This window comes from Diadema antillarum, unplaced genomic scaffold (assembly GCF_040938485.1).
Source record: "Diadema antillarum isolate AM-2024a unplaced genomic scaffold, OU_Dant_1.0 seq00000302_RagTag, whole genome shotgun sequence".
Taxonomy (NCBI): domain Eukaryota; kingdom Metazoa; phylum Echinodermata; class Echinoidea; order Diadematoida; family Diadematidae; genus Diadema; species Diadema antillarum.
The window spans coordinates 340560-484738 of NW_027271325.1; the positions used below are offsets into that span (position 1 = coordinate 340560).

At 38.4% G+C, this 144179-nt stretch overlaps 3 protein-coding genes across 3 annotated transcripts; 2 read left to right on the forward strand and 1 right to left on the reverse strand.

Moving 5' to 3' along the window:
* Positions 1-2220: 2220 nt before the first annotated feature.
* LOC139730348 (uncharacterized) lies at positions 2221-82584 on the forward strand. The gene is made up of 5 exons (XM_071641215.1): positions 2221-2469; positions 50263-50482; positions 51555-52070; positions 81323-81442; positions 82374-82584. Exons 1-5 carry the CDS (start codon positions 2466-2468, stop codon positions 82582-82584), a joined length of 1071 nt encoding a protein of 356 aa, XP_071497316.1. The 5' UTR covers positions 2221-2465.
* A 1869-nt stretch (positions 82585-84453) lies between these two features.
* LOC139730346 (alpha-N-acetylneuraminate alpha-2,8-sialyltransferase ST8SIA3-like) lies at positions 84454-89247 on the forward strand. The gene is made up of 4 exons (XM_071641212.1): positions 84454-84561; positions 85788-85877; positions 86991-87226; positions 88726-89247. The coding sequence occupies exons 1-4, from the start codon at positions 84551-84553 to the stop codon at positions 88944-88946; spliced, it is 558 nt and encodes a 185-aa protein (XP_071497313.1). The 5' UTR covers positions 84454-84550; the 3' UTR covers positions 88947-89247.
* A 17207-nt stretch (positions 89248-106454) lies between these two features.
* LOC139730349 (growth/differentiation factor 8-like) lies at positions 106455-107309 on the reverse strand. Its single transcript, XM_071641216.1, has one exon. It carries the CDS (start codon positions 107307-107309, stop codon positions 106455-106457), a length of 855 nt encoding a protein of 284 aa, XP_071497317.1.
* Between the last annotated feature and the right edge of the window lie 36870 nt (positions 107310-144179).

Genomic DNA, 144179 nt, shown 5'->3' on the forward strand with positions numbered 1-144179 from the left:
AATGATGTATGGTTGAGAAAAGTCACTAACATGGCTCGATATAATTTCTTCACGTAAGATAAGAAACATGATTTGATAAGTTTTGTGTGTTTGTTTTATATTTTTTAAGCGATTTTTTTTTGGGCCTAATACTAGTTTTTAGTAGCCTCTCCATAGAAATTGCGATAGCACCTGCTAATTTGCTTCAAAACAATACATGATATGTAGAATCGTAACCATAACAAAGGTTGTTTTAAGGAAATATTCATTAACTGTTAAAACGGTTATAGCGCCCTCTTGAATTTTGTCTTTACTTCGAATGTGGTAAGCACTGTTTTCAATAAGCTATGGACCTTTAAATGCAGTAAATTTGTCAAAACAAGGCTAAAAATATGTTCCTTTGTCTTTGTAGATTTAAAACAACAGCACAATTTGATTCAATTTTACTCCACATGTCCAATTCAGGATTTACAACAAAACAATTGAATATTATCTTGTATTTTTTTCTTTGTTTTCAGCATATTTTGACCGAGTGCACCCCATCCGGTGCTTTTAGTGAAATGTTGATGGTGTCATTTCGTAGAGCATCATATACTGTACATATGTGCCAAATTTCAGAGGGATTGGTTAAAAAATTTGGAAATTATCAAGGGGAAAACTGTGCCTGTCTTTGGTCACGGAACGAAATGCTATCATAGCAAATAGGGGTCCTTAGATATGTGCCATTTCAAAATGCAAAACTAGAACTTGCCACCTCAGGTGGTACCAATAACCCATTTTTCGGGTCTTGGCCCATGGAATAATACCGCTGTAAAATTTTGTAAGCGCTCAATATACTTTTTTTAAGTTACAGTACATGTGGTAATTTAAGCATTTTATCATACCTGACAATTTTTACATAATAAGCATGTTTCATTGTACTGTTGACATGATATCAAATTGTCCTTATTTCTTTAAATATTTCCTTTATGATTCGGGTACACATACACACACACACACACAAAGTATCGTAGAGCCTTGTGTGATATACATGATTGTGTATTATGTATCATATACAAAAAATTGTATCCACTAATCAGCTAGACCCATTTATACTCCTCAGAAATTGGCACTAAAACTCATGTTAGACAAAAAGTGCAGCAATCATAGTTTATTCACGTTATTCAAAGAAAATGTTGGTGTATAGAATAACTGCATTAGGGGAATATGAAATACTGAGTTACTGGTACGAGTCATTTTTAAGTTTGGTGATATTGAATGAACATAGTGGCTTGCATGGTCTCACACGCAGAGCCCCCCCCCCAAAAAAAAAAAAAAAAAAAAAAAACAACAACAAACAAACAAAACAAAAACAAAAACAAAAACAAAAACAAAAGCAAAAGCAAAAGCAAAAGCAAAAGCAAAAGCAAAAGCAAAAACAAAAACAAAAACAAAAACAAAAACAAAAACAAAAACAAAAACAAAAACAAACAAACAAACAAACAAACAAAAAAAACACTGACATAACTAGACATGACTAGACATAATCTAACATAAGATATTGAAAATGACTTTTGTTGTTGTTGTTGTTGTTGTCGTCGTTGCTGTTGTTGCTGTTGTTGTTGTTGTTGAATGTTGAATGGATATGGGTAAAAGAAAACCCCGATTGACTACGTGATAGAACCTGCGATTCTGGCGTTTGATTTCCAAATTTGGAAAAGTGGAATTTTATCCCAAAGATGCTGACATGAAATCGAAATGACAACACATGTATCTTGTCAGTGACTGGCGACGCTTAGATGTTACGGCATTAGGGAGCTTTAGATTTTGACGCGCGGACGTCGCTTGCGCTGGACGTTCTCCTCTCCCTGCGTCGTGTGGAAAAGTAGCTTTAGATTCCGCTGGGACGCAGCGTATAAAAAATAAAATCACGCCCCCATATGATCAGTGCATGAAGAAGCTCTCTACGTCGCAAACTGTGCGGACGTGAAAACAGCCCAGTACGCGTAGTAAACAACTCGGGCGACGCAAGCTAAAATTAGATTGACTTTACGCGCGCTACTGCGCAAGCTCAGATCATGTTTTTTTCCTTTGAACGTCCGCGCGTCTAAAATCTAAAGCTCCCTAATACTCGTGAAAGAGCGGACGTAATCGACGAGCACGTTTGAAGTGTGCTTTCAGAAGCTTTGACGTTAAACTATGTCGCAGTGCATGACTGTAACAGGCGTCTTCGACAGTTTGAGTCGCTCGGCTTCAGCAGAAGCTTATCATCCCGAAATGTTGAAACAGTGCAAAACGACTGGAATTGAGGATACCCCTCACACAGATTAATTTTCATAACGATTGCACCAGCAACTAAACGCTCAATCCGGAGAAGGTTAGTGAAGAGGCATGTACATGCATGTAGATAGGAAGCAAATTTCACCAATAGATTCGTTATTCGTCATTCCGTTATCAGAAATTAAAGAGGTACTGGAAGCAAGCTCCTTCGAAGCACTTAAATAACTATGGGTAAGTACATGAATTTTTTCCTGTAGACATTGTGTGAATGTTTCTAATGGTTTAGCAACTGGCTAGCATACAGTTGCACAAATCAAGCAGGGTTTCTGTGATGAGGCACCTAATCCAATATGGCGTTCCGGAAATGCAGCTTAACTGATCTGTGAAAACTTCAAGCCTATAATGAGTAACCTTAAGGACGTGAGTTTAGTTCCACAATATTATTTGGAATATTTTTCTTGAATAATGAATGTTTACGAGTTATTTTTCTGCAAATGAAAAACAAGCAAGCAAATAAAGAGGCATTTGTTCTTAATGCAATTGTTGCGCCCTTTGAAATGGTCTTTCTGCTTGGGGTTGTGCTGCAAAAATGTATTTAGACAGTCTTTTTAAACTACAAAAACGTGCAATAAGGGTTGTCAACCATTCAACTTATTTAGCTCACACTTCACAAATCTTAATTCCCAAAAGATTCTAACGTTGTATGATAGATATAAGTATATTTTAGGTAATCTTACGTTGTTATGGCATAGAAAGCTTTTACCCAATTCTCTGATGCATTATTTCACCTTAAATTGCAATATTCATTCATATCATACCACAAACGCTGAGAAAAATCACATGCCAAAAATAAGAACATCGTTATTTCAGAAATCTGTGTTTTATCAAGGTCCGCTTATATGGAATTCAATACCAGAAGATATTCGTAAAGTTACTTCTTTTAATGTATTCAAACGTAAAGTTCTTGACATGTTTGGCTGGCATTACATGTACATACGGTATTATATCTAATGATTGTAACTCACTTTGTTTGTACTGTCTTTATAATGTAAATGTAGTGTTTTGTGTATCATGCTATATTGATTTTTGTTTTGCTCTTGCAACTGTATATTTGTTCATCTCGTTTTTTAATGAACATGAAATAATTTTCCACCAATGCATTTTTTTTTCATTGAGTATCTGGGTCGGCCAGATTATAAGGAAATTATTAATTCCTCGTCGGCTACTTCCCTTCAGCTTTATGTATTCCAAAGTTCTGTTTTCACTCTGTCTGTCATGATTGTTCATCAATGTCTTTCTCTGTTGTTGTTTTTATGCTGAACAAATAAATTCAATTAAATTCAATTTACAGGTTTTGATAGCGAATATAAAATCAGCGAGCAATATACACATATGAACAAGTTTAATGAATGAAGGATGTCACGGTGTGAGTGTAGAGCTAGAATGTAAAATCCATGAACAGGTTTTGATATTGTGTTTTGACATGAACACCATGAAAAGGAACGGATTATTTTGACCTCCACAATTCCAATGCTATATACCATTAGCGACAAATGAAACAAGTTGTTCGAATATTTGTCGCGATAACTTCCCCGCTGCTGACCATATCATTTCAAACCGTAATTTAGTTATGGATTTTTTTTTTCATAAAGGGTATAGTAGAGTATTAAGCAAGATATGTGCGCTCGTCCATATCGAAAAATACGCCAGCTATTAAAGACTGAACCCTCCATCTCTGTGCGCCGAAATCCCAGACTGCAAGATTACTTTGATTTCTCTCTGCTTTTCAGCTTTCTCTGTGGCACAAACTTGCTCTGCTTAAAGTGACGTGTACATCATGAATGCATAATTATAACAATAGCTATCACGTATTCAATTTTCCATCAATCCCCCATGAGGTACCAAAAGTACACGTATAAGAAACAGAATGTTGGCACCTATTTACTGTTTTCTACTCTAGTATCTGCAATCTTGATATGGAGGATAATTTAAGTCTGTCTAGAGACTGTCATGAGATAATGAAAGGTCGCTTGATGAAAGTTAGAGACGTACAAACACATCGATAAATGCATGTAGGCCTGCTAGCTAAGTACAGATATTGGTCAAATCAGATTACTCAATTTAAGACAAGACCTAACTGAATCCCTGGTGAGGTATTATTGAATTGAATAACTGAAACTGCACTGGTCTTGCACTCGAGACACAGTGAACAGTTCCAGCACGTTTATTTTCATATTTCACTTGACATCAAAATACATCCAAAAAAAGAATACAAACCAAGTAAGATACAAAATATGTCATACGTCGGGACATGAACAGAAAAAAGTGTGTCAGCATACATAATGTATATAAGACTATTCTCTATAACTTGTGAAATATGATGGAACCGCAAAAGCAAGGCTTGTAAACGCAGGTTCCATGAAAAAATACCGGTGTAAATTTGCTATGCAATCAATGGAGATAGGACACAAAGTAATAATGACGAAACGATTATGAAAGCTAAAATATCAAAGTACAAAGGGAAAAAGAAATAAGAGAATAAAAAGAAAAAGTGAAAAAACAAAACAAAAAGCAAGAACCCAAAGAATAAGAACTGAATGAAAATATGGCATATATAATTAGGTACACAAGTATATACATGCACATTATCTATAATCAACTTCATAATGAGTTCAAAATGTTAATACAAATACGGGTGCAGTGATTATAACGGGAGCATAAACCAGAAATATACATTGAACGAGGATACTGCGCATATAACATATTGAAATATTCTAATCAGACTGATTATATTCATTTATTAACATTAATTTCAATTTTTGTTTAAATGTAAACATACTAGAACAATTGATTAAATCGGCGGGAAGATCATTCCAGAATTTAGGTCCGGTAAAAACAATTGTTTTTTGAGCAAGGAGTGTGCGAGTACGTGGAAGGTGAAATGATTCTCTTTGTCTTGTGGGGTAAGCATGGACGACATAGTTTTTCTGAAACATATGAGTAAATACGTCAGGCAAGCCGTTGGCTGATAACTGAAACATAAATGTGCCTAAGTTGTATAAAAACAAGTCAGCAACCTTAAGGAGTCTGTTTTCAAAGAAGAAATAATTCGTGTGACAATAATAATCGGCTAGATTTATTGAACGAATAGCCCGTTTTTGTAGTTTGAAAATTTTATCAATGTATAATTTGGCACAGTTTCCCCAGGCAAGTATTCCGTAACAGAGGTAGGGTAAAATGAGCGTTGAATATAAGTTTTTCAAAATATACTTTGGAAAAAAATGTTTTAGCTTATTTAAAATCCCAGTATTTCTCGAAAGCATTTTAGATAAATAATTCATGTGATATTTCCATGTTAATTCATGGTCAATATGAAGACCTAAAAATTTAAACGATTCAACTTGAATCAAACTATTATTATTCATTTCTATATCGCCAGGCAAATGGATCACAGAATTACTAAATAACATATAAACAGTTTTGTTTATATTAAGAGACAACTTGTTAGCTTGGATCCACATTTGAACCGACTTTAATTCTCTGTTCACTACATCTAAAAGGGTTGTTGGGTTTCGATGGGAAAAAAAGATATTAGAATCATCGGCAAAAAGAAGAAAAGATAAAACATTAGATGAATTTTTGAAATCGTTTATATAAAGAATAAACAAAAGTGGGCCTAAAAGGGATCCTTGAGGGACCCCACAAGATAGTGTTTTTAAGTTGGAACTGAAGCCGTTGATATTTACAAACTGTTTCCTGTTAGTTAGGTAGCTCCTGAACCAGTCCAAGGCCTTTCCACGTATCCCATAGTGCGAGAGTTTGTATAGCAAAATACCGTGATCGATAGTGTCAAAGGCCTTGGACAGGTCCAGGAATATACCAACAGTATGTGACGAGTCGTCAATAGCGTGGGCTACTTTATCGATAAAAGCAAGCACAGCATGAGTAGTAGAGTGTTTTTTCCTAAATCCAAATTGAGACTCACAAAAAATATTGCATTCGTTTAGGAACTTAATTACACGAGAATATATCAACTGTTCAAGAATCTTAGACATCGCCGTCAAAAGAGAAATTGGACGATAATTACTTACATCTTGCTTGTTACCTTTTTTATAAATCGGAACAACTTTAGCAATTTTCATTTGACTAGGCACTACGCCAGTAACAAGGGACAGATTAAATATATATGTTAAAGGAGACAATATTGCCGATATAATATTTTTCAGTAAAAAATTTGTAATACCATCATGTCCAGCACTCTTTTTTGCTTTCAACTTCAGCACTACATCCCTCACCTCGTATTCTTGGATGGGAGTAAAAAACACAGATTGAGGATTTGGATCAGTTAGAAAATAATGAAATTCTTTATCTGTTACTGGGATATTACTAGCAAGACTGGGGCCTAAATCAACAAAAAAATCATTAAACGCATTAGCAACATGTACCGGATTTTGGATCGAGATACCATGCTGAGATATTTCCTTCACTTGTTCCGATTTATCTTTAACTCTGAGAACTTCATTAATCACCTTCCACGTACTCTTGGTATCATTTTTGTAAAGGTCAAACTGCCTCGTGAAATACCTCCTCTTAGCAAATCTCAAAGTTGTTGTAAGAATATTACGATAACATGCATATTTACCTTTCGTATTTTCATTCGGATTCCTCTTATATTTACAAAATAAATTATTCTTATGATTGATAGACTTAAGGAGGGATTTGGTGATCCAAGGCATTCTTGGTGTTTTTTTATAGGTAGAACGGGTGGATTGTCGTAAAGGAATAATTTCATCATAAAGCCGAGAAAATTTATCCAGAAAAGTATGAAATGCAGTTTCTGCATCATTATCAATACCAAAAACTTCTTCCCAGTTAGCAGTCAACAATCTCTCCCTGAGTCTATCGATGTTGCTCTCAGAAAAATCACGAAAAGTAAATCTTTGAGTCTTAAGACAACAGCTTTTCACAAGAGGAACCTTGGCGTATATCGGGAAATGATCAGATATATCAGATACTATAACACCAGATGATACAAACGAAATATCGTTAGAAAAAATATTGTCTATCAAGGTGGATGATGTATCAGTCACACGGGTAGGTTTTCTAATTAACGGTATAAGATATTTGGATAACATCAGGTCTAAAAATTCTTGGCAGTGGACATTTTCATTGTAATGAAGCAAATTCAAATTAAAGTCCCCCATGATAAAAATATTCTTTTGGTGTAGGGAAGGCGTTAGCAACAAATCAGAAAACGTTTCAAAAAAGTCCCGGAAATTGGAAGAAGGCGGCTTATAAACTTCACCAACTACAATATTCTTTTGTTTTGATATTTCAATTTCAATAAAAATACATTCCAAACTATCACACATTATATTTAAATCCTTCAATGTTTTAACTTCCATTTTGTTTGTAACAAAAAAACCTACACCACCCCCTCTCCTGTCAAGCCTATTATTCGAATGAAAAGTATACCCTGGAATAGAATAAAATGAAGACGGCAAGTTGTTTATCCAAGTCTCTGATACACCAATAACAGAACAATCAGATTTCACTTGATTTAAAAATGTTTCCAGCTGATCAATCTTTTTATTAAGACTTCTGATATTATAATGCAAAAGAAGAAGTTCACTCACAGGAGTCTTTTGCATTTGTTCAATCATTTCATTCACGGAATAATAATTAGTGGTAATGTTGTAAGCTAACCGATCATTGGGATCAAAATCAAATCGCAGCTCAGGTGTGGCCGTGTAAAGGGACGGTAAAAATACAGGGTTGTCAGTACAATCAGGGAGGTGAGTCACCTCCCTGGTACAATCTGAAGTCTTGGTCACAAATAGGGAGTTTGTATTCACCTCATTAGCCATTGTGAATTGGATTACAACTAGTGGGGGAGAAAAGGTTGACAATAAAGAAACTATCACTTTCAAGCCGGACGGGGACACAAACTAGACATGGTTCCCAAACGTGTGACATACAAAAATAACACCTTATGGGAGGTTTCAATATACATCGCGTAACATATTGACTTTGGAAATACGAGAAAAGCATGGCATTACTGTTAAACAAAGAGACAACTTGACATACTTTGCCAGAAACGGAAACACCGTGTAAATAACAATTGGGAGATTTCGTTACCAAGTAGCATATAAACATTTCAAAAGGAAGCAGAAAATACCTAACATTGTCGTTATGGAAAGAGACATTTAAGACAAGCTGGTGTGAAACGCAAACAGCGAGGAATACCAGTTGGTAGATTTCGATGCCAAGCAACATACTGACGCCAAAGATGCAAATTGCCGTTACGAAAACGGGTGAGTCATGTGTGAAGTCACACAAATGCATGTATAAGAGGAATCTTTTCGAGAAGAAATACAAGGAATGCTTCTGGAGCGTGGTACACAATAATGTTTTTCCAGTAAACCAGGTGAGAGACAAAAGGTTTCTTAATTCTATCAATAATACAAGTGGGCTATTAGAGTATTCACGTACAGCAATTATATTGTGTGAACGGAAACTGCTGATGAGTTTTCCACAAGAAAGACATACGGTACAAACGAAATTCTGCGGGAAAAATCCCGGAAACAAAAAGACAAGACAAAAACAAAAGAAAAAATATACATATATATCAAAAACGAAACAAGGACCGAAATTAAAATCACGAGGAGTGAAGTAAAAAAGGGAACTAGACAAAAATCTCGTCATAGAGAAGACACGGTTGTCTGCTCGCAGCCACCACTTCGGGCTAACTATAAATCAATGAACAAAATGTGGACTACAGTGAAAAGTTCAGCACTATTGGCCTACATAATCATACACAGAACTAACATTATGATTAGTAATGGCAATGCCCATAAAACGACTTCAATGAAGTGTTTTTTTTTCTTTTAAACAAACAACTAAAGCATCATCTTTTGGCTTATACACTGATGGAAAGCAACGTCAATTAGGCACATCATTACGAAAATGGTATATAGTGGTTTCAGAGAAACTGTATAAATAAACACGCTGAGCAAGCATACAAACAAGAGCAATGCAAAAAAACACTTAACGTTAATCACTGTTAACGTTTATCTCAATAAAGCGTTAAATATGTAGAAAAAAAAACTGTCTTTGTTGGCAATGAAAACGACTATCACCGTTGAGCAGTAAAACACATTACCGCATAGCATTGACAAACATTGATTGTATACATAAGAAGCTATCTGTATTGAAATCTATTATACATGACAAGACGAGATTTTATGACGAAAGTGCTTCATTGTAGACACCAAAATGCATGAAACAAAGCTGACTCATTCTAGTCACTGTAGTCATTCCATTTGCTAGTATTTTTTTCTTTCCATTTCAAAATTACCTTCGTTCCCAGAACAGCAATCTTGGTCGACACACCTTTCTCTTTCCTCAGTCTGTAGGCAGTTTTAGCTAGCTGTCCTCTGGTGATTTTCATGGCCGGTGGCAAATCAGTGCGGACCGTGATTCTTTTCCGTTGAAGGGGAGGTGGGGAGGGAGTCGCGTCAGGAGCTTGAGAAGCGAGGTCGGGCCGGCGTTGACGATCCTCAAAGGCCGCTAGGATCCTGTTTCTGTCCCGCATGTGAACAAACTTAGCGATAATGGGGTTTGGTTGGGGTGGGCGATTCTGCTCAGCCTGGTCATCGGCAACCTGGCGGCGCGGCAATCGGTGAGCGTTCACCAAGGCGATGTTACTGGCGTCGTCGATTTCGAGGCCGAGATAGGCGAAGGTATCCGACAGAACTTGGTAGATGTTTTCACCCCGTTTCTCCTCTACGCCGTAGAACAAAAGGTTAGAGCGCCGGTTGTACAATTCCATGGTCATGAGCTTTTCCTTCAGATCCTCAACTTCGGCCGCCATTTTGCTTTCAATCTCAGGCAGTTGTTTGCGCTCTATTTCAATAATTTTGTCGGAATTCATTGTCACGGAAGCTTCTATTTCCGACATTTTCCCTCTGAGTAAGGTAACCTCACTGGTGAGGGTGTCGAGCTTAGAGCTGAGATTAGCAGATGATTCTGTAATGCTGCGTTGAATATCGGCAAGCGTGGGCTGGTGGGCAATCGGAGAGGAAGGGGTGGCCTGGCTCTCCGCTGTTTCGTCAGCCAATGGTTTTGGTTGGGTGTTGGGTGCGGTCTTCGAGCGAGTAGCAGGGGGAGCCATGATAAGTGGTTGATAGAAACATCAAAAATTCTCCAAATACAGAATAGAAGAAAACTCTGACGAAGTTGAAAGGGTGTGGATAATGCTGACAAGCGTTGGTTTCAAAAAAATAGCGCGAATGAAGGCATTCGTGTTGAGATAAGAGTGGTAGCCGAAAGAGCAGTGACAACTACACGTCCGTCTCCATGTGCAGTCGAAGCTGTAATTATGAGGATATCGGTTAGAAATTCGGGACGTCCTGAATTTCTAACCGATATCGTCATAGTCCGCGCTGTCAAAGAGAGGCTATGAGGATAGGATTTACGCGTCTGCTCTCTGCGAGGGTATAAAATGCAATAGGCAAAATTCTGTATTCTACATGATAGAAATAGTTTTTTCTCTGTATTCTACATGATAGAAATAGTTTTTTCATCTATATACTTATTCATCTATTTTTTTGTGTGTGCCAGAAGTACTTCGTCTGCGAGCTGTTTTGCCAATTGTCACCAGTATGGTGAGTAGGGCGTTGAAAATTCTTTAGAAATAAGGGAAGAGGGAATTGCTTGACATTGATAGGCAGATACGTGTATCACAGTTCATTAGCAATTTTAAAAAGCGGCGATTTTTTAATCACTTGTTAATGTTAGTAAGCTGCTACTGATAATCACAGCCGCACTGGCGTCATCTCTTGCTGCACGACCATAGTTTGCTAGCACTATCCAATGTTCCGTATCGTATACCCGAAAGAGGTGTTCAAGGTTGTTGTTTTTTTTTATAAGCGAACAATAGATGTAATAGTACAGTCTGCTATGTCGAAATATTGGGTCCCGTGAGATTTTCGTGCCAAAATTGATTTTTTTTTTGTGGCTAACTTGGTCAACTTGGGGGTGCTGAATCCAAAAAACTTTAGTTCCATTTTTTCCGACCACGTCTTCAGCCGCCATTTTGAATTTCAAAATGGCCGCCATAGCAAACTGTATTTTGACCCAATTCTCATAATGTGAGCATTATAGAAGGCTCAATATTTTTTTAGGGAGCCATCTTGAAATTCAAAATGGCCGCCATAGCTAAATATATTTTACCCATATCTAAGGTTGTAAGCATTATGGAAAGTATAAATTCGGGGTAAAAAGCATGCTTGTGATGTCAGGCATACTAACATATATATTTTTTTAAATGATGGATCATTTTATTGGCGGCCATCTTGAAATTCATAATGGCCTCCATAACAAATGTAATCGGGCCTGTATCTCATATCGTATACATTGAGTAAGGTTGTAATTCGGGGCAAAGAGCGTGCCCTATGCGTATGCTCTCAGACATTCTGAAACATCTTTTTCTGAAACGATGGTTCATTTTGATATTGAAGGTGTCCATCTTGAAATTCAAAATGGCCGCCATACAAATACGTATATTTTCACCAATATCTCATGTTGCTAGGGGCTGTTGTAAGCAATAAAGAAAATTCACATTTCGTGCATAAACCAGGCTTATAATATTGAACATTCAAATGCACTTTCCCCTCCCTGAAATTGCAGATCACTTTCGAGGCGATCATCTTAACATTCAAAATGGCTGCTTTTCAGCTAATATCTCTGGTTACAAGCAATGAATGTCTATGGTGGCGTACACATTCTTTTAAAGACACACACATAGGGCCTATACATTCTCTAATAATGGATTATTCGCATTGGCCGCCACTCTTGAAATTCAAGATGGATTCTGACCATTTGGTGCTGTAAGATCATTAAACTGCAAACCCAAGCATGCTGGAACATTCATGTGTAAGTCAATTACTTCAGTGAATTGCGTAGGCGGGACTGCTTCCTGTTCCGTAGGTACACTGCAATGTTGAAATGCAAAATGGCTGCCATGAGAAACATTCCTTTAAGCGTAGCGTTTAGGTAAAAATTGTGAATGGGAAATCATGTGATTTTGACGTCAAAACAAATGACTTTCAAAAGAACCTTTAATAACTGTGTCTGAGTGACTAAATGCCCCAATTAGACGATTTGGTTGTAGAGTTTACAATATTAGCCCTATATTCTAAAAAATTGTGGGATAGTCACTTTGATAGATATGTCTTCTAGGCTCATTCCTTGCATATAGTCACTTTAATAGATATAATGTCTTCTAGGCTCATTCCTTGCATGAGTTTTTGAAGTCACAACACTTTTAGGCTGTACACGGGGAGGACTGGTTCTATAAAATTCTTCCAGAAACAACGACTTTTGCAGTTCTTGCTATGAGCATGATAATTAATTTTGTGGCCACCGTTGGTGTAGGAAGCTCCAAGTATTTAATTTAACAGTTTATGGATACCCTCTGGAAATAGCTACAATGTAATACATCATATTTCCCTGTAGTAGAGGCACAAATTAGACCCACTCAAGGGCAATCAGGAAAGAGGCTACACATTGCTTATTCATTCTGCATTAGTCCAGAAATATATGTAGTGTCTAGCAAATCTTGTTTCAGTTTGTGGCCAACAAACAAGCTTGTGAATGGGATGCCTGGTAGGGTGACCGTGGCATTTCTTGCCATTGCGAGACTTTTCCTTGTTTGTCTTCAGTCTCTCGAGGCAGCATCAAGTTTTTGAAGATCACCTTCAATTGTATCAACGGTTGCTTTTGTACAAATATCTAACTGACTGGGATTAAATGTAACCATTAACGAGGTTCTACGATGCAAAGTGATGTGTTCCCTGAGAGGCAAAAACAAACCGCTTTAGCGCGCAATTCGGGAACCGCATATACCCGCCTGGCTATATGGGATGTAATGCTTACATGCTTGCTTGCCCACATGTATGGGACAGGGGTATGCCACCCCCCCCCCCCCCCCCAATGCTCAGTTTTTGCCCCTCAGCATGGCTTGATGACGTCATTGGAACCTCGTCCTTACATTTTGAATTTATGGCGACCATTTTGAGAGAAGGCTGTCATTTTGAATTGAGAGTTGGCTGTCATTCTGCTTGACCTGGAAATGAATTCGGTCTAACTAGAACTGAAGAGTTTGTTCGTAAAAAACATCATTAACACATCATTGTCATCGGGTATAGTTCCAATACCTTTCAAGACATCTCTTGTTTCCCCTCTGTTGAAGAAACCGAACCTAGATCCCGATGTCCTGAGCAATTACCGACCAATTGCCAATCTGCCATTTGTGAGTAAGCTTCTTGAAAGGATTGTGTCTACACAGTTAATGTCTTATGTTGACAGTAATCATCTGCTTCCCACAAACCAGTCGGCATACCGCAACCTCCACTCAACAGAAACTGCCTTGTTGAAAGTGCTCAACGATCTCCTTCTTGCTGTCGACAAGGGCAATGAGGCTGCTCTTCTTCTTCTTGACTATTCGGCTGCGTTTGACACGCTCGACCACACATTGCTACTACAACGACTTAGTAATGACTATTCCATCACAGGCACTGCCATCCAATGGATCAAGTCATATCTTCAAGATCGCACGCAGAGGGTGATAATCAATGGGACCTGGTCACGTCCTAGTCCTATCAGCTGCGGAGTTCCGCAAGGATACGTTGCCGGCCCCCTTCTTTTTCTCCTCTATACAGGTCCACTCACCAGAATCATCAATTGTCATCATGGAGTCAACTACGCTATGTATGCTGACGACACTCAAATTTACATAACTATGTCACCTGGCGATAGGATTGCTGCTGTTAATTCACTGAGAGAATGTCTCAACGACATCAAAGCCTGGTCCACTGCCAACAGACTCCGTCTGAATGAAGACAAGTCTGAACTCATCCATTTCTCATCACAGTTTAGGAGCACAGTTCCTCTACCAGATCTAACTACTCGGGATGGGATTATTAAGGTCTCTGACTGTGTTAGAGACCTTGGCTTTACTTTGGACAAACACTTAACTCTTAAACACCATATCACAAACATTTGTAAGTCTGCATCATGGGGTATTTTCAAAATAGGGAAGATCAGGCGTCTGCTTGATCAATCATCAGCTGAGCGGCTCGTCCATGCCTTCGTCTCCTCCTATCTGGACTACTGCAACTCCCTCCTTGCCGGCCTCCCTCTTTCTCACATATCCCCTCTCCAACGTATCCAAAATTCAGCCGCTAGATTAGTCTCCCTTAGTAGGAGACATGACCATATATCTCCTGTTCTCCGCTCACTCCATTGGCTTCCAGTACATTCCCGTATTACTTTCAAGATCCTACTTCTGACGTACAAAATCACACGTAATCTTGCACCCATATATCTTCAAAACCTAGTCTCTCTCCGCTCCTCCTCTTCTGCCAGACCCCTCCGTTCATCTTCCTCTCTCCAATTACTTCATGGCCCACGTACAAAAACCCGTTATGGTGACCGAGCTTTCTCTTCCATTGCTCCCACTCTTTGGAATAAACTCCCTCTTTATATTCAGAATGCCTCATCTGTCGAATCATTTAAAATTCTTCTTAAAACTCACCTGTTTAATCAGCTGTAATTTTTTTTTCTGGAGGCGCACACAGTTATCAATTATTGTACCATTGTATCACATGTATTTTTCTTTTCTTTTCTTTTCTTTCTTCTTCTTTTGTTACTGTTAACGTTAATTTTGTTAATGTTATTGTGTTTTCTAGCCTATTTGTATGAGTAGCAAAGTGCGCTTAGAAACGTCAGTATGAAGCGCCATATAAATGCAATTATTATTATTATTATTAAGTCCATTTTTGAAGATTTTAAAGTACGGTCTCTGTCATAAAGTACAAAATAATACCTTTTAAATTATATATTGGTCACTACATATAAAGGTACATTTTTTAAGTTATGGTCAAAAGAATGAAAAATTTTAGTATTATTCTCTTTATTTTTCTTGACCTTTATTAATCGCAAATATCTCCATTTGGCAAATATGTACTTATCGGTTTTTTGCGAACAAACTCTTCAACTATTTTGGCATATTTATATAAGCGCTTACAACAGTATTATATGTTTTCTATATAGCAGCCATCTTGAATTTCAACATGGTTACCTGTCTAATGATCCACAATAATATTAGGAAACAGCTGTATTGGAACGTTGGACACCACAAGCACGCGCATTCTTGAAAATTTGATGATTGCAACCTAAGATATGGGTGAAAACACTACGGCGGCCATTTTGAAATTCGAGATGGCAGCCTACTAACTGTACAAAACAATCCACAATATTAGAAATAGATATATCAGAGTGTCTGACATCACAACGAGGCATTTTGAACCAAATTTGAAGATTGTACAATGCGCACTCTATGAGATATGGGTCAAATTACAGTTTCCCATGGCGGCCATTTTGAAATTCAAGATGGCAGCCTACAAATTGTATCAAAACAATCCACAATATCAGAAGAAGATATATCAGAGTGTCAGACATCACACTCATGCATTTTGCACAAAATTTGAAGCTTCAACAATGCTCACTTTATGAAATATGGGTCAAAATACAGTTTGCTATGGCGGCCATTTTGAATTTCAAAATGGCGGATGAAGATGTGGTTGGAAAAAATGGAACTAAAGTTTTTTGGATTCAGCACCCCCAAATTGACAAAGTTAGCTAAAAAATTAAAAATCAATTTTGGCACAAAAATCTCACTGGATTACATAGTAGCCTCTACTATAAGCTGCGCTGTACATTGCGAACATTGCATGTCACTATGAAGTTAAAGGAGACCCATGTCGTTTTGTTGCAGTCGATGGACAGACAACAATATATTTTATATTTGTGACCGTGCATCACAAAACGATCAAAAAGTTGCACCCCTTGATTTCACATCAGGACACAAAAAAGGTGAAACGGGTCAACCAAGTCAATATTTAGTTTGTCAAATTTTCTTAAAGAGCTACCCTTCTTCTACATTATTCTTAAGTTTGGGGTCATAAAATGAATGGAAAAGTGCATTTTCAATAGTTTTTCTACAACCCTTTTTTTGTAGAGTAGTGCGATCAGGTACGTCATAGAGATCCCTTTTCATTTCTTTATAACCCTTTGCACACTCTTCACTTTCAAGTCACATAACTTTTGATGTACAGCTTTGAAAGTTGGCATTAATCATGGACAGAATGTGTTAATTAATAGAGCATGCTCAATTTCAATTTAATCTGATAATCCCGTAATTGTTGTTGCTCCAGTGGTTTACATCCTGTTTTTTTTTTTGTCCCATTCATCACAGAGCAAGCGCGGTTTGGTATTAAGATTAAGCGCTTGAATAGACAAATAGACCCTGTGCTTCATACCGTCATAGCCTCTTTTCTCGGTTCACACTTTTCCAGAGTGTGCGCTTTCTTTCCAATATTTAGATAGGTTAGGAGAGTCCATTTCATTTGAATTTGAGTAATACATCATTTCAGAGCTTAGAATATGTTCTTTCAGGATCTGTCCTTAATTAAAAATCCATGTCTGGCAACTGTTTGTTTGTTTTGTGGTGGAGGGTCACATTTTATTACAATTCATGTCATAGAAAACTGTTGCACGGAAAACATCAACCTTTGTCGCCTGCGGTATCGACATTCTGGTACAGAAAATGTCATTTCCTCGTGCCTGTTACAAACTGTAATCTCCGCTTCGTTACTAGGCACGGCTCTAGCATTTTTTATTTTAATAGCGCGCCATTGCGTGTACGCCGCTTTCAACACACTTTGCGTTGGTCGCTCAATTGTCTGTCGCTAAGTCTGCACAAGGATTTTTAAGAGTTAGGATTCCAACTATAGGCCATGGGGTGAGCTGGTTTTTTCGCTTGTTTCGTTCCGACAACTGCGGCACTAAAATTTCTCCACAGCTACATGTAAACAAATAACCAAAAAGGCTACAGGAAAAAGTTCGACACAAACCCTCCTGCAGTATTTTGGTAATTTAGGGGGAAACAGTGAACTTTTTTGTCACTGAGGAGCTGAATATGTACACTTTGCCGCGTACGATATTCATTCGCGAACGATCATGTGATGTATGTTATCCAATCCGAATCGAGAATTATTGTTTACGAGTCAAAATGGCCGCCCCCTGTGAGCCTGTCGACGCGTCTACGTCGTCTGCTCTGCCGAAACTTTTTAAGATGCGTTATTATGCATGTAACATCGATGAAGTTTGAAAATTTCACGGCTATGACAAACCTAAGATAGACGAAACCTATTTTGTGTGCCAAAGAGTGGATCAAATTGAGCGGGGGAGACCGTGAAATCGCAGACCAGAACGAAGTGATTCAGCTGCTCAGGGGGACTGACTGCAACCTACGTAGGATAATTTACAGGTTAGTTTACGTGCGTACAGTCGCAGCAGTCGACACTGCAGTGCAGTCTCTCTCATATGCATAATGTTAATGACCATGATGACTACAAATACAACGTTAGCTATGTTATGAACGTTGCTTGTGTATGTTATAATGGGCGCTAATGCAGTAGCTTAGCCGTTAGCGTGTCTGTTACATTTTAGATAAATTATCTTGAATTTCACCTTGGCATGCGCTGGCATAGCCCCGTTATAATGTAGCCTAGATGTAATTTTACATGTTGTTCTATGTACAGCCCAGGTTGTAGGTTGATGTAGCTGATCGGTGATATTGTTTTGTAAAAACCTTGACACACAGGACTGGATTGAAAAAGGTCTAAACTGCATGTAAATTTATATTTTCATAATCATGGCCATGGAGTATTAATATTAAATATCCATCCTGTTTCTCTCACCCCGAAATTGGCGAATCTCCCCTCAAAACACACATTTAGCATCTCATTAAATTAACTTATTAATATTTGATATAAATAGGTCTAAAAAACCAACAATGACAATAACATAATTTCAACAATTAAACTCCCTAAAACATAAATTATGATTACCATTATGTTGTGCCAAACTATAAAGCAGTGGGTGGTGGTGATAGTGAAAGGCCAAGGATTACTAGTATTAATGATGATAAGGCAGTTGTATTCATAATTATGATAATTGATATTGCATGTGATCAGGTGCTGAAAGCTGTAGATGTAATTTAAAATCAGTAATTGCACTGCAAGTACAAGTTGAAGTAGTTGATGATGACAATGATCATGAGGTGTTAATGATTACCTGGCATAGTACTAGGGCTTATTGGTAATTACAAGATTCAAATATATTTGCAGTCAATAGTCTACTGTACATTTAATGATATATTGAGTGTAATGTTCAACCCCTCCCTCTAGCGTTTAGCCTTTTTTTCCCCCTAACAAAATCCAACGGCTAATCATTGCTGTTCATTTCTCCATTGTATTAAATAGGATTCCATGAAACGTGCTACAAGAGGTTTATACATAGCAAACGCCTGAATCTCGCTAGGAAACGAAAGCTGAAGGAGGAGCCTGATCCGTCAGCAGGAGCATCTGTTTCCTCCCCTAAGACGCTCACAGCAAGATCAAGATTTTCCTCTGGAAGCTGTTCAGGTTCTGCTGTGTTGCCTGTAAAATGCATCATTTGCAACAGAGTCAACCTGCTCATTACCGGTACTTGCCAAGGGAAATAGGTTAATATGATTGATATTGAAGCATGAAAACATTGCCATGTTACTATAAGTTGTCCTTGATAAAATGGAGCAATATATATATACACCACTGAAACATTCACACACATACACAAAGAACTTCAGTGCAAAGTTCAGAAACAACAGAATGTACTGTATATGCACCAATGCTTTGGTCAATGTGATTGATATTCAAGAATTGACATCTTACCAAAGTTGTGCATGATAAAATGTCTTTGTAATACAGATTGCTTCCTGTATTTTGAATGCCAATGTTTATGCAACATGTTTTGACTCCTTGCCTCAGTATGTGATTGTTCGCCCTTTAGCAAACATTTCTGTCCACTATTATGATTTGATTAGGGTTGAATTATTCTAAGAACAAAGATGTTTTCCTAAGTGTGGTTTTTTTCATAAAACTGAATGACTACGATTAAAATTTGTTTCTCCCACTCTGGGGAAAAAAAATGTAACTATTATTAATACTGAAACAGAATGTTCATGTAGAAAGGTCAGTACAATGTAGGTGTGAGTACAAAATCAGTTTGCTAAAACTAATACCAGCCAAATGAAAATTGTGCATAAGTTGAGTCAATTTTGCACAGATCCTCTGATATTGGAAGTTAATTGCAATGTTATCATAATTTTTAATGCCAAACCTGTTTTATTCTCTCCAAGATTTTCAGGTACACATTGCCTCCAATACAGAATCCAACATGTTTCACTCATGAATGGGTAAACTATAATTTTGCCTTTATTTTGTATATTGGCATTTTTCAAAACTTTTACACCCTTTCAAGGATATTTGGACCATGGAATGTTCCAGGAAATTTATTAAAACTAGAAAATTTGACTGATTATCATTTTGAGCTATCTTACATGAAAGGAGGTAGTGTCCCACCATGTTGTAACCTAATAATAGCAATGAAAACTTCAGGAAATTTTATGAAGATTAAATTTTCTAAAGTACTGTATAATATTTCATGAACAACGTGATTGCTATGTGATCTAAGTATATTAAAGTTTCTTAAGAAGAAGAAGAAGAAGAAAATAAAAACATGTTTACTGATAAACAATGTGATCTGTTTAATAGTAATGTCTCATGTGTGTAAATGAGTTTGTATGTGTGCGTGTGAGTGTATATAATATATCAGCGTTTTTATGCACCTGTGTATGTGTAATGCACTGATCAATACATGTATTATATCATTGTGTGTGTTCATGTTTATGATAATCTTTTTTATGATGCTGATGTGATAAATGGCAAAGGCATGTAGAATAATATTTTAATACACTTGGGTATATTGAATCTTCATAACTATGTGTGTGCGTATGTGTGTGTGCATGTGAGGGTGTGTGTGTGTGTGTGTGTGTGTACAATAAGATTCTCCCACATGCACGCGGACACACACACAAACAAACGCACTGATTTTTTTTTCTTTCTTTTTTTGCCTTGAATGATTAGTCATTTGATTAATAACATGTCTTTGAACAGAATATAAGGCATTTGCCTTGACCTCTGACGGTCAGTCAGTGCTCTCTCTCATACGGTCTCGAACCACTTTGCTCTTGTCCTCCTTTGCATAGCCAGCATCAGGAAAAACTGAAACATGAGATATAATGCAACTATTAAACCAAAACTTCACTTTTTTTCTAGGTATATGGCTAAAAGCAGTGCTTTACAAATGTGCATATGTATTTCAGCTTAGAAACACTATGGGAACTATACTGCGGCTAGCAGCCCCATACGCATAACTGCGGCCAGCAGCCCCATACGCATAGCGTCATGGGGCTGTGAACTGTAGCATACAGGATCATGACGGATGTTTTATCGCGGACAAATATCAACTTAAAATCGAGAAAAAATCTTCAATTTGAAGACTTATTAATAAATTTGAAGTATTGATAACAGAGTTCGTGCAAGGTTTGCTTCTGCAAATAGTCCCTTTCTGTTCAAATTGATGACTAAATGTGACTCGGTCGAGAGGAAACTGGCAGAGCTACACTGAATTGACGGCCAGCGCATGCACACACAGACATCTACATCCAGTCAATGGATTCGAAATTTGTGCGCAGTGATGTGTGCGCCTGCGCTGACCGTCAATTCTGCGTAGCTCTCCCAGATTCCTCTCGACCTAGTCATATTAAGTCATCAATTCGAACAGAAAATGACTATTTGTAGAACCAAACCTTGCACGAACCCTGTTGTCAATACTTCAACCTTACTTGTAAGTCTTCAAATTGAAGAATTTTTGTTCGATTTAAGGTTGACATTTGTCCGCGATACTATTCTGTCATAATTCTAAATGCTACAATCCGCAGCCCCATTACAATATGTGTATTGGGCTGCTGGTCGCAGTTTATAAAATATGGATTTTCGCAAAAACTACAGGATATTTCGAGGAGAACTTTTTACAGTATATTTAGGATGTACAAAACATCACATTTCCGCATTCAGAAAGTAGTGCCAGTGTTGCTGGAACGAAACCCATTTTCTAAGCCTCTTTTTCAGCTTCACCCCATGGCCTACTAGCCGTAATTGTTTAACAGTTGTCAGTTTACTATTGATGTACTAAAGAATTCTACAGGTGCATTATTAGCCGTCGATGATGGATGTTCGATTCCGCCGTCTTGCTGAGCAGTCTGAAGATTCATTGTGAACGTCAAAGGGATGGTTTGGTATTGGTGAAGATGAGAAATGGGCTTTTAACTTTATGCGAGATATCAAAAAACCACTTGTGAAATAGTACAGAGCATACCATTCTAAGAGGAATTCAAAGTTTATTTGATGAAAATCTGTTTTGGAATGGCCGAGACATCCAAAAACAAAGTAAAACAAAGCAGTCGGAATAAAAGGTGGGTCCCACTTTTTATTAAAATTGCTCTGTTTTGGGTATTTCAGCCATTTCAAGACCAATTTTCATCAAAATAAACGTTGAATTTCTCATTGAATTACGTACTCCTTTAACATAATGTTGGCTATATTTTGCTTGTTTATTTCCTAAATTAAGATGAAATCTAACTTAATAAGGCATATAGGCCTACATGTATCACATAAGTCAATCTCGTCCAGAAATTTTTGCAAAAGTGTAAATCTGAGCTGTATCATGTGAAAGTGTTTAAAGCTGTTCCATCCTGGAAAGCCGGTTTAATCATTTTTCCACTTAATTCCCACAAATAAACATGATATGGAATAATCTTCAAGTATCATTCATTATTGATACGTATATCAGATTGCTGCCCGGGCATCCCCAGTTGAGTAATTCTTATTTTTATTTTCATTATTTTTTTTTGCGCAAATTCTATTCGCGCATCCCCGTATCTTTATCATTATATTTCACCTACCTTTTATAAGAAGGGATAGCGAACATGGCGAAAAGTAATAACCATCACAAAGACATATCTTCCTTGGAAAGTGGCTGGTGATTATGCAATAAGACACGAGTCATTTGTTTGATTTGGTTTTATTTTCTGCCTTTTTTTTAGATCAGAATCACACATAACAAAAGAAAACATGCATTTAGAAAATAACGTTAAACGACGCATAAACTTAGCATACTGTCTTACAATCAAAATTAAAAGTACTAGGTGTTTCAAAAAACATTTCCCACTTTTGATCATTAATAGCTCAAAAACTATTCATTCGATAAAACTGTCATTGATATAAAAAATAGCTTAATAGTGTACAATTTGGTTGAAGGTAATTTGAATTTGAAGGCATAAATCAGTTTCATTAAATTTAAGATTGATTTTGAAGTATTAAAGATTTCAGATTGTGGTCAATTTTCAACCCTCTGTACAAAAATTGAACCTTGCACAGGAACCAATGATGTGTATGTGAGTGTGTGCTGACAATGGCCCTTAACAATGGACATGCCTGAACCACCTGTTGACTAGGCGTCAGTCTCGTGCTCCCAGGCATATGAATGCTTAATCAATAATTCATGTGGATTGCCCTGGGCACTGCTAGTCTGGATTCAAGCACGGTAAAGGGTAAATTGCATGCACATGGAAAGAGGAAGCACACGTTTCCATGTGCTTGCAAACACCACATTCCATTCCAGCTGGCAATCATTTTCAATTTTTGCCTCACATATCACTAAATTTGGGATATAAATACGCAAAAATGATCTAAAGTTCCTCATTTTAATACAACTGTCTACTAATTGAATAGTCTGACAAATTTTTCGCTTTTTGATAAAAAGAAATCATTTTTGGTAAAGAGTTCAGCAGCATTTATCATTGGGGCGATATGTTTCACAGTAGATTTATTTAAGGCTCCATTTACACAAGTGTATACTCTAATTGATTTTCTTTGCTTCCTGTCACCATGTGTACGATAGAACAGAAGGTATTCATTGTAATTTCGTTTTTCAGAAGTAGGGAGAGCACTGTCGAGACCCAACGACAGTATCGGCAGGCGTTTGACTTGACACGGATACTGCCAGAGGCTGAATAAAGACTAGTTGTGATAGTGGAATTTATCATGAATAAATAATGAAGCATTCAAACCCTAACCATTGTTTAGGACCATTGTCAGGGTGTTAACCACACACTCCCATGTAGACCCCTGTTCAAAGTGAAATTTTGTACAGAGGGTTGAAAATAGAGCAAAATCTGGAACCTAACTGTGAAATTAATCATGAATTTCATGAAACTGATTTATGTTTTCATATTCAAACCACCTTCGACCAAATTGTACACTATTCAGCTATTACTCATATCAATTGCAGTGTTATCTGATATATAGTTTATGAAGTATTAAGAATCAAAAGTGGGAAATGTTTTTTTGAAACACCTAGTACATACATACACTAAGAACATGACAGTGTTCGATGTATAAGACGTGTAATATCACCTAAAAAAAGGTTCAGAAGGAAATCATGAAAATAACTGTTGTAAATTATCTAAATTATGATTGATTGTTAATTCAGAATATGTCATGACGACATATAGAGAGAAAAAAACCCGGGAATTTAGATGAATTGATTTTAGAATTGTGTATTTCTACACTGCAAAAAGTTCGGTGTTAAAGCCCCCTCACACCTGAGCGAATGTAGGGGGACGAAGGGGGACGAATGGGGAAAACGCAAGAAATGCGCGCGAATTCAACGATTTCAAGTAAAATTGCCTTCTAATCATCCGATTATAAACTGAAGTCAAATATGATTAACGAACGGTAAGCGAAGGATAAATATGACATGCGAAGGATAACGATTTTTCGGTTCACTTCTTTGAGTAAATTGCGTCCGAAGGCGAGCGAAGGGTTGATTTGACCCGAGAAGACGAACGAACAATGAGCAATGGTTTGATATGGCGTGCGATTGGAAATGAAGACGAAAGAATAGATCAGGCGTTCTCGTACGTGTGTGTGCGCTCCTCGGGGAGTATAAAAGCGACCAGGTCCGTCCAGATTTCAGTGCGGCCAGAGAAATCATCCACGCAACATTTACATTTAAAGGACGACAAAGATAAACAGTAAAATCAGCCGGAAGATTCCAGTATTTTTCGCAAAAATTGTGCGAGTACGTGGAAGGGGATAGTCATCACGATGACGAGTTGGGTAGATATGAAGAGAGTTATTTCTTATGAACATAATACATATATGTGCAAAAATGTCAGGAAGCTCATCAATTGAAAATTTATACATAAAAATACCAACATTAAAATGAAACAAATCAATCAATTTCAGATTTTTGGTTCCACACAAAAGATCATTTGTGTGAAATGAATATCTAATATTATTAATTATTCTTAAAGCACGTTTTTGAAGAAGAAAAAGGTATCAAGCAAAAACTGAGATGAATTGCCCCCATTGCTATCATTTTAGCAAAAAAATAAATATTGAAACAGTAACAATGGAGGTGAAGTGATAACAAATCTGACGTACCCCTAAAATGACTCGACCTACCCCCTTTCCCCTATTGTATCATGCCTACCACCAACATCGCACCAGATACATTTGTAGTCTCTGTCCACTATAATAGCCAACAGGATTATACTAAAAAAGCCCTTGTAGTTGCAGCATAGCGAGCCGGACAGAGGAGGCTCTCTGACGGCCACATACTTGCCATCAATAGCTGCCACACAGTGGGGAAGATTCCACCGCTTGTACAATCCACCAGCAAGTTGTTTCCATCCATCAGGGGTTGAAGGGGCTGTCATGACTTCATCTGCATACTCGTCACATATGGCCTGACACACTTCCCTGGCCACTACAGATAGGGTGTTTTCAGGCACCCTCCACCCATACTGCATGTCGGAGTACTTGGTGCCAGACACAAGATGACGGAGAGTAGCTACCAACTTGAGACCTTCTTCCAGCGGCTCCCTGTACCAGGTGTACTGCATCGTGATTCTTCCTCTGACCCTCTCCAGGATTTCATCGTAGAGTTCAAGGGGCATGCAGAAAAATTTCTTGAAAGTCGAAGGGTCTTCTCTTCGGAGCTCAACCAACAGCTGGTCGTAGATTCCAAAAGCCCTTCTTCTGGCAGGGTTCAGCCACGTCCTCAATCGGCCTCTGATGAACTGGTGTAGGTTCAGCTGCTGATGTCCCAGGTAACATGCCCATATGGGTTGCATATGGGCCCAATATGGGTTTGAATATGGGTCCCACATGGGTATGCCCATATGGGACCCCTAGGATTTTGCACCCAAGATTTACATGGGACCCATATGGGCGATCCCAGATGGCCCATATGAGTTCCCGCTGGGGCCCATGTGGGTAATGTATGTGGTAAATATGTGGGCACTATGAGGGTTTTCCCATATGGGCTTTAGCTGGGAAATCATCATGGGTCCCACATGGGTATGCCCATATGGGGCCCCTAGGATTTTGCACCCAAGATTTACATGGGACCCATATGGGCAATCCCAAATGACACATATGGGTTCCTTGTGGGACCCATCTGGGCAACGTATGTGGTAAATATGTGGGCACTGTGTGGGTTATCCCATATGGGCTTTGTGTGGGGTTTCATCATGGGTCCCACATGGGTTCGCCCATATGGGGCCCCTAGGATTTTGCACCCAAGATTTACATGGGACCCATATGGGCGATCCCAAATGACACATATGGGTTCCTTGTGGGACCCATCTGGGCAACGTATGTGGTAAATATGTGGGCACCATGTGGGTTATCCTATATGGGCTTTTGGTGGGGTTTCATCATGGGTCCCACATGGGTATGCCCATATGGGGCCCCTAGTATTTTGCACCCTAGATTTACATGGGACCCATATGGGCAATCCAAAATGACCCATATGGGTTCCCAATGGGACCCATCTTGGTAATGTATGTGGTAAATATGTGGGCACCATGTGGGTTCCCCATATGGGCTTTTGATGGGGTTTCACCATGGGTCCCACATGGGTATGCATATATGGGGCCCCTAGGAATTTGCACCCAAGATTTACATGGGACCCATATGGGGGATCCAAGATGTTACATATAGGTACACCGTGGGTCCCATCTGGGTAATTTGGCTAACATTTTTGCAAACGGTGAGTTTACCATATCGTGTCTTTAACCTATGGAACAGGCCTACCTCATTATGATTAACCACAGCTTGCCCAGCGGCAATGGCAGGAGACACTGGCACGTTGAGTTGATGGAAAACTGACACCAAACCTTTGTTATGAGCAGTCCACTTATTGTGTAGATTTTGTGTTTATTTCTTCGATGAACAGCCCTAGTAAGGTGGCACATCTTCGAAATCTACCTAAATACCATGTAAACATACTGTAAATACACTGTACATCCACCACCACCAATGACCTACACATAGAGAAGTATTATTCCCCTCAATTCACTCTTGAATGTATGTAGTCAATAGATCAAGTATCTTATTCTCAAAGTGAATATACAAGTACAGTGTATTTGTGCATTGTTCTAATTGAAAACTGTTGACCTGTGTCCCTCAGCTGGATATAGGCATTCATATAATATTACTTGATAAACAAGCGTAAAAGCTATAAATGGTGAGATCTTTTTAACAGCTTCTGTAAGGGGAAAATACCCAAACTAAACATGTTGATTGAGTGAATGCAGCAATATGAAAAGAACAGTTCAGTAAGGTTTGAAGAAAATTGCACAATTCTGTCAAAAATTATGCACTTTTGAAATTTTGGTGTTGCTATCTAATTCTCCCTGAACCTGTGCTGCAAACCGCCTCTGTTTTTGTCCATCCTGCTATTTTATTCCACTGTTCTGATTTCTTATAAAATATTGTGTAGACCTTAAAATGTGTGCTGCGTGAAGTCTTGCTGTGTTTTTCCATCTTCTCTCTTCGCCAGATCTGCAAGGACAGAGGAAGAAATATATTCACGAAATTACAATCTTCATATAGAATGTGTTACACATGTTATTCATCAGAAATATTGCTAGATTCAATTATTGAGAGATACAAAATCAGTCCAAGGATAAATATAGTTGTTATACATGCAGAGCAAAGGAAATTACAACAATTACGAATTAGGATAAACGACTTAGAACATTGCATAATAAGTTACTGCTTGAGGGTGAGTAGAAAGATATCAACTTACACCTCATCTCATTACGTAGGATTTTTTTTGGAATGAATCTTTTAATTCATTTGATTGTAAAACAAACCCAGGAAGATCAAAGGACAAGTTTTGATTATACATGAAATGGTAAATGACAATTAAGATTTAGGAGAAGCTATAATTTGAGTAAATTTTGAGTATAATTTGATTAAGTGAACAGAAAGACAGACACAGACAAAGGAATATGTGTATACATAAAAAAAGATTGCGAGTGGTCAATAAATATTTTGGACAAACGATATGAAGTTAAACCTACAATTAATTGCTATTTACTCGATATTGACTACCAGTAGGGCCTTTTGAAATTAAATCTATTTAAGCTCATAATCTGGTATGATTTATAAACCTATATATGACTTATTTCTTAGAAAGGATTTGAGATAACAATACACTATAGATAGCCTTTAAACCCCCCAAACTATCTTACAATTGTACTTCTATCATAAGAGGGAATGCATTATGGTTATCAATTACCTCTTTAGAGAAGGAGTAATACAACTTAAACAACATAAATATATTTATAGTAGATAGAAAAAAAATATGCCAACTAGAGCTATGATGACACAAATATCAGTAGGCCTATACTTGTTTTCATATATTTCCAAATGCCACTGCTATACTGATTACTATACTGTGAAACGTATATACTGTGTTTAAAGTGTTACGTACACGTTATACACATCTCTGATAATACAGGAGCATGGAAATCGCAGTTAGGCTTCACTCAGATCTCCTCCTAAATACATTTTATGCATGTCACAGTAAAACTAACTGCAGTATTTCTGAAGCTAAGCCTCTTTCTCACACGCTTAGTATTTGGTAACTGCAAAATACTTGTGCTTTCCAGTTAAAATTGTCAGGACATACAGTCAATCTAATAATAGAGCCAAGCTAAATATGCATATGTCTTCCACTCATTTGAGAATTGGTGTTTTCTTATGGAATCAGGGAGGTGAGTCTCCCTGCAGTGGAATGTGACCTTTGTGACTTTATTATAACCCAAACAACTGACCACAGCCTTCTGCAGAGATGCTGTGGAGTTGGGGAGTTGAATGACCTTGCCAGCTCCTCATACTAAGTACCGTACGGTGTGGGTGTGTTTAGATGGTTCAGGATTGAATACTACACAGCTGTACTACCACTACTGTGTGGGACGTGTTCATACCAATGCATTACACAGTACTGCGCATAAACTTATTCTCCACTTGGGCTTTCGTGGTGAACCCGAAAATAGCGAGTCTAGTTTTTTAATGTTTCCATTATAATACATGTATGTAAAAACGTAATTTCTGATTTGATATCATCATAATGTATACTTTACTTTAAACTATGAGTGAACTGCAATTGCAATCACCGAGTGCTTTCAGCAGCTCCCTTTGTTTCAATACAGCTCACAGCTAGTGTTTTCCCTCATTGCAATTATTTGTAAAATTTCGTATGCGTAAATGCTTTCTCAAATACTGTTACTGCATTTTTTTTTTAAATGAAGCTCAATGGTATGAAGTATTGAAATGAAAATGCAATAATGCTAGACAGGTTGAGCGGTATACAGCATTGATTTCTATACACAGAGTACGAGATTAAACCCCAACTCAAATCTATAAAGCAATATTGACATAAGAATTAAACAAAATCATATAACACAGCAGGCATATAACCTTAGAATACACCTCTCTATCAACATGACTTGTGTATAATTCTATGGATGATCCATTGAGGCAACATGCTCACATACCATCCCAACTTACATATTTGTTATATTGCCTATATAGCTTGCCGACTTGGGATTAGCTTTTTCAATAACTCGCAATCAACATCTTTACCTGAAATACAACATGCTGACAAAAATAAGTTTATTTACTTACCTAAAATGAGGCGAAGACAGATGATCATCAAGCTCTGACTGTACTGAAGGAGATCAATCAGTCCTAATGCCAATGCATATACTGCATGCACTGCATAACGGGCATGAACCAGACCCTCTTTTCAAATTCTGGGTCAGTTCCATTTTTAGGTAGGGGGTGTGTTATGATGAGCAGGTGGGTTAACCCAGTTCATTCCCATGTAAATCCCATATGGGCATTTGCATATCTTACCCAGATGGTTCTACCCAGGTTGACCCCATATGAAACCCATATAAGCATTTACATCTATTCCCCAGGTGGGTTTGCCCAGGTCATTCCCATATGATACCCAAATAGATATGCTCATCTCTTACCCAGATGGGTTTGCCCAGTTCATTCCAGTATGGTACCCACATCATCTCCTACCCAAATGGGTTTGCCCAGTTCATTCCAATATTTTACCCACATAAATATGTTCATCTCATGCCCTTATGGGTTTGCTAAGTTCATTCCCATAACGTACCCAAATAGATATGTCCATCTCTAACCCAGATGGGTTTACCAAGTTCATTCCCGTATGGCACCCACATAGATATGTTCATCTCTTACCCAGATTGGTTGCCCAGTTCATTCCAATAATATGGTATACCCTCATAGATATGTTAATCTATTACCCAGATGGCTTTGCCCAGTTCTTTCCCAAATGGTATAGCCCAAAAGATTATGTTCAGCTCTTACTCAAATGGGTTTGCCCAGTTCATTCCAACATGGTATACCACATAAATATGTTTATCTCCTACCCGGATTTGTGCTCAGTTCATTCCCATATGGTACCCACTTAATTATGTTCATCTCTTTCCCAGATGGGTTGCCCAGTTCATTCTAATATGGTACCTACATAGATATGTTCATCTATTACCCAGATGGGTTTGCCTAGTTTTTTTCCCATAAAGTTCCCAAAAAGATATGATCAGCTCTTACCCAGATGGGTTTGCTAACTTCATTCCCATATACCCACATAGATAGGTTCATCCGTCACCCAGATGGGTTTGCCCAGTTCTTTCCCATATGGTACCCACATAGATATGATCAGCTCTTACCCAGATGGGTTTACCCAGTTCATTCTAATATGCTGCCCACAGAGATAATTATGTTCACCTCTAACCCACCTGGGTTTACCCACTTCATATCCATATGAAACCCATATGTATATTGACAGATCTCACACAGATCGGTTTGCCCAGTTGTATCCCATATGGTATGCATATGGGCATTTGTATATCTCATCCATATGGGTTTGCTCATTCCATGCCCATATGGAGCCCATACGGGCATAGGCCTATAGGCTACATGTATTACACGAGTGGGTTAACCCATTTACTTCCCATTTGGAGTCCATATGGGCATTTACATGTACTGCCCAGATGGTTTCCCCATTCATTTCCCATGTGAAACCCGTATGGGCATTGACTTATTTTACCCAGATGGGTTTGCCCAGCTCATTCCCATATGAAACCCATATAGATATTTACATATCTCACCCAGATGGGTTTACCCATTTATTTCACATGTGTAACCCATATAGACATTTACTTATTTTACCCAGATGGGTTTCCCCAGCTTATTCCCACATGAAACCCATATAGATATTTACATATCTCACCCAGATGGATTTGCCCATTTATTTCTCACACGAAACCCACATGGACATTCACTTATTTTACCCAGATGGGTATGCCCAGCTCATTCCCATATGAAGCCCATATGGATATTTACATTTATTACCCAGATGGATTCACCCAGTAGATTCCCATATGGTATGCATATGGGCTTTGCATATTCTACCCAGATACCTTTGCCCAATTTATACCCATATGAAACCCATATGGGCATTTACATATCTCACCCAGATGGGTTTACCCATTTTGTTCACATGTGTAACCCATATGGACATTTACTTATTTTACCCAGATGAGTTTGCCCAGCTCATTCCCATATGAAACCCATATGGATATTTACATTTATTACCCAGATGGATTCACCCAGTAGATTCCCATATGGTATGCATATGGGCATTGCATATTTTACCCAGATAGCTTTGCCCATTTTATACCCACATGAAACCCATATGGGTATTTACATATCTCGCCCAGATGGGTTTACCCATTTTTTTCGCATGTGTAACCCATATGGGCATTTAACAATCTTACCCAGATGGGTTTGCCCAGTTCATTTCCATTATGATACCCACATGGGCAGTCCCATTTAAAAACCCATATGGGTTATCCCATATGGGTCTGATGCTAAATACATATGGGATTCACCCTAACCCAGATGGCCCACGTGGCCCGGAGTATGCCCATATGGGTCCCATATGGGCATGTTACCTGGGGTATGATATCATTTTGAGCCATTGCCAGTAAATACTGGACTCTGAGGCGGGCTGCATCTTCCATTTTTCTGAAGAAACTTTGAAACTTTCAGGTGGAATGTTCATATATGAGTAGCGTGGCGAGTGGCTGGTCACAGAGAGCAGCTCAGCATTCGCCATTTTTTGCTTTAGGTCATTCGCTCGTATTCGTATCACTTCGCAATCCATAGTTTGTCATAGTATCTCTTAGACTTGCCTTCGTGTATGCATCGCCTTTCAAATTTAGTAAAAGTCAATCTTAGTTTCCCTTCGCATAGAAGATGGCAAGCGAAAATACGTTTGTCATAGTATCTTCGTTTCTATGCGCAAGTCATATTTAGTCATCGTGTTGCTTCGTTTAGGGTTCTTTCGAGATCGGTCCACCTTGGCAAAAGCGCGATGAGGGACTATGCGTGACAATAGCACAAGAACGATAAACGAACGATTACCGCAGACTAAATAAGAGATGCAAATGACAGACGATTTTTCAATTCGTCGGGAAATTTTAAATACGTTCAAAAATCCCGTGCGAATTTGAATAATCGCAACTGTTAGTTCAGAAGGTGCACGAACCCAAACACGAAGGGTAAATGTGACTTACTATCAATTACCACTGAAAACGATTTTTCCATAAATGCCTTTCGCCAGCCATCGCAAGTCATATTTCAGGCAATTCGCTCAGGTGTGAGGGGGCCTTAAAGATATGAAACACCGAGCTGGTGTTAAATTTCCGGTGCTCATTCATAGTGTTAGATTACACCTCCGGGTGTCATTTCAAAATTTAAAATTGTTTTTTTTTTTAATAGTTTCTTAGTTACTGCACTTCTTGTTTATTTTGAACTTCAACAAGACGATAAAGAATTATCCGATTAAGTACTTGATTTTTGAAAAAATGTGTAAACACATTTACACCACAGTAACACCAGTTGGTGTGGTCCTCTATTGAAGCTGGACGGGTGTTATACCATTGAAATTAACACCATCAATATCAAATCAACACCATGCGGTGTCATTATTGAATTAACTCTAGCGCAGTGTCAAAAATATCACCAGTCACAGTGTCAAATTAACACCACGAAGTGCCAGGCAAACACTTTTTAACACCGTCACAATACATTTTCAACATTTGTGGGTGTGGTCCTCTATTGAAGTTTGATCGGTGTTAGATTTAACACCCATGGTGTTAAATCTAACACCGATGTTTTTACAGTGTAGACATTGCAATCACAGAAAATCAGGAGACTGCGACCATAAGCAGCAGCTTGACACGGATCGAGGCCTCGAGGTAAAATTCGAAACTTAAATTCGACTTACATAACTGTAAAACGGACGTGGCTACAAAATAGAATCAATAATCAACTCCAAAATATCGTAATTTGTGATGTCAGAAAGAATAGAGGGGAAATATCGTAGTAATTTGTGATGTCAGAAAGAATAGAGGGGAAAACAAAAAAAAAGTTATGATTTTATTTATCTTATATCAATAGGCATTTTTTCTATTATAATACTGTGCTGTGGTGAGTACTAGGGTTATGGTTAGGGTAGTCTTCCAATCTGCTCGGCAGATCCAGTTTGGCTCATGCTTCACATATTTTCGAGTGGCGGCATCGAACATCTAGCAAAGGAAATAAGACGGTTGTGACTCCATTCTCTTGAACTTCCTTGCTCTGCATACTATACATACATTTTTTTTTCGAGATCTTCAGAAATATAGATTCCTGAACTGGTAAGGAATTATCTTTTCGCCTTTATCTACCCAATATGTTCCTATCGAACACGGCTACATTGGAATTTCTCACCTTCATTATCAAAGTCATAATCAATCAAACGGACCGTCCTCTACAAATACAGTCACTGTTGCCTTCCAAGACGATAAATTGTTTTTATTTACTTTCCCTCTCGGGTCCTCTTTATCTTTAACTGTATACAATGGTCGCCCAACGACTGTGCTTATTCCGTACCCGCTACACCCACATGCCTTGCAGATGCATGCGATGCTCCAGATGACAATCACCTTCGAAAAAGGAAATCGATTTTTTCTTTCATCAGTGACTTCCAGCCTCTAAAGATTGTATAGCTTTTCTGAATCAAATGTCCCATGAAGATCAGTGTGATAGCTCTCGTTGAATTTGAAGAGACCTTACTTTGTTTTACTCGATTTACTAGAGTTATTTTGATTGAAGTTTGTTTGTTTGTTTGTTTTCTAGGCGCGTGCAGCGTAAAGAATGATAATCAGTGGTTTTACATTGTGCTTGCAGAGTAGAAACCCGTATTTAGTAGAGGAATGCGTTTGCTTGTGCAGACTTTAAACGATTAATCATTTGTTTTGCATTGTGCATTACATGATAATAAGGGGCTTCTATACTCTCCTGATACACGTACAAAATGAAACCTCTGACCACCTGATCACTGGTCGGCAATTTCCGGCTGTTCGTGCATCATTAAAATCCTTGTTCAGCAGTTGTATTTTTTTTTCTGTCGCGTGCGGAGAGTAAAACCCTCTGATCAGAGTATCAAAGAAGTGAAGACAGCTGTTTGTGTAAAGGCAATGTTTTTCCTGAATTTTGCAATACTATTGTGTCCCACGGGCGTGTACTTACTCAGGAACTGGACAAGCGGGGCAACGGAGAGCATTAATTACAAATCATAAAAACTACGTCAACACGTAGCAGTCCACAATAAAAAGGTGCAACTCAAAAGGATCCCTTGATGTAGAGAGACAGTTTCAGAGACGACAAAGTCCAAAGGTTTTGTAGTCAAGTGGCCGTTGAATAGTTCCCTGTGATATCTTTTTTTGACTATTTTTGAAGTACGCTGTATTTAGAAAAAAAAATTATGGTGTATAAGAATTGATTGTTCTAGAAATCATAACCTGAATGTGACATCAACGGAAAGGTAAAAGTTTCATTTCGTCTGTAGGTAAGCGACGGAAAAAAAATAGTAGTCGTATTATTTTTGACGATACTATGGAACCACCGGTGCCCAAACCCACATTGGCGAGGTGACCCTTCTTTAGCAGGATTCCGTGTCTATAGATATTCCAAAAGTATATTCAGAATTCGTGTATCCAACTGATTTCCTGTACTACCTTGCTCAAGTGCGTTCTGGTGGTAATAGTTTCTCGCAATATCAAGATAATACAGTGGCTTGAATTACAATATTAATCTGGAAAGGTAGACAATGCTCAGTAATATAAATCAAATATCAATATCAACTATCTTGCGCAAACAAGTGAGCATCAGGGAAGTCATGACATGATAGGGCAGAGTCATCATATCTACGGTTTGAATTCACACATCATGATTATCAGGCTATTCATACATGTGCATAATGAACATACAGGATTTTAAAAGGACGTTTGATAGAAATATTTGATTTGATTTGATTATTTTGATTTGATTTATTAGTTCCTGCATTATCATTGCAAACGCAGGTACATACACATGTATATAGCATTGTTGGTGCCATACATATTGTAATGAACTGAGGTTAGAGCACTGAAGTTGGTGTCTCTGGTACGTCTGGTTAGGACGTAGGGGGCGTGCGGTGACCCCATGACCGTATGAGTTTCGATGGGGGTCACGGGCACAGAACTCTTACACATAGAAGAATAACTCGCCACCCGTTTTGTCGCCGTCGCTCGACTCATTGTCACGTGACGTCCGCCATTTTGCTTAGCGGAACTTTTTTGCGTGCAAATCCCAGCAGACGCCATCCACATACAGTGACTGCATGTTGCACCGCAGGGGCGTCACCAGCTTTTTTTCAAGGGGGGTGCGTTTTGACACTAAATGTTTACGAGGTTTTTTGGACAGACATTTGGAATATAGGAAGCTCTCAATCCCTAGACTTTTACTGTTTTTTTGAGGGAAACCAAGCGTGGAAAGGGCACCGGCGCGCCGGTAGCTATTAGGATTTCATCTTGGGGGGGGGGGGGGTAGTATGCGAGGGAGCGAGCAAGCTAGGGTGGGGGGACGGTGTGGAAGTGCCGGAGAGGGTTGTACCCCTTATGAATGGATTATTGAATGACGGTGTGAAACGACAATTACTCGCAGCGATATCAGGGGAATGGCATCACGACTACATGAGAGCGAGCGGAGCGAGCGAGATTGAAAATTTTGACATTTGACAGTCCAAAAACTGCCGTTTGTAGCCATATTTTTTTGCTTTGTAAATTAAGGGGGGCGCACCGGGTGCACTGCTGGCAATTACTGGCAGCATCATCAGGTGAATGGCATAATAATCAAATGCGAGCTAGCAAAGAGAGCGAGCTTGGAAATTTTGACATTTTACAGTCCAAAAACTGCCGTTTGTAGCCATATTTTTTCGCTTTGGAAATAAAGGAGGGGTGGGGCGCAACGGGCGCAACTGCCGGTAATTACTGGCAGCAACATCAGGAGAATAAATTGCATAACAATTAAATGCGAGCGAGCGAGCAAGCGAGCGAGCGAACGAGCTTGAAAATTTTGACATTTTACAGTCCCAAAACTGCCTTTTTTAGCCGTAATTTTTTTTTTTTTTTTTTTGCTTTGGAAATTAAGGGGGGGACGCACCGGGCGCATCTTACTGCTGGCACTTACTGGCAGCAACACCAGGTGAATGGCATAACAATTAAATGCGAGCGAGCGAAGAGAGCGAGCTTGAAATTTTTGACATTTTACAGTCCCAAAACTGCAATTTGGAGCCATATTTTTTCGCTTTGGAAATAAAGGAGGTGGGGGGGGGGGCGCACCGGGTGCAACTGCCGGCAATTACTGGCAGCAACATCAGGAGAATTGCGTATAACAATTAAATGCGAGCGAGCGAGCGAGCGAGCTTGAAAATTTTGACATTTTACAGTAAAAAACAAACAAACTGCCGTTTGTAGCTATATTTCTTCGCTTTAGAATTTAAGGGGGCGCATCGGGCACAACTGCTGGCAAATACTGGCAGCAATATCAGGAGAGCATAATGATTACATTCGAGCGAGCGGAACGAGCGAACTTGAAAATATCACATTTTACAGTCCAAAAACTGCCGTTCTTTTCTTAGCCATATGTTTTTTGCTTTGGAAATTAAGGGGGGAGGGGCACCGGGCGGAACTGCTGGCAATTACTGGCAGCAACATCAGGTGAATTGCATAACGATTAAATGCGAGCGAGCGAAGAGAGCGAGCTTGAAAATTTTTGCATTTTACAGTCCAAAAACTGCCGTTCTTAGCCATATTTTTTCGCTTTGGAAATTAAGGGGCACGCACCGGGCGCAACTGCAGGCAATTACTGGCAGCAACATCAGAAGAATGGCATAAAGATTAAATGCGAGGGAACTGAGCGAGCGAGCTTGAAAATGTTGACATTTTACAGTCCTCAAATTGCCGTTTGTAGCTATTTTTTTATTTTTTTTATTTTTATTTTTTGCTTTGGAAATTAAGGGGGGGGGGACGCATCAGGCGCAACTACCGGCAATTACTGCCAGCAACTTCAGGAGAATGGCATTACGACTAAATGCGAGCGAGAGGAGCGAGCGAGCTTGAAAATTTTGACATTTTACTGTCCAAAAACTGCCGTTTGAAGCTATATTATTTTTTTTCGCTTTGGAATTTAAAGGGGGAGGGGGGGGGGACGCCCGGTGCGCCCGGTGCGCCCATCTCCCTGGATCCGCCACTGGTAGTCAAGGGTGTGGGTTTATGTTCATGACTGGGGGAGGTATGACCAGCGAGGTGGCGTCGAAGTGACCAAGCGGGGAAAGGATGTCCAAAATCTGCACTTTAGAGCATCCCCTAAACTAATTGTGCGTGTTTGTTTGCGTGTGTGTCTTATATGTACATGGAAAAGTTAGGAATTAGCCCAGGTCAAGTCTTTATATTGGCAATGCAAGACATTTTTACATAGACTAGTATGTAAAGCAACACTGCAAAATCAATGATCTAGCTTTGATATAACGAAGCGTACGGTACAAAGGTGTTCTACATCACATTGCGCAACATTGTAGCGACTCTTCGTTCGGATGTGCTGAGTACACTGCGCAAATCCTGCTTATATGCAGAATGCCAACCAGGAATCACGCTGAATCACAATATTTTGTCGGGTCCGGGCTTTTTGAACAATGTTTCACACTATATACCTATCTAATTATGGTTAAAAGAAATCATAGAAAAATGTCTTATTTCTTGATCACCCTTTCATTCGAAAGCAGTTTACTAACACTTGAGGAATACTATTTCGGTAAGTCTTTTTTTTTTTTTTTACCAGCGGATTGGGAGGGGGGCGCACCCCCTCCCCCCCCCCCCCGCTCCGTAGTTACGCCACTGCTTTTGGGTATAATAATTGGACAGATTTCTTGAATTCTAAAAAAAAGCAAGAAGATCTTTTCATCGCGGATATTATGATTATGTGGGATGGGGCAAACGTGTATATATACAATGGTCATGCTCCGTATCGTACGGATTTACAGTACGGTCGATAAATAGTAAACACTATACTAATAGATATGTACAAAATCAGTGCTGCCAGAAACAGGGGTGCGAATTGATTTGTGTGTGTGTGTGTGTGTGTGTGTGTGTGTGTGTGTGTGTCCCTGGTGCAAAATATAAACAAAATTAGAAAAGAGTAATTATTTAGCGTCCGCCGTTGAGGTCGCTCGCAGACTGATTTTTTTTTTTTTTTTTTTTTTTTTTTAAGGATCTGAAGGGGGGTGCGTTCGCACCCAACGCACCCCCCCTGGTGACGCCCATGCACCGTGTTTTTCTGACGTTCCGAGACCCTGAACGAGGCATTAAAATGCCGTATTGTGCGGCTGTAAACTGCACAAATCACTTGACAAAAGGATTTGGAAACAGGTAAGTTTGACACCAAGCCATGATGAGAATAACAAGTAATTAATTTTCCAAGTAACGTTACAATTAGGCGGATCGGTCGTATGTTGGCTTTCTTGTGAGCGCAGTAGCAAAGGTAGTCCCAGACACTGGATTTTGTGTTTGCCGTCGACATATCTGTTTACCACCAACTACCAAAATATGCAAAATAAAAAAGATCAAGTACTTTAGGCCTAATTTAGGCCCTGGGGCTATATACTCTGTACGTTGTGTGTTGGGGCAAGCAGCTTTGTACATGGAAAAAAAATCTATTTATGTAAATTTGAGCTTAGGTGTAAACTTTACATGTAGATTTATTCTTGTCTAGCTAGAGTCACAGTACTAGTGCCAGTAGTGGTGGGTCAGTGTCAGTGACAACACTCTGCAGTCGTTTAGATACTAGATTGTCTAGACTGACTGTGTACTCTAGTATTATCAGGAGCTTTCCATGGACCATGTCCATGCATGCAATCATCATCATGCTTGCCATAGTTGTATTGTAGGGACACATGTTTTATGATTATGAATATGAGGTCTATACAAATCTGATATGGTAATAATTTTCACATGTATCATATGTTCTCTGTGTGTTAAAAATCCTAGATTTCCAAGAAGGGGTGTTGCTCTTCGCCAAAGATGGATTGTGAACATGAGAAGAGACCACTGGATTCCCAAACCATACTCTACCTTGTGTTCTGACCACTTTGAAGAGAAGTACTTCGATCACACCGGCCAGATAACAAGGCTGCGGGCAGATGCTGTACCAACTTTATTCAACTTTCCACAACATCTCATGAGGGTACATGCCAAAGAACAAATTTTAATTTTGCATGTTAGGTGTTTGAAATTTGAGTTTTAGTTTTGGAATCCGTCCGACCAGGAGCAGACATATACCCTTCTGTGTATGTCTGCTTCAGAAACGGATTTTAATCTACCATCACATCGCATCCTGGTCGCTGATAAAGAATGCGATGACTAACCTGTTTGGTGTCTTGTTTCTAAATAATGCGCTTTCCTTGCCAGGATAAAGCGTTTTGAGATCTATTGCCATTTTAGGTTTTTATCACATTCACTTCTGTTCTTTCAAACTATATTGCAGGATTTCATTTTAAATGGTGCTTAACCTAACAAGAGCAAGTGCAATTTTGCACTACATGTGTATATGAATGTATTGCCTTTGTTATCATTGCCAAGAATGCCTTTCATATTCTTGCCAGACAGTGTCCATTATTCATGGATTTATTTTTATGTTGTTGCCACATTGCCAATTTAATGCATGTTCATGAAACATTGCTTTCGCAATATCCAATATTTTTCATACATGTATTTGCGAGACTTGTCTTGCCTACATATTGTTGCCACGTTAACATTTCGTACTATACCATGGTATGTTTTCACACTCATAAGGATTTCACTTTGAATTGCGCTTGAAGCGAACAAGTGCAAGTGAAATCATGGATTATACAGTATTGCCTTTGATATTTTTTTTTTATATTCTTGCCAGTGTCCATTATTCATGGTTTTATTTTGCTGCCATATTGTATGCTAAGTGATTGTACATGCATTTGCTTTTATGATATACAAGACATGTAGTTGTCATATTTGTGACACTTGTTTTGCCTACATGTACATACTTTGAGATATAGTGTAGTATGTTTTCACACTCTTTAGATTTCACTTTGAATTTCGTTTGAAGCAAACGGGTGTGTGTGAAATCTTGCATTATACAGATGTTCACGTATTGCCTTTAGTTGATATTGTTATGCCAAGAATGCATTTGATATTCTTGCCCGACAGTGTTCATTATTTATGGATTTTATGTTGTTGCTATATTGCATGATAGTTGATTATACAGGCATTTGCTTTCGTGATATACAACATTTGTTGTATATATCTGTGATACTTGTTTTGCCTACATGTTGTTACCAAATTATATTTTCATACTATACAGTGTATGGGGTAGTTTTTGTTAAACTCATTACTAAGGATTTAATTTTGAATCATGCTGAGCTAACAAGTACAAGTGAAATCTTACATTTACAAATGTATTGCCTTTAATACTGTTACCAGGAATGCCTTTGGTGTTCTTTTCAGTGTCCATAATTCGTAGATTTATATTGCCATAGTGCATGCGGATCAACACAATATGTTTTCATACTATACCATAGTGCGTTTTTACACTCATTAGGATTTTCTTTTTGAATCACGCTTGAAGCTATCAAGGGCAAGTGAAATTGTGCACTATATTGATGTATTGCCTTAGATAATCTTGCCAGACAGTGTTCATTATTCATGAATTTTATGTTGTTGCCCTAGTGCATGTCCATTATAGATGTATATATGCATTTGCTTTTGTGATTACAATAGTTGTCACAAATTTGGGACACTGGTGGTCTTGCCTATCATTTGCATAACATGTTCCTGACGCATGTACTGCCTGTGATTATAGCCGCCGTATTAGGTATGATAATGGTACGTGTACTTCAAGCAAATGGTATATCACTGTACTGTGGTTGATTCTCAGCAATCAACTTTGACCTTGATAAATGTCAAATAAATTGTAAAAAATCAGGAAAATTGACTCTGTCCAACTTAACTTCCTGTTTTTTTGTGGGAAGACAATCTTGAAAGGAGTTCATGTTTGTAATGTGTGTGTGTGTGAGTGTGTGAATCCATATATATATATATATATGTATGTATATATATATAATATGTAACTAGTATATATATATATATATATCCCTATATAGGGAGACATATATATACTGGTCATTACATAGATAATTATATATTTTATGTATGGAAATGTCTTATATAGGAGTATATATATATATATATATATATATATATTGATTGAGTACTGGGTAGTCTACATGTTGGTGCAGCAATATCATGATATCGAAAGTAAAACAGGAACCAAGTTCATGTTGATCACCAACAATTTATTTACAGCACAAAAATATTTGAGCGATTCGCTCTTTCTCAAGTGTTGTTGCAAATCGCTCAAAAATTGGTGTGGTGAAATAAATTGTCGGTGATTAGCATGAACTCGATTTCTGTTTTATTTCATGTATACAGATATAAAGTGTATATATGCCTATAGGCCTATTGCTTCCTATACCAATATGTGCAATAGTGAAAACTACATTGTACTACACACTACTAATGATAATGATAACAGCAGGAATATATATAATTAAGGTGATGTTGTCTTCCAAATTTCTAAAATGTTGAACGAGTATATGTCAGATGGGGAAGATGTATTACATGATCATATCCACAAATCATTGATTTTTACAACTGGACTGACTGGAAATTTAATTTGACCTGTTTAATGGGAGAAAAATCAAAAGCACGAACACACATCTTCTTACAATATCATTGGAGGGGGGAAAATGCAAGACATATAGGTTGAGAGGGGTATCAGAAAAATGGCAGGACACAGACAAGGACAGGCGCGCGTCTTAGATTATTTTATACCAAAGCAGATCACGTCTCCGAAGTCAAATAGATCTATCCAAAAGGGGAAAAAACACCTGTTTCAATACAGACAACTTTCAGGGCAGAGTGTGAAATAAATAACATAAATGAGTACATGAATCTGTGGTCAACGCTGGATTGAGAAGTACCAGTTTGACAGTTTACAAGTTCAAGTAAATATCAAGGGCTATAGCGGCTGTCATACTGCCCGATCAGTGAGTTGACCGTACCGTACTCGCGAGGAGCTGCGGAGGTTCCGCTAAGCAACATGGCGGCGTGTGCACTGAGGCGTCACATCCGGGGCGCGCGGTGGCGACACCGAGCTCAGCGGGTTGTGAATGGGTGTGATTCTTCTATGTGTAAGAGTTCTGTGGTCACGGGTCGCACGTGGTTATACTCTCGCTCGGGTAGAAGGAGCGAGGAGTGGTGAGCTGACGCTCGTCGGGGGCGGACGTGTCCGCGGAGTCCCCCCGTGGTTTTGTAGTGTATTGTACACTAAAGTCTTGTAACGCTGTGTGTATCGGCCATTCGTGCGGCGATACAGTGGTGCATCGTGTCGGGCGACTGGTCCTGACGGGTAGACGGATTGGCGAGTACGGTAATAAAGTTCTTCTTCGCACGCACTTCGATTGTCATCTCGGTGAATTATTGATGCTTTCTCTACGTGATGATGCGATATGATGTGATCCTTGTGAGTCTGCGTGAGGTGTCCGCGAACTTACCCAAAAAGAACCCACACAATAACTGGAGAAATCCGGTTATATTACATTGGTGGCAGCGGTGGGATGGGTTTCGTGGACCAGGTGACTGCTAAATCATGTTAATGTAAAATTGTTTTGCATTAATAAATTAGAGGAGAGAGGATTTATCCTGCAGTGCTATAGTAGTGCCCTCGTTACGAATGCCTACTATACTTTTCATTGCCTGCAGGGTGAGTCTGGATCAGTAAATTCATCTTGCGTATATTTCGTCCTGCAGGTGAAAGACGCTTGCAGGTGAAAGGCGCCTGCAGTTGAAGTTGAAAGGCTCCTGCAGGTGAAAGGCGCCTGCAGTGAAGGACGCCTGCAGGCGGAGGCGCCTGCAGGGGAAAGGCGCCTGCGAGCGAAGGCGCCTGCAGGGGAAAGGCGCTTGCCGGCGAAGGCGCCTGTATTGTTTTAGACTTTACGCAGCCTGGAGAAGATAAAGAGAGAATAGCGCCTGTCAAGAGGACCCTATAGCGCATGCAGTGTCAGCGGTGCCTTTAAATTGAATGCCCAGTATGCCTGCAAGTTCATCTGTCAATACCGACATCATGAAGTTGAAGTTGTTTGAGAGGCAGAAGTCTACGCCGGAAGAAAATACAGTAGGACCCTACTCGTCAAGAAGAAATAGTAGCGCCTGTAGTGCCAGCGGTGCCTTCACCTTGAATGCCTGCCATGCCTGCAGTGTCGTTAGTAGTGCCTTCAAATCGAATGCCTGCTATGCGTGCACATGCATGTTTTCAGGATCAGACCGAAACTCTATTCCTGGTGCATTTTAATGCAATTCTGCGTTGCTACACATCCTGACAACGGAAATGACAAGGTCCGTTCCTGGTTGTAGGAAGGTTGTCGGACGTGACCTGCCGAACACAAGAGAAAACATCGGAAAGAAAAGCTTTATGCACCTGGCTCGAATGAAACAGTGCTTTGGTGAGCCGTTGTTACAGTCTTGGATCGAGGTTGGTGGAGGTATTGATGCTCCTTTACAGGAGCCGGATCGTCATGTCCTCGTGGCACCATTCACCTCGGAAGTTCCTCAACGAAGCTGCAGACGTTCGACCAGAGTCTGACCCTATCGATTTGCACACCGGCAAAGATGAATCCATTTCTCCGACGTTTTCCATACTGATCTCCGGCGCAATCAACCAAGGAAGCGAAACTCTCCTCAGCGATGCGATGACTTGTATCAGGGATGCTGGGTAGAGCGCCAGGTGATTGTAGTGACTCGTGTACAGCCGCAACTTAATGTATATAATGTAGGAAACTGCGGGATACCTGCAATAGGTGCACCATACCTGCAACGCCATTGCTACCTCGACAGGTTGACACCAGCAGTGACGTATTGTCATATCTGTCATGTGGTCTGCGAGATGACTTACGATAAGGATATCTGGTACACCAAGTGGGACGGCGCAAGGAATTCTCCGGAGACGCTATGGTTGGAGTGCAGGACGGGAACCCCTAGCGGAAGGCGCAACGACTTATGACGCTATCCAGTGTTCTATTTGTCTTTAAAATGTGGACTGCTATTAAGAGAGCTTTGTTTATTTTGTGTGTGTGTGTGTGTGTAAATACGTGTAAATACAATGTAAACTATCGGAAAAGCTATACTTTTGGAAGGTAACTTCTGCGTTCGTTGTTTAAGCTAGGCGGGAGACAATGATGCATAGGCCTAGTGATAAATACCTCGCTTGTTCAGTAATGATGCGGTTTTCACATCTTTTTTGTGTTTATTAAGTTATGTAAATATATTATGTAAATGCAAAGTTGCGAACCAGTGTTTCGCGTATGTATGTCATACACTTGGTTGTTTTAGCGTGTAAGAATAGGTAAATGTGCTTGCTAATCTGTGAAGTTTATGTAAAAATGTTGTTCTCGCGTTATTGTTTATCTTTCTGTTTGTGTGGGATACGGGATTGTAGTATCCGGTTTTGGTCATTTCATTGTTTATGTAAAGCCCGAGTTGCCCTAGTCAAGGGACTGACTAGTCTTAGGGAGGGGCTGTGTAATGAACTGAGGTTAGAGCACTGAAGTTGGTGTCTCTGGTACGTCTGGTTAGGACGTAGGGGGCGTGCGGTGACCCCATGACCGTATGAGTTTCGATGGGGGTCACGGGTCGCACGTGGTTATACTCTCGCTCGGGTAGAAGGAGCGAGGAGTGGTGAGCTGACGCTCGTCGGGGGCGGACGTGTCCTCGGAGTCCCCCCGTGGTTTCGTAGTGTATTGTACACTAAAGTCTTGTAACGCTGTGTGTATCGGCCATTCGTGCGGCGATACAGTGGTGCATCGTGTCGGGCGACTGGTCCTGACGGGTAGACGGATTGGCGAGTACGGTAATAAAGTTCTTCTTCGCACGCACTTCGATTGTCATCTCGGTGAATTATTGATGCTTTCTCTACGTGATGATGCGATATGATGTGATCCTTGTGAGTCTGCGTGAGGTGTCCGCGAACTTACCCAAAAAAGAACCCACACAATAACTGGAGAAATCCGGTTATATTACAATATACATAAACACTACTTGTTAACAAAGTAAGTTTCTTCATTGACTTTACAATATACAGCAATACAATTTCTTCATAACCTTTACAATGTACAACAAAACATATCAGCGATAAAATGAATAAAAGAGGAGGGCTACAGCTTAAGCGTCCCTTGATTGCATGCAGCCCTCGTATATTATACTTACATAGCATATATGAAAAATACTAGGTATCACAAAAACATTTCCCACTTTTGATTCTTAAAAATAGTTCAAAAACTATATTTCAGATAAAACTGTCATTGATAAGACTTTAGCTGAATAGTGTACAACTTAGTTTTAGGTGATTTGAATATGAAAGCCTATATTAGTTTCATGAAATCAGTGATTCATTCCGATGTTAGGTTCCAGATTTTGAGCAAATTTTAACCCTCTGCACAAAAATTGAACTTTTCACAGGAACCAATGATGTGTTTGTGAGTGCGTGCTTACAATGACCCTGAACAATGGACAGGCCACCACCTGTTCAGAGCTCTGCTGCAAGGCACATGAATGTTTTATTGGTTATTCATGTGGATTGCCCTGAGCACTGCTAGTTTGAATTTAGTCCATGGGCCAAGGCCCGAAAAATGGGTTGTTGGTACCATCTGAGGTGGCACAACCTTTTTGGTGTCATTTTGTTTGTCGGGCATAGATATGCTTATCAAGCTATGATAGCATTTCCAAATGAGTAGCTTAGTCATAATAAATGAATTTTTAACCAATTTGGTCTCGTATTTATATCCCTATACACAACTTGTACTTCTGAATCGAAACTAAACCGCTATACAAAGAAGAGCACTGCCTTCTGTATGTCCACAGGTGTTCTGTTGTAAACGCGGTGCGCTTAGTCTTTATTCAAGGCAGCGAAGGGAATATCCAAAGGGTTATGATGTCCATAGCTGTCACGCGGTGCGCTTAGTTCTTTATCTAGACCAATGTACCGTTATCATATCTAAAGTTCCTCATAAAAGGGATTATCTGTACTGTTTTTATACTACCCTATCAACAAATACATCAGTTTTAAACAAAAATCACTCTGTTCATTTACAATATCATTCATTATAATGTATCGTAGTGTACCGGTACATTGTTTTTGCATTATCTTATATTGTTGGAGGGAAATAAAGCGACATTGGCGTGGTATCAGCATTTTCACCGTAGCGTTTTCACAGGAAAATGATAAATGATTGAAAAAATACGGTAAAATTCACAAGGAATTGCTTTTGTTGTTGTTGTTGTTTTTAGATAAAAGGATTCATACACTGTATCATACGCTTTGGTTATTCCCTTCGCCGTCTAGAATAAAGACTAAGCGCTGTGGACATCATAACCTTTGGATATTCCCTTCGCTGCCTTGAATAAAGACTAAGCGCACCGCGTTTACAACAGAACACCTGTGAACATACCATAGAGCTGCATTTTACAGCTCTATAGAACATACAGAAGACTGTGCTCTTCTTTGTATGGCGGTTAGTTTCGATTCAGAAGTATGGGGATATAACAACGAGACCAAATTGGTTAAAAATTCATTTACTATGACTAAGCTACTCATTTGGAAATGCTATCATAGCTTGATAAGCATATCTATGCCCGACAAACAAAATGACACCAAAAAGGTTTTGCCACCTCAGATGGTACCAATATCTGGCCTGGCCCATGGACTAATTCATGACACAGGGTGAAATGCATGCACATGAAAAAAAAGTGAGCACATGCTTCCATGTGCATGCATACACCGCATTTTAGAATGAATAAAGACTAGCTGGGAAAGTGGAATTCCTCATAAATTAGAGCATTCCAATCCTGGCCATTGTCCAGGACCATTGTCTGGGTATCAACAACACACTCCTATACACACCAATAACCCCCTGTGCAAAGTTGAAGTTTTGTACAGAGGGTTGAAAATAGAGCAAAAACTGAAACCAAATGAAAAATGAGTAATATTAATGTTGAATTTAACGAAACTGAATCATGCTTTCATTTTCAAATTACCTCCAACAAAACTGTACACTATTCAGCTATTGTTCGTATCAATGCTAGTGTTATCTGATATTTAGCTTTTGAACTATAAAGGATCAAAAGTGGGAAATGTTTTTTGTAACATGTAGGTAGAAGGGAAGGATAACTTGCATATAGATAGGATAGAAGAAAGGAGAAAGGATGGGAGAGGTCTGTCTGCTATCGCTAAAGGTACACAAAGTTGGATCACCTTGATCACTGATCAGCAAAGCATGACAAAGTATTTTTCCCCGAGGTACAGGTGAACAGTTACAGGTGAACAGTTTTAGGTTATGGTCGGTTACATAACATTACGTAATAAATCAAGAAGGGCGATATTTCCACGAGGGAATTTCATATACAATACAAGTACAATGACATTGTGAGATCACCGACATCCAGAGAGCAGCATTGTTTTGTTTTTTTTTTTACAGTTTTCTTATACGAGTACATTGACTTAAAGTTCGAATTTCAGAAGGAAGAGAGTTCAAAATATCGGGTCCGGTGTGTCTGACAGATTTCAGAGTCATCACAGTTTTAGGATAATGTTAATGACATTTATCAGATTGTCTAGTGAGATAAGAATGTATGTCCTTGTTTAGCTTAAGTAATAAAAAAAAGAAGAAGATGGCAACTGACCGTTATATAAGCGAAACATAAAGAGTGAGTTTTGCAAAAAACAACAACAACAGCAAAACAATTATGTCGCTTACCTTGGGTATTTTTTGAATTCTGCAAAAAAAAAAAGGATATGAATGGTCCTGATAACCTGAGTTGGTGCATACGTATAGCCTTCTTTGTAGAAGCAATTAACTATCAATGTGACTTGCCGAAACAATGTTACAATATGAGATGTACGAGATAAAACGAGTTACTTATAAATCATGCGTAAATATTATTTTATTAAATATTCTTTGTGGAGTATGCCAACGTTACGAGACACTTTATCAGAGATGTATTGCACATGAGCGTTCCATTTCATATTTTCATTTACATGTATTCCAAAAAAAGTTGGCACTTTCTTTTTGCTCCAATAATATATGTGACCGTGCACCTCAAAACGAACATAAAGTCGCGCACACTGATTTTGCGTGAGGACTGAAAATAAGTGAAATGGGTCAACCTAACCGAACTTGACTTTTTCATATTTTCTGAAAGAGTGGGTCTTCTTTTACATTATGCTAAAATTTGGTATCATAAAACGGGCAGGAAAGTGTGTTTTTCTAGCAGTTTATCTCGAACATTTTTGGTAGAATAGTGTGATTAGGTGTGTCTTTAGAATCCCTTATTCATTTCTGAAAAACCTTGTCCACACTCTTCACTTTCAACTCTAATAACTTTTGAAAGGATAGTGCTACTGCTTTGAAAGTTGGCATTAATTATGGTCAGAATGTGTTAATGAGGCATGCTTAATTTCAGTTTAATCTGATAATCACTTCATTGTTGTTACTCTGGTGGTCTACTTCCTGTTTTTTGTCCCATTCATCGCACAGCCAGCACGGTTTGGTAAAGATTAAGCACTTGAATAGACACTGTACTTCAGAGCCTCTTTTCTCAGTTCACACTTTTCCTGAGTTTGTGCTTTCTTTCCAATATTTAGATAGGTTAGGAGAGTCCATTTGATTTGAGTTATACATCATTTAAAGCTTAAAGTCTGCTCTTTTAGAATATGATCTTAACTAAAAATTCATGTCTGGCGACTTTTTGTTTGTTTTGAGGTGCACAGTCACATATTATCCACCATAATATTTAGATTTTATTATTTTATGCTTCCTATTATGAAAATAAATGGAATGTGTCTTTATTGAGTTGAGTGATAATCTATTGCTCTTAAGCTATGTAGATAATTTCTGTAATTCAGTATTAGAGTTCTTAGAAGCGACTGAGAATCAGAATTGGAACAAAATACATTTTTGTCATCGGTAAACAGAATATATTGCATTAACTAAGATGAATTTGTAATATCATTTATATACACTAGAAGTAGTAGCGGTCCTAATATAGATCCTTGTGGGATGTCACATTGTATAGGTAAACCTTCAGAGTTTACAGATTCATAGTATACGTACTGCTTTCTATTTGATAAGTAATCTTCAAACCATTCCAGTGGAATGCTGCGAACTCCATAATAATGTAATCTGCGTAAAAGGATAATGTGGACAAGAGCGTCGAATGGCTTGCTTAGGTCCACGAACACACCGATGACATATTTTTATTCAGCTAAGGCAGTCGACACTCCGTCGTACAATTGGGCTAGTGCCATATTTGTATAGAATGAAATTTCCTGAAACTGTACTGGTCTTGATTCACTATTTCATTTTGTATAAAAAATCATAAAATCTGTTATAAACAAACCTTTCTATGACTTAAGAAAGACTAGTAATTATACAGATAGGACAAGAGAGGAGTCATCTTCTTTTTCTTTGTATATTGGGATAACTTTTTTTTTCAAATTTAAATGCGTTCGGAAATATGTACTAATGGTGTCATTATACCCTAAACAATTTGTTTTATAAAAGAGACGTGCTCATTTCATCATGCCAATTTGTATAACTTGATTTTAAAGAATGTACAATATCAAGGATCTCACTAAAATCTGTTGGTCAGAAAAATAATGAATTATCATTTGACGTGCCTAAATACTGCGAGAAATCTGTATGTGTGTGATCGATTCTTGAAGCTTGACTAGGACCTACATTAACTCTATCGTCTATTCCCATAGTTAGTTATTAGTGTGCCATGTTCCCTATTTTGCCTGTTCAGAAATCATTTAGTGGCGCTTGTTATCTTCTTTTCATAATTTTAACATTGATCTGCCTCTGGCAGATTAAAAGGCTGCATGGCACTTGCTGAAAACTCAAAGGGCATAGATAGGAATTCATATTGTCCTGTAGTACGTGATAAGATGATAGCAATGTTTGTATGTTTGGGTTTTTTTTTTAATAGAGAAAGTTTGCATCAATTGTTTTGGTTGTATATCATGACCTTTGCTGTTGATTTAGGTACTCAACTGAAGGGGCGTTTTCTACTGCGACACGTGTCACTGGTGAAGTACTGCTGCTTGGTTGTCTTTCTCTCACTGCTGATTACTATGATACAATGGATGAACGTTAATACGCCAAGTGAGTTTGCTGCCGCAAAGCATTCCAAATTCTGGAGGCACAATCGTAAGACGATCCAGAAGCCAGCAGCGCGTGAAGAAGTCTTCAATCCCATACCACGGTTCGGATCACTATCAGCCCCTATACTGCTTTTCATCAGCAGACTTATCACTATTATATATAATTATTTTGTCATTATCTAAATCTATTCAGGCATGAGAAGATTCTTGATCTACGCCACTTCTTGCACTTTCTTGCACACGCCCTTTGTCCGATGTTGTATCATCCTCACATGACACCATTCCCACTTTTCATTGTGTAATATCCTACCATTTTTTTTACTACAACATCGTATTTTGGAACTTAAATAAATGCCATTTTCGGAATCATGAATCTTATTTCATTTCCTGATCAACGAACATTAGGAATCGCTATAAACCTTTCATTTTTGATTTGACGAACCTTCGGATTAAAAGACCTTCATTTTTATTTTCGGACTAACATATTTTTGGAATAAGAAAACCCACTTGATTTTAGGATGAAAGAACCCTTTTTCATTTTCGGAGATATGAAACTTATTTCATTTCCGGACTAACGAACGTTTGGAATAACGAGCCTTGTTTCATTTCCTGATTAACGAACCTTTTGAATAACGAACTGTAACTTACACTACATGTATATAACGTGAAAACACAATGGTCGTCCTTCGGACAAGAAATTACTTGCAAGCTCTTTCGAACACATTGCATCTGTTAGGAGATGGTTGATTAGGCTTACCCTGCAACTTTAACAGTTGCAAGCAAACATGAAGAAAAAATCGTTGTTCAATAGTGATTTTTGAACGTGAATAATCATATATACAATATCTAATGATGACTCATTAATAATGACAGCAATATTGTCATAACACCTGATTTACTCTTTGCATTAATTGATTGATTATCATAACCTACATGCAGATATGATAATGATAAAGATTCGCTGAAAATACGAGTACCTGACGAAGTGTTGTTACACATAATTATTTCTGCGTATGTATGTGACATGATCTATCTATCATATTGCGTGACTGTTGTAACTTGAGCGTAATTACTATTAGATACATTTTTGCGTTCGCTGTATATATGCCATGTCCAAGTACCGGTTTGGCAACATTAATAATGTTTAAGTTATGTTGTTTGCTCATGCCATAGTAACGTGATGGACGTGTCTGAATATCATGCAATCTCAGTTGATGGTGTTGAAGCTAGACACAGGAGAAGCCAAAACAATGTAAAGAACAGAGCATCACGCGAAAATCCGTCTGACAAAGAGCGGGACAGTGAAAAAAAAGTGCTGACTTTAGGAATCAATGATTCCCAACTGTTTGAACATACCGCGAATCACACTTTAAATGGAATAGATTCCAATCAGACCAACGCTAAAAACAACCAATCACCTGATGGTGCTTTTCGGAAAAGAAATCATGTCAAGTTGCCAGAAAACAAGGGGCAGGAAAGCCGCAATAAAACACTGAGCACAAGGAAGGTGAAGATAATTAGAAGGATCATGCGTCGAGGAAAAACCATTCGAGAAGAAGTGGTCGGCGTGCGCACGATGCACAACCAGGAAGTGGACATCGAGAACGCCTACATTAAGTCATGGTATGGAGTCAACCGTAGCCTGACAGCAGCTAAACTGCAACTTACGAACACTTCGCCTGGTGATAGGTAAGTCAGACTCTTTTTTCCAAGTCGCCCAATTCATAGTACTTAGAGCACAAAAAAAAAAACCAAACATAAAGAAAACTCAGGAAAAGCAACCAAGGAAAGAAATACGAAAATCCAAATACACGATAAGGCAAACGGAGACATGTTCTAACATATTATTTTCTAATTCATCATTACCATTGGCAATCAAATTGAGAAGGCATTCAAAATAAGTAGATAATAATAATAACCGAAATAAGTAGATAATAATGACAATAATAACAATAAATAACAACTCTTCATGGTTGCCATGCACTGATCTTCTAGAAGACCCTGCCATTATTATTACCCCAGCTTTTCCAGGTACCCATTAATACACCAGGGTCGAGAGGGAGATGGTGGGTAAAAACATCTTGTAGAAGGACGTAAGCATTGGGACTAGTAGATACATGTATGCAGTGTGCAATTCTAATTAAAATATAGTGACGGCCTTATAGATAACGATTTATTCCAACAAACTGAGGACTTGAAAAATACTCCAAATTACTACGCACGAGTGAGCCGAAAATTGTATATTTCCGCGCCATCATCGCGCTTTGTTCTTATCTTCTTCTTCTTCTTTTTTTTTGTTGATAAATTTAAGCGAGCGAGCGCAGCGAGCGAGCTAAAAATTTCTGTATTTCAGCTTACAAAACATGGAATTCTTGTCATTTTTTGCTTATTAAATCTTACAAATCTAATCAAAATATAGTGACGGCCTGAGGACTGAGGACTTGAAAAAAATACTCTAAATTAGTACGCGCGATTGAGCTGAAATTTGTATATTTCCGCGTCATCATTACGTTTTGTTCTTATCTTGTTTGATTTGGGTTTTCTGCGCCCCCCCCCCCCCCCGTATGTTCGATACCTTTGGCGCCCTCGTTTGATCCAGTGGGCAATCGCTTCAGAACGAAAGAAATAAAATTGCAGTCGCTGCTCGGTGTAACATTTTGCTTTCTAACGATGGCATGTTTGAACACCTTGTCATTTTGTGCGCGTCATCATCACGTTTTGTTCTTATCTTCTTTTTTATGTATATACATTTTGGCAAGCGAGCGCAACGAGCCAGCCGAAATTTCAGCTTACAAAACATGGAATTCTTGTGTGAACACAATAAACATTGTCATTTTGTGTTTGTGTCTTGTTTGATTTGGTTTTCTCCCCCCCCCCCCCCCCCCCCCCCCTCCCCCTTCCCGGTCCGGGCGAGTTTTTCTTCTTCTTCTTCTTCTTCTTCTTTTTTCTTCGTTTTTTTCTTTTTCCTCTTCGTTTTTTTTCTCGTTTTCTCGTTTTCGGCGCCCCCAAGGAGTGGCGCCCGGGGCACGTTCCCCCCTTGCCCCCCCCCCCCCCCCACCCCCTAGATACGCCACTGCATGTATGAGCCTAATACTTACATTGTATTATGACGTCGTTTCATTGTCTTGTTAAGGCCGTGTCACACCTTTCCGGGCAAGCCTTGCGTGCGACTTGCAAAGAACAATTTGTACTACCCGGAGGTCCCCGGAATGAACCGCACATGACAGTACCTAGCACGTATCTCACCCGTAGCCACCCGGAGGTGTGCACGCAAATCTTTTTACCCGAAACCATGTTTAGGAACTGTCACACCTTTCCGGGCAAGCTATGCATTCTGTTGCGTGTAGAGATTTTCCAGCATACCGGGAATTTCTGAGGGCGAACAAGAATTTTGGCGAGTCTGTGCATGTGTAATACTTGCTGGAAGCGTTCTACTTAAATTCTACTTGCGGGCATACTGTGTGACCTTTGTACCAGTCGCGTGGGGCCTGACAACTCAGTGAAGGAATTCTTCTGAAGGAATGACTGAAGTCCCATGGAATGTCATTATCTTGGCTGCATACGGGGACTGCGAAGTACCTGCGTGGGAGTTGCCTGCGAAGTGCTGCCGCTAAGGGCCTCCTACTGGCGTTCTGCGTGGACCTCTACGGGCATCCCCGCGACTCACCCGGAAAAAGTTTTGGTCATGCTCAAAACTTGGCTGCGGTTAAATCGGACTTGCGTGAGCACCTCTGGGCAAGTACAAGCGAGATACGCGCTAGGTACTGTCAGGTGCGGACCAACTGCGGAGAGCTCCATGGAGCAAATTTGTTTCCCCGCAAGTCAAGCCGCAAAACTTCCCGAGACACGGTATAACGAGGCCTTGAGCATGCTCAAATCTTGTTCCGAGTGAGTCGTGGGGTTCGCTCGCAGAGGTACACGCAGAACACCAGTAGGAGACTCTTACCGGCAGCACCTTGCAGGAGTTGGCTCTCACGCAGGTCACACGGAATGCACGCAAGTAGAAGCTAAGTAGCACGCGTCTAGTAGGTAAAAAACAAATGCGAAAATTGCAAACATTCTTGTTCGCCCGCTGGAAAACCCTCCTCGCCACAAGCCCGCGTAGCTTGCCCGGAAAGGTGTGACACGGCCTTCACTCTGATACGAATCTCTACCTTACATAGTATGCCAGTTCAGTTCTTCTTAAACTGCATTAGAAATGGAGAAAAGAAGAAAGATTCAGCAGTCAGGCGGCGGGGTATTTTCATTCATCCAAGGTCTACAATTCCTAAATTATGCGAATAATATTATGAAGTATAATTAGAATTCTATTAATAACAATGAAGTACAAGATGAAGAGGGTTAGCATATTCCTGCGTGCTTTGGCAGAGAGATCACACCAAGGAAATTCAAAGTCTTTTGTTATGATAATGAGTTTGGCACCCCAGTCCCTATAAATAGCAGGTATTCCCACTATTCGACATCTTTTTAAAGTATACGAGGCAGTATCCAAACATTCACACGATCACTCAACGTCAGTCTCCACTAACATTGAACAGAATACGTATCAACAATCATTCATCCGGCTCAGTCATATATATCTTACAGGCATGAAGCCAGACAGTAAAGTAATGAGCCTGGTTACGGAAGTATAGTATAATATAGTATGGCAAATGAGTTGACAGTTTCTGTGACGAGAAGAGAGAGGGGGGTTATCAAACAATATGTTATGAACCCGCAACGCGTTGGGTGGGACCCTCTTCATCTTGTACTTCATTGTTATTAATAGAATTCTAATTATACTTCATAATATTATTCGCATAATTTAGGAATTCTATTACATAACACTTCGTACAAGCTTTCAGAGGGTTAGCATCTTCAAAGTAATACGCAGAAACTGTCAATTGAGATATGTTTCAGGCAAATGAAACAAAAAACTGCTGCACATGAGCGTTCATGATAGGTCAAATTTTATTCATGAGCAATCTGAGTAGTACCATGACAAGGTGTATGTTCCGTATGAACACATGATCACAAGGAGGAAAGAACAGTATAGTTTTGTAACAGTATAGTAACTGAGTTACATACGTATCGTGTCCCCCATCTTCCTTATAACTTGTGAAGATGAGCTGAGAATGGTTGAAGCGAATTTTGCTTCTTGAACTGGCTTAGAATAAAAATCTCGAAAGGTTTTGGCATTGGCCACTCCTCCATGGTAACGCCTTGATTAAAAGCTGCAGTACTCGAGGCACTGCGGTAAATGTGAGCAGAAAACCGATGTATTTATGCCTGCTTATTCAATGTGCCCTTTTAGCACCTAGACAGGGTAGAAGTGATTACTTCTTTGTGAGGTTTTCTAGTAGAAATAAAAAGTTTAGTCACAACGTGAACCTGACGCAAGGGTTCTTTTCGACTTAAGTACTCCATGAGCACTGATAAAACACACAACTTCTCGTTTGTGAGGAAAGAAGACAATTTAATAGATTGGCTGGCAGTACCCTTCTTCTGTAGTTGTTTTCAATAACTCAACCACTTGAAAGACTGTACTGTCATTAGGAATTGACTTTATGTAATGTCCAAAAAACTCAGAGTCTGCAATCTCTGTGTTGAAACAAGAGTCGCCAGGGCAATCAAATTCTCGCTTAGAAGTAACAGTCTTGCATCATTACCTAATGAACATAATTGAGAAACTTAAGAAATGTGGTGTTGTACCGTGGTTTGGGAAGTTCTACCTTTCAACACAGGTACTACAAACGGGTGCTTTCCCACGGAAAACCCGTCAGAAGAGGGCAACACAGATGACAAGGCTGATCGATACGAATCTACCTTATTGTATTTTTCCCTAACACATGCTGGTCAGACAAACATCACGATATTGGTGATAGATGAACTAAATGGCTCAAGCGATTGTTTGCGGCATCAACTAATCCGCTGCTTTCAAGCTGAGTTATAATGTTTTTTGGTGTTGTGCCATGAATTTGCGATGAGCTCGGAAGTGTGCTCTGAAATTCCTAATGCTCGCCAACGTTTGCTGAGATAGGTCAGGCAGGGAGGTGGGAAGAGATATCTCCCTGGGTCAGGCGAGTAACCTCAGCTCGGGCATTGGAATGGGAAGGGGAACCAGGCAGTCCCCTGGTAGGAGGGGTAGGGCTGCCAGGATCGCGGGTGAGCGGGAGCCACGATTGTGTCCTCCACAAAGGGGGTGATCGAGACTGCTCTCTGGCAGTTAATATTGTCCCTGCGGACTTGGGAAGGACCCTGGAAAGTAGGCAAAAACAAAGTGGAGGAAAAACATAGGAGGGATGTAAAAATTCCCATGATATTGAAAAGGCATCGATAGCCTTAGAGGTCTTGTTCCCAAGACAAGTACGTAACCAATTTCCTATTGGCATTGGACGCGAAAAGATCAATTTCGGGTCTGAAGGAAGGTATAGATAAGAGCAACGAAAATATATATCAGGACGAAGACTTAATTCTTCATATCTCTCCGAGATAGATTAATTATCTGCTTCTATATGAGCAACACCAGCCAAGTGGGAAACAGATAGCCAAGAGTAGCGACCCAGCGACCACGCCCAAATGTCATATGACAACTTATTAAGTAATGGAATACTACCACTCATTTTCCTGACGTAACTGACAGCTGCACTGTTATCTGACTTAATATGAATGTGTTGCTTATGGGAGGTGTCGCACAGGGAGGCAAGGCCTCGATGAATAGCCAGTAATTCTAGCGCATTGATATGCAGATTAGCTTCCTCTCGAGACCAGACACCTTGAGCAAAGGAATTATCATTTACACAGAGTGTACCCCATCTTGAGGTGCTGGCATCTGTACGAATATTGTCAATGGATGACAGGAATGTCGATGCAGGACCCAAATTCCTTGCATGGCAAGGGAAGCCACCAACGAATTTCTTCAATGGCATTATTGTTTATTGAATTAAAGAGATGCATCAAAATTACCACCTGATTCTTGCACTGCTTTGGTTCTGCACGACTCTAGAACACGATAATGCCAACGACCCGCCGGTACGGGGTCAAATGGAGAAGAAAGAAACCAATGAACTTTGCTAAATCTCGAATTTTTGTCGAGGGAGACGACAAAATGGGATGCCCAAGATTCCTTATCTTGTCAATTTTTTTTTGTCTAGATGGCTCGCCACCAAATTAAAGCCTGAGTAGGTCGGAGATGTTGTGACTTCCCAAAATTAATGACAATCCCAATGATGCCAGTAAATCCAAAACACAGTTCGTGTTAGCAATACTCTCCTCTTTAGAGCGGGCAAACAATTAAAATATCGTCCAAATAAATCATTATTCTCATGCCTGTGCTTTTAAGAGAAGCAATAACGGGTTTCATTCCTTTAGTAAATACCCTTGGCGCTGAGCTTAACCCAGAGGGTAAGCAAGTAAGACAATAAAAACGACCATTCCACGTAGAACAATTACTTTGATAATCTTCATGAATAGGAATGGAAAAGTATGCATCCTTGAGATCCAGTGGCGTTAAGTAGTCGGATTACATTGATTATTTCTTTAACATTTCGAAAAATTTCCATCTTGAAATGCTCATACTGAACGAACGAGTTCAGATTTTTCAAATCAATGAAGGATCTGAGATCCTCGGTTTTCTTTGGAATTGTGAATATAGTGGACAGAAATGACACTTCCCCTGGGGAAATTTCTGATGTTGCCCCTTTCTGGTTAACAACGAAAGAAATTCCAAATTAATTGCCGCATTTTCCTTCCTCCGACAGTAGTAATTGAGGAGGAATAATTTTTGTTGGGATAACCGTCAAATAAGATCTTGTAACAACAAATAGTGTCTGAAATCCAGGGATCAGAAATAATGAGAGACCACGTCTCTTTGAAAAATCTGAGTCGTCCCGCATGTAAACGGGGACTTACTAGTTTTTCTACATTAGATGGTGCGATGCTGGAAAATATGACGGTATGTTCTATCCGCGTGCTACCGAACGACCGACGACGCGGTCGGTCGGAGAAGGTGACTTTTTGGCCCACGCACGAGGGGCGACTCGCCAGCATTTTTCATGTTGTTTGCAAGTCTTTCTCAAATAGCGTTTTCCCTATGGAGATCGATCTACTGCATAAATTATTATGCCCCTGTACTTCTGATTGAAAACAAGTTTGAGCTCCTCTCGGGTCTCATGTTCATCTCATACGAGGATGTTACCGCACAGAGTAACTCCGTTGACCGCCAGTCAAGCAACGGGGGCTGAATGGACTGACCGTTGCTCCCTAGCTGCTGTCTGCAGCTCCCGGGTGATTTTAGCATTTACTATTACAAGGGAACATTCACTGAATAACCGTCTTTTGCACTTCTGTCAGCTGGACGGTTTTCCCGGGGATCGAGGTGCACATTTGCTCCTCGACTCTCGGTGCACACACCGAAAGGGGGCGTCGAGGGCGTCATGTACTGTAGTGTATGGATTCTTTTTTCCACGCTCTCCTTTCACGGGGGCAATGTGACCGCCTTGTCAGCTGAGCGGTCAATCCATCAGAAACTGCGAGGCCGAATTCCTCAGGGCCTTCATACAAATTGTCTGCTTCCAGCTATATGAGCTGGTCGCCGAAGCGGCGTTTGCACTGCCTTCCACGGGCTGTGCTGCCTGCACTAAGCTCTCGAACTCCGCCTTCGGGTCGGAGCTGAGCGGGTGAGTGGTTGCAGAATTCTGGCTGATTGGCTCCACAAAGTGCTCAGTAAATCAACTTCGCGGTCACACCGCGAAGGAGCCAGTCTGAAGTGCTCCCGCATGCAGCGCATGGCGGGCTGGCTCAGAGGTTTTGGAGACAGACATCTGTCCATCCATAAAGCGAGATAATTGGGCCGATAAACGTTGAATCTCACTCTTCTGCGCCGAAAGATTAGACCGCAGCTCTACCTGATATACAGCCCCGTTACCGGCGGCTGTGAACCGTTGTCTTCTGTATCACTCAGGTTTGTCACACGTCGAAAAAGATCAGTAAGCGAAGCTTATAACGCACAGTTGCACTGTGCAAGCTAACTCTCTGCCGAACACACGAAGAAAAGATGTCGAATAGTGGGAATACCTGCTATTATAGGGACTGGGGTGCCAAACTCATTATCATAACAAAAGACTTTGAATTTCCTTGGTGTGATCTCTCTGCCAAAGCACGCAGGAATATGCTAACCCTCTGAAAGCTTGTACGAAGTGTTATGTAATAGAATTCAGTCACATCTGGCGTGTGTGTGTGTGTGTGTGTGTGTGTGTGTGTGTGTATGTACGTGCTAAATCAGAAAGAAACTAATGTTTACATTTTGGGGCATATATTTGTGGAATAATCAAAGACATTCCATGTTTTCACGGGCCGGGCTGTATTTCTGTGACAGATTATTATTTTTTTTTTAAATCGTGAAAATGAGGGCTAGAATGTATGACTGAACGAGCATCAAATCAGAACTTACTGGCGATATCGGCTTAATAACACAGCTTAGATATATTAACGAAATAGACTTTTTACTCGGAAGGGGGATGGGATGTTGCCAATGATGAAATGACGATATTATTATTAACCCTGAATAAGTAGGATAAGTAGCAGTCATTCATGAAAATTACCAATAGAACACGAACCAGTTTCAGTCATTAATTTTGTAGATAGTTTTAATGGTGTTAAGGTTGCTGCTTCAAAAGGGGAAAAAAATGACTGGTGTTGCACTTTCTTTTATCGTTGACCCACTTGTTTCATAATTGAAGGGATATTACAGGAAGGGTTTTGTCATGGAAGTTACTTAGTTCACTTGAGTCGAGCTGTACAAGTCATGAACTGAATCAAACTATACAAGTCATAATGTACGGGATTTCTGGAAGTCTCATGGGTGTTGGTGTACTGTATTTTCAAAATCATTTGCGATTGCTTCTGGACAACAATGGCGTGACAAATGTCACGGCAGAAGGGACGTTTCCTGGTAATGGTCATGATAAACTTCGCCTTTAGCTGGAAAGTAAACAATAAAATTTTCTTGAAAGGCCCTGCATAATTACGTCTACAGATCTGGTTGTGGTGATAACTGTGTCACGACTTCTTAACAGACATTATTTTGATTATTCAATAACTGGCGACCAAGCTAAGTGATTACATTGTATTGCTATCGCCTTTCTTTAACACCATATAATTTGCTCTTGAATCTGCATCTGAATTACGGATGACACAAGATATGGAGTATTATTTTGTCAGCAAGAAAAAAGAAATACCAAAGTGAAAAAGAAAAACACTCTGAAAGAATAAGGTAGGCCTTGTCGGATCATTCGTAATGTAATAGATGGTGTAAAATATTATCGCCCCGTGCACTAACATGCCTTTGGCACAAAAGAAATATAAACTTTCTACTACTTTATACAAGGGACATTTTCAATGAGCTGTGCAGGTACTGACGGATAAAATGATATTCAATTAGTAAGGAATATGTTTCCTGTGTGATTTTCATGCAGACAAGTATATCTTGTCAGGCAGCATAACTAATTGTATGCTCTGTCATCATATCGAATTTATTTTGGGTTTTTTTCAGGACTTTGACGAAGCAAATCCATTTTAAAATAAGAGAAAACGAATTACATACATCGTTTCATAAATTATATCGATTTGAAACCTTTAGTATTGAGAAGATGACTTTATCGTGCTTCTCGTACGTAACATATATCGAGCTATTCATTGCCTGGCGTAAAATGCAGATTCATTGTGTTCATCTTGAAAGATGTCTGTCTGCTGTTTGAGTTGCTTATCCTAATATTTGCGCCATTCATTTTGGTTGAAGATATGTTTAAATATTGGCGGATGATTATGGGAAATATGACGAATATCAAGGTGAGTGTGGTGCTTGAAAAGAGTAAACTATACAAACATCGTAATCATAGAAAAATAAACCTTGGCTTCCCCTCTGGCTAGAGTTCACCATTGAAGCAACGGCCCTGTGCTGCACGTTGCCACGTAACAAGAAACTTTCTACACATAATGATGTATTATATCATCTACATTCTGATTCCACACATCTACTAGAACAGTATTTGCACCTTTTCATTCGCATGGTCACTATTGTTTTTATACAGCCTTCTGCAATAGTCAAAACAAAGTGATTACTGTCTTTAAGATTCCTGCAAACGGGACTTAATCAGACGTATGACATCAGCATGTACTCCATTTTTATTCACAGGAAAAGGGAGAAGAAAAAAACAACAACAACAAACAAACCCAGAAAATGGATTTCAAAGTTTTCTAGTGACAACAAATTTCCTCGATGTCACATATATATATATTACGAGTTCTATTCCCGGCGGAGACAAATTTTTAAACTCGTGCCGAAGTGATTGAAAAGAGAACACATTGTACAAACTAGATATCACCCGTTAAGAATATTGGATTAAGAAGAAATACAGACAAATTCACTATGTCTGAATTATCGTTTTCAAAAAGGTCATGTGTTTAACATTTCTACCTTTTGTTCGTGGAACATATACTTTGCAGGGGCGGATCCAGGGAGGACCGCAACCGGCGCACGCCCCCTTTATTTTTTGTTGAAACAAAAGAAATAAAAAGAAAAAATGGGGGAGGGGTGCGTGCGCCCCCCCCCTTTAAATTTTGTAAACGCGCCCCTCTTTACGGAATTCCTGGATCCGCCCCTGCTTTGAGTCCGTGTATATGCAACCAAGCAAGTGTAGTAAGTCATGCAAAGAGTATTTCCACTCATTTGGCTTCCTTGACCTTTGGACTAGCAACGTTCTAAAGTAGTAGCACGACTGGCTGCGTCCACAATTGTATTTCCCCATAAAAATACCAGATGAAAATACAAACATTACAATGTTGTGCTGAAGTCAACCTTTGATCGCAATGTATGATTCAGAAAAAAAGGAGAGAAAATAATAGTCAAGATAGCAAATCTATGGTGAAGAACATTTTTTCCCTATGGCTAAACACATTTTGTGTGTGTGTGTGTGTGTAAAAATCATACATATTATCTGAAGATATTCTTTTATACTAGATCAGAGTTGAGTCATTTTGTTTTCCTTCAGACGAAATTTTATTTCACTTATATGTATGTTTTTTTTTTGTGCACATTCATGAATAAGACAAAAAAAAAATAGAATGCAGTTCAGGAACTCACTTGCTTTATGGCCAAACAAGGCTTTGGCCCCTCATTTGAGCGTCCGCAGGAATGACGAGAAAGGGACCCTCCCACTTGTTTAAACTTCTAAAATGACATTTAAGAAAACATAATAAAACCAGATGTAATCGCAATACTTAAAAATTGAGCTCGAAATCCGGAGGCAGCTACATTACTTATGTCGTTGTATTCAGTGGTGTTTTCGCTTTAACAAGAAATGAAACGGCCATTTCATTCACTCATATGACCGTATAACCAAGGATGTTTTAGAAATGGGAGTTCCAACTAGCTGTAAACATTCAAACAGCTGTCGGTTTTCTTTTAACGTACAAAAGGATTACACAGGTGCATTTGTGACTTTGATGATCGGGGTTCGATGCCGCCATCTTTCCGAGCAAAGAGATGATTCATTTGGAACACTAACATAATGTCGGCTATATTTTGTTTGTTTTTGTATTAAAAGGAATTAAATTTTAGCTTATGATAAGGTTTATGAAAAAGAAAGTAACTCCTGTTCAGGATTATGTCATAGAGTGTAAATCTGAGCCGTACGTTGTGAAAATATTCAGACTGTTCCCTTACTGGAAAGTCGATTTTATCATCTTTCCGATTACTTCCGACAAATGAAACTGATGTGGTATAATCTTCAAGTGTAGTTCTTTATTCATTTATATGCTAGATTGGTGTAAAAACATGCTGGTAATTTAATTCTTATTTCATCAATTTTTGTGGAATTTTTATTCGCACATCCCTGTGTCTGTACCTTTATGTACCGCTCATGATTCATAAGAAGGGACAGCGAAAAGTAATTACCATCATAAAGACATAACTTCCATTCAGAGTGACGAGTCATGATGCAATGCCACATGAATCAATTCTCTTCCTATCTGTGAGGCAGCTCCAGTTTAGCACATACTTCAAATATTTCTTAGTGGCGGCATCAAATATTGGATCAAAAGGGAGTAACACTGTTGTTACTCCATCTCTTGAACCTCCATACTCATGCGCTATATATTATATATGATATATGTATTATGTATATACGATATATGTGACCCTTCATCACAAAACCAATAAAAAAGTCACCAGACAGGGATTTTTAGTTAAGGGCTGATTCTGAAAAAAAAAAACTCTCAGCTTTAAAATGATGCATAACTTAATTCAAATGGACTCTCCTAACCTATCTAAGATTGGAAAGAAAGCACACACTCTGGAAAAGTGTGAACTTTCGATAGAAAAGAGGCTCTGAAGTACAGGGTCTATTCAAGCGCTTTAATCTCTAACAAGCCGTACAAGCTGTGGAATGGATGGGACAAAAAGCAGGATGTAAACCTTTGGAGCAACAACAATGAAGCGATTATCCGATTAAGTTGAAATTTGACACGGTCTGTCAACACATTCTGTCCATGATTAATACCAATTTTCAAAGCAGTAGCATTTTCCTTCAAAAAATTTATAAGAGTTGAAAGGGAAGAGTGTACAAAGAATTTTCAAGAAATGAAAGAGGCCTCTAAGACATACCAGATCACACTATACTCTACAAAAAAAGGGCTGTAGAAAATTGTTGCAAACACTTCCCCATTCATTTTATGATGTTACTACCAAACTTAAGAAAATTTAAGATTGACTTGGTTGACCCGTTTCACCATTTTTGAGGCCTCACGTAAAATCAAGGCGTGCGATATTTTGTTGTTTTTGTGATGCACGGTCACATAGGGCGGTGAGCTGGCTCAGTCGGTAGCGCGGCTGCCTCCGACCCATATGACCCGGGTTCGAAGTCTGGACTGAGCAATGTTGTGTGTAATCATACCGTCCCCTCTAGCGTCATAAAATGGAGGTCCCGTGTGTGAGGAAGTCACAACTCATGCACGTAAAAGATCCCGCTTCGCAAAGAGCAGGGTGTTTAACCCGGTGAAGTGGTCCCGCCTCCCATCCAACTGGACCCCATGGAAGACCAGCTTAGCGTAGCTGAATATGGGCTATCCAGCCATCTTCTCAGATGGACAATGAACAAACAAACTTATGATTTATAATTTATATGGGAAAATTAAACATATGCATATATATTTACTTAAATACATTTTTTATTATGTAATGAGAGATATCGATCTTGACCGAAACGTATGCGCTGTCTCATTGTGAAGCATGAAGGCCTACGAAGAAATCAAAGGTGTTACAATGTATAATGCGAAATCATCACTGTTATTGTTCATTATACATTTGGGATAATACGCATTAAAAAAGATAACGGAATCATATTTGATTTGATTTGATTTGATCTATTCATTCCGGGTAGCAAAAATTTTTGCTACCCGGACCTCCCAGCAGTTGGCCTGCAACTCACAGTACCTAGCGCGTATCTCGCCTGTAATTGCCCGGAGGTGCGCACGCAAGTCCGATTTACTCGCAGCCAAGTTTTGAGCATGACTAAAACTTTTTCCGGGTGAGTCGCAGAGATTGCCCCTGTCATCGGGGACCTCCGGGTAGTAAAAATTGTTCTTCGCAAGTCGCACGCACGGCTTGCCCCGGAAAGGCGTGACAGGGCCTTTATAATAAGGTCAAGGGACTACGTATTTCTCTGCAATTATGGTGTTAAAGTCAAGAAGTTTGGAAAAGGGTTGTGTAGGGTTCAATGGTCAACCCAAATACCATTGGGGTCAGTGTTTTCCGTTTCTTGATCATGAAGGATTCTTTGTAGAGGATTATGTGGCGAGATTTGTCCTATTTGTCTCGATGCCGTATTTTTAGTTTCTCTCGTAAACTGTATAGTTACACACTATTCCCTTAGCATGTGCTTTAACAATACACACACAAAAAATCACTGCCAACGAAAATGATTGAAAGATAAACGACAGTCAAAAGTCATAACCCAGGACAGTATGTCAGGTCACATTTTGAACTTTAACTCGTAATGTTCAAGTTTTCGCGTCATAATGCATGAAGCAAAGTTTAAATTTTTATACCATTGAAAGCAGCAAACATAATTATGTTATTAATTTTTTGACATTAAACAGGCGACAATTCTACACTTAAATTTTGTCTTAAATCATGTTTGCCTAGAAATCGTTTGTCAGTGTTTTCGTTTGCGAGACGGTATACGTATGTTTGTATCAGTATGTACTCGGATTGCTTGTGTGTGTGTCTGTATCTGTGGTTCTGTGTGTGTGTGGGGGGGGGGGGCACTTGTGTGCATGTTAACTCCTGAATGTAAAATGTGAACGGTTACAGAAAAAAAAAAACAATACATGAATGACTGGAAAATCACACCGGGTAGAGATATGAGACGAATATGAATGAAAAATTAAAGGCCGTGTCACACCAGCCGTGCGTGCGACTTGCAAAGAACAATTTTGACTACCCGGAGGTCCCCGTAGATATCCGCACATGACAGTACCTAGCATGTATCTCAAAAGTAGTCGCCCGGAGGTGCGCACGCCTATTTTTTTACCCGCAACCGTGTTTAGGCCCTGTCACACCTTTCCGGGCAAGCTACTCGGGCTTGTTACGTGTAGGGATTTTCTAGCATACCGGACATTCCTGAGGGCGGAAAAGGATTTGTGCGGAAAAGGATTTAAAGGGCGGAAAAGGATTTTGACTACCCGGAGGTCCCCGTAGATATCCGCACATGACAGTACCTAGCATGTATCTCAAAAGTAGTCGCCCGGAGGTGCGCACGCATATTTTTTTACCCGCAACCGTGTTTAGGCCCTGTCACACCTTTCCGGGCAAGCTACTCGGGCTTGTAACGTGTAGGGATTTTCTAGCATACCGGACATTCCTGAGGGCGGAAAAGGATTTGTGCGAGTCAGCGCATGTGTCTTACTTGCTGGACGCGTTATACTTGCGAGTATACTGTGTGACCTTTGTAACAGTCGCGTGGGGGCTGACAACTTAGTGAAGGAATTCCTCTAATGGAATGGCTGAAATGTCACAGAATTTCATTATCTTGGCTGCATACGGGACTGCGAAGTACCTGCGTGGGAATTGCCTGGGAAGTACTGCCGCTAAGGGTCTCCTACTGGCGTTCTGCGTGGACCTCTACGGGCATTCCCGCGACTCACCCGGAAAAAGTTTTGGTCATGCTCAAAACTTGGCTGCGGTTAAATCGGACTTGCGTGAGCACCTCCGGGCAACTACGCGCTAGATACTGTCAGGTGCGGACCAACTGCGGAGAGCTCCTTGGAGTAAATTTGTTTCCCCACAAGTCAAGCCGCAGAAGTTTCCCCGTTTGGTATGACAAAGCATGAATGAAAATTGCAAACATTCTTGTTCGCCCGCTGAAAATCTTCTACGTGCTGGAAATTACCTCCTCGCCACAAGCCCGCGTTATGGTGTGGCACGGCCTTAACGAAAATGACTGACAATAGACGAAATCGATTCTGCTGTTTTGAGTGCTGCGAGTGAGAATTTGATCTGTAAATAACGAAAATGTATGCCAAATGACTAAATTGAATGGACTTTATTTGAAAATGAACGACGAAAGACGAATTTGAAAGTAAGATTGGCCTACTCCCGACATTCCGCGACGAAATTGTTTGTTTGTTTGTTTGTTTTATTTTATTTAATCACGGGATAAAATTGAAGTAAAAATTTGTGAAATTGAATGAAAAAGTTTGAAAATAAATGGGAAAACCTATATTGACTTCCTCAAGAGAAATGAAATTAATAAGTATATATATCACCAGGCAAAATTTATATTATTATTTCAATAAATATACCACCAGACAATGTTTCTATTTCTATATCAACGTTTAATTATTTAGCCGTGATCACCTGAAATATTTCTGCGTACTCACAATGATGCCTCGTTCGGGTGACTATATTTTTTTTTGGATCAAATTTCTACTTTATTCAGCATTAATTCCTTAAGATTGATTGAGAGCATTATATAGTATTCTGTACATTCCGTAAAGTTTATGTTACTTTCTCGATATACATGTATTACATTCTGAACGCTAATATTAACTTTGGAGCCTACATTATACAAGCTTTGCTTTTTAGTAGGTTCATCATAGTACACATCATCTATTATGTCCTTATACATTTGGATTGATATCTCAAATTGACTGTTATGTTAAACGAATTTTTTTTCTTCAAAATCAAATGGAATGAAAAATTTGTACGAAAATGCGGAATGGAATGACTATGGGAAAATTAAATCAAAATTTTTAATTGAATTTGATGGCAAAATTGTTGTTTAAAAACTGAGAAGACTTCGTGACGTCAGGTATGAAAAACGATATAGGGAAGATATTAAAAGAGAATTCCAAAATGTCATTAGATTTTAAAAGGACTGACATATATTAAGTATATTGAAAATTTTCAAAATTTCACATCAACTGTATTCACAAGTACAAAATAGCAGCATAACGATCGTGATCCATATCTCGATTTTTCTTTTTTTTTCTTTTTTTTTTTAGGGGGGGGGGGGAGCGTTCACACGGACAGAAATATCCCGCCAATTGGCGCACACAGTGCGCTTCACTGCGTGCGCTTCTATTTGCCCTTTGTTCTTGCGTGTCACAGTGGCGTGGTGCGGCGCACGCTGTTGTGATGGGCGCTTTGAACTGTGGATATAAAAGCTCGGTCACACAGCGCTTTGCGACTTTAATAATCACGGCCAAAACACGTCAAAAAGTGGTCTCCCGTAAAGCAGACGATGTTGTTCGCGTTGATGGCGAGTTTAAGACGAGCTACTAACCGGAGGGCCAAACCTCAAAAAGTCGCTTCCTTAACGAGTGAGTTGCACTCTCTCTACAAACTAAGTAGACCATGCTTATTTTCAAGTTTTTATTGTAACAAACAACATTCCACTGGTCTACCTCAAAAAGTGTAGTAGTCTTGGCAAACGCAGACTTTTTCTTTGACAAACAAGGGTTTGTGCCTGTAAACTTACTTTTCATACCAAGTGGTAGCTCAGGTGACGCTGATTGCTATTATTTCAAAGCAGATTGTTCTGAAGCAGATGAGATGAAGCAAAAACATCTTTCAAATATATATAGAGGTAGAAGCTTGAAACACTAACCTTGCTATAGAAAGTTTAAAACAAAATTTTGATCAATCACTCAAAAAATTCAAGATTGCAGGCCATCAGAGCTGACATAGTGTATTGCGCCAAAGTAAATGTATCATTTTGATTTTGATACAATTTTGTCTGTTTTGCTGTCTATTTATATGGTTTTTATATATTCTGAACATTTTAATGGTATTTCAAACACCATCTTAGGTTTTTATGGAGACATTTTTCAGAATGCACCATGAATATTTCTCTAAAAAGTAAAAAAAAAAAAGATTAAATTAAAAATGCTATGAAAACCATGCAGAAATTAACATCTTTCCCATAATATAATCAATATTTGGAGAAAATTAGGGGTCAGTATTGTATTTGGTTGAGGAGTTATAATGTCTCAAACTTGATATCCAATTTTACATGATATATATTTGCACGCATCTGTTCCCAAAGACGTCACAGAGGGTCACATCCAAGATCGTGCTTACTTTTCGAGTTCCACTCTCTCTATAAACAAGACCATAATTAAGTATACTAAGCAATGTTCCGTAAGTACACCTCAGTAGATTTGTTGCGAAAACCTCCAAAGTACAGATGCGGTCCAATAGGGCCGCCATTTTTATTGAATTTAACATTTCAAACATAAAATTTTGATAGAGACATTGGATTGCAACAAATTTGATGTCATATGAAGGAGAGCAAAACTTCATAAAAGTTGATACCACTTTGCTGTGTATTGTGATAAATTTTAAAGAAAAACTGAAGAATTGTTTTGAAACCTGCGATTGAGATAGAAATTTACTGAGATTGAGACATAATTCATATTTCTGGAATTATAGGCAATATCATACACTGTTGACAAGTTAACATCTAAAACTTGAAAACAATTATATTTATGCATAATAAATTTTGCATACAATGTGTTTACATGGTCACATGCAATATTATTATGATCTAGTGACTTGCAAGTACCTGCAAACTAACTTTTCATGCCAAGTGGTATATAGGTGTCACTATTACTGTAGCATTTCATCATCGTAGATTATTCTGAGGCAGATAAGATTGAACAGAAAGTAATTTCCAAAAAGAGATAGGAGCTTGGAATTTGGCACAAATTTTGCCAATGTGTAATATTTAGCGATAAAAAGAGTATCCACACTCGGTAATTAATCAAGGTTGTCGTTCAAGGCATTATTTACCATTAGTGCACGTAAAACAAAAACCCAGCTTTAGTTCATTCCACAAACTAGTTCTAACCTGTGAGTTAGGGATAGAACAACTAATGGACAAACTTAAATCAGTATAATTAATGCTAAATATTGTTAGATATACTAAATAGATCTGATAAGAATGTTTTTTATACACTAAATTGTTAACAGTTATCATGGTTATGGTTTCTTGATAAGAAATGGTGTTATTTCCGTATGTTTTAGGCTTTATTGTAATTTTTTTTTACATGGTAGAATGTTTTGTGATACAACTAACCTGCACAAATAAATCGAATGTGATATCTCTCCCAATGGTAAACAATACCTTTAGTGTGTTGCGTGAAAGTTAAATCTCAACTTATACACTGTAACTTATAATTTGATATATTTTTTAATCTTCTTATATTGCTGTCTATTACATGTTTCTATACATCCGAACGATATTGTACTAGTGAAAACCACATTGAGAGTCTTTTTTTGGGGGGGGGGGTGGAGCTCATTTCAGTGTTTGGGTAAGGCCCAATCTATGATAAAAAGAAATGCTTCTGTATCAAAGATATGCGTTTTTACTTGTATGTTACTCTGCTGTTGTAGAAACGTGAATGATGATGGCATATGTGTAATAATGTCTGATCCGCAGATGTCCTTGAAAGCCCTTCTGATCCGACCCCCCCCCCCCCCAAAAAAAAAGAAAAAAAGAATCCGACATGGCGGCAATTTCTCAAATTTGCTCCTAAATGTGTTGTGCGAAATTACTTTTCAGTATATTGTTCGAATAAAATTGTCAAAATTGATTATTCGTACTCTATATTCACATTTACAAGTAAGCATGCTGAAACTGTATACTGTTATCAGATTTTCTTACATTGTTTTTAGGCTGATTTCATGTGGGTTATAGTGTCACAATTGATCTGAACTTATGCCATTGGTAGATGCTTTCCCATATTAGATATAAGGATCTCTCGAGAGTGAAAATGTTCATTTTCATTCATTTTGGAGTGACCTCGGGGATTACTCGAAGAGTGACGAGTGATCCCTAAGGCAGGGCTCGACACTAAAATGTCAGAAATGAAGAATTTGGTTGCCTGATCGGGCCACCGAAAAAGGTCGGATATTTGCCTTTGGGCCACCAAAAATAAAAGTTAGTGTGGGGCCCTGCCTAAGGTCACTCTAAAATGAGTGAAAATGAACATTTTCACTCAAAAGTCACTCCAATTTCACTCTAAATTCACCGTTTTCTGTTATTCACTCCTCACATCAAAAGTAAAAACTTCCACTCGATTTGTTTTTTTTTTCTTTTTCGGAGAGTAGAATATCAATGGTTTTAAAAATATGTCCATAAAAACCTTAGACGGTTTAAGATAGCGCAACAGACAAAATTGTATCAAAATCGAAATAATACATTTAATTTGGCGCAATACACTATGTCAACTTTGATGGCTGTCATCATGATTTTTTTTTTTGAGCGGTTGATCTAAATTCTGCCTTGAACTCTCTACAACAACATTGGTGCCAAGTTTCAAGCTACTACCTCTATTTGAATTTTTTTTTTTTGGTTTCATCTCATCTGCTTCAGAACAATCTACTTTGAAGTAATAGCGATCAGTATCACCTGAGCTACCACTTGGTATGAAAAGTTAGTTTGCAGGCACAAACCCTTGTTTGTCAAAGAAAAAGTCTGCATTTGCTAAGACTACGACACGCACCACTGGCACTGCTACAAGCGCCAGTGCCAGTGGTGCGTGTAGTAGTCTTGGCGCGCGCAGACATTTTTTATGACCAACAAGGTCTTGGTCACAACTAAAGTGGCCGTTTTTACGTAGTGAGTTTTCAAGTTTGAGACATTATAACTCCTGAACCGAAAATGGTACTGACCCTTAATTTTCTCCAAATATTAATTATATGTCAAACAAAATTTTGGAAACGTTTCAAGATAATCCCTTTGTCTCTCTTTGATTTATGCTGAATCAAGCATTTTCATGATTTTCCTTTTTCAAAAAATATCAAAAAATGAGTGTTTTTCCTTAAAATCTCAATCCAGTTATCACAATAACCCACAAAAATGGTATCAACTTGTAGACAATTTTATTCTCTTTCATATGACATCACATTTGTTGAAATCTAATGTTTCTATCGAATTCTATCATTTAAATAACAAATCGAAACAGTCGAATAACAGTCGAAAGCGCTCGATGGAGACGGACGTGCCGCCATGGCTCTCTTGATTCTGCAGCCACCGCCCTTTTCCCTCACCACCACTTCATGGATTATTTTCTGACTCTTCCTGCATAACTTTTCACCTTAAGCCGAAAAGTAACTTTGGTTTCAACCTGTTTCGACGAAGCTTTGAACATAAGCTTTGAAATTCACCAAAACTGGAATTTATTTGCAACTTCTGAACGCGCATTATCAGTGCAGATGGCGACCCGCCTTACCCGAGCTACCAGTAAAGACCGGACTGTTCCCACCCACGCCCCGCAACCCAGCCGTGCCGACGGCGGTCAGTCTCACTCAAGGAGCGATGACGGCAATGACGGCGATGACTTGACCTTGGCGGACATACAACAAAGTATAACTCGTTCTTCCTCTACAGTTTGCGCAAAACTTGACGTTCTTTCGCGAGAGGTTGCTTCAATCAACACCAAACTGTCAGAGCTAGAAGACTCCGTAAGCATGAACTCTGACAAGATAATAGAGATTGAGAACAAGAAACTTCCAGAAATGGAAAGCAAGATGGCTGCCGAAATTACCAAGCTCCATAACAAGCTCACGGCAATGGAGATTTACTGCCGTCGCGCAAACCTGCTCTTTTACGGAGTAAAGGAAACGCCAAACGAAAATGTTGAGCGCACACTTCGCGACACGTTTTGCTACCTCGGGATAAACGCAGATGATGCCGCCAATATTGCCCTCGTGAACGTTCACCGGCTCCCCCGACGCGACAACGCCAACGCTGCTTCCGGCCAGGCCAACGGAGCCCCATCTGGAGACCGTGTTCCACGAGCCATAATTGCAAAGTTCGTCTACATTCGCGACAGGGATCGTGTTCTTGAATCGTTTGACCAGCGCCAGCGCCAAAACAGCCAGCCGCGAGCCAACACCGGTCCCGGTCAGGAATCTCGACGGATCACGGTCCGCACGGATCTGCCCCCTGCCCTCAAAGCCAGGAGAAGCTTTCTCGCGAAAACGGCCTACGACCTCAGAAAGCAAAAAAACGCTTCTACCAAGATACACCTAGCTGGCACAGAAGTACTCCTTAAATGGAAAGAAAAAGGCTCTGCGACTTGGAATCTGTACCGTGACTGAAACTGAAAGCCGCGAGTCTCATGCGATCTTCAGCTCCTATGTGCGCCTTTAAGTTAAAATACCTCTTGCGACTTGATTGGTAAGCTTTAGTACCCATCAAAGCTCTTATCAGTTACATTAGTGTTTCTTTCTTCCAAAGTACCCGTTATTACCCATTATTATTGTTATCACCTCTGAGTTACAATTCCGAATCCTTTTACCAACTACGTAAATTTATTCTCACTGATATAGCACCACTCGCAAATTTCAAATAGCTACCACGAGTTGTGTTCGTTCCTTTTCCTTCGTTTTTGTGTCATGTTATTCAAACAAAGCACTCAACAATTATACTAAGTGTATGAGGCCGATGCAGCGGCTCACACAGTCAATTATTCATTTTGGTTGAATTGATTTTAAATATAAACAGTGCGCTCATTATACGTTTATGGGATTGAATGGCAATGATTGAACTCGGAAGTTTACTGCAGAACAGATTTGGTATATATATTGATTGGAAGTAAGCGTCTTCCTCTACATTTTCTTTCTTTCTTCTACATCTGCTCTAATATTCGGCAAATGGAAAATTGTTTTTCTCGTAATCTTAGACTACCATATCCAGCATGAGATGGCTTGTACTATGCTACGACTGGAACTTAACCTCTGACTTCATAACACGTTTAAATTATGTGATTGAAAAGTAATGATCTAATTTACTGTTCAACAGATTTGGTCTGTTTACTGGTAGAAAGAATGTTTCTTAATTCCTCTATTTTTTTCCCATTATGTCCCAATACTCGGCTTTTGGAGAAAAAACATGTAAAATGTGATATGCTTTTTATCGCAATCTGTGATTATAGTATATCCGACATGAAATAGTCTGTACTGTGTTATGACTGAAACTATTATAACCTTTTGTCTTTTTTCTTCACAATTCCATGAAAATGATAACAAAATTATAATTTACACGTGATGCGAAAAGAAGTAAATCGCAATAATGTCTGTACTTTGATTGCAAAGGGATTTTTCAAGGGTGAGGGAGGGAGGGTGGCTGCGGGTAACATCTGGAGAAAACGGTCTAAAGAAGACATGTATGTAAGTAATTTTTTATTGATTATGTATCTTTCTGTGTGCTTTAAGTACGCACACGACACAGCAATTGATTTTCATTTCAACTTAGATTTTGTTATGTGCTCAGCAGTGTTTGCATTTTGCCTTGACATACATTCCATGTACGCAACATCAAAATCTGTCTTACCTGGATATATTAATTTGATTTTTCACAATTGTGCCAAGTGCATACTTATGAACGTACGTATAACCACTCGTATGTTTAGATTTGAACTGAGAACTGTATTACCATATCCACTATGTAAAGAACCAGTATTCGGTATACCTTTTTACATTGTTCTATGCACGCTCACAGTGCTTTCTCTCCTGGCGAAATTCACAAAAATTTACATAACAGTGTTATTGAACTTCCTATTGTGTATGCAAAAATGTGTTATGCCGGTGCTCTCGACCGCTATCAATTTGTCATCAGCTTTGAGCAATCTGTCATCCTTGTGTATCCAAAAATGCATTATTCTGGTGTTTTTGACCTCGCAAATCAATTCACTACCTGTTCTCAGCTATTTGTTATTGTACATGCAAAGACGTGTTACCACGGTACTCCCGACTCCTCTCAGTGATTTGTTATCAATGTTTATGCAAAAATGTGTCATCCCGGTGCTTCTGACTCCTCTACGTAATTTGCCTTCTACCCTCCGCAAACTGTTATCATTGTGTAGGCATAAATGTGTTGCTATGGTGTTTTTGTTCACCCCCAATTATTTGTTGTCTGTTTGCTCTGGCATTCGCTTCTCTGAACTCTTCAATGCAATTCTGGCCTCATATAGCCTAGCAACAACCTCATTCCATACTTACTATACTGGTGCAGTTACCTTTGAATTTTTGGCATGCATTGTTTTATGTATGGCCATTGGACATTCTTTTCCCATATATTATCAGGGTGAATGTTCTCACACTTGTCTCCCTATAAAACCAAGCAGCAGATGTGTTTTTAAGAAGTTATTTCCTGTTTACAGCCTGTCTTCATATTCACCTGCCTTGTATCAGTCACAATGATGAATTCAAATACTACTGTAAACTCGAATGCCGCATCATTTGCCACCCTTTATCCTCACTCATTTGCTGATATGACACCAGTAATTTCAGTAGACAGCGAAGAGGGTGAGGATTCCGACATCGTCACTTTCTTAAATATGCAAACTCCTGAATTAAGACTGGATTTTGACTGTAGCGATACAGCAGTCCAAAATGTATTCACTCACTACCACACAGAGGATTAGCTTACTTCACTCACTCATACCGACGAAAATCAACTGTTTATTTCACATTTTAATATCAGAAGCTTAAATAAAAACTTTGATCAATTTCTTTCTTTTGTGAGTATATTAAAATCCAAATATAATATTATCGGGCTCAGTGAAACTTGGTTGAAGGAGACATCACCCTCTTCGCTGCTTACTATAGACGGTTTTAAACTCATAACAAATAATAGAACATGGAAGAAAGGTGGGGGAGTCGGATTTTATGTGTCACAGAATTTAGACTGTGTCTTCTTAGAAAAATACAGCGTGATGTCAGATACATTTGAGAGTGTATTTATCGAGGTCAAAACTTCAAACAAAGGTAATATTACAATTGGGGAGATTTATCGACCCCCAAGCTCAAACCCTGCTGAATTTTTAGAGTTATTCTGCGGCCTTATCTCGAACACTTACTTTGACAGTAAGACATGTTTTGTCATGGGTGATTTTAATCTCAATCTCCTTAATTACAGTGATAATCCCTTATGCGCAGATTTTCTTAATCTTATGTTGTCGAAATCATTTATTCCCCTTATAAGGAAACCGACTCGAATAACTGATGATGTATCTACTCTTATTGACAACATTTTTGTAAATGATTCATTTTCTGACATTACATCTGGCATAATAGTTTCTGACGTTACTGATCATTTCCCAATTTACGCCCTTGTGTCCAGTTTTATGACTGCTAATGCTTCTCACACCCATAACCCAGGTATTCGTGTAATGTCGGAATCCAACCTTAATAAACTTAGGGAGAAATTAAGTTCAGAGGATTGGTCCACCGTATACAGTCAAAGCGACATTGATTTAGCCTTTGAAAATTTTATGAATATTTTGATTGCTAATTATGATTCTTGTGTTCCTCTCCGAAGACCTCACCATTCTAATTATAAAAAAGTACCACGACAACCATGGGTTACAAAATCTCTTCTCAGGTCCATTAACCGCAAGAATAATTTTTTTCATAAGTATCGTAAAGATCCATCCCCTTTAAACAAATTAAGATATGTTCGTTATCGGAATATATTGACATCCATAATACGTATAGCCAAGCGAAATTATTTTTCCCGACAGTTTGTTAAATATAAATCTGATGTGAAGAGTACGTGGAAGGTGATTAATGAGGCGCTCAAACATAAAAACAATACTGATCCTCCTAAATATATTTCAGTGGACGGCCGCCAGATTAACGACCCGGTCAATATGGCGGAATCTTTCAATGATTATTTTGCAACTCTTGGTCCACATCTTGCCAGTAAAATCCCGAAATCATCAACTGAATTTTATAGATACTTAGGTAATAGGAATTCTCAATCAATATTTTTTGAACCTATTGCTGAAGAAGAAATTATAGATATTATTAAGAATTTGAACGATAAAAAAAGTTCAGGATATGATGGAATTACAAATTTTCTTTTAAAAAATGTTTTAAACGAAATCATTACTCCTCTTACATACATTTTCAATCAATCCTTATTTAATGGCAAAGTCCCCAATAAGATGAAGGTCGCAAAAGTTGTCCCTATCTTTAAGAAGGGACAGAAAGATTTGGTGAATAATTACCGACCAATTTCTTTGTTGACTTCAATCTCTAAAATTCTCGAAAGGGTGGTTTACACACGATTATTAAAATTTCTCACAAATCATAACATTCTGTCGGATTCTCAGTTTGGTTTTAGAAAACATTACAACACAACCCGTGCTTTACTTACTTTTATAGACAAGGTAGCTCATGCTATAGATAGTTTTGAACATACAATTGGAGTTTTTCTTGATTTTTCTAAAGCTTTCGACACGATAGATCATGAAATCTTGTTTTATAAATTGTGTCACTATGGAATCCGCGGTACCCCCTTAGAATGGTTTAAGAGTTATTTAACAGAAAGAAAGCAATTTGTTAATATCAATAGCCATGATTCGCAATTAAAGCCTATTTCATGTGGAGTCCCGCAGGGCTCCCTCTTGGGCCCACTTTTATTTATAGTATACATAAACGATCTTCCAAAATCATCGCAAATTTTGTCATTCATTTGTTTCGCCGATGACACAAGCTTGTTTTTTCACATCGAGACCCTAATGCATTAATAAATATGATGAATACTGAGCTCAGGTCCGTGCAATCCTGGATTTATGCGAACAAATTGTCCTTGAACATAGAAAAAACTCATTATATGGTATTTAGTAATTCTTTGAATGTTGTTCCATATGATATCAAAATAAATGATTTATGTTTAAAGCAGGTTAATAACACAAAGTTTTTAGGGCTTTGGATTGACCAAGAATTATCCTGGAAAACTCATGTTAATTTTGTAAGTAAAATTTTGTCTAGAAATATTGGGATTTTGAATAAGCTAAAACATTTTTTTCCTGTTCATATTTTGCAGAGTATATATTCTTGTTTAATATCTCCACACCTCAATTATGGAATTTTGGCGTGGGGAAATGCAATTCACTCATTACTAGATTCCCTTCTCCGTATTCAAAAGCGTGCAATAAGAATCATAAACCACGCCGGATATTTTGCCCATACCAATTGTTTTTTCCATCAAAACAGAATTCTGAAAATTTCAGACTTATTTCATTATAATCTCGGAATTTTCATGTATAAACTAACAACTAATGAATTACCATCTGTTTTTATCCACATGTTCAAAAGGAATCGTTCTATCCACTGTTATCCCACTCGCCAGAGTGACGCCTATCACCTTCCCCGTACTCGCACTATTTTTGCAAAGAAGACAATTATATTTACTGGACCCAGATATTGGAATGATCTCCCTCTAGATATCACTTCTTCCTTATCTTTATTCACCTTCAAACGCAAATTAAAACAGTTATTACTTAGTGGATACACACTACCAAGCCTTTAGCAACCTTTTTATGCTCCCAGTCTTTTGTCCTTGTCCGCAGCACCAAGTTACTTAAGTTATTTCATGGTACCGATACATCTTTTAATAATACAGCATTGTTGTTATTCAAACACTGCGAGATTTGTATGCAGTCTGGTTTGTGCGATATCTATGTGGTTCATTAGTTTATTACTCATCTATTTTTTTGAACTGGTGTAATTTTAGTTGGTCAAGACAAACATATCCGTTCTCCGTGTAAAATTATATGCCTATGAACTCGGAAACCTACAGTTTTACAAGCTTTAAGCTTTTATGTAGGCCCCATCATATTTCTTATACTTACTAGTGACATTTTCATACGATGTGACCATGTACATTTGTGTCAAGTATATTTTCTTTTTCTTTTTCTTCTACAATCAAAAGACATGATTGTATATATTTTGTACTCTTGTTTTGTTGTCAATAATTTTGTAATGCCATCATTGAGAAAATGGAAATATGAAATAAATTTGAACTGAATTTGAACTGAAATTCAGTAAATATGGCGGCCATCTTGGACGCCATCTTGGATTTGGAGGCTTTCGCAACAAATTTTTTTGAGGTAGACCAGTGGAATGTTGTTTGTTACAATAAAAACTTGAAAATGGTCTACTTAGTTTGTAGAGAGAGTGCAACTCGACCTCTGTTTTTAGCTTTTGGCCCCCCGGTTATACGGTCGATTTATAGACATGGCAGGACGCGGGGAAAAATCGAAACGGCGTCGGACGCGGTAAAAAGTTTTGAACTGCTCAAAACTTTATTCCGCGGACAACCACGGGCGGCACATTTGGTAAAGACGTGCAAAACACGTGAAACACACCTGATAATCCGTGTTCCGGCAGTGATTAAAACGTGGGGAGACGTGGTAAGACGTGAGCAAAGACGCGAAAGTTTAGCGATCTGTCACGGGCTGAGCACGGTCATCTGACGCGTGTTACGCGTTGGTATCACGGGAAATAGCGTGTGTTTAGCGGCTTATCACTGACAAATGGATTTTCCGCGTACATACACGTGGCTGGACGTGGTTAGCTGTGCTTAGGCAGTGCTTCAGCAGTGGAACAGCCGCCAACGGCCATACCCCGTACAAAGCACGGCCAAACCAAAATTGACCAAAAAAATTACCACTTACGACCACGTCCACCAGATAACTTTTTGTACGTAATTTAGACGCGGAGTGCTGTTTGACCGGGGCTTTAAATCTCGAAATTATTTGATCCAGCGTTCACGCGGTTACCGCTGGACAAGCGCAGTATTTCTCGGGATTTGTATTGCGATGCTGATCGCGATAATAAGTGAGATTGTTGGTTTTTTTTGTCCACACGGGCAAAAATGTCGAGATTTCGAACACGCGACGCAAATATCGAGATTTGTATCCCGCTATTTCACGTACGTGTGAATCCCACTATCATATACTATATAGATTGACAACTCTATGTATAGATTTTTGGAATTTATTGTGGTCCTTTAGCTTAAAGACCAATACTCTGAAACCCCAAAACAAATTACACTGAACAAGGATGATGAAATAGGAGGCTCACATTCAGAAATGTAGCAATTTAATTCCATTACATCTCTAGCTTAAAGCATTTTGTAAAGATGGATTTTAAGTACAAATTTCAAATTGTATAAGTTTTTCGAAAGATAAACTCTCTGATATAAAAATATCCATATTCCACTATTATACGTAGTTATGATGAAATAACATGACAAACATAGCAGTTTGAGAGCGCTTTCTCAAACTGCTATGTCTGTCGGTTTCCGATCTAATTAATAGTAATTATGTGCAGAAGTCATAACAAGGAAACAGCACAGCTTGTATTCATCGACCAAGCTAATTTGTACAACTATCTATCCATGCGAATTAAATCGCATTTGAAAGATGTTACTGGGAGGACACGTTTTTGCAAACAAATACAGTTTTAGTGTGATATCTTCCAATTTCTACAGTAGGTTTAGGAAGTTATACAAGCTTGTTTTGGGAAGGTACCACGTTGCCCGTTTCATATGTGATTGGCGGATAAACTAGGAACAAGGAGAAAAATTCAGACGTGTCCTAATCTGAGCTGGTATGCTCGGAACACTGCAAAAATGAAAACTTTTATGATATATACCTAACTCCCCTCCGCAGGAACACAGAGGAGTACTGTAGGTATTCAACCCCAGTTTGAAATTGTACACGAACTGCCAACTCCAACAGATATCTTGGAGATGATACGATAAGGCGTGCGCCAGCAATAAACCTTGCAAGACCACCATATGTGGTTCAATGATTTCATGATCATCATCTACTGTTTTCTCTGCATGCAGTAGTGCTAAACACTAATAATGTTGACCTCAGTTATAACGATAACAGTGCTGAGAAGAAGGGAATACTGAGATTACTGAGAATGAATCGTCTTTATGATACGATAAAAAAATAAAACTGGTCATTCTGCTAATGTTGATGGTCTTATAGACATTGCTTAAGAAACCAGTTTGGTACTTTTATTTGTATGTTTTTTTCTTTGTCCTTGAATATTTCTGTATTATTTAAAGAAAATAAATACAAGTAACGTGCGGTTACAAAACAAAACAAGAACAAGTACAGTTAATGATCCAGTACTCACGAGTGTTATGATCAATCAGAATGTTTAAGATATCACTTGCATTTTTACGATAGTAGTCATTATAGTTGCAGAAATTTCTAATTACCTTATCAGAATATGCGACAATGTTTATATCAACAGGTCACACAATTTGCACTACTTGAATATTCTGAATATCTTGAATGTCTTGAACATCACAAAACCCTCAAGTATGCAAGTTACATCATCCAGATTTGGATTCAGCACGTTCAAAAAAGGGTAAAACTAAATATTCGGCGGACCCTAGTAGGCCTACAAGCTTCAGCCTTAGGTACCAAGACTAAGCGGTGGTAATCACGAAATTACATTAAAAAAACCCGAACAAACCTTAGTCTTCAAACCACTAAGAGGCTGAAACCATGCGTACGTCTTCGGTCTATGAGCGTCATCGTGTTAAAGTTTGTATACTTTTTGTCCATAAAATTTGTTCCAGCCTTATTCTTACAGACGACCTGTGGGAATTCGCAGACCAAACGTCGGAGAGATTGTTCCTGTATGGCAAACTATTTCAGCATAATTGGCAACAGAACAAGACCAATACTAGACGTCTCCGGTGAGTTCACAGCTTGAAACTTTGCTATGACATGTCGAATCCTCGTGGTATAGCCAGTAATTGATTTAACCTGGACTAACATAGATGCCTACAGTTCATTTGTCAATAATACTCTCCACGAAAATGGTGGAGACTTACAAAACAGGCAGAAGAAAGTAATTAGACATTATTTTTCACATAACATTAAAAATGCTTATAAATATATGTTTTCAAAACATTGAATACTCGAAAAAAACAGGCATCGTACCTGTATCACTGAATCCTAGTTTCAAGGAGCACTCCGGGTCATCACCGGAAAATGATTTAGGCTGTACTAAGGTATACACTTTATTTGCCAATAACACTGTCCACGAAAATGATGGAGAATTTAAAAAAGACAGATTAAAGTGATTATGACAATATCCTTTGCATGGCATTGCAAATCCGTTTTTTTTTTAACGTAGAATTTCAGTATATACTTTAAAAACAATTGATACTCGGAAGAACAAAAAACGAACAAACAAACACACAAACAAACAAACAAAAACACGAGAATCGTACTGTATCATTGTAGACCACTCCGGATCATCGGACTGTTTGAAATTGATTCTAATTGTGAAAACGTATAACTTTACTGGAGAACATTTTTCAAACCCAATTTGAATAAATTCATGTATGACGAATCAAGGTCTCATGAGCAGTTAACTAAAATTATGGACATCATGCATACCTTTATTCAATCTTATTCAAGCTTGTTCTATTTCTTTAACTTCTGAATAACAATCATGAGCAAGAGCGTCTCAGTTCATTTTGAATGATGGAAAACTTTTACATCTTGACCTACTCCGTGAGAACTTCAGTCTCAAGAGCCTGGTGTAATGCATTCCTACTTACATATACATCTTTCACATCTATGTACTTCAAGCTTTTTTCCATTATTTTCCTCCCACAGGGAAGAGCTGAGAGGGATAGGAATGAATGCAGAAGAGAACCTGCTGGCAACACGTCAAAATACTCCGCCAAATATTGGCCTCCCCTTCTACATTTCAACAAAGGTCGTAGTGAACAAAACGAAGCGACGTGTGCCATACTTTAATGCGACAGAAACATTTAGACGACATCTTCCAGATGTAAGTCCTTCTATGGAATTAGGAAGCGTATGAAGATTCGTTCTGCGCTTTTACCATTCCAATGATATAATTCGTTTGACGCATTGCTGTGGCCAGTATGATTCTGCAGCTGCCACTCCGGACGAAGACACGGATATGGCAAATGCACAATCTTCGAATAAAATCCGTACTGTGTTACTCCGCAAAATGATGTTCCGTTACCCAGTGTTTCCTGGATTATCATAGTCATGCGAACCTTCAGACTATCGAACTGTAACCATAGGCCTACCACATACATACATATATACACATCATAGACAGATTGTATTTGTGGTGTGTGTGTGTGCGTGTATGTCGAACATAAATATGTGGTTGCACACATATTTTTTATTATAAAATATGTAGAAGAGTTCCTTTCCAAAAGGTACTAGATCCATTTTTAATCAAATTAGACTGTTTGACGGAAATATATTCATTTGCAGTAGCCCCATACGGTACACTCTTCAAAGTATTGCAATTCTCGCAAGAAAATGAAGAATTCAGGCAATGAAAAAGAAGTTTTTGGGGAAAAGGTGACAAAAGGGGAAAATCTATTTCTTTTTGTTCCAAAAGGCGCTAAATCTAGCAAGATCTAGACAGATCCCAGAGTAAGGCCAAGCTGGCTATAGCTTATGTGTAGCTGTCCAGACGACCCACGTAATACTTTATTATTTGCTGCGAAATGATTCATTTTTATGCATAAAATGACTTATTTGGAGAGGGGGGGGGAACAGGAGGAAAATGTAGAGAGACACCAAAGCAACCAAGAAAAAATACAAAAAGTCACATAATTAATCATTACAACAACATGTACTTGTTGTACATCACTTTGTTAATTTTTTTTCCAGAAGGTGCTAAGTCCTAAGAATCTAAACAACATCAATTCTTTAAAAAAAAAATAAAATTCAGTACAGTCACATAGATTTTTCCCAGGCACATTTTATTTTTGCCATTATAGGGTGCTATCATAGGACACAACGTAATTGCATGAAAACTCTTAAAAGCATGCATGCAAAAAAAAAAAAAAAAAAAACAATCTGGGTTTTTCTCGTTACCACCAAAGATGGGTTGGTCTCGAATACGCCATGCTGTGCAGCGCCAACAAGAAGGTTTTTATTTTAATACACCTTGGGCCTTTGTCAGTGTAGTATACAAAACCTTCTTGTTGGAACTACAGATGGCGTATTCGAGACTCCTTCTTCTTATAATAAAAACATTCGAAGTTCCATATAATATTATGACACATATATGCATGTGTGTGTATTATGTGTAACGTCAAATGAACAACTTTCGGTAAGGGAAAGTATGCTTAAATTGTAAACCTGTTTTCATAGATGGTTTATTAGTATTTACGTCATATTGAATCTCTTTTTAATGCTCGATGCAGGACCTACCTGTTTTGAAAGTCCACGGTGTTGCGTATAGCTAATGTATTAGATTTACTTTTTGCTTTAAACCATCTGCGTTGGGATTACTATTTTTTCTTACCTGCCATTTTTTCTTTATGATGGGTCCCCCCATCTTTCTAGAAAATGTTGAGTCTCGTTGGAAGGAATCAAAACTTGCATGGAACTCGAATGATGTTGGATGAGCTGGCGATATGATTATTCCTCTATCTTTTTTAACAGCCGATGAAAGTTGAGTTGAATTCAGGGTAACTTAGTCAGACGCTTTATTTGATTCTATTGTAATAACACTTTTCAAGTTGAACGTAAATAAATGATTTTCTTTATTTGAGCTCGTGTGTGTCTGTCATCATGTCTCTATTTTTCTCCCCATTCCTCTTTCAGACAAATGATTATAATCAAGTCCAATGTGTTTTCACAAATGACTTGATTCCTTTTTTTTTTCTTCTTGCATTCTCATTTTTATATGTCAGGTATCACCGTTTAAAGGACAAAGGTACAGAAAATGTGCGGTAGTTGGAAACAGTGGAATTCTTCGAAATAGCAGATGTGGGAAAGAAATTGATTCATTTGACATGGTCTTTAGGTAAGATTTATTCCTATTTGGTAACCATATTGTGACAAACGAAGATGTTGTTAACTCTTCATGTGCCATTGTGTAAACCATCTGTTTGCCACATTATTCTGAGTTTGCAACGTAGTCGTGCTCTGGGAAAATGTTCTGTTTTTTTTAAATCTACGTAACGTTATGATAAAGTTGTACAGAAAATGTCAAGTTTTGCTTTGATTTGAATATATAATTGTATGACAAATCTATGGTTGCTTTTCTTTCAGGTGACCAGTAGCTACATTGTAGAGAAATGACTTTTGCACACAAAATAGTGACAGAAACCAAGAATTTACTCTCAGACCAGTAGTGAATACCCCTCGATAGTCAATTACCACATAAAGTGAAAACTACATGTGGTAGGAATTGAATCGCGAGAAACGAATTCATTGTACAGCAACATTTGGCGATTTAACGATCGGTTTGGGCGGGTGTACGATCGGTTTGGGCGGGTTTGTGCGTTTGAGCAGAATATGCGAAGTTTGCACGACCTCGACTGACTCAGGCGTGCGAACGTGGCACATAAAGAGTTAATGACAAAAACTGTGTGTGTGTGTGTGTGTGTTACAGATTGATTTTATTCTATTCTATCTATTAAACCTAGAGAGGGGATTGTAAACAGTATCATGTGATGCGCAGGAAACAAACAAACAAACAAACAAACAAACAAAAAAACGTTCACACACAGTTGATTCTGACAGCGCCACGAATTCAATAATCGTACCATGATATATGATACATCCAGCCTGCGTAGGAACTGAGTTAAAATCGAGACGACAACGTAAAACTGTCAAAAACGTGTCAAAGATTTGACGAGAAAGCAAGTCCACAAATCTGCTTCACCATCAAGCATATCCCCATCCGACCCCATGGTTGTTTCAAAAGAGAATATCAATTCCAAAAGGAATAACTTTTGTATTTTTCCATAAGATGTCTACGTAGTCTGGACTCACTCACCTCAATGAAGAGATCATTCTACAATAATGAAACTAAGACGATACATAAATGCACCAGAAGTGGAAAATCATGTCAAAAAGAATAATTGAAGTAGATTCGTTCTTAAGTCGATTCCAGATTTGGAGGGCATACTCCCTCAGTATTGGTACTTCTAATAAATTTCATATCCTATTATCTACTCCATTTCTTCATGAGGGTGACTTATATCCCTTCACCAACACTTTCTCCGTATTATGTTTTGACATCAGATGTAATGCTGCCCCTATTGAAAAATTTGCTGAAGACGCTGGGAGAAAAACGAACTTGACAACGTTTAACCCAAGTATATTTGTTACCAGGTAAGAGAAAAATACATGTACATGTAATCGACAGCCAACCAGATATTAGTCTAATCTTGTCGATACTTTCTTGAATCAATGTCTGTCCAATGGTAAACTTTGCTTCTAGCACTTGCACTGTTTCTTCTGCAACCAACACTTGTCTGACTTTGTCAGTTACACTATTATTTCGACAGTAGAACATTATTTCATTGAAAATAAAGTTCAAAGAGGAACTGCGGGATTGATGATTGCAAGGCATTCACTCTCTTTAAGCTGGATCAAGGGGAAAATCCGAGATAAGCTATCTTGATCAAGGAATGTAAGACCAAAGAAGGGTTCCACTTTCAGGCCTTTCGGCAGTTGACTTTCTGTTCTAAACGTAGAGACGTACAATGAAGTTACGTTATGCAATGACGGTAAAATTGGTGTGAAGTAAGCATTCGTTGATTGATACCTTGAAATAATCTGTCCAAAGTTAGGAGTGCTTAGCGTAATTCATATAATTTAAAGAATTCAACTTGTACAAACATGAATTGGAAGCCTGAACTAGAAACCTAAGCTTTCTTCACCAACACTGACCAAGGAATGTGAGATTCAAGAAGGATTTGACTTTCAGGCTTTTCGACAATTGGCTTTCCGTTTTCAGACGTAGAGACGCGCAATGGAGTATTGATATGCTATGTTCGTAAATTGGTGTGAAGTACACACTCCTTTGTTGATATCTGGAAATGATCTGACCAAATTAGGTTAGGAGCGATAGGCTAAAGTAATTTCTTTGAAAGAAATCAATTAAATACGAAGATGAAGTAGAAACCTGAACGGAGCTTTGTCACACAAATATTTCGTCGTCCCTCGGCTGTAGTCAATATTTTTGCTTTAAAGGACATTTGAAATGAGATCGACCAATTGCTCCTGTCGTGAGGCGATAAGTAATTTAAGACAGTATTATGCTAGTATCATGCCTGAAAAGACGACTTTGGTTCAACAAGATGACTCATCATAGACTGGTCACACAGAGATAAACAAATAATGATGACGAAGCAACGCTGACTTTCTGTCATGTTGACATCTTTTTTTTTTCCATCCACTGTCCACAAGTAACCACCCCCTATTGACAATCCTGCATCCCAGGTATAACAGTTTATCACAGACGGATGACTTGGACAGATTTAATAGCGATATGAGGCAGTACAGCGGTATTATCATGATGACCTGCTTTGGGGCTGCACAGTCATTCAACACATGCGCTGAATCGCTGGAACACAGAACCTTTACTGATCCAAAGCTGACCATTGCTCATCCAAGCGAAATTGTCAACTTGTGGAATTACTGGAAAAATATGAAGACACTCAAAAGACCTTCAACAGGTTTGTCGTTCCATTTCAGCAAGCAAGTCCATTTCCTAAAGCACATATTTTTGAATGTAACGCAGGTAGTTTATTGTTTAATAACATTGTTTTAATCGGTGAGTATCCCCCGATGATGACTGAGGTGATCATCATTACAGATACAAATGTTAGTATCGTGCTAATACTTGATCATGCTTATATCCTTACCTACGGATTTATGCAATTTTTGTTGATATGTATTTCTGTTTCTTTAACGAATTCTTTAATCCAACATGTTATTCAATGTAGAATGTAATTTGATGTAAATAATCATAGGCTGTTTTTATCACTTACAAGTGTACTCTATTTAGGAATATTGTTGACTGTTTTTATTCTATAAATCACAAAATATATTGAAAATCATGATGTTTTGTGGATGACGACGCTGATTGTCATCTTCGATGACGCATGTGTACCTCAAACTACTTGATCACACCCAGATCCCGATATCAAATCACAATTTACAAACTCATGATCACTCCGATAAAAGGGTGACACAGTTACAAAAAGAAATCCTTTTACTCTCCCAATCCTCCCCTCACGCCCTCCAAATTCAAAATCCGATCACAAAAAGAATTTAACCGCCAGTCCCCCCCCCAATCATATTATACCTCACAAAAATATCTATTCATAAAAAAAAACCCTGGGTATGTGTCTCTAACCCCCAACCCCCTCCCCCCCCCCCCCCCCCACACACACACAATCCATTACATTCACCATAAAACCTACGTACCAAATCATTTATCAACTAGGAAAACACTACAATATACCAGCTGGAATTCTCTCAACCCACAAAACACCTCAAACCAAAGTTCATAATTGAAAAAATAAATATATATATATATATATATATACATATATATATATATATATATATTCGATGTGATTCAAAAACACAAGCTGGCACTGTAAAATACACTGTCTGTGAAATTGAAATGAACCATGAAATAAAACTTGAAAGGAGATATGGGGCCTGCTTCACAAAGAAGCCAAGTCGATCCCAAAACCCAAGAATGACCAAAAAACAGTGTGTCTCCAATGCTGCCCCGCCCTCCAATGAAAATTAACAACACAAGACAAGACAAAAGAAAACAAAACAAAAATTATACGAACATTAATGACAATTTAAAGCAGGTCGTTACCAAACCAACAAAACTCAACAGGGAAACCAGTGGCACACCTCAATTCCTAGCCAATCCTAATTTCTAAGTTCGACCCAAATTCCCCGCGAACCACCCCAACCCCAGAAAACCAATACAAAATGAAAAAAAAAAATCAGAAATGAATATTTCTGCAACATGACACCCCCTTTCCAGCCTATGTGACCTTAATGCAGTTTATAATGTTTGAGCATAACAATAGTTATGTGAAATTTATGACAGCAAAAACAAAAATAAATAAATAAAATAAAAATCGGATACGTGTACTGAAAAAAACAAGATTACATTGTCTTTTTTTCTCTCTTTTTATGTCTGCAGGATTTCTAATTGTTCATGAGTCGATACAGCTGTGCGAGGAAACACATCTCTATGGATTTTGGCCCTTCCCTTTGAAGCTAGACTCGACGGTTCAGCGTGTTCCTTATCACTATTTTGACACAAGCGTTCCTTCCCAGGCTCATGGCATGAATACAGAGTTCTCGATTTTCGTACAATACCACGAGCTTGGCATCATTCGCATTCACATAGGAAAGTGCTGAATCGTTTCACATATTAGTATATATTCAGCAAAAAAGAAGAAGAAGAAAGTAAACACTTTTACGTGTTCACATTTTTCATAGAAGGTTTTGATTAAAGTCAGTGTATTATAATATACCATATTACAGATGAAAATCAATGTATCATAATACACCATATTACAGATAATTTATTTGGCTATCAACCTAATAGGTTGATACAAAGAAAAACTTTATGCTTGGAGTGAACACATTCATTTTTGTCCTCCAAGTCACAGAAGTAAAAATTGCAAAAATTAGCATGATTTTTTTTTCAAGTGCAAATACCCTTAAAGATAACAATGATAACAAAAGTTTTTAGAATTTATCTTAAAAGTTTAAACAATATTGTTTAAAACAATGAGAGACATGAATGACATAGCAAAAATAAGTTTCCGTTTTCTTTATCTCTTTATAACCTCAAACACAAATTAAAGTGGGAAACTAAAGGGGATAATACGAATTTTATATCAACTCAAACGTCACATGACATAGGGAGTAAGGCACAAAAATGATTAAATGAACACTTTATCTTTATCTTGTTCTTTTAATTTAGTAATTCAAGAATTCATGAGACAAATTCGAGAACCAAATATTATTTATAATTTTCCTAACTTGAGAAACCAATTCAAATTCTTACCATATTTGTTAATATTGCCTCTTTTCTCACTTTCATTTGAAATTGGATTTGACAGAAGATTCTTCATTTTTCGTCATTACTTTTAATTTTGATCTTTTGGGCTTCAAACATAATTATAAAGATCACAGATTTGTTTTTGCTATTTCATTCATGTTTTTTATTGAGTTAAATTTGTCTTTTATTCCTATTGTTTTGTGGAAGAGCACTTGCGCATGAATGACATTGTTCATTTTTGCAATTTTTACTTTTGTGCCTTAGAATAGAAAACAAAGATGATCACTCATGCGTAAAGTTTCTTTTTTTTTCATGCTTTGACTTTTTATAGCCAAATTATTACCTTTCCTCTGGTATACGTGTATAATACATTAACTTTTAGCCAAATAGTCTATGAGAAAATAAATATTAACTTGAAAAAAGTGTTCACTTTCTTTTCTTTCCTTTTCTTTTTGCTGAGTGTATATATATATATATATATATATATATACATATATATGCCACAAGAGACTTTATATTATTAGCACGTGTGTGGGCCCGTGTGTGTGCGTGTAATAACCCTGCATAATAACATGATCAGATGTAAAAATCATCGGATAGCATTCTATAAGGTCAGATGGAGGAAATTTTTCAGCTTTAGAAGGCTTTGTTACTTATTAAAATTCGGAATCTTCATTTCAACAAAAGAATGATCTATCATTCTTTCTTGTTTATCTTCTATCTTCACAACATGTAATAAGTTTCTCTCTCACACACGCACTTTCTCTCTTTACTTTCTCCTCTTGCATGAAAGCAAATTAGTGTATGGATTTGTTCAGTGTCTTTTTATCGGGTAGGTTTAGTTATAGGTGTCCATATCTTAGTTTCTTTTGTATTTCCGTTTTTTCTGGTAACATAGTATCAATCATATGATTTGTTGTATTACGTGTGGGGAAATGCACCCAACAAGCACTTCCTTTTAGCATTTCTCTCCATAGTACGCATTTCCACATACTTAGAATATTCATTATGTACTGTGACGTAATCTATGTATTCAATTTCTGTAAAATAGCTATATGTTTCTGTTGGAAATGGAAAAAAAATGAATTAATGAATAAAAATGAATGAGTGATTGGCAATCAGACAATTCAAAGTGCCACTTTTTGAAAAGGGCCTTCATTGCGTCTGGTGTATTGGTTACTTCCTGGCAACTCCAGTTGAGAGATATTTTGAGAGAAGTACAGTATATTCCTACTGGAAATACCTATTCACGCAACTTTTCGTGGGTGTTGCCGTTCAGTGTCACATACTCTCACAATGTGTATTACAGGCGCATCTATGCATTTCAGTTTCAGAATGATGGCCTCTATTAAGTAGTTTCATATTCGGACAAGGAAAGATAAAACTCTGTATATCCCCCCCCCCCCCCCAAAAAAAAAAAGAAGAAAAGAAAACGTTAATGAATGTTCGTGGAGAAAGTGATGTCACTGGTATCACTTCGTCGGCCTCATGCCAAAAGGGCCTTAACACCCTAGACTTTGTACACTATTAGGGCCCTTTTGGCAAGAGGCCGACGACTTGATCCCATCATCTCCTCCAATTTATAGCTTTAACCGATAACCTCAGATCAAGAATTTCCTATATGAATATCACGTCATCACCGATGGGTAACCCTAAATACAGCTAGCTTCACAGGCAGACAATTTAATCGCTTTCTGTGACTGGTTTTCTTGGAATATCTTCGACCAGGCCTGCTCTGACGAGGCTGTACCTCAGTTTGTTACATTATGGCAGAAAGAATAAACGATCAAGGACCAAGGATATTACATACATCATGTCTTCTAAAGACTGTTTTCTCCAGATATTACGAGCAGCCACCCCACCCTACACCTGAAAAAAAAATCACTTTGGGACTATTATCAAAATGATATAAGCGACATCGAATTCTACGTCTTTTTTCATTTCATGCAAATTATATGTCATCATTATCATAGAACTGTGAAATTAAAAAAACAACAACTAGAGATTACGAATGTCGATATGTAAAAACATGTAAGAATGTTATTTATAATAGATTAATATGTCATCAGAGAGTGAGCTTATATAGTGTAGGATAAATTTTGCTACATTGTTTAATGCAACATGATGACAAATCCTCAAACTGCCAGCACGCTCATGTTCTGATTTAAAGGTTCAGAGCGCAGGAGTATCACGTGTTGCCGTGTGTACATGTGTGTGAGTGTGAGAGTGTGAGTGCGTGTTGACTACTGTGTTAGTTTAAACAACTGTCTTGGAATGTGTTGTACTTTTACTTTTATCTTATCTAATGTTAATTGACATAGTTTTTGTTTTACTCTTTGGTGTTTTATTTTGTAACTTGACTTAATTCAACTTGTTAGGTATTGCTGGTCTTTTGCACAAGAACTGCTTTTCTGAAGCAAAATGCCGTTACTGAATAAAAATAACCGAACTGCCACTGAACTTAACTTTTTCGTGATGATAATTATTATTATGATCGTATATTTGTATTCCATGTCGACATTATCCTTTATTGTACCACAGACTTTACACTGTTTCTAAAACTTTTTTTTTGATAAAGACGATATATTATTATTATGATGAAATGAATATACATGAATACTCCATGATGGAGCACTTTTGTTTTATATTTTGGCTTATCGCTTAATGGTGATCTGACGCATCGTAGCCATCATGAAAATTTATGATTTATGCACAAAATCCCTTGGGTAGAAAGACAGCAAGAAACTGGGATCTCTTTGTTTGTTGTTAATTTACATTTCCTGCCTTTTGTTTGGCACTTACTTTTGATTGGTGAAGAGTGAATGTGTCTAAGCATTAACCTTTTTAAGTGTTCGGTTTGTTTGATGTGCTCTATTTGCATCAACTGTCACATCTATTATGCCACCTCGAAAGCATGATAAAGTGGCCTTACACCTACTATCATCTGGTGTATGATTGAGTTTCCTTGATTAAAAAAGAATAAGGGAACAAAAACCAGGTTAATGTATAATCAGGCCTCAGCATGAAAAGAGTTAAGAGAAAGCCAGTTTTACACTATGGATTATGGTCAATCTTTTGGCTTATTGACCTTTAAAAAGGTAGTTAAGGTTACAAATGTAAACAAATGGGTGAAGAAGGTGGCGATGGCAAACCATGAAAAGTGGCGGAAGAGAAATTCTTGCTTTAAAGAACAAAATAGGAAACATCACTACACAATGCGATGGTCAAGGTCTGCGTATTCAATTTAGATCAATCTATTTACTGTCAGATTATGTGCATGATCTAATGACCGCTAATGCCCACAGTAGCCTGGAGAAAAAAAAAAGACAATTGACTGCTGGTGATTTGAAAGAGAGGGAGAGAGAGGGAGAGAATCTTCGTTGAGACTCTGCGGAGAGGTAACGGCATTGGCGAGTCAATGAGCAATGAGTGAGGAGCGCCCTCTACATTAACTTTTAAGTCCCTATATCTTTTCTACCTTGAGGCTAGTATATGTACAGAGTCAACACAATCACCTAATGACTAAACTACACAAGTACAGATGAAACTATGAGTAATGCATCTATCGTAAGCGAAATGGCAACCGGATAAGAACATACGGTTATAAAAGAGAAGTTGTGAAGCTTATATCCAGCCAAACGTGCATGAATTTTAAAAGATTCACACTGCACCACCGTGCGTCGTTGAAACGAACTGGTGTCATTGTTTTCTCTTCTTCTTCTTCTTCTTTTTTTGCAGAATATCGTTCGATAGCTTGACTTTTAACATTTCCTTTTTCATCAAGGTGACATGGTGATTGGTCAAACTCATTCTTTTTCACTTACAGAAATGGAAATGAACCGAAGCAATTTGAATGCAATCATTTACTAGACACAGTCATGTTTTGTGCAGCCGTCATCATGATGGTATATCAGTTTGCGGACAGGGGATCAATGTCAACTTATCTTATGCATTATGATACATGTTACACGTATCACTTATCATCCATGTTTGGTTAAATATGAGCTTTTAGTAATTATTAAATTTCATGATTTTAACATTATCGTCAGTTTGAAAAAAAAAAGAAGGATACTGCAACACATTTGAAAACAAAATTCTCCAGCTTGTGATTCGGAATGCTGAATGAGACGATTGTTGCACGCAACTGATTAAACAATTGCCCACATCGACGTAAAATTGTAATAATGATGATTACAATGATAATTGCATTTATACGGCACTTTTTATGGGTGTTTCTAAGCGAACAAATAAGCAGTGAATTAATCAGTGTAGACATGACAAAAGAAATCATGGGCATACATACTAGGCAAGGATTCGAACCTACGACCTCCTGGTATCCAGACAGGCGTCTTATCCACTAGATCAGGATATCGTAGGTTCGAATCCTGCCCAAGTATGTATGACCATGATTTCTTTTGTCATTATACTACTAGACCACTTATCAATTCAGTGCTTGTTTACGTCGATGTAGGGCAATTTGTTAAGCAGTTGAAATAAAAACAACTTGACGGAAGAATTTTATGAATTTGAACCGAGGCGATTGTTGTTCAAATCATCAGTTTACAGAAAATTAGCACAGCCCTTGAAAGAATGGGTGCACGTCACGAGACCGACACCCACGAGTCTACAGCCTACGAGTTATACAGCTCACGAGTTATACAGCCCATGAGTTCGACACTGAGCTAACAAGGCCTACGAGACCGACACATTAACCCCGTGTTGTATCTGTCGAACTCGTGGGCTGTGTTAACCTAGTGTCGAACTCATGGGCTGTGTGACTCGTGAGCTGTATAACTCATGGCCCTTTTTTCAATGTTGAACTCGTGGGCTGTATGACTCGTGTGTGTCGGTCTAGTGGAATGACCCCGAAAGAACCTACCCCGTTGCATGTCTGCTGTATACACATGTCATGAGCAGGGTATTTGAAGGAAAACAGTGTGGAGCACATTCTACACTTATATGATTGAAAACCTTAATAATCAAATATGGGGGACATAGACACTGGATACAGCGGATACAGCTTCCAAAAGCTAAGTTAAGTAATGTTTCACCCTTTCCTATTATCCTATTCACATTCATATGCGTTTTTATGCTACTTTACGTAACCCTGCATAGATAAAAACAACAAGAAGTCGCCAAACAATGGCTTCTAGTTGTCAAATGGCAGATTCTGAAAGAGCAAAGTCTCGAAAGATCAACCATTCTTACGAATAAAGAGGGAACAAGCGAGGGCGCTACCACCAACAGCGATAGGCGGCGGAGGCGGCGTAAAACACTGGTGATTTGAAAGCATTATCTCAATGCAAATAGATTTTCCTAACTCATTTAAATATCGGAAAGAAAGTCCCCTGTGCAATGAATAGGACACAAAACAGGATACAAAACCCTATAGCAACCATTATACCGTAAGAGGGAATACTGGATTAGACTAAAATTTTTGCACATCTGTATGCAAAAGCATCATCTTTTCAAAAGTTATGAGAGTTGAACGTGAAGAGTACTTGTGTAAAAGGTTATCTTAGTACATGTAATAAGAAAATGAACTGGAACCTCAAGTATACCTAATCCCTCAGATTTAGAATAGAAAGTAATGCTTGATTTAAAAAACAGAACTGCTAAAAAGACGATTTCCAAGTCATTTTAGGATCCCAAATTTTAGAATCAGAAGAATTGCTTTTTAAAAAGAAAATATAGAAAGCTAATATTTGATTACCTTTGCCCATTTTATCAATTATGAGTCCTCACGTAAAGTCTGGTCTAGAGACTTCTTATTGGTTTTTATGATGCACGGTAACATGTTACATGTGTCACGTTCCCAACAAACCTTATATATGTTTTAATGCCTTTGATTGCACCATTACATTTATCACAAACGCTGATCCCATTCAACAACCGGTAGGCAGATCCTTTAATTTCATAACGCCTATCGGGCACTGACAATAATATTCAAATAACAAGAAACAAACAGACAAAAACTCCTGCATATTTCAAGTTGATTTCGAACAACTTTGTAAGTTTACTTACAGATCAGTGAAGGTTGCACGTAAAAAAAAAAAAAAAAAAATTCTGGAAATAAATTTCCCCAAGTCTTGAATAAACGGCTACAGTGGGTTATCTTTACACGATCAAAGGTTCGCATAATTCCGGAGATGCATTTTCTGATAAACAAACCTTCGGAATAGCGAACCTTTGAAATAACGCCACGAATGGTGAGATTAACGAACCCTATTCCAATTTCATTTTTTGTGTGTGTTTTGGTTTTTTTTAAGGCTATAGGTATGGGCATTTGTGTGTCTTGGGATAATGAACCTTCGGAACAACGAACATAGGCTAACCCGAATAAACAGGCAATTAAGTCACAAATATGTCGCAAATAATATATGGCGTCGGGTAGCAATGGTGCCATTCTTAACAAGTCTGTGAATGATCACATATTACTTAATATTGGAGAGTATTCTAACAATTGCAGTGAGAAAAGAAATTACATGATGACATCTTCGTCAACTAATCGTTACAGTATCAGTCTCATTAACATAGGCCTAGGCTGCAAAATGCCAAGCAATCATAATTGTTTTTTAATTGTATTCCATAGTACGTGACGTGTACCGGATGATGCTTTGGAATCACCAGTGTTTTACGCCGCCTACGCCGCCTCCGCCACCTATCGCTGTTGGTGGTAGCGCCCTCGCTTGTTCACTCTTTATCTGATTTTGATTTTGATATTTATTTATTTCTGCAATTCCACGACAAGCGTAATATGCTTAAGTGCTTATTTACAAATTCAATGCAAATTGACCTCAGTGAAGGAGAGCGTCTGTCACTCCACTCGTGACACATAGGATTTTTGAAAAAGAATCGATAAACTTGATGAATACAAAATACTGACAATTGCTTGATCCAAATTACACGGTACATTAATGATAAAGGAAAATAATCTAAAGGTACAATCTAAGGGCGGGGGGGGGGGGCAATATATTGCAGAAAAAAGGCTGTATCCTATGAGCTATAAGGCCGCTATATGTCATATTATTTCTTGTGTGTGCTGTACCATCCACATTTCTTGATTTATTGGTTTACAAAAAATCGTATGGACCTGCATCATGGTGAAAATCAGACCCCTTTTGGTTTTTTTTTTTCTCTCTGGTAATGCTGCCCTAGTATTCCACCTTTCAAATGATCATGGGTCACAAGTTTGGTGGGGGTCATGTGTGTGCCGTATAAAGGTGGCGCTTCGAGACGGATATTGCTGAAATTTAGTACTCAGGTGTACTATCAAAACTTTTAGTGTAGTTCTTGAAGGAATGACATACATTCTCTCTTTTCTTTTGGTGAATAGTTTTATAAAAATTCAAAAGCCCGGATTTTCCCCTTTTCAGCTGTGATATTTAGCGGAATAATCATTGTAGACATTAGCTGCCATTTTGCCTTTTTGGTTAAACGGCGGCATCTACTTTAGGTATACCCTGAAACTGCACGTTGAAAATGTAAGTAATAATATTGATTATACAGCTTCGTCTAGTTGCCCCTTCTGTACAAGACCGCAGACGTTCAATGGTCACTGCCAGTGTTGTTAAGCATCGAAGTGATTATGTCCAGCTTATAAATTATACTACTGTAGCTTTAAAAGAAATTGTAGAAAACAGGGAGGTGGTTATTGAATGGAAATCCACGTCACCTTCAGTTCCTTCCAGACCCTTCCCTTTACCATCCTTCTCACCACCCCTCACCTGCTGTTCACTTGAGAACACAGGTTAACTTGAACATTTAACCAAAACGTTCGACTTTTCAAGAACATTTAACCAAAACGTTCGACTTTTCAAAGAAAAAATGAAGGACGAACAACAATAACAAAATGATACCTTCCCAAAATGAAGACCCCATCCCCGAGAATAGGTGGATTAAGAGTAACTTTAAACAAAACAAATCTGACTGACATCATTGCTATTTTGTCAGTGAATGTTTAACACTGCATTGTTAATGGTAATACAATGACAGCCTAACTCGTAGAAAATAGGTATAGATGCTAAATGCTGTTTATCTTTGACAGCTAAATTACCAAAATGTTCGGTATGATAATATTTGTTTTCAAAGAATAAAACTTATATCCCCCAATGAAAAAAAAAATGTTAGTGGTCATTATACAAATGATAGTAAATGTCTTTCCAAAATAACCTTCTCAAATTTGTAGATACTGCATTGGTATCATAGCTGTCATGCATTTCCCGAAGACACAAGTGGAAAAGAATGATGATAAAGGGAAAAAAAAACTCTGTCATATGATTATGATGACCAACGAACACGACTACTTTCACTGCATTCCTGAAATCCAGATTCGAAACAAAAATAACATAGTTCGGGAGAGTAAATTCTATTATTTTACAAGTGTGTGGCTCACATCACCGGATCTGAGACTCTAGAAGTTTCAATTTTGATTTCTGTACCCACTTTTTTTTTTGTCGTCGTCAAAGAGCATTGATACTGTTTAATGGCAGATTAAACCAAATCCATTCCTTTACCATCACTCCGTTAATTTCCGTTCAAAGCAAAAAAAAAAAAAAAAAATGATGATTGTTATAGCAGGTATATTTCCGGTCCGCAAATCAAGCATATCAGTACTGAAATTCACAGTGATAAAACAAATATAAGGATATTAAGAAAGTTAAGTACTAGTAGTAGTATATCAGTATTGTCATAATACAAGTCTTCGTACTTCTACAATTATACTATATAACTCACAAACCATTTCGAATCCCATATCTGATTCACACGACTTTTGATATATCTAAACTTTGACAGACTCACTATTCATTGTGAAGTAGGTTTTGGACCATTTTCCTTTCATGAGAGGTGTTTGTTTGAGGGTGCAAACATCCAATGTCGTCCTATCAAACTGTGAATATGCCACTGACATTCATTCAAGCACCACACAAGGTTCAAGTTTTGCAAGTAAGTGTCATATTTGATGGAACTCATCTTCACCGGGAATCGGAGGTGATCCACTCTGACCAGTTTAATATGTGTTCAATAATTTTTCCACGAAGTGTTCTTGTTTGCTAGACTACTCTAACCTAGGGCAACCACTCGCGTGTTGCGGTTTCGTTTTCTTTAGTTTTGAAGAAAGATATAAAACATTTGACATCTTGGTTTTCCCAATTCCTCTTTTTATCATCCCTCGGTTAGACCTATCATGTCTGCTTAAGGGTGCGACCATCACACTGTGGTTGAACTTTAAGAGCCGATTCTGAAAATTGAGACTGATTGTTGGAAAGTTTTGTGAGTTTCCTTTTTTGGGGGGGGGGGGGGAGGGAAATGACAAATTTCAACGTGAGAACGAAATTTGTAATGAGCAATGAGCACAATACACTTCAGTGAAAAAGAATGCAAGAAAAGTCCACGTTTTATTGCCTGGTAAATCAGCATTCCATTCAGCAGATAATGACACACGGACACAAGTAATTCATGGGTAAGTCTGATAAAAATCTATAAGTTGAAAAATTAGCATAGAGGCAGCTGTGAAAGTAGAAATAGTCAGATTCCCTTGTCTGTGTCCAGGTGCGAGTGTCATTTAGTGTATTGATTCAGTGTGAGAGCATATGTGACCCTGCACCTCAAAACAAACAAAAAGTCGCCAGACATGAATTTTTAGTTAAGACCATATTCTGAAAGAGCAGACTTTAAGCTTTAAAATGATGTATAACTCAAATCAAATGGATTCTCCTAACCTATCTAAATATTGGAAAGAATGCACAAACTCAGGAAAAGTGTGAACTGAGAAAAGAGGCTCTGAAGTACAGTGTCTATTCAAGCGTTTAATCTTTACCAAACCATGCTGGCTGTGCTCTCCTGCTTGTTTCATGATACCAAATTTTAGCATAATGTAAAAGAAGACCCGCTCTTTCAGAAAATATGAAAAAGTCAAGTTCGGTTAGGTTGACCCATTTCACTTATTTTCAGTCCTCACGCAAAATCAGTGTGTGCGACTTTATGTTCGTTTTGAGGTGCACGGTCACATATGGCATAAAATCATGTGGGTTAATATTTGCGGCTTAAACAACAATTATAGATGACATATGATTCTATTCAGGGGCGTAAATCCCGGGAGGGGGGGGGGGTGTGGAGGGATGCATTCCCTCGCTATTGGAAGGGGGAGGGGGTAGTGGCCTGTACAAACACGCCCTGAAATCACAAAAAAAAAATGAAGAAGAATGTGATTGTATTAACTTCGACACAATGCATAACGTTCGCACGCCCGCCTAGTGAGAGCTTAAGAGCGTAACAGTACACTTCTATCTTTCAGGATTTTTAGACATAATTTTCTCAAGTGCTCGCTCACTTTGCTCGTTCGCAAATAGTAATATCAGCTTGGAGCATAATTCAGATGTTGAAACAGTAAAATACCACATACCTGCTATGACGCGCACCATTGGAGACCATCTACAAATAACGTACACACACACACACACACACACACACAAAAGGGCCAGAATTGAACTCCCTTCCCTTCCCACATGTACGTACTCCGTACGCACTGACCTATGATAAAGGACACATTTATTAAATGATTTTTTAGAATAATAAATGTGTTTGTGATGATATTTACCCCGGCTACATCATGTAAAAAACAAAACTGCACATTGAAGGGTTGTAGACCTGTTCAAAGGGACACTTTTGAAATTGATGCCACTGGGTTTTTTCAAAAATAAATCTTGCAGTGTTGATATAGTTCTATATTAGATGAATATATGAATACATACAGTTATCCTTGCGTAAGGGGGTAGCATCATCACCTTATTGTCTACAAAGTACTTTAAAAGACTTTGATTTATAAAATATCTAGATAATATGAAAACAAAGTGTAGTTAAGCAGATTTTGAGAGAGAGAGAGAGAGGGGGGGGGGGGGGAGGAAGGAATTTTACAGAATAGATCAACATAAACCAGCCGAGCTTGTATGGGATGAATATTTTCCATTGACTTGTGTGCATTACATGCATACTCTGTCAGGGCTCACAAGGGCAAATATTTCCCCATAGAAACGTGTGTTAAAATTCAAAATAAAAAAAATTCTGTTAAATAGCTGGGAGAAATGAGGTATTTCGTCTTTGGTAACCTTAAAAAGTGAGATATACCCTTTCATCCATCAAATTTCCAGGGGGGGGGGGGGGGTCTTCAGCTCAAACTCTGTCCAAGGGTTCGCAAAGCCAGACTACGAATTCTTGTCAATCAGAAAATCACCTATTTTCTGTAAATGCACCCAATGAAATATAGTCCCTTCAAATTCCATGAGAAAAGCTTTCATCTTCCAACCAAAAGGCAGTTTGTAGAGAAAGTCATACTCAATAATCTGCAGCTATTCAGGTTTTTTTTTTGTTGTTGCCAAATTGCATTTCTGATTTTTAATTAATATTTTTCTTCATCTATTCTAGTATCTTTGGTACGATTTTGTGATGGGGTCAGGGATATTGCATTATATTTACAGGTGTGAACCCCATATCCCCTCCCCCTTCCCAAGGTATGTCTCCATTTCCTGAATCATTGAGCAAACGATGATGACCCAGTTAGGATACATCTATGGTGTATAGGTATGCAGATGGGAATACACATGGATGATGAGGGACGTCGATCCTACGAGTTGAAAGGGGCAGTTGCCCTTCCCCTATGAAAATATTGTCCCAGGCGTTTATCAAAATGAAATAAATGTCCATAATAATATTTCATTTTCTTCATTTCATTTAATGTTTATACGTGCACATCGCGCGCGTGTGCGTGTGGGCTTATACTCAAGCCAATTATGTGATGAATTATCGTCGATTATCCACCCCCACCCTCTCACTCCTCGGTGCGGTGGTTCTATCATATTTCGGTGAGTGCTCGTCATATAGAACAAGTCTCATAGGCCCTACTAATACAGACATTCATTCGCTGGTTCGAACTCTAAACTCGGTTAATAGCAACTTAAACTTCTGCAACTGAAATAGATAAACACCGTATATCGTCTGATGTAATCGATGTTTTTGTTATTTTGTTTCAAATTAATCACCCCAAGTGTACAGCAGATCGTTGAAATTCAATTGTAAATTAAAGCAAAAGTTCCCTAGTGTGGGAGGATGGATTTCCCCCTTCCAGCTCCCCCCCCCCCCCCCGTAGCTTAGATATTTGATGTATAAATGATTTGATCGGTAAATGAGATAATATGCAACAATGACGAATGATGTTTCTTTTCGGGTCCCCATTTTCCGATCTAAATAGATAACCATCTTATCATCTTTCACTTTTGAGTTAAAATTTTCCAAATAATTTAAGGGAAAAAATGTGCCCCAAATATTTGATTTCTAAAAGGGCAAAAGCTCCTTCTTGTCGGAGGAGGGAAACCCCCTCCACACCCTCCCCTGCTCGGTCGCTGCGTTTGGATTTTAGAATTTTAAGGAATTTGATATGTACAATATGACATCAACAGTTTAACAAAAAAAAAAAGCATTTCTTTGTTTTATTTTTCCGCAATTTGAATCGTATCGTCTTACTTTTTTGACTGAAAATTTCCTGAATATTCCACCCAAAGTGTGCACAACATCGTTGAATTTCAGTTCTAATAAAGAAAAAGCTGTTAGAATGTGAGGGGGAGGGGTAAACCTCTCCTGAACCCATTTCCAATCCATCATACCAGGGTTACATCAGCGGACGTTATTACCTCGATAATTACGCCTCTACTCTCACTGTGGGACTTTCTGACCTCCACCAGCAAATGTATAAATTTGTGGGGGGGGGGGTTTCTTTTTCTATAATTGTGTATAGTAATCTGCCCTGGATATTTCCTTGCTAGTGAAAGTGTGATTATGCAGAGTCGATGGACCTGTCCAGTAATGGCGTGGGGGTACTATTATTTCCGCTTGGTCAAAGCAATTTTTGAGCATTTTTTTTTTTGCACACATTTATCACATGTCCCCACTTGAACACTTCCACGAGGAGAGTAGGTCACAGTTCGGTTTTCGGATATGAAATGACACACGTTGCCTATCAAACCGAATCGGCAGTTTGGGTTTCAGTGCAAGTTAAATACCATTCAAAACTACTACCAACAAAATGATTAGAGTCATAAGAAAATTTACACGAGTTATGAAATTTCTACACATTTATTTTCCCATAACAGTGATATCGGTCACAGCCAATGAGGGGAAAAAGTACGCAAAGTAGATTAGCTAATAATGTAATCACCTGTGTTGTTTGAAGGAGGGGTACGCACGGTTAAATGAGGATGTGTAGAGAGTTTGCGGTGTCAGCATGTTAGAGTCCTAAGAAGGAATACAATATGCACTTAAATCCTGACAATAGACAATCTCCGAAGCGTCGAACATATGAACAGTTACTCAGTTCCTAGAACAGTAGAACTTCGGTTAAGCTTGCTTATCTTTTTTTAGATCTACCCACAAAGAAATCAAACAATTTTCTCAGGACTGCCACATGCACGATGCCGCAAGCCATTCCAAAGCAACAACACAAAGAGCCGTCATGAACTTTAAGTTTATGATCGATGATTCAGCAAATAACACCCCCACCCCCTTGGAGGCCATCATCGCCATAATGTTATAGCAACACAGCACCTGAACGACTTAATACAAACTACTCAAAATAACCCCATTGATGTCATATACGGTTTATATGAATGAACATAATAATTTGATGTTGGCAGCATCATGAAATCTAATTTGGTTTTATGTTGGCGACCAATGTCACTGTTTTCTGAACTAGAAAACTTCAAGATCCCTTACGTCTCTTATATTATGTATGAGTTCAATAAAACGTCAACCCTTACGTACTTTCACATTACTTCATTCATTTGAGTAAACTCAAGCATATAGGGATTTGCTCTTAAAAATGACTACTAAAGAAAGGCAAAATGTCTGGAGTCAAGTACTAGGTATGAATATCAGGTATTGTATATATATATATATATATATATATATATATATATATATATATATATTGTAGTTGCTCCGCGTATTGGCAGTAGTATTCGCACTGTCATCCCTGACGAAAGGGGAGGACCCGAGAAAATTCGGATTTTTAATTAAAATCAAGACAACTGGCATTTAATACATTCCTCTATATTCTATATATATATATATATATATATATATATATATATATATATATATATATAAGAAGATTGGTCTGCTCGGCATCTTGATGATAATAGGTAAAAGAATTAGTAGAAGGAGAACGCCGTAAAAAAATAAATCATAGATCTTGAAGATCGGAGCATAGCTCTCAAATACGGCGTTTTTCTACTACTTCTTTTACTATATATATATATATATATATATATATATATATGCATTAATGTTAAGTAATTCGTAGTCCGTGTGTTGGTACAATTATACGAAGAATAGAACAGAACTCAAGTAATGCATCATGCTGGCAATACCAACAGTTTATTTGAAGAACACACAAATTTTCGGGCTCCCTGCCCTTTGTCAAGTGATATAGTTTCAACATATGGCTGTTAAGAATTGAGTGGTTTTCCTGTCTTCTCTAACACGTCAGAAATCATTTGCCTAGGGGTTGTCCCGAAGTTCACCCCAACTATGCAAAAAGGAATCAGAATATCATCCTAATTTGATTACCGTGTAAGTCATGCCTATTGAAGTAAATGAAGATCTTTGTCGCTACAAGACGCTGACCGCAGATTTCTCGTGAAACATCGTTCATTTTGCGCTTGGGGTGAGCCCGACGGCGTGCAGTCATAATCACGAGGCATTTAACTTTCACTTACTTTGACATATATCTATGGTCAAATTTTATTCTAAGTCAGCGTGACACGCAAATATATACATGTATCAAGTGAAATGAATAAAGTCGACTGCGCATCAGTCCGTCTGCACACCCACCAAATGACGGGAATCATCTGCAAGACAGAAAGAGCCCGCATTAACCTGCAACCTGTAGAAAAGCGTGGAGATACATTAGACTCCATTTTTGCAATGAACACTCACAGTGGATACAACGCTTTATAGGTGCTTAATTTTTTTATCATTGTTCCCAATATGAGTATCAAGTACGTGTTGATATGAAATGTACTTTCGATCCTCTTTCGTTCACCTCAATCCCACCTGGGCACCTATAGCCAGTGACTACAACAGTTACGTTAACTTGTAACGAGGATTAACTTTTCAAACGTTGAAATGTTTTGTCTAAACAAATCGAAAACAGATTGTCAAACAATGGGCCAAGTCGCATCATATTTCACTCTGGCATTACACTGACATTACACTGATGGGTGATTGGAATTCGAGGTAATGGAGGCAGAGCACTAGTATACCCGACATGCCCCTAATGAACACTCTTTCTCAAGATCAGTTGACAAACGACAACACGATAATAAACATCTGTAATGTTTATCGAGCTACATGTTGCTCGTCACATGGAGGTAAGAATGCTGTATCTTCATTGTCTGTGATGTTCTATCCCCAAAGTAAGAGATGGAAATAAAGTTACTTTTGTGTACATGTAGTTAATTAAACCCCACGTGCAGAAAAAAAGACAGCAAATATTCCCGTGAAGAATAGGAAGAGAACGGAGAAGAAACATTTTACTCGGTTGGAAAGGGAATGACAGAACAGAGAATAATGTTTGTATTTATTTTTCTCTTTTTTCGGTAGCCATAACCCTCAAAACGATATACAAATCGTAATAAACATCAAATCTTAACAACAACCCCCCCCCCAAAAAAAGAACCATGTTATTGTATTTTCTAGTCTTTTTGTATGAATAGCACCAGTGCGCTTAGAAACACCAGTATAAAGTACCATATAAATACAATTATTATCATTATCATTATTATTATAATTATAATTGAGATCAAAGAATTTTGTTTAAAAAAAAAACCTTCTTTGTATCCTTCTTGTTTTGAAAAGCAGATGAAAGGTAAGACACTAAAATGTTTCTTTACGCGGGTTGCAAATTCATTTTTGATCCATTTTCCTGAATAAACTGTGACACGGTGAATAAATAAGATGTGCATAAATGCAATATTACATAATATGCATCTCCTCAATTCTAGGCTAGTTTCTTTCCAGGTAGGCCCCTACCAGGAGCCGACAAGCCGCAACGCTCGAAATACCCACCTCACATATTTATGAATGAACGTTCATGCCTTTGAGAGGTCATCCTAGAGCTGCTTCACAATGCTTGAATGTGTTTTTCACACATCTCGGTATCACTCTATTCTGTGACAAGGTTCAACACTCAGACATCCGCGTTCGAAAAGTATCAATGATAACTTGTTTTACGGTTTATTTTGATTGTTTGGACTGTTAAGAGACTCTTATACGCTTTCATTATAATTATGGTATGTCATATTGATGAGAATCTCATTGATCTCATCTTTTATCAACTGTTCTACAGTCATTCCATTTGATGTTTGTCATTAAAGGTGGATATATTATAGAAATCTATTATTTAAGGGAAACAAGGGTAGTCGTTTTGCCATTTTAAAACTTTGATTTCATCCGAGTCTCCCTACAGCTGTATAGCATATGTTTGCTTCTGAGGGGAAGTGTATTGACATCCGATGATTACCCAAAGTAATTCCCCGTTTTCATGAGATTCGATAATCCCATCTTCCGTTGTAGAGACGGACCCGACCACCACGTTCACGTAAGCAATGGACTACTAGTATATCAGAGTTTGAGCTGAAATGAGCTATACCTTCGACTGACATGCTTTCCATACATTGTATAGCTTGAAAAAGAGCAATGATATGATTGGTGTATCTTAAAGATATAATGGACATTAAAATTAACTGTTCTACAAATAAATAAATTACAAGTTACAACGTAGTGACGACAGAGATAAGCATCAGATGTCATGAACAGCGGCATTGATCAACAACCATGTCCTCCATCGGGGTCAGAGTGGCGCTGATTCGCCCATCTCTGGTCCGCAGGTAATGTAGGACAGGCAATACACTAAGGGCAGATGGGTTACAGCATGGTTGGGGTGATGATGCAGGATCGATTTTACGCATCAAGGCACGAATCATAGCGTGAGTATTAGCGACGTTGTACAGATGCGGACATTCACCAGCACAAAAGTATGCGTTGTACTCGAGAGGAGCAAGAATCCAGTCATATCCAAGCTCACTAAATGAGATGGTAAAATTGTATCGTTTGCAGCACCCCTCAACGTGTTCTTCTGGGTCGCAGATTGGCTGAATAATGTCGACATCGCTTCGACGTCGACGACGGCGACGTTGAGCAATTGTCGATACAGTGGTTTCTCGAACGACGATATCTATGCGTGGTATCCATTCTTCACCGTCGTTACTATAGATAGTGCGCCCGTGGACATTTCCGCTGAAGATCAGGGTCTTGGAGAACATAACGTCGCATACGACCTCAAAGCCAAAATTCACGCTCGGGTTCGACAACCACATCACGGCTGCTTCCTTAACAGGGAAAAACAGCCAGCCTTGCTGCGATAGCGGTGCTTCGGTGCTCGCAATGAGCCTTCGCGGTGTTCGGATTCCTTTCCGAAGGGGAGACAAGAGCTGGTAGATTCGAATGTTAACGCCTCCATCGGATGGTGGTAAGCTGGGAGGGACGAGATAGAGCTGAAGTGTAGCCTTGTAGACAGTACGTGGGATGATAGTCGGAAAGTGCATTGGAATGTAGACACGAAGATTTCCTGATGAATACCACTCATTTGTGGAAGCATTCATAGGAGGGTTATCTGAATTGATGAATAGATATGAACGGGGTTGTGAACACAATGTTTAAAAATATATCACTTCACTTCACAATGAAATCACCAGGTTGTATACTTGTGATCAGATTTCAATGTCGCTGTCGAGCCATGCATCTTGATTCTAAACTATATTGTGCGTATCAAAAAAGAAAAGAAAAAATGGTAATAAAACTTTGGAAGGCTACTTTTACTGTAACCAATGGCGCAAATTGTGAGGAAAACGAAACTCTTTCCACTGATATGTAATTATGTTGGCAAATGTCATGCATGACTGAGCACATGAACTTTAATGACAACAAGGACTAATGGCATTTTTCCAAGTTTGAACGTTATCGTGAAGGAACAGTGAATGTCTCAATGAATGGATGAGACCTGTCAATGAAAGTGGTCAAATTAACAGGCCAGCCTGCATGACTGCAGATTTAAACCTTCAAAATGACCACGTTGTCGATAACTTGGTTACTCCCACAAAGGCTAACCCAGCATCCCTTTTTCTCTCTTTATATTCAAGAATGGTTTGTCGCTGAGAGCTCTGTGTTGAATATGAAAAGAGAAAATGGAGTGTGGGTTGGTCTTTGTGGGAGTGACCAAGTTATCGAACAGGTGGTCATGTAAGATGTCATGGACCATAAAATGTTAGAAGAAACCCTAAACACAAACCTGCAGTTGGGCAAGCTCGCCTAGTTATTTGGCCACTTTCATGGAAAGACCTCATCCATTCAGTGAGACATTCATTGTTCCTTCATGTGACACTCAAACTGGGAAAAAGTGGAATTTGTTATTGTTGTCTTTCTCTCTCTAAAGTTCATACGCTCAGTCATACATGATAATTTTGTCAACATAGGGTATCACAGGAAAGAAGAAGAGTTCTTTCCTGACAACCAACATTGCGCTCTCCACTGCTGACAATTAGGATTTAGTAGTCCTCCATACAATAGTTGGATTACCTTTTTTTTATACGCACTGTAGGTCTAACACTAATTGCAATGTTTGGAGGTGCTGTTTCCTTCTACTGAAATGTTGGTGTCGACCATGTATCGATGTAAAGTTAAAACAAATTTGTTATTATTAGGAAAACACTCCTGAATCATTCTCCAGCTATTCTGGTTCTCATTGTTGATGATCTGAGGAGGTATGAATTTTAGAGTGAACTTCCCCTAGATTGAGATACAGAATTGATAAACAGGAGCTAATTTTCCATGACAAAGAAAAAATCCTGTGCTCTTTGATGGCATGATGATTATGTAATGAATAGCTCACATTCCTGAAATTAAACTTTATGCCCTCACAGAAGTCAATGCTGACACAATGAAGTTCTCTACATGGGCAACTTCGACTGCATGATGACATTTCACTTTGTGAAAGAAAGTAAAACAAACAAAAGATCAATCAAATATGAGACGTGAGTGTTGGGTAGACAGAATATCAGATAGGTCTGTAACTTACCAGCGCTTTTGAAGCTATATATGTGATTAACATACGTAGGCGAAACAAAATTCGGATCACGTTGATTGTGGTCTCTTGTGGCCAACTGCTGTACCGACCTGTAATAAAGACGATACATTTCCTGAAGCTGTTCTTGGGAAATGTTAGCACGAGCTATCTCTTCAGCCGTCGGTGGCCTGTCCATGCCCAGTTGAGAAAGAATCTTCCTCCTCACCATCTCGTACTGAGCATGTCTATCTTGAGAAATGAGCAGTTGTCTCCGTTCGGGCCTGGCGCTGACATACGTGGCTACATTCCTCGGGGAGATATCTGTGCTGTTCAGATCGGCGTTGCTGCCACTAGGGGATATTCCAGATTGCGATTGAGATGGCAAAAGTGAGAACGACGAATCTGCAAAAATAGTATCGTTATTGGGAAGTGAGCTGACGTGTTGGATATCCAAGCCTTTGCACTTTAGACATGGCATGTGCGATTGTCGATGAGGTGCCGATGACGCGAACGGAAATTTTGAAAATATTATCACCACGAGGACCAGTACATTTCTGACTCCTCTAGCGTAGGTATGAGGCCCTGCTCCAGACATTCCACTGTCTGAGTTTCTCCTTTGCCCTAAGAATCAGTCCAGACACTCGATTCTCTCTATCCTTTTGCCAGCTAGTTATTGCGAGATCCTTTAATTGAAATTTAGCGGCTTCATGAGAGTTGAGAGACCGTGAGACGCTTCAGTGAGAAATTGTCTGTCAAACTGACACCGGTGGCTCCCTTTATAGTATCAGAAACACTGTTAGACTCTATTCAGCCGGTTTGATTTGAATGGATCAATCAAATCATGTGAATACTGGCATACTTGCTATAAATGCATAATAGAAACTTGAAATACATCTTCTGTCCCAACCTTGTAATCTATGATGATGAAAATAAGGGTCTCTTACTGTCAAAACGGAATCAGGCTAGAATGGATGTTATAATTCTATATACTCCTTATTCATTCTCTTGTTTATAAATCATAAAGTCTGCTTGTCATTAGTTTTAACAAGGCATTAATTTTCAATTAATTGCACAGGACAACATCGCAGATAGTGGCATTATTTCGAGAGATTATTGTTTTTTTTTTGTTTTTTTTTTGGGGGGGGATAGGGTAGTTTGGTTAGGTAAATACGCCATTCTTGATGAAGAACGATCACAACAATGATCAAATTTATCTGACATTTGCAGGCTGGTAAACAGAGCCCCCTCACCATAACAGTCACAATCCTATTCAACGCGTTGGCAAAATAGTTATCACATTGCATGTGAAATCACATAGATGCATTTTATTATGACGATGTTCTGAGAAAGGGCGCTCTCTTGCTGTCTACTCCATTCTCTTGATACACTCCCTCTCTCTTTGTCTCTGCCACCATACCCCAAATAAAGGGTGCACAGTTTATATCTTTTATTCTGGCTTAAAAGGTTCGAAGCTTTGCGGGATATTGTATTTCCAAAATGTCACGCTCGCAACCAATATCTCGGGGGACCGATCTGTCTATCCTACCTTGGCTCTCTGGTGCTAGTGAACTCTATTCGACCTCCAACATAACCTGGCCTACATTTCTGAGTCATATGTGTGAGTATGAATAAATGTCAAATACTCCTTGGGATGAGAATAGCAGATGGCAACTGAATACAGTTTTTTTTTCCACTCCAAAAACTCGCCCACACGCGGTTTGGCGATTTCTGAAAAACAACGATTTTTCCTCTTACTTTCTTGTCAGTTGTGTCATCGCGTGTTTGGATAAGACCACGTGTAAATGATGTTTGGCACTCCTGGTAGGAATGACATATTCAGCTAAAGACAACGACTTCATATATGCAAATGGAAACAAGAAAATGATAAAATCACGAATTTCTTCCTTCAAAAGCGCAGAAATGTTGCGTAGGTGTGCATGGACCAAGAAAAACACAATTTTTCGAAAAGATAAATAAACTAGATGACGAATTTGGTAATTCCACTTAATATCGCCAACGCCTATTTTAGTTTCCTTTTGTGTCGTACGTGGTCACCTACAATTGATCTAAATCTTAACTTAAGTTTATCTCCACGAAGTATACACAAAATGAAAATAAACAAAATTGCAGACACTATAAGAGCAAATACGAAAGTAGTGTTGATATTCTTGAAGCATAACATTATGTAACATAACGGTTGGGCTGTCAAAGAATATCAGATCTTTGTCGAGCCAGAATACAGAATGTAATAACGATCGATGGATGCAGACACAAGTTAGACGCACAGTGTTGTCTCGAAGTGTCGCCCACATACACTGTCAACACACAGATACAGTGGTACAACGGATTTGCATTACAATGCAGGTGGGTAGACATCAATTACAATTTGTTTTCTTAGGCTGTGATATATTGAGAATCCAACTAATATACTGTATACACGGTTTTTTATGCAATAAAATGTTTAATTACAACGTCAAATTCGTATGTCATACCAGCGTTACATTTTATGCACATGTCTTCGACATATAAATGAAAAATAAGATAAGTCCGCATAATGCATAAGATTGACAATAAATTGTTTGGCGTTACTTACCCAACCAAGATTTACCTTTGCACTGTGTGTTCACTGTATATCCGTTTTTATTCATGAATACCCTATCAGGGTTTCTCACTGATTAATTCCCGACCAACAATACAGGGCTCTTCAAGAATGTCTACTCTTTATCATGTCATAGAGGAAAATTTAAGCCTCTAAAGTCAGGTTTCACTTTAAAACAAAAATTCGTAAGAAATTTCTTGGGTAGATAATGCGTGCATAGATCATTAACTGAAAGAAGGAAGAGATAAACGCACTAAATTTATTGAACTTGATTCCGTGCTTTATTTGTCCATAAGCTGCTATCCATGTCCAACTTAGCTGTATGTTCAGTTCAGCTGTATGTTCAGCTGCGTTTCAGAAGTACCATCATATTAGTCTTGTTAGATTTGATGTATGATCTTCAGTTTCTGCGTTGAAAGTCTTATTCATGAAAAAAAAGACACAATGATATAAGTTGCTTTCCATCAGATTTGATATTCCTTCCACACTAACTTACACTAACTTAAGGAAACGTATCACAACAGTACATGAGGTGACAGGAAATACATTAACAGTGGCAAACTGACATTGAGACTAATATTACTCTCCCTCATAACTGATTAATCATGAAGTTAATGACGTATTTCTCAAAGTGTGGGGAAAAAAAGAAGCAAACGAATGAGTAGAGCATTTGAAAAAAAAAATCGAAAAAGGATGCCAGTCTCTCATCACGTGTACCCCTTATTGGATATATTATTCTATTCCAAATTTCACTCTCTAATTGGCGCTACTCTTTATGACGCAAGTGCCGACTTGTGTAAACTCCTACCAGTCTTTTTGAGTATGCTGACATTTTAAGATTCCAGATAAAAATCGATTTTTAATTTGCATGCCCCGAAATAGAAAAAAAAAAAAAGATACACAAGTGCTAAATTTTCAAAACATCTCATGCCGTAAATTGCGTCGAGTACGTTAATAGAATGTCAGAGGGCAGTGTGTGAGGTTATTACGTCACGTAGGTTTTATTCAGACAATACATCATCAGTGATCGTATTCATCAGTAACTTCGCAGTACAAATGGAGGGATAATCTTTGTGTGTGCGTGTGTGTGTGTGTGTGTGTGTGTGTGTGATAGATCTTTGTGTATTTGTGTTTTAATTCGGCCTTTGGCCTGGGGGCCCTGTATAAACGTACATAATTGGTCCGAAAGTCATTGACTAATGTGAAAAAAAGACATGCAGAAAAAGTCAAAATATGTGACAAGTGTTTGTTTTGCGTTCGTGATGCCATCAGAAAGGCATACTATACCAGGGATCCTGAAAGCCAATAATTATGATGTTACTATGGTAACATTGGGGTAATCTTTGAACATACTCTTGACTGGTCTTCCCATGTCGATGAAGTAGTCATGAAAATTTCCCGTTCTATTGTGTATATACAAATCGTGTTTGACACGTAAAGTCATGAATCAGTTGTATTTTCTTCCACACTCCCACACATTGATTACTATTGTGCTGTATGGGGGTCTTTAACAAAGACAAATTTAAACAGATTGCAACGTTGCCAAAATAAGTATGATCGTTTGATAATAAATGGGGGTTATTACATGTCAGCACAATCTCTTACTCATGCTCTAAAATATGGCAGTCAATTGTACAGAGAATTCAATACCATTACTGTCTTCTGGTGTACAAATTGTTACACAATTTAGCCCCACTGTACGTGGTACAAGTGAAACTTGTGATCAAACGCTCTGCTACTTATACCACTCGATATGCTCTTTCTTGCCAATTACATATACCCGAACCAGAACTGAATATAAGAAATGCCCCTTCTATAATTGTGCTGCAAAAAGAAATCATTCTAAATTATACCCATTTTTATTTTAAACGGCCTTTTCAATACAAACATTTAGAATCGGGTACAACAATATCAATCTCTCATTTGATATGAACACTTCACACTATAGCTATGCAGTTAAATACCATTGCATCATCTTTTTCGTTTTATTTCTTTTTTTTCGCTCGTTTTATATTCTTTCTCATGTGTCTACTTACGAACCATATCTATGTTCGTTTTGTTCTCGTTTTTTATTGTGTGCACATGTTATATAATGTATATCAACGCAGGGCTTCCGTGTAAAGCAACACTTTATGGCTCTGAAAGGGACTACCCTGCCTTTAAAGAAGATTTAATAAATAAATAAATAATAGCCTTATTGTCAGCTGTTCCGGCATAAAGGCGCAGCCGTGAAGTACCGGTAACGCCTATCAATTATGACAATTTCAGGGAACAGATGTGCTGTTTGGATAAATTTGTTGTAACTTGTAGTTGTTTGTTTTATTTTCCTCTCTTTTAATTCACGGATTCAGTAAAATCAAAGCAAAGCAAACACAAATACAAAGCCCCAAACACACACACACACACACACATACACACACACACACACACACACACACACAAGAAACACACACAGCCAGTTGTATGCACACTTTGATAGTGTTGCAGCATCAAGGCGTGAAGTACGGGCAGTAGCGAATATTTTCAAGGGGACTACTTCAGGGGCTTAAACTACCAATTCAAAAATATTAAACATGAATAACATTTCATGAAATTGCAAACAGAGTTTCATAGAAGCCAGCCCCAGTTATTACAATTCCCGTTTCCCAATTCGGGAAAGGCAGTCTGTGCAACATAATGCGAGGAGTCCCCATTCTCCTTTGTATTCAGAAAACCTACCGAAACTCGCCGAACACGCCTGATATTTGTGACGTCACTAAATGGAATCAGCAAGCAAAAGCAGGCTACGTCCTACAGACAATGCACACGATCAAAGGTTTAACTGTTTTTCTTCGGTGAGCGTTTTATTGGTATTTGGCCTGCATAAATGTCATAACAATGCAAGGTGAATCAAACGTCTTTTCGTGTCATTTGAATGATCTACTTTAAAATATTAACAGGAACGACAATCTTTCAAATACATGGTAAAATTCCATGTTTCTCAGGCACTTGCCCGCCCCGAAGACTTCGATAAAAGCCATTGTTGGCATTCTCTCGGCCTTGCTATGTTTGAGCCATGCATTCATCCGCACTGCCCCGCCGGGTGGTTTGCTGTTCATTCACATTCAGCATTGTTAGACGGGCTTTTCAAAACTGGATTCTAAAATCTACCTATATGCCTTCCCAGGGATGGTTTCTAAGCTGGACACTGGTCCCGTGAGAGTAGCGTTCTGTGCCACTTTTTTCTTTCGAAGACTGTCACAATTAGCGAAATTCGAAGTTATTCAACCTCCTCTTCAGGAGCAATGAATACATTTATAATTTGTGTTTTAGCTGTAACACGTCGTCTGTTGCTGTAAGATTGGTCCATCTTATAACGTCAGTAAAACCTTCACCGAACATTCCCGAATTCATCCGAAGTGCTTGCATTACTGCAGTCATCGTATGAATTTTCTCTTTGCTCTTGTTACATTCCCTGTTGTGGAATGAGCAAAAGTCTTACATTTTGTCCTTTCCAAGATTCTGGCATACACATAGCATATAGATTTGTGCCAAATGGTATTTTCTTGTAATGTTCAATTTAACAACTGTATGGTATCGCGGCTACTGGTGCCTGTCATAGGGGCATTTGTAAGGTACAGATACAGGTAAGGTACAGTGTGTAATGACAGACAGGTTATTCCAAAGATTCGTCAATTCAAAGGTTCGTAAAACCGAAAATGAAACAAGGTTCGTTATTATGTGCTCCTCCCCCATTTTCTGATGAACGATCCTTATTTCATTTTCGAACTATCGGACCTTATACAATTTTCGGATTGGTTAACCTTCGGAATAACGACCCTTATCTTTGTTTATGTTCCGATTTCGATGATTGCATTGGCGCTTAAAGGTCCTGTTTACCTTTAGGAGCAATGATTTTAAAAAATGTTCAAGATATTTCATTTGATGCATATGTGTAGGTCTGTTGTATTACAAAACATCCTATCATACAAAATGTTTGCAATAAAGCTTAAAATATAAGGAGATATCAGTATTTTGCTCAATAAACCATAACTGTTGACGGTTTAGTCTGGAAACATTTTATTATAACTATTGTTCACATTTTGTATGTTTAACAATACTTAACATTGATTATACTGATTCTAATTTTCACAATAGTTGTTTCAAGCCCTAACTCACATTTTAAAACTATCTTAAAGCACTAATGCAGGGTTTTTGTTTCAATTGCAAAGGGTAAATAATGCCTTTAACAAAGTTTGCTTCCACGTATTTGTAGTAAAATACTCTGACGCTCTTAAGATGAAGGGACTTTATATACCAGCATGTGCTCTTGTGTGATAAATAATCATTCAGCTTGCACAAAATTTCATTTTCCATTTCATTTCTTAATTTTTTTCAAATCCAAAGTAGTAAAGATCTATTACAGAGGAACATTAATCATCAATTTTGTACAAGCAAGTGAAAAGGCATATTGATATAATACAATAAAGTAATTAGATATACATGATATCGATATAAAAAAACAATAAATAATCTTGTTCATTGTAAGCTTTTAAGGGGACACACCCTACCAGTTATTGTCAAATATGTACTTTTAGTGTGAAGTCTTTCGACTGTGCTATTGATATCTATTATGATGTTCCTCTCACGCAAACACCTCATAAACTAGAAGACACAAATAATAACACTGATAAGTGTATACTTCCATGTATACAGTATGATATGCGTGTGCGGATGTGTAAACTTTTTTCCCCTCTGCATTTGAAGAACTCGTCCATAATACATGCTGCTTTTATGGGGTTCAAGTATTCAAGTTCAAGCTCGCTCATTAATTTCTAAGATTAAAAAATGCTATTCATACATACATAAATACAAAGCACACAATTCAATAAGAATGCATAACATAATGGACATATTTAACAAATTAACAAAATAACACACTTAAATATTACACTGAGGAATACAGCCTTTCGTAAAAGTTAAATTTGAAATCAAAAAGAGAACTTGGAGGAAAGCCTTAAAAGCCTTGTGAAAAGGTAAGTTCTCTTGGTCCTTCTAATGAGGTATTTTACAGGCATATAGATTAATGAAGAAACACATTAAAAACACACACACGAAATACAAAGAAACAAAGATACAAAGATACAAATAATAAAGATCATCTTTTCATGACTCATTCAATAATTCAGTAATAAAGACCTTTTGAGGGTTTTTTTTTAACACTCTTAAAATTTGACATGACCTAATGTTATTTGGTAATGAGATCCAGACAACAGGAAAGCTAAATCTGACAGATCTCTGAGTAAAAGTGGAGCTAACAGTAAACAAATGAAAATCATGACTTCAACGGTTTACACCCATTGATGTTCGACGGTGTTCATTGTTGGAACATTTTGCTTGTCCTATCAATAACGTAAGTGTCCCATCTTATAGAGGCGAATATGTCGACTGCGCCATTTGTTTTATGGGAAAAAACAATTTCTTTGCTTACTTTTTGTTTGTATGTATATGTACTTTGATATTAAATCAATATGTCGTTTTCCCTATAATCAACATAAACCTTTAAAGGACAAGTTCACCTTCATAAAAATAAGGATTGAGAGAATGTAGTAATATTAGTAGAACACATCATGGAAAGTTTGAGGAAAATCGGACAATCCATTCAAAAGTTATGGATTTTTGAAGTTTTTGTGCAGTAACCGCTGGATGAGAAGACTACTGCAGTGTATGAATAACTTAGCTGTCACATGCGTACAACAATATAAGGAAAATATAAAGAAAATTTCACAAAATTTCATCTTTTGAAAAAAGTACACATTCCCCTGACTCATTACCGACATTATGTTACGGGTAATATTATTCCCCCTGCCTTTAAAAAGAGGCAAGTCAAGTGCTCTTTTATTATGCGAAAAAAGTGAAAATATGTTGAATTTTCTTTACATTTTCTTTATACTGTTGTACGCATATGACTCATAAGTTGTAGTAGTCTCCTCATCCAGCGGTTCAAACACAAAAATGTTAAAAATTCATAACTTTTGTATCGATTGTCCAATTTTCCTCAAACTTTCACTGATGTGATCTACTAATATTGTTGCATTCTCTCAATCCTTATGTTTAAGAAGGTGAACTTGTCCTTTAAGTGGTACGTTCTCACAATACCCATGGGAACGTTCTTTTAAGTTTTGTTTATCTTGTTTCAACCCTTAGCCAAAGGACCAGTGCGAAATGACTATGTTCTCCTTCCTCACCCCCAAGTCGAGGGCAGCCGCCATAGCCACAGTAGCCAAACAACCAGAGTCAGTTCGTCAAACTTATTATCAATCTGCACTCTGATCCGATCTGTATCATATTACCCTATTTGTTATGTAACATGACACGTGAACTGTTTTCACATTTTTCCCTTCTTTAGTATACCGATGCCCTGTAAGGCTCTACCGAGCAGGTCAATTGTTCGCACTGGTTGCACGCAACTGCAGCCCACTCCATCTATTCAACATTTTATGATATCACATTTAAAACAGCTTTAGTCCTCACCTTCGCCCTATTCATCCAAAGCACTTTGGTTCTCAACGTGACCGCTTTAAATTCCGATGTTGTTACATCACCTTTTCAATCATATTAGTTAAATCCAAACAACCCGTGCGTTGAACTTCAGGCAATGTCAGGAGGGTTGAATCAGGGGAGGGTGAGATACCTATATCTTATACTGTATCTCTCTCTCTCTCTCTCCCTTTCTATCTTTGAATGATAGACCGGTTCACTTTTTCATTCAACTTTATGAATGACTCTTCCCTTGAGACCTGGTAACGAACTTTTTTTTTCTGTTTTTTTTTTCACCTTTACCCGACAATTGCGTTCCAATCATGGAATCCACTTTGCATACCGTACATCAGTTGTTGCCAAGTCGTAATTCTAATATAAGTAATTGTTTATAGACTCATTTATTTGCTTTCACCTTAACCCTAACTAGGACGGGCTATTTAGGTAGATCATAGAGCCCGGGGGGGGGGGGGGCTCCCAGCCCCCCCCCCCCCTCCAGATCTCGGCCGTCGACTGCACGATCGCAACGAAAATTCGCACACACGTTGCCTATGATGTAATCTAAAGTACCATGAAGTTAAATTTTTAAAAAAGTATCATTTATGCTTAATTATGCTAATTCATGCATAATGATGCATGAAATCAGACAATTTGGTATGAATCACTAAATAAAGCTCAAAATGAGCACATTTTTTTGTGTAAATATTCTTTTAAGTGTCCTGAGCAAATATAAGAGAAAAAGATTGTGTCATCTGAAAAAAAAAAATCTTAAGTATTTTATTGTTTTTTGAATTTCTTATGTATTTCGTTGTTTTTTCGACTTTATGTTTTTCGTTTTTTCGATTTTGTTCGCAACATTGTTCCGAACAAGAAAATATGTTATTAAGTGATTTTAATCAGTAAAACCCCAAAATAATCATGCTTTTATGAAATTTACCTGTAAGCACAGTTTGCATTGAAATTGTACACGAATTCACGTTTTTGAGCAATTTTTGGTCTGACATGCACGTACATATTAATGCGCAACTTCGGAACCGCGCGCCCGGGCATCGCAAATTTGGTGTCAAAAGATGCGGGAGACTCTAAAGAAAAAAGTCATGAAACGTCACAGCGTTAGCTTTTCGCGTTAGCGATATATTGCGCGAAGCGTCGAGGGGGGGGGGGGGGCGGGCCTCGAAGGCCCCCCCCCGGCCTAGCTAGGGTTAAATCCAAAATTCCTGAAAAAATCAATATTCAAAAGGCCAATAAACTGTCTTAATTTACATAATGTTTTCACAAGTTTCCAATTTGGGTTTCGTCAGAAACAGGGCACCATTCATGCTCTTTTGAAGTTTGTTGATAAAGCCGCGCAATAGAAAATTATTCACACCTTATTGGTATCTTCCTGGACTTCTCCAAGGCCGTCGGTACAATTCATGAAATTTTATTTCACAAATTGTCTCATTAGGGTATAAGGGGGGGGGGGGGGGCTTGGAGTATCTCTGAACGAGATCAACCCTTAAATCTTGAATACATTAAATGTCGCGTTCCACAGGGTAGTCTATTTGGACCTTTACCTTTGATTGCATCTTTTATTTTGTCTTTTATTGTGAAATTATTTGACGATGAACTTTCGTGGAGGCCTCATATCATTTACACTTTCACGTAATATTGGTATTATTAACAGACTTAAGTTCAAAATTCCGTTTTCCTCTTAGCTGACGTTGTATTTTTTTTTTATATTAGCTTATCTCAATGACAGCTTTTAGCTTGGGGTATAGCGCTTATCAAATTATGCGAGATAAGTTATTGTTTTTACAAAAAGGCACGTGGAGTCCCGCCACGTTCCCATTCAGATCAGCTCTTTACTAACTATAACACAGGGCCGACGCAGTGTTTTCAAAAGTGTGGGGGCCCACTTTCGGGTTTCATGAGCTAACAAGCAAAAAAAAAAAAGGTCTTCAGCTCATCTCTCCCCGTCCACTTCCGGGTTTCTTCAGCTGACAAGCAAAAAAAAAAAAGAAAGAAAAAAAAGGTCCTCAGCTCATTCTCTCCCCTCCCATTTCCGGGTGTTATAAAAACAAGGTCTTCAGAGAAAACACATAACCTTACCGCCGCCATACTTCAAGATCTCTATCTATTTCTATTTTAGTGCCACTTACGTACTTCCGGGTTGAACAAAGTGTGGGGGCCCAAAGTGATGACACCTTATGTATTCCTTTGTATGGTGCACAAAAAGTGTGGGGGCCCGAGCCCCCACGGCCCCCTGGGCTGCGCCGGCCCTGAAACATCTTAGTAGAAATTACAAATTTGTTTTTCTTTAAGCTGGGTCAGTTTATGTTCAATGATAACGCAAGTGCACTTCCCCGTATTTTCAATTCAACGTTTTCACAAAACCATTTTGTTTTTTATAATTATCGCACCAGGCGGTCTTATGAATTTCATTTACCCCTCCTGAGAACCTTGGCTCTGAACACGTTTATATACACCGGCCCATATTTTGCAATCCATTAAGCTGCGAAATAATTTATACTCTCCGTCGGGGGGGGGGGGGGGGAGGGGGGAGGGTTGATGGGGAGTAATTTCCTGCTGAGATATTATTCATTATCATTAGCTGGGTCACAGCAATCTCAAGGTTCGGCATCATCATTGAATACATCATCAAATCATTAAGTAATTAAAAACGTCATCTTCACTGCGCAATCCTTGGTCAGCTGCCATAACTGCGTCCGAAGCACCTCCTCAAGGCCGTGTCACATCAGCCTTGCGTGCGACTTGCAAAGAACAATTTTGACTACCCGGAGGTCCCCGTAGATATCCGCACATGACAGTACCTAGCATGTATCTCGAAAGTAGTCGCCCGGAGGTGCGCACGCATATTTTTTTTTACCCGCAACCGTGTTTAGGCCCTGTCACACCTTTCCGGGCAAGCTACTCGGGCTTGTTACGTGTAGGGATTTTCTAGCATACCGGACATTCCTGAGGGCGGAAAAGGATTTGTGCGAGTCAGCGCATGTGTCTTACTTACTGGACGCGTTATACTTGCGAGTATACTGTGTGACCTTTGTACCAGTCGCGTGGGGGCTGACAACTTAGTGAAGGAATTCCTCTAATGGAATGGCTGAAATCTCACAGAATTTCATTAGCCGGGTTCACACGTACAGCAATTAGCGGGATACAAATCTCGAGATTTGCTTCGCGATCGTCATCCCGAGATTTTTGCACGTGTGGACAGAAAAAACCCGAAAATTAGCGGGATAAGCATCGCGATGCTAATCCCAAGAAATCTTGCGCTGGTTCGTCAATTAGCGGGATAATTGGCCCCGCGCTGGTACGTGTGAACGGTCGGGATTACAATCTCGAGTTTTTACATCCCATCATGCAATGCGCACATGACAACAGCGAGGCCTCTGCGAAGAGGTCCTTCACCTCTTTGGAGCACAACAACAACAGCGCGCGAACCACACCACTGACGCGTAAAAGACAATGGACAAAGGTAAGTGCGCGCAGGCAGTGATAGAGAAGGGCGCTGTGTGACCCAGTTTGCAGGCTTTGCTGTTATCTCTATCGGCAATTAGCGGGATAATTCGGTACGTGTGGACGCTCGCCAAATTAGCGGGATGGCGATCGCGATCGGTATCCCGCTAATTTGGTACGTGTGGACGCTCGCAAAAAAACTCGGGATGAGCATCGCGATCGTCATCCCGCTAATTTGTACGTGTGAACCCGGCTAATATCTTGGCTGCATACGGGACTGCGAAGTACCTGCGTGGGAATTGCCTGGGAAGTACTGCCGCTACGGGTCTCCTACTGGCGTTCTGCGTGGACCTCTACGGGCATTCCCGCGACTCACCCGAAAAAAGTTTTGGTCATGCTCAAAACTTGGCTGCGGTTAAATCGGACTTGCGTGAGCACCTCCGGGCAACTACGCGCTAGATACTGTCAGGTGCGGACCAACTGCGGAGAGCTACTTGGAGTAAATTTGTTTTCCCGCAAGTCAAGCCGCAGAAGTTCCCCCGTACGGTATGACAAGGCATGAATGAAAATTGCAAACATTCTTGTTCGCCCGCTGAAAATCTTCTACGTGCTGGAAACTACCTCCTCGCCACAAGCCCGTGTTATGGTGTGACACGGCCTTTAATAAGCCAGTTCGGAGTTCCGTGCACTTTGCGCATAAGTAGAAAAAAGGGCACTCGTACCAACAGGCATGTTGGTTTGTAAATTCACTGGGATAAGCATCTGTGATGTAATGATGTAATAAATGTAATCCTTATAAATGCTGCTTGTGAGCAGGTTCACTTGACAGCAAAAGTGGTATTTGACAATGTCGATAGAAAGAGTTTGTTAATACATTCAATGTAAAGTAATAAAACGGATGCTTTTCCAAGTGCTAATTGACTGAAAATTATGGTCATCTGGTCTACGCAAGTTCTTTCCTCCTTTGAACAACTGTTGATGAATCCAACAATTGTTACGTAAATTGTATGCATTATGTCGGTCTGAAAACGAGTGAAGTGCTCCCTAACTGACTGAGAAAAAAAGAGAAGTTATTTGTACCAATTTGCCCACGAGCTAACTGCAAACTGGCTTATTCCCCCTTAATTTCGTTTCCCTTGATCAGCGTGTCCATTCGCATTCATTCATTTTTCCAGTTCCAATAGAAACATAAAAACATTTAACAGAAATTGAATACATAAATTTCATCATAATGCAAAATAAAGGATAAGCTTACAAAATATAGGAATGCTAAAAAGCAGTGCTTGTAGGGTGCATTTTCCCCACTTAATACAAAAATTATATGATTGATTGTCTGATATACATAACACGTAGAAGAAAAAACAACAACAACTGAGACATTGAGACCTATAACTAACCTAACTAACCCTAAACAAACACCCTGAACAAATCCCTATACACTTAGTCGCTGTCATGCCGAAAGAGAGAGGTGCGTGAGGGTGAGAGAGAAACTTATTACGTGGAGTGAAGATAAAGGACAAAAAAAGATAGAAGATTATAACAAGACGAGAGGTAGTGGATGGATGAAGCCGCTTAGCCGTGATTTTAACAGATTTTAACAAAATATAAGGTTTGATTTGTTGGGCGTATAGCGTGTTCACTTCCTTTCCTTTCGTTCTTTTTCCCTTGTTTCTGTTTTGCTCTCAATCTTTCCAATTGTATACCCCCAGTCAAATCATCTCATGTTGTTTTGTTTCTCCTGTTTTCTTCCGTCCTGTTTTAAATCATTTTTGTATTTGAGTATCTGTAATCGAGTATTTTCAAAAAATCCTTTAAGTGGTTCACAATATACAAGCATACTTTTTAGTAGACCTCTCAGTTCTTTTTTTTTTCTCTAAACATAACTTTGTACTTTCGCCGTACAAATGTTTCATCTTTATTTGTTTACTATCATTCATTTTTTCAAATAGTCCCTTTAACGTTATGTTTTGTTGGAACAAAACGAATGAAAAATAAGATGAATTTGATTGAAATGAATTGAACTGTATACGTATTACACTGGCAGAAACACGCTATACATACACAATATACAAATATCATGTTTACCTTCGTGAAATCAGTGCATTATATAGGCCTACCAAATTGTAAGAAATATGGATCAGGGAACTTGCACACACAAAAAAAAGAAAACTTGTGTAATTCGCATTTTCCTAAGCAAAATGAGACCAAAACATTTACTTTCTATTTGTAGTGCACAATCATTTACAAAGTATTTGCATACACCATCTGATGGACATTCCGATTCAGAAGAGAGAATGTAATCACAGGTCTTGAAAGCAATGCGATCCGTTACATTCGCTCTTTCTATAACGGTTATATAGATTTCTCTCATTTAGAACCCATATGCGGCAAGACTTACTGAATAATTTCAGCCAGAAGGGAGTTCCAAAGTTTGGGTCCATGTTAAGTGAAGATGTTTTTGGGCAAAAAGGGCTGCATGCTTCAAGGGTAGATGGATACAAAATTAATGGACTCTCTCTTAAGTTCAGAAGGGCTGGAATGGGATAAAAGTATATTGAAATTATCTGCTCATAGTAAAAACTGCAATGATTATGTTTGAGGACATTTGAATTTCGTTGATATACAGATATAAGTGAAGAATAATAATGGCTCAGGAAAAATAGACAATTAAAAGAGCATTGTCGGTAAAGAGTTGTTTCGTGTTTGTTGATTTTTTTTTTTTTCATGCTGTGGCAGCTGGGTGCTTGAATATGCTCGTTCGTTCTTTATGTCTTACTTTTACATGTATAGATATTGTAAACTGGAAATGCCTCAGCATTAAGGATGAATTTTGCCAATTAGAATTGACCAGTAAGCATTGGTGACTTAAATGAGTTTTCTAGTGCAATAAAATGTCAATCATGGTAACTAAACACAGCTACAGCGTGTTTCATGCGGCGTTCGACGAATTAGTTGAATCTGTACAAGGAGGCTTTGGTCAGTTTATATTTGGTGGCGTCATTATTAATATTGGATTCTAAGTAAGCCTTATTGCACATGCCACTACACCTGACCTGTGCATTATTCGCCAACCTACTCCCCTGACGCTCGAGTCACAAACAAATCTAATTTTGCCGTATACCGCTTGAAGAGCCCATTTCCTTACGATGAAAATCTCACTTCATTTGTCTGAAAGTACCTGAGTATATGAACTATGCTGCCCTGCTTGTTGTTGTTGTTGTTGTTGCATTGTGTGAACATGTATTTGCAATATTTCAGTTGTAAAATATCAGTACTGCTTTAATAATATTACATAACATAATGGTAAGTTTTGCATGGACTAGATCCATCTTATTTATGCCCTATGCCTACGTAGGCGTCAAGTCAGATACGGAACGCCCAACGTTCATCCCCGTATTTAAAACAGAATACAAAAATGTACATTATAAAATTTTGCTTGTTCTTTATGTAAACAACCCTTCAAGTTTCATCAAAACGTCTAACTGCCTCGAAAGGTTTAAAAAGACAAACTCGATTACCTACTCTAAGCTCAGTATTTTATATGTCACGACGGCAAACAACTTACAGGTTTTTTTTTAATAGTTGTCAAAATCATTCTACTAAAAACACATCATACATTAGGAACACAGGATGGGGTACGTGATCAACAGGAACGAAACATTCCGGTCATACAATATAGATCGATTTATTTAGCGAGACAAAAACACTGACAAACAAAAAAGAAAAGCCCCAAGTATAACAACTCTGAAGGCGCCATGCAGATTTTACACTTCCGACTTTTCTCAACTTAAATTGGTGATGAAATTAAGAAGTGGGAAGTGTATGGCTGTAATTATGACACTTTACGATATAATATGATATACACTCAAAACGGTCTGAATGGTAGAAACCACATACATGAATGAGTCCACAACTTTCGGCAGTGAAACAGTACATTATGAATGTAAGATGGATGGAAGACATTGGAAGACGGAAGAAAAGTGTGAAAGTAAATCTTCAGGCAACCTCTAAAAAGAGGGTATCGGTACACTACAAAAAGGAAGAAACGCACACAATCATATACCTACATATCTCATCTTAGATAATCGCGCTCAGCCCAGACGATATTTTGAACAGAATCACTTTCATCGAATTGGCAACCAGACCAGACAACGGAGCACTGAAGGATATAATTTTCTTTTTTATGTATGCAGATATCGCCTCTTGTATGTTGCTACATGTTCATTTCCTCTTTTTTTTTTCTTTCTTGTTGTTGCTGTTGTCTTTGTGTGACTTTTATTTGCAATATTTGATATGTGAAACAAGGCTCAATTGAAAAGCAGGCTCTATTTGGGCCCAACTGAACTTGACGTTCTTGTTCACTTTTTTAATAAAACTGAATGAATGATTACATGAACTAAAAATAAAACAATGAACTTTTATTACGCTGCATGTAAGCTTTACTCTTGCCTGCGTTGTGTTTTGTTCTAAAGTAGATTGATATGTGTAAATATCTGTTTGATCTTGTGCATGTAGTAAGATGATTTTTTTTTTGCAAGTAATGCATGGATGATAATGCTGTGTGTATGTGATAGGATGCCCTATTATAGCAATCAGATATCAACATTTAGTGAAACACTTTTCTAGAAACCACCAGCTGTCAACGGCCCAAGCTACCAGCCAGTGACATCCACCAAAATGCGTCTTTTCTGGAGAGCACAAGAATTACGTCTCCAGTAAGTATGATATCATGATAATTTTGCAGCTGGTTACAGCACCATGATTCTGGTTTAAGCAGGTACATCATAATTGTCAAGAGGTTGCACTGGTTTAACAGATTGTGCGTTGATAATGGCAAAAATCCCCGAGTATCAAGAGGAAACGGGCAACCAGTTAGTTTACTTACTGATTGTGTCGACAGTATACGGTATAGCGGTCAGTTCAACGCTCCTCATCTGACCGACTACCCCCCCCCCCCCGTCATTAGCAGACAACCAACAACCACCTTCCGCCGATTTTCGCAAGGTGTCAACATGCAGATGTTTTGTCTCCTTCGATTATTTTCTCCAGATGTCATCGCACCCACCATTTGCGTGATACAAGCCTTTACAACAGCACAGGTTTTGATGTCAACAAACATTCGTATTGCAAACAGTCATGTGTCACACACTTAAAAAGCTTTTACACAGACCGTATAACTCTTCGTAAGACTGAATAGGCCTCTGCAGTTTCCCGCAACACAAATGGTAGAACTGTGCGGAGAGCCCAATAGTAACAGATAAGATGGCTATTAAGGGTCGCTCGTTTTCTCGAGATGCCAAGTTGGTTTTGTTTTCTAATGAGAAACTGGAGGTGTAATGAAGCATAATCTCAAAACATACACAATAATTGGCGTTAACATTTCTATTTTTTTTTGTATTATGATATGTTTGTTCTGTGCTTACGTAATAAAAGTTAAGTTAGCAAAATGAAATAACTATGATACCTGAAAACGATATATATACGTTGAATTGGACATTTGGTGACTCGTCGATTTTGGATGACGATATTATACTTTCTTTCGGTAACCATTCCATGGTTGTATGAAGGTGGTGTATGATCATTGTATGACATCGTCGCATTTTACTTCCTTATGTGTTTTCCAAAGTTTGGAGTAATTCTACTATGGTTCCATGATAATGATTTAATTGCATTTATCTTTTGTAATTTCAAAATCGCCTCTAATTTCTATGGCACACATTCCGCAAATTATGAACTTTACGTGAAACATGACAGTAGCAAAATATGATTTATCTGTTCAGATTACGACAGTTTTAAGGATGCAATAATTGCAACAAACATTGTCAGTGTAATGCAATTAAGTGTTTAAAACAACTTGGTGTAAGCTTTTCGGTAATTCTGCGTATTTTTTTTTTACTTTATGTATATTCTATAAGTCTTTATCATTGCGTATATGAGTGACGAGTCCATTCTGCAATATTTAACGTTTATATGGACAAGGGCCATATTGCCAAAGGCGAGTGCCTGTTATCTTCGCCTAAATGGTTCTACCATAAGCAACGAATTCTTCCAGGTAACCTCCGATTCACTTTGAAAAAAAAAAGCAACCAACAACTTTATTGTAGGAATATATCAAACTTCATCCCAGACCCCATGTTTTCCATGAGATTCCTTTAGAGAGTATAGTCAGAACAGTTTTCATGAGATAATACATTCCATCTCCCTCATAACAATTCCCGACTCGAACTTCCACGTCACATCATGATTTCACTGCTTGCTGCCCGGTAGATTTCCAAGTATTGACCACCTTAGCCCCAAGATAAATGTTTGTTATCCACTCAAAAACCACTTGGGTTGGCTAAAATACTGCCCCATACCTGAAACGCCTTCCGGTTAACGTTGTTTGTTATCACACTGCAGTGTTATGTGAATACTCATCGACGACTCTATGTAATCAAATCAACTACTTACTAAAATTCTCTTGTGTTCGATGGTACTGGTTTTGGGGGGTCTTGCCGAACAACTTTTAAGAGAAAAGGGTAAACCACACATTCTTTAACGTGCGCAATCGCACATTAAGTATCGTCATTATTATTCCCGCATTGTAAGCTGATGACATCTTACCTCATGACAATCCCTCTAAAGGACATCATTTGATCACATTGTTTGCGACATACTACTCGCAGCTAGATTTGAGATTTGAGTTCTGTTTGCATCACATGCTCGAAGCGTATCTTGATTTCACGATTTGTTCCTCATTCAAATCATATAAGCTGAATTGGTCTTTAAGTTTGAAGGAGATTTATTAACATCAATCTTATGAAAGATTTGCGAATATCATATGTATATATATATATATATATATATATATATATATATATATTACACCCAGAATTCTTAAATTCGAATTGATTTGTCATACCAAGAATATTAACAGACTTTGAAGAACAGAGGTGTTTTCTGATGTAATAAAAGTACATGTAATATTATGCTGTTTAGCAGTGTCATTTCTGTATGTCATTTATTGTTTTGGATAATTGAGTTGGGCTTTTGCAACTAAAGATATCATATCAAGAGTTCTTCTCATTGATATAAAAAATGCATCGGACACTTTCTAGCTAAATAATGGGCTACTTGAAAAAAAAAATGGCAAAATGGCAATACACACGTCTGCTTTTTATTTTTTTTTTTCGCCTAGCACTGAGGGTTCTATAAGAGTGTATTTCGAAGTTTATGATGCTACGTGTACTTTGCGACCAGCCTTTATTGATGTTTTTGTTTTTTATTTTATTTATGTTTCTTTGTTGTCACGTGATTTACGTTCTTTATGAGCCAAGGAATATCATTTGAAAATAATAATAATAATAATAATAATAATAATAATGATAATAATAACATTAATAATAACAATAACAATAAAAATGATAATAATAATATTGTGTTATTTACCCAGGATAGCCTCTTTAGTGTTGCCACTGCTCTACCAGCGGGCCCTGCTATTATTATTACCCTAGCGTCAGTGGCGTATCTTAGTCCAGGCGCAGCGACCCAGAAAAAATGACTTCGTTCAACCCACCCCGCAGAAAAGGTTTGACTGCATGGGGTGGTCGGTTGGACCCTCTGGAACACCCCTAGGTAGTATGTGATATCAAATTGTGGTATCAATGAAATTTTACAGGCCATTTCAGTTGCGACATGACCATATTCTTAGAGGAAGCGACTGCGCACACTAAGACTACTACACGTACCACTAGCACTGCTACAGGCGCCAATGCCAGTGGTGCGTGTTATAGTCTTAGCGTACAAAGACTTTTTCCGCGACAAACATCGGTTTTTGCCTGCAAACTAACTTTTCACGCTAAGCTGGGGTCGGTGTAGTGTAGTTTCCAGACGTTTTTATTTCGTCTTTATTTCTCCGAGTTGAAGCAAGCCAAGTGAGAGTGCATACCCAGCGATTGTGACGCCCGAACCGTTTTTTTGTGGCAATCATTGAGCATGCACCCTCACTCGGCTTAGCGCAATACAGCGGGCTTCTGCACAATACACAAGCTGTAACTCAGAGAAATAAAGGCGAAATAAAAAACAGCTAGAAATTAAGACTAGGGTCGGTAACGCTTGTCGCTATTGGGGCACTGACAATGACAAAATTATCACAGTTTTTGCATTTATTTCACGAAGGATTCATCGAAACGCCTTAAAACTATATATGTGCATGTTGCTAGAGATGTCAGCAATACAATGGGATACATTGTAAGGTATAATTATTGTGCATGGTTACCATGGTAACCGGATGCCTACAGGTGATTGGTAACTCCCAAAAATATCTGGAATTTAGACAGGTTTGTTTCTTTTGCCTTTCGTGCACATCAGTCATTGTAGATGAGCTCTACACTGTAAAATTAGTCTGGATTAAAAAGGGAAAAGACGCCCAAGATTTTTCCCTCATTCTCTCCTTAGCATTAATTCATTACTGCACATTTTGAATAAAATTTACATATCATGATATTTCATTTTATTCTCTCTATATATATATATATATGTATATATATATATATATATATATATACATATGTATATATATATTTTTTACAATAGCTAACGAACACAAAAGCACGCTTAATTCTTTGATGGATAATCCAGCGCACGTGTGTATTCCTTCTTTAGAAAGGAATTTATCGGTATTCTTGAATAAACTTCCTTTAAGAACATAAACAATCAATTGCTTTCCTCTGCTCTTTTCCAGGATTGTTTTGAATAACCATCGCTCTGTAAATACTCGAAAGAGCTACTATAGAATATTGGCTTTGCTTTCTGCATTCATCTTATTTTTAAGGGAAATTTGTGTCCATACGTTATTAAAAACTATATACATTTGCCTATGCTTTAAAGTCAAATTTGTGTTGAAAGTACGACGGATGCAACTTTTTCATGCATTTTACTATTCGAAAATGATATCTTTCTTTCAATGGCCGTTTATTATGCCTTTGCTTACAAATTTTGCTGTAACTTGAGAATGCTTCAAAATATTCTTCACATATACCTGATGTCGTACACTTTATGCAGAAGGAAGGACATGCTTATTGAGCTTTTTGAAATTATGGGCTTTAGTTTTTGAGTTATTGACAACTAAATTCTGATTGATAATACTGGTTGCCATGGCAACAGAGAAAACTTTTTAAACGGAAATCAATAAAAAAATGTGTGCTTTTTTATTGCATCTATGAGATTAAAAAAAAAAACAATGTTTGCAGCAGCAGGAGGCATTTTGGGGGTTACCAGTCACCTTTAGGCATCCGGTTACCATGGTAACCATGCACAATACTATAACTTACAATGAATCCCACTGTATGGATGACATCTCTAGCAACATGTACATATATAGTTCTATGCAGTTTTGATGAATTCTTCATGAAATAAATGCAAAAACTGTGTGAGTTTGTCGTTTTCAGTGCCCCAAATAGCGACAAGCGTTTACCGACCCTAGTCTTAATTTCTAGCCGGTTTTTTTTTCCGTCTTTATTTCTCTAAGTTGCAGCTTGTGTATTATGCAGAAGCCCGCTGCATATTGCGCTAAGTGGAGTGAGAGCACACACCCAGTGATTGCGATTCGGTCGTCACAATCACCGGGTATGCGCTCTCACTCGGCTTGCTTGAACTCTTGAAATAAAGACGAAATAAGAATGGCTAGAAACTACACTACACCGAACCCAGCTTGGCGTGAAAAGTTAGTTTGCAGGCAAAACCCTTGCTTATCGAAGAAAAAGTATATGCGCGCTAAGACTACTACACGCAGCACTGGCACTGGCGCCTGTAGCAGTGCTAGTGGTGCGTGTAATAAGTCTTGGCGTGCGCAGACTCTTTTACGTTTGTTCCAACAAATCATGATGAAAAGTGGCCAGTAAAATTCTACTGACACCACAATTTGGAACCACATACTACCTGGGGATGTTCATAGAGGTCCCATCTACCACCTTGTCTGGTCAAACCTTTTCTGCGGGGTGGGTTGAACGAACTCCTTAATTAAGCCTCTTACAGGAATTAGCGCCTTGACTATCTAGGGAAAACGGCGCCCGGGGCAAGCGCGGAAATCTACGCCCCTAATTTCTGAAAAAGTGTTCAACCCCAACCCCATCCCGGTAGGGGACTTCATGCTTTTTCATAATATATGCTTTTTCAAGCACTTAAAAAGGGTCTTTTGAAAGTGATTTAAATGTAATAAAGTGTGATAAATTTTGGCGAGCGAGAGCAGCGAGCTAGCCGAAAATTTTTGTATTTCAGCTTACAAAACATTGGAATTCTTGTCATTTTTTGCTTACTAAATCTTACAATTCTAATCAAGATATAGTGACGGGCTTTAATAGATAACGACTTATACCAACAAACTAAAATACTCCAACTCAGTACGCGTGAGTGAGCCGAAATTTGTATATTTCCGGGTCATCATCAAGTTTTCTTCTTATCTTTTTTTTGTGACAAATTTTGGCGAGCGAGCGCAGCGAGCGAGCCGAAAATGTTTTGTATTTCAGCTTACAAAACATGTAATTCTTGTCATTTTTTGCTTATTAAATCTTACAATTCTAATCAAGATATAGTGACGGCCTAATAGATAACCTAACGATTTATACCAACAAACCAAGGACTTGAAAAAATACTCTGAATTACTACGCGCGAGTGAGCCGAAATTTGTATATTTCCGGTTCATCATCACGTTTTGTTCTTATCTTCTTCTTTTTTGGATAAATTTGAGCGAGCGAGCGCAGCTAGCGAGCCGAAAAATTTTTGTATTTCAGCTTACAAAATATGCAATTCTTGTTATTTTTTGTTTATTAAATTTTACAATTCTAATCAAGATATAGTGACGGCCTTATAGATACGATTTATATGAACAAACTGAGGACTTGAAAAAATACTCCATCTTAGTACGCGCGAGTGGGCCGAAATTTGTATATTTCCGCGTCATCATCAAATTTTGTTCTTATCTTTCTTTCTTTTTTGATAAATTTTGGCAAACGAGCGCAGCGAGCGAGCCGAAAATTTTGTATTTAGCTTACAAAACATGGAATTCTTGTCATTTTTTCGCTTATTAAATCTTACAATGATAAAGTGACGGCCTTATAGATAACGATTTATACCAACAAACAGAGGACTTGAAAAATACTCTAAATTAGTACGCGCGAGTGAGCCGAAATTTGTATATTTGCGCGTCATCATTACGTTTTGTTCTTATCTTGTTTGATATTTTTTCGCCCCCCCCCCCCCCATGTTCGAAACCGTTGGCGCCCTCCTTTGATCCCATCGACGATCGCTTCAGAACGAAAGAAATTGTAGCCGCTGCTCCGTGTAACATTTTGCCTGCTAAATATAAAATGACATGTGTGAACACAATATACATTGTCATTTTGTCCGCATCATAATCATGTTTTGTTTTTATCTTGTTTGATTTGGTTTTCTGCCCCCCCCCCCCCGCGAGGATTTTCTCTTCTTCTTCTTCGTTTTTTTTTTCGTTTTTTTTTTTCGTTTTTGGCGCCCCCAAGGAGTGGCGCCCGGGGCACGTGCCCCCCTTGCCCCCCCCCCCCCTAGATACGCCACTGCCTAGCGTTGCCAGGTACCCATTTATACACCTGGGTCGAAAGGGACACAGTGGGTAAAAACATCTTGTCCAAGGGCGTAAGCACTGGGCGGGATGCGAACTCGGGTCTTCCGATCGGGAGTCGAGAGTCTTATCCACTATGCCACAGCACTCTTTCACGCCTTCTCCCTGCTTAAAGGTACTGTTTACCATTGGGAGCAGTGATTTGATATCACATTTGATGCATATGTGTAGGTCAGTTGTATCCCAAAACATCCTACTATATAAAAAAAAAAAATTCGCAATAAAGGCTAAGATATAAGGAGATATCACTATTTCCCCATTAAACCATAACTGTAGACGGTTTAGTCTGGAAATATTTTCATTGTAACTATTGTTCACATTTTGTATATTTAACCATACTTAAGATTGAGTATACTGATCCAAATTTTTACAGTGGTTGTTTCTATCCCTAATTCACCTACAAGAAGTATTTTGAAGCACTAAAGCTGGGTTTTTGTTTCATATGCAAATGGTAAATAATGCCTCTAGCTGCAATCATGAAATACAGAATCCTCGAGCTTTGTCTCCTTCCACAGACTTGCTACACTTCTCCGACTGACAAATTTCCAGATATTCCCACAAACGTGTGCGCCAGATCCTTGAATTTCAGTTCTGACAATAAAAAATAAACCTCCCTCGAATATGGGAGAGATATCTTGCCCCCATCTCATTGCTTGGTCCCCCCTAGAGACTTAGTACACTTTGGGGAATGACAATTTCTGAATTTTCCACAAAAGGTGTGCTTCAGATCGCTTTATTTCCATTCTAAAAACGCAAAAGCTCCGTCGAGCGGGAGGGCCGGGGCATCCCCTCCCACACCCTCCCCCTGTACGTCATTAGACCTCAGTGATAATGTACGCGCGGAATAAGAGCTAAATTCCGTGATTTAGCTATTAACGCTTCCGTGAAAAAAAAAATCCACTGTTTTTTTTATTTTGCTGGAAAAAATGTAATTATTTCACCAAAAGTTTGCACGAGATCGCTGAATTTCAGGTCTGAAAATGCAAAATCATCCTCGTGTGGGAGGAGAAATACTCCTCTCATACACCTTTGTGTTCATTCTTTTTCTGTTTGGTTGCTTAACAGACAGCGTTCATGATATTCATAGTAAGAATCAATACAAGAAGTTTATCTAACAGATACCATTTTATAGGCAAATTGTTCAATGATAATTATCTATACATCAGAATATTGCTCCCTTACTTAAACAAGTGGGATTGTCTAAAGTCGATAAAACAAGCAAAAACATCCATCAAATTGCACCATTTACAACATCAAAATGCAAAAGTTCTCACTGCGGCAGGGGGGGGGGGGGGCGGACACACCCTCCCGCACCCCCCCCCCCCCCCCCCCATCAAATCTTGGCTACGCCGGCGGCTATTTAACAGAGATATTTAATATAGAATATTAGCCGGTGATATAAAATTGAATAATCGATGCTTAGTTACATCGACGAAGGGCAATTGTCAATTAGTATTTTTGCTCAAATAACTCAGCCTTCACAGGTTTCGTTACCGCATTCCCAAAGTTTAGACACATGTAGGTTAATGTTTTAGTTTCCTGACATTATGTGTAAAGCTGAAGATCCACCTTTCCCTTCCGCTTTTATGAGAAGTGAAGTAGAATCTCCTACTTTGGCAACTTCGTGTCAGCATAATTAATTTTGACAAGCAGCTTGAAAGCGTGAAGACGAGCGGGAAGAAAAGCAGCCAAACACCACCGACCACTGGAGCAAAGAGCGTACAAATCGCGATACGATTATCCAACAAGTAATAAACACCCACGGCACGGAAACGAGACATGAAAAGGACACTTCACCTAATCACATTGAAGGTTTCATCGTTGATGCATGGAAGAAAAAGCGACCGCATGACAGTACATGTCTATAAGGTATACAAACAGCTGAATACGAATTTTACATTTTATGAAACCAACAATTGTGCTCAATTGGAGCACTGGCACACACAAGAAATCATCTCAATGATCCGAATGTCAGTATTGTTAACGTACTTTCGTTTTCTCTCCTTTTACCGTCGCAGTCTGCAAATCTCACTGCGGAGAATTTTTAAAACAACAGTCTGTGGTTCACAACACTAAGAAAAATCCAATACCGCCGTGCATACTATAATCATATGTAAACAAAGGAGGAAAGAGTACAGAAGACCTCCACCTTAACTCTATAAAGCCCAAGCTATTTTGACCCTTCCCAGGCCTGAGGGGGGGGGGGGGGGGCACATTGTGCCCCCTTCATAACTTCCTTATTATTTGACGTATCATCGTCATATTTGGCACAAGGATAGAGCAACTCAAACTCTATACATGACCATATATTTCAACTCTCTCAAGGTCACCCATTGGGGGAGCTATTAACGAAAATAGAAAGAAATACATAAGAAATATGCTGAAAACGCGATTTTTCTTTACAATTTTTTCCCCAAGTATATTATGTCTTTATTTTGGACCAATCATTTTCATATTTGTCACAAACTAAAAACAAGTCAAATATCATTGTTTGTCATGGTTAAAATTTCTCGAGGTCACCACATGGGGGCGCCATTCATTCCAGTATAAAGAAATATATTATGAGTCCTGTGATTTATTGTTTGTGATAGGTACACGTAATAGTTATCACATTTCACATTTCAAAAATATTACAATTATGAGTTCGCAGATTGATGATATGATAAAAAGATGATACTAATGGCAAAACTTGCGGAATTCAAAATTACACAAAATAAGATGGTAATCTTTGAAAAATACCGTTTTTTCAGTAATACCTATTGTATCTATGGTTGATGCCTATGTCACATGAAAATAAAGTAGATAATATGAAAAATATTTCAGGGCCATTCCCTACAAAAATTACTTTATATTTTGCTAATTCAACAAATTACAGCCAAGAAAACCCCAAATCATCCACTATTATATTGTACTGGAACAGAAAAACAAGGGGAATATTCCATTTTTTGGCAACCAGAAATATCAGACATGGCTAAATTATACATCCAAATGTTCACATTAAGATTTTAGGAAAAGTCACTGAATTTGGTTGATATTGGATGAAGAACGTAGGAGTAGCAAATGAAAAGATGGTAGGGGCACAATGTACCCCCTTGGGCTTTATAGGGTTAAGAAGAGCTTGACTTGGATGAGGCCCACTTATGCATTCCTACACAGCAGACACCTGGTAGCCGGCGGTGATGAGGGTGCTGCAGCACGGTTTGTGAAACTAAAACTTCGGGGTGCGGAAGCACCACAGACATCATGATTCCTGTAGAAAAACACCCAAACTTTGTTTGTACATAGGCCTATGTCCTGTAGTTGACTATAGTGTTTTTATGCACTGTATCAATATTGTAATCTTTGTAAATATCTGCCACTTTTGGTGAAAATTCCCCCTCCATTTCCTCGAAATTTCCACCCCTTTTTTATTTAGATTTGGTTTAATATAATAGGAGCAAAAAAAAAAACTTTTTTATTCATAAACGGTGCATTTACTCACTATACATTTCTTGTTATCGTTGTGTGAGAGTACACATGGTGTTATCATGATATATGGCACCCTTCTATTCACAGCCCCTTTGTTTTGTACTTTATTATTTTATGTGACCGCTGGTCCGCCATCCACCTCCACAGATTTAGTGCATGGTTTAGCCATTCACATTTTTCTTTCATTTCTACCCTCTGATGCACCCTCCACCCTGCTACACAGCGAAGACGCACATGCAGGACAAGAGGCAACAGCTAGCTCGATTTAGCCACCTCACATTTTTCCTGAATTTGTCTTACTATTTGACTTTATATTTGGGTGATTTGTTTAATCTAAACTTAAATGATTGACTTGCTTTATTGATTGAACACTTTGCAAATATTTCTTAAAAAGCGTACATGAGTTTCAGTTCTAAAAATGCAAAATCTCCATAGTATGGGAGGGGCGACACCCCCTCCCACACCCCCCCCCCCCCCCCGCTTGGTTGCTGCGCTCAGATATTACATTTTCAAATACACGATTAGTAGATGAGAAATAACACAACAATTACACGATTTAGTCGGTCGCGAGTTTTTTTCCTTTCAACTTAAATGATTAACCAACTTATCGTCTTACTTGTTTAACTGATAATTTTCCAAATATTCCTCCTAATGGTGTACGTAAGATTGACCACTCTCCCTAGCTTGGTTGCTGCGCCTAGATATCAGTTTTTGTTTTTTTGTTTTCAAATCCATAAATTATGTTGAATAGTAATTTGAGACGTCACTCAACAATCACAGAATTTAGTTAGCAGCGTTTTCCTTTTCTTGCAGCATAAATGATTAACCAACCTGTCGTCTTACTTTTTTGACTGGAAAAAACAACAACTTTCCAAATATTCCACCCAAAGCGTTTTCAATAGTTAATGATAAGAAGAAGGATTAGGATATGTCCAATAAGAAAACATTTCTAATACATTTCAGGAAATACCTTAAACAGGAAGAGAAATATCGAAGACACAAATGTCAGCTGGGTACATGTTTCCATAATAATTACAGTCCTACGTATGTTATCCGGCCATATCGGGACCGGCACTGCAACGCCGGTCCGGATAAGCGATTTGCCCAAATATGGGAGAAACGATGTAAATGTATGTACGCGTGTACAGCTGTAGCTGCCAATCCATTGGTATCTAATAGGGAAAATAAATCGCAACAGTGGGGTAACCTATTCTAGCCCATTTGAAGTCATAGTGGCATGAATGTACCTTCTAGTATATACATGTATGATGTACTGTATGCTTTCTTTAATGTGTGTATGTATACAGTTTGATCAGATTAGTGGAGAAGTTTCTATCTCTTATAGCTAGAGTACATGCATGTCAAAGGAGCTCACCCAATCTAGGATGTTCTAGGAAGTGTCCACATATTTGGCTGAGTGATGCAAAACAGACACTGTATTTGTAGCCCAGCATGGTTGGTAGCTATTTTAGTTATGATGTCATACAATACACTCTCTGTACCTGTAGCCCAATGTGATTGGTAGTTATTTTTAGGTGAGAAGTCAGGGTTCTGGAAGGCTCTTGAACCCACAAGTATGTACAAATGTGTGGCCCCAGGTTGGAGCAAATTACAGAACATTCAAGAAGGGGTGAATTAACCTATATAAGCCACTGAAATTCTGAGGTATAGATAGACAGAGTACTTAACACCTCTGCTCTGGAGAGTTACATCACTTCTGGCTCGGATTTATACCTGATATCTTATTCTGTGCCTACTGTGACTGATTTACCATACGTCGGAGGAATTATTCATCGGTGCATCAGGGATCATTCATCTGTGCATCGAACATTATCTTTGGACATTTCTAGGTGATTACATGGACCTTATGATTTTACTTTGGACTGATACATGTAAGTGATTACATCGTAACCGTATTGAAATATAATTAATTGTGTAGTACTCATGCTGATTGACGGATCTATATATAGAGCATAATTGTTAATAAACCGCTTGAACATAGCTGATTGCTTCTTTTGTGCGATCATTCTCAGTGTGATTTTGTTCGTAACAATAAAGTTTTGTAGGAGGTTTAACTAAGTTTTAAATCACTTTTTACTTCGAGTTCAATGCATGGACACGTCCTGATGATATAACAGTCCGGATATGACATGCCCGGATAATCGAGGTGGGACTGCACTTTCTGAAATGTGCCTGAAAGGAGAAAAGGGAAGAACGCGGGTTTTAGTTGATCAGATAATTAATGTTTGTTCCAGATATCGGGTCTTTGATCGGATGAGTTGTTCTAGACATCTGGTTTCTAATACCTGATTGATTTCTGGGCTAAAACAGTTAGGGTTCACGCGGTTATAATCTGCCAAACGGCGACGTGGATATGTGTGGATATTCGAGGATGTTCGAGGTCTTCAGCGTGTGTTTCATTTCTTCTTTAGAGTAAGTCTACAGATTGTTTATCATGATAGTCTCAGAATCATACATGGCATTTGCAGTAATTTGCAGTCTTCTCAGAACATCATGCTGCGCATCTGTTCTTATTGACAACGAGGATTTTCTTTCACGCATCTCTTTAAAGCGCTAATTAAAATCCATACCCAGTGTCGTCTCAAATAATATCATAGCTATCAGCAAAAGTTATGAAATCTGCGGTAGTTGAGTATAGCAATACGTGTTCATAAGTTTACTTGTTCTGTTATTGTGGAGAGGGGAGGTGGGAAGGGCGGAAGTAAAATTTATTTATTTTTGTCTTTCCTGTCAAATCCAATCTATTTGTAAGAGAGGTGGTGCATCTCTGGGGACTATACGGTCCAAGGAAATAATCTTTAAATTATTGTGCGTCGGCGGCATCGACTGAGCCGAAAATACGATGTATAACATGGATAGTGGGTGGAAGATTAATCAAACTCACGTCGAGTGACTTGCGTTCTTTTTCATTTCGGAAAATTACAGGTTACGGCACACTTTACTCTAATTTGATTCCAATGCAACACGGGAAACAATTCATCGATCAGAACTCCCCATCTTTTCCCTGTTGTAAAGATCTCTCCCATTCTAGAGCGGAAGTGCAAAATCTTGAATAAAAATGTTCTTTTCAACTCTGGCACGGGCACCAAAAGAAGATATCTAAAAAAGTATTACAAAATATCAAAAAAGAAGAGATCGGATTGGCAGCATCTGTGTGTCAAAATATTTGTCAAAGCATGTGTTGTAACAGTAGCGAGGCAGGAGGATTATTTTTTTTCTTTTGGCTGGCATATGTTATACTTGTGAATTATTACATTATTTTGTGTTATTGATACCGATTTCATTACATAGCTAGAGCTATCAGTTCTTATTGGTGTATGAAATTCCTATTTCAGCTATAATGACGACACTTCCTGCTCTATTGGTTCGGAAGTGGCAACTTCCTTCTCATCTTCTCCATTCTCCGTTTATTCTTCTCTTTGCTACCTTCACCTATACCATTTCTATTTCAAAAACTTTTGACACCAAGGCTTACATTGCTGGTTTACAGAGAGGAAAACAAACAAATACGTCAGTGCTGCACTGATAATATTATCACAATCTTGTCTGTGACGTCGCGTTGGACTCTTGCTTCAACTATTCCGGAATTATATGTTGGCAAGTCGATTTCAGCAACGGCGCTGATCTCACATCAATGAATTTTGTTTAGGGTTTGTTATTGACAATTGCTGTGCATTTATTGTAATGTTGCATTATATTTTGTTATAAAAGGGTGGGTCAATTTCGTTCATGCTGTGTGACGCCAATTCTTTTCATGCAAAACAAACACAGATAAAAGAATTTTCTCTCTCAATAAGTTTCTGCAAATTTATACATATATATATATATATATATATATATATATATATATATATACATAAACCTATATGTGAGATATGATGAAGAAGATTTTGCGTAGCTTGGAATTATAATTCCTCTTACTGTTCCTCCTTTTTGAAAAAAAAAAACTCGTTGTTATATATACATATCGCATAAATGTTGTAACTACTGAAAATTTTGTACGAAATAATAAATAAATAGGCAAGCAGTGATGCCATGCCCATTATTCCCTCTCCAGTCATGACTGTAAATTTCACTTTATTTAGATTGGATTCTATGATGTGATATCACAATTAGATATTAACGTTTTTCGCTCAACTATCACACATTCAGAAAGAATACCATTTAACATGAAAAGTTCCGAGTAATTGGATTGCACAGTAAAGGCATTTAGTGTTCATGATTCATTTTTCATTTCATTAAGTGTTTCTGTACGATAGAAATTAACAAATCACTGGAGAGAACGTAAAAATCAATCTATGCTTTCAGCATGGCTAACTTTGCCCATGACAACATATTACTTTAAAATAACTTTGAAAAAAAATATGGAGATATACTAAGAAAGTTAATTACCATACAGGAGGGTCCCCAAATACCACAGGTCTATGACAGCTATGTTGGCTACGATTTACACTCTTTGCTACTGTTGTAAAAGGACTTCACTCCCAGCCCTCCAACGTTGACCCCAGTAGCTAGAAATGAGAGCGTCTGCTGTCGTATCGCAGGCGTATGTGAAAAAGAAATACTGACAAAAGCAAAGGGCTTTTACCTTTGTTCAGTCACATGTAATTTCAAGAGGTTAATGCGAATAATACATGAACACATGATAGAAGGTAATATTTGTGGACTTTGAGGGGAAACACCCAGTCGAGCTAGTAGACAAACTCTTAATTGTTGTATTCATAGCATGTTCGTATAATGTGAACACAATAATACATCTTTTTGTGTGCGTGTATATGTGTGTGTGTTTGTGTGTATAGGTGAGAGTGTCGGGGCATTGATAACAATGATTTTTAAAAAAAGGATAAATGAAGGAAGCAATATTGGTCATAGGAAATGATTGAAAAGAAAGCAGAGAGAGGGGAGCGGGAGAGAGAGAAAGCAGAGTAAGAAAACGTAGGGATGGGATAGAAGGGCATTATAGTACATGCAGAATGTTGCAAAGAGGACAGGGATGGTAGGCGTTTGTGGTAAAATATTCTTGGGCCTCTTTGAAGCTCCCCTGTACTCGGACTGAAATTGACAAGTCAATTACTTCGGAGAGTAGGGGTACGACTTTGCTGAAAATTACTCTATGGCTACAAAAAGGTTGGTCAAAATACTGGCCCATTTTAACTGTCCGCATCCCCACACAAACACGCCAGATCGCTGATCACGCATACTCCACTCACCGCACCAAGCCGCTGATGGCGCACTCTCCATTACTGGTAAAGAATGACAATTTTGTGTAGTTCACACGCCATCAACGTCCGTGGTAAGCATACTACTTGCCGGTTGATACTGTTAGTGTTGAGTACAGTCCAGGAGGTGGGACTTCAAAGAGGTATGTGCCTGAAATCAGACGGCTACCAAGGCTCACCAGTCACCATCATGCGATGTGACAAGAGAAATCTTTAATGCCTTCGTCGTATTTTTTTTTTTTGACTTCAACGTACATTTGTGTATGGAATGGTATACCCTATTCTAATCAACCATAGCCAGAGACATGCTCTTCATTGGAGCCCAAGCCAATGATCGCACATGGCGGGGGAGGGGAGGGGGGGGGGGGGGGGGGGCTGGGGCTTCATAAAACCAGGATAGGGATACCTTGTGAAGCCTCATCTTATTATTTTTTAGTGACAGTCCTTATGTCAACAGCGCATGCCATTATAATTTTTGTCATAATTGCGTTGTCTCTGGTACGCTAAGACAACTGCGATATAACTTGAGCATAAATCTGTGACTAAAATATTATGTTACGGCCCTTCACTCTAGCACAAGTTACCCTCTCTGCGTGAGATTTTATTCGATTGATCAACAGGTGTGTCATGAATATGCATTTGTGTAAAGTGGGTGTGGCCTGTTCGGCCCACGTTGGAGAGGAGGATGGATCGGGACAGGGGACCATAGCGCTCGAGGCGAGGGGAGGAATAAAGTTTTGTTGTTACTTAAGTCTGGTGGTGGTGATTGTTTGTTGTCAGAGAAATACGTGTGACATGTTGTTGCCCCATCTTTCCTCCCTTCCGTAATATGGTGCCTTGCAGGTTTTGTTTGTTTCATTTTGGTTGTTCCAATTTCCAGATTTTACTCCCAGATTATTAAGACATTATTGATAATAAGATAAATATGCCAGTCATCGAATTATTACAGATACACAAAACAATGAATGCACATGAAATATGAGGAATCTGCGTGAAAGGATTCTTGTAGGGCGTAGATTTCTGTGAAATATATTGATTTTTTCTGTTTTAGTGAACAACAGTACTAGTATTCCACAAGGATAAATAAATTCTTTAATACTCATCCGCAAGATAAGTATGAAAAGGTTCAATTGTTATAGGTATCTGACAAATAATTAGTGGATAATTGGCATGATAACAAATGCTCCCAAAACGATGGTATGTGTCTGTTTTCGAATATTTTTTTATCCTTTTTAAGGAGAACAATAACAAGAATTGATTATGCGATTTGCTCATTTTTGTATTGTAGAGACCTCATCAATCGGTTGGTTGATGCCATTCTGCTAGCAACTATTTGATTTTTTTATTTCTTTTGGTTTGATAAAAAAAAAACTCATTAAACAAATACATCACATACAAACAATGTTTCAATTACTATTCATTCTGTCTTGCCGACAAAGATTTGTGATCTATTTCTGAAAGCTGACTGAAGATACATAATAGAATTCAATCTTGCATTGTCGGATTGGACAAGAAAATCACCCTGTGTGTCGTCGATAAATGGCAAAGTTAAGATTGGTCGTATCTACATTGTTGAAATCATATCCATAGATTACAATCTATGGCTCCTTTACAAGATTGTATTCTAGGGAGTACTGTGCGATTACATTTTCGATATATCTCCAAAATAGAATCAAATGACGAGAAAAATAGAACATAATTTATGTACTGTAGACTACTTTCTTCGCAAGTACATGTACCTACACATTTATTGTTTTTTCTTTCTTCTTCAATGAAAAAGAAATGAAAATACATTGTACGAGGGCATTAACTACCTTTTTTTTTCTTTTTTTTTCAAAGTTAATTTCCGAATTTGACACCAGATGAACAGCACGGCCCGTTTCACACTCTTTCTTCGAGAGTGATACGACTCTTGTTTTGGTTGAATTTCATTTGCAAATTTGTGCATTTCTTTTACATTTCCTCGCCCTACATAGCATCCTCCAATAATCCTGTAATGTTTACTCCATGTTCTTGATTATTTCCTTGAACACGTGATTCGACTATGTACTTTGCGCCTTTTTCTTACAGTGAATAAGTGGGAGTATGACAATATTATGACATTTTAGCGGAAATGTAAGCTAACATTGCGCTTATGATTCTGCATCATATCTGCATATAACTTTGTTTTGGAATTCTCTGATTTGTATGATAAGAAAAAGATCTCTCACAAGTTTTCATTATTGCATTGCGTTTCGTCAGAATCTGATTAAAACATCCTGCGCATGTCTACAAAAGCAGTGCTGTCATACTCGGTTTGTCACTACAGAACGGTAGAGGGCAGTATTGGAAATCGCAAATGTGACGGGTTGAATTCTCGCAACATCCTTATGTCTTAAACACCACGATAACCTACATATAACATAACTGAATGAACGAGTCACCAAAAAAAAATAAATAAATAAAAGAAATCTGTCTACTGTACAGTGATCAAAGGCCAAAAATAAAAATGTATTT

Bases quoted from the DNA above. Each gene is read 5' to 3' on its own strand.
- LOC139730348 (XM_071641215.1), top strand. The intron at 52,071-81,322 runs GTAAGTCAGACT...AATTTGTTCCAG, and splicing joins AACACTTCGCCTGGTGATAG to CCTTATTCTTACAGACGACC. The intron at 81,443-82,373 runs GTGAGTTCACAG...TTCCTCCCACAG, and splicing joins ACCAATACTAGACGTCTCCG to GGAAGAGCTGAGAGGGATAG.
- LOC139730346 (XM_071641212.1), top strand. The intron at 85,878-86,990 runs GTAAGAGAAAAA...CCTGCATCCCAG, and splicing joins CCAAGTATATTTGTTACCAG to GTATAACAGTTTATCACAGA. The intron at 87,227-88,725 runs GTTTGTCGTTCC...TTATGTCTGCAG, and splicing joins ACTCAAAAGACCTTCAACAG to GATTTCTAATTGTTCATGAG.
- LOC139730349 (XM_071641216.1), bottom strand. From the start codon at position 107,309: ATGAATGCTTCCACAAATGAGTGGTATTCATCAGGAAATCTTCGTGTC.